Genomic DNA, 112,287 nt, shown 5'->3' on the forward strand with positions numbered 1-112,287 from the left:
GCGTCTTTGCTGCTCATTTTTGCTGTAAAATGTTCTGTCATTGATGACATATTGTTTGTATACAGTAACTTATTAAATTCAGAGACGTTGCCTTGATTGTCTTGCGAACCCCACGAGAATACAGCTACCGTTAAATTTACTGCAAATCTATTTGTAGTAGCAGGTTAATGGGAGCATCGTTGTACAGATTGACACGTTGAGTCCTGGGTTCTCACCAAAACACTTGTTCTGCAGGATGCTCGCATCAACTTAGGCCACTCAGAGTGGGCTTCAGGCTTGGTGTGTCTGTGTGTGCGTTTGTATGTGTGTGTGTGTGTGTGTGTGTGTGTGGTGGTGGTAGTAAGTATTATTCTGACGGCCTGACCCGTAAGACTGTAATAGGCCGAAACAAGGTTACCCCTATTACCGCCAGCTACTCGGTGCCAGCACCATTAATGTTGCCGTTAGCAACTAACCAACAAAACACACCACACCTCCACATTCAGCCACAACAGTAAAACATCCCTCATAACTACCCCCACCGGCCGATAGTGCAGGGAACGTGTGAATGGAGAAAGGAAGCAGCCACAGTCAGGTTTTCTTGCCGCCTCATGAGTGCTGCAACAGCGTTGAGCAATCGAACAGTTCTGAATGCAGATGCTGTTCCATCAGGGTTTTGTGCACATGGGGAGCACTTTGCACAATCATAAGCAAACGTATGATTCGTCATGCACATTGGCACACCAAAGCATTTTGCCGCCCTGCGAGTGCAGTTTCTCTCGGGCCTCAACGATCAATTATTCATCATGTATTTTATTACAGTTTAATGTGCATGGCACCACTGGCACGAGTATGCACTTCTTTCGATCTATTCAGAGTACAAGTACAATTATACAATAAATTGAAATTACAACTCTGAACTTTGGTCTTTCAAATTCACTTTGACACTAATGTTCTTCGACATGACAACCTCGCATGATGATTTGCCATTCAATTCAATTCAATTCAGTTTATTTGTATAGCCCAATTTCACAAATTACAAATTTGTCTCGGAGTGCTTTACAATCTGTGCACATAGACATCCCTGCCCCAAAACCTCACATCGGACCAGGAAAAACTCACAAACAACCCTTCACGGGGAAAAAAGGGAAGAAACCTTCAGGAGAGCAACAGAGGAGGATCCCTCTCCAGGATGGACAGATGCAATAGATGTCATGTGTACAGAAGGACAGATTTAGAGTTAAAATACATTCAATGAATATGACAGAGTGTATGAATAGTTCATAGTAGGCATATTCCACCATGGAGACCTCCACGATCCATGCGCACAGCAATAGAGCCTGTGTGGAAACACAAATGGTACACAGCTGAATGTCTTTGTTGTTGTTGTTGACAGTACATTTGGTCGTAGTTGTCAGCTTGTTGTGTGAGGGACAGCAACCAGAGCTCTCTTTACCAAACACATCTGTCGACTTCTCAGCCAAAATCTTCTTTTTCTAGCTTTTACCTATTGCTCAGAGCAGGAAAATTAGTTATGCCTGTGCCAGAGATAAATGGAGTATTACACACACACCATTGCACACATGCATTAAAGCAGAAGAACCTGTTTCAGTGAAGTAAACATTGCTTGAATAACCTTCACACATTACCGCGCTTCACCATCTAAGAGAGCTTTCATCCTCCTCGGCTAGGATTTCCCCCATGTCTGCTTCCTACCAAGAGAAATTCTAAATTACTTGGAGCCCTCCAGGAAGACAATTAAAGAGTCATCTTCCTCTCTGTTATAGCTGTGGCCTGCCTGACAACAAGCTACGTGCACATTATGCATAATGCAGCCCTTAAAACGGCACTCTTCGCTGGTCGTGGGGATCCTCAGCAGGCTCACAGTGTGCAGCACCAGCCAGCCCACTGCAGGAAGTCTAATCAACTGAGCTAATCAAATCCGGTGAGTGGGGGAATCAACTGGCTCTCATAACCCACAGCATAATGTGGCACGTTACTGCTTCAAGAATGGCCACAAATAGAAGCTCCTCCACCTCTGAAAACAAGGTGTTAAAGCAGTGAGGAAAAGAAGACAATCACACACACCGGCTGTCAAGCGGTTTAGACAGCAGCTGTGTGGCTGTGTGTCAAATCAAAAACCACAAAGACCTCGTGAAAACCTTATGATGGATGACAGAGTGGAAGGGGATGAATTCAAGAGAATGTAACAAAGACATATCCATATACACAGACAGAGAGAGAGAGACTGGGGGAACGAGGGAGTGTCAGAGAGATAAACAGAGAAGGACATGTAATAAGTGTATGCCAAAATGAGAATGTGTGTACTCACTCTTTCTGTCCAGCAACTTGCTCTTCGCCCCCAAGAGACATCTTCTCACATGTTAACATAAATTGCTCTGCAGGTGTGTGTGTGTGTGTGTGTGTGTGTGTGTGTGTGTGTGTGTGTGTGTGTGTGTGTGTGTGTGTGTGTGTGTGTGTGTGTGTGTGTGTGTGTGTGTGTGTGTGTGTGTGTGTGTGTGTGTGTGTGTGTGTGTGTGTGTGTGTGTGTGTGTGTGTGTGTGTGTGTGTGTGTGTGTGTGTGTAGCACCACTGCATCCTCCCTGGAGGGTTGTAAGGAGTAAAGCTGCTACTGCGTGACTGTACACATTTGTTGACTCAGATAAATGGGCGAAGTGTCGACAGCTCTCATTGCTCATTATTCATGTGGGATCAATAAGTAGTGCTGCAAGAGATAAATGGATCCACAGTCTCACATGGGACACTTTTTGGATTTAAGGGACAATTTGGTAGTCATCTAAATTAATTTAGTCTTCAACGTAACGAATGAGAATATCACAGAAGTGTATACCCACGATACTTAGAACTTGTTTTAGTAACATAGCGAGGTTGCAGTGACTCACCGTTATAATAATAGAAGTGTTTATGGAGGATTCAGAGGATTCAGTGTCAGATCACAGACTGTGCAGCCATCTGCCTGCGCAGCATCACTGCTGCTGTCTGACCACTTTTGTTTTTCTCTGCACAACAACATGACAGAGAAGAGAACTCATCCTCCTGACCTCAACAACCTTTGCCTGGACGAATGTAAACAATGATGCTATTTTTATTCTTACCACTGTGCATTATTAATATCATCCTAAAACACTGCACCTTGTGTATATGTCTATAATGTGCAGGTAAAGAGAATAACATTAGCTGGGACTGATCACTTAAGTCCTAATGAAGATACTCAATGATTTGCAGAAGTGTTTAAATGTTTCTGACTGATTTTAATAGAATACTGTTTACATGGTCACATATTGTTTTCCTGGGTGCAGTACTATTTAAGACTGTACTCACTGTTCATATGCCAAAGACAAAATATGTGTATGAGGATAAAAGTAGGGTTTAAATGACAAAAATCATCCTAAGTAACATTGTAATCAATCTATTGCCAACTTGTCTATTGACTGTATAAAGTGTCCTCACACAGTGTGCAATAATCTAAAGGGCATCCAGCTGTGGAACGTATCACAAAGCATACGAACAGGGCCACTCTGAATGTGCTCGACACGCTTGTGCAGTTAATCACCCTTTCATCTCTTGCATAAGGTTTCCACAGTGTGTGTGTGTGCGTGTGTGTGCGTGTGTGTGTGTGTGTTGGGAAGATAGATAATTAACTGTAAGGCAGAGCACAATTAATGTGCCTCTGGATACGAGGAGAAGTTGCACGCTGATAAGAGGGGAATGTGAATAAGCAATCCCAGGTATAATCCTGAAAAGGGCTACAATGGATTGCTGTCACTATAGCAACGCCCACATTTAGAGTAGTTTATAAAAACATGAAGCCAGATGAGTCAGCCAACGTTTGAGAGAGGAAGCGATCCATCATCCAGTATTACAATCAGATAAGAACTATTTTTTTTATTGTTCTGCTTGTTTATTTTCTGGAATAAAAGACAATAAGCTTGCATATGCAGTGAGAAATATTCAACAACAAAAAATTATATCAGCCATGAATTAAAAGCAGACATGGCCTGTTGTTTTCTGAAATTAGGTTAGTTAATTAGTCAATTAATCAAAGAATAAATCAAGAGGAACAAATATAACAAATAATATGTATATGCTTTCTGAATCTCTCATAATGTGGGCAGCTTGCAAATAAATGAAGTGTCGAGTAATTTTCTTTTTTACAAAAGGAAATTTGGATCAAAACCGTTTCCTATCTCTTGGCGCCATCTTCTGGAGAATAAACCACAATTCAACCAATTTGAGGGAGATGCGCCTTACTTCACCTTTATAAATTAACCACCTCTTTGTAGATCAATAAAGTACTTTAAGAGTGTTTGTATTGGTGGTATTGTGGATTATTAGTTATGACAATTGGCTATTACTAGTTCAATAAAAACTGACAAATAGATAGTTTTATCTAAAAAAAAGCTTTTAAAACTATAAATCTGTAAACATTAGGAGCCAGATTAATCAATCTGTGAATTTCAATCTCTTGTGTGTTTAACTTTGTTTACATTCATGCAGCATTATTTTAGGTTTATATATTTCTCATTTCCTGCAAAGATATTTGTGAGTTTATTCTCTTTAACGCTCTAGGGAATAAAACAAATTGACGAAAGGTAATAAACTGAAAATGGAAGACTATTTCCAACAGGAAAAACTCTGAAAAATGCAGATGAATTTTCGTTGAATATATATATTAATATATACATTTGTATTTGTGTGTATAAATAAACATATAAATATAAAGAAATATGAAGAAATATATGGGAGCCACCATGGTACAACCTGTAGGTGGCAGTATGACACAGGAGCTACCGTTTTAAGCTCGTAGAAGAAGAAGTGGAAGGAAATAGTAACGGAAGCGTGGCCTACGTCACAACTAAAGGGGGTTTGCTTGTTCACTTGAAAACAGAAACGGCGGGTCCGCAACCTGCTGTTAGCACCGTGACGGCGGCCCGCTGCTTGTGATGTCGGAGGTTGGACAGGAGGTTTTCTCATGGCACAATAATGTAGTCCACTCAGTGGTGTCTTTTATGTTCACGGTCAACGCTGCTTCCAACTATCTCCGGTATGAAGGCAGTTGTGAACTGTGCCGTGCAACCGTCAGCCATTAAAAAGACAAGTTATCAGCTCACTTGTGTCTGGTTGCAGGACATTCAGGGGAACCTCAGACAATGCCAGTCAACGGGAAAGTCATCCCCAACACCCCGCTGGCCGTGGACTTCTGGCATGTGCGGAAGTGTCCAGACACTCGGATGTTTTTCCTGTCGCACATGCACAGCGACCACACGGTGGGGTTGACCTCCACCTGGAGCAACCGGCCCATCTACTGCTCATCAACTACCGCCGCTCTGCTCAGACTCAAGCTGCAGGTGAGGAGGACACACACACACACACACACACACACACACACACGTGTGTTCCTTGATGCAAATGAACATACCACCCATTTAACACGTTACGTCCTATCTGCCTCATCCAAGACGGGTCGGTGTGTTTATTGAGCTAAATGGAGGGGCTGGTTCAAGCGGAGGGGGCCGGTGCAGGCCCATTGGAGCAACTGGTTACGCATCTGTGTCGTATTTGTAAAACAATATCTTCTGATTGTTTTTGCATCCAGATTTGATTTAAATTGTGCTCATACCTCTTTTTCATTGATACCCCAGTATGGCTCCTCGTAGCCCCTCTCGATGGTTACAGGGTGAAGTCAATAGTCATGTACACCACACACAATGGATGAGTCCTCTTTCACTTTCTCAATGTAACAAGCCCTTGTGTTTTGCTTGTATTTCCAAAGAAAATTAGGATAATGGAGTGGCTGTGGTGAAGAAAATCAATATATATTTATATATAATTTATATTTTTTTATCAGGTGAAAGAACAGTGGATCCATCCATTAGAGCTGGATGCGCCTTACCTGTTGGAGCTGGATGACATCGGCAAGGAGAAGCTGATGGTCACACTGATAAACGCCAACCATTGTCCAGGGGCTGTCATGTTTCTCTTCGAAGGATACTTTGGCTCCATACTTTACACTGGTCAGTGTCTAAAAGCACAATAAATGTAATGTATCTGAAGCTTCCAGGATGTAGAAAAACATTGTAAATCATATTATGTATAAATTATACTTGGTATCATGTGCAGGTACTTTATTAATTATGGAATTAAGTAACGATATTTACACTTAATTTCAGGTGACTTTAGATATTCTCCCTTCATGTTGCGTGAGCCGTGCCTCAGGACCAACGCCAACATAGATGTCCTGTACCTAGACAACACCAACTGCGACCCCAACCGCACCCTCCCCTCCAGGCAGCGAGCCACTCAACAAATCAAAGAGATCATCGGCAGACACAACAACCACAAAGTTGTCATTGGTAAAAAAAATTGTTAGACCTTTCTAAACATGCCTTCTCTACTTTCTCCTCATCTCAGCAGGATGAACATATCGGTTGTCTCAATACTGTCAGGAATCGTATCCTGTCGGCTCTCTTTACGTCTGCGAGTCTTTGACTTTACTTGAAGAAGACAAAAAGTCTCTGATTGTGGCTATTGCTGTAGCTCCGCCCACTCAGCTGAGACGGGCTCTCTTGTGCTGCCTTGCAGGCCTCTACGCGCTTGGAAAGGAGTCCCTGCTGTTGGAGCTGGCGCTGGAGTTTAAAACGTGGATCGAGGTGAGCTTTGAGAGGATGGAGACTCTCAAAGTGCTGGAGCTGCCTGACGTCTTCACCACTGAACCGGGAGCCGGTCGTATCCGAGCCGTGGAGCAGTCAGAGATTTGCTCGGCCGCTTTAAACCGGTGGAACGAAGAACAACCCACTTTGGCCATCATTCCCACCAGCAGGCCGCTGGTCTCTTTCCACCCCGACGTCCATGTGGTGCCATACTCTGACCACTCCTCTTACCAAGAGCTGGAGGATTTTGTCTCTGCACTTAAACCTTCTTCCCTTATACCCATTGTAGGAAACCATCTACCGATATGTTTCTCTGCCTCACTGCCCAGCAAGAAGCGCCATGAATTCCTCGTGCCCGAGTCAGTCCGACACTTCATGTTGAGACGGCCTGAGAGCCAACTCTGCTCGCCCTCATACACCAGCCTTCGACGCAGATGTTTACGACCACTTGATCCCAGAGGGGTGGTCTTTGAGTCTCCTGAAAGGGGATCCGAGAAGTCACGCAAAGAATCCTCGGAGGCCGAGTGCCGAGAGCAGGATGCTTCTGAGGAAGAGAGAGACACAGAGAGTAGTGAAAAGGACTCCGACTGCATCCTTGTTGACCCGAGCGAGGACCTCACCCCCAACAAAGACAGAAGAGGGACTGGAGGTTTGTGGAGCCTCAATATTGTCCAAACGGTGTCTGAAGATATGATAATGGATGAGTCGGTGCCTTTCAGTCAACTCAGCCAGAGCAACTTTGCTCCAATGGAGATCCTGACGAACACCCAGGCCTGCTTGAAGTCTGTCAGGAAGACCAGAGGGCCTTCTGAGAGCAACGCCAAAATAATCAACAACTCCGTTTCAAATGAAAAGCACAGCAGCGAGCGTAGCAGACTCTGTAATCTTCAGAACGACGACACGTTGTCAGGGAGCGGTGGCGTGAGTCGGCACGGCGGGCATGGCGTTGACCAGGACTGTGACATCATGTCAAATGACCAACTGAACAACGTCGTGACAACATTGCAGAGCAGCCTCAATGATTCCTGCTCTTCATCAGGCTCGGAGACTGAGGTCAAGCAGAAGTATTTAGAGGAGCTTGAAAGACAGATGTTAAAGGCTTTCACCTTCACCGAGGAGGACATGAAGGGGCGTGGCCTCATGGAGCAGAGCTTTGTGCAGCGGTTTCCTCTTTCTCCTGTCTGTAAGGCACAAGAAGATGACAGCTCAGATGAATAATGTGACCTGGCATCCACGGTGTTGCCTTGCTTAAACCTTTGTTTGTGTTTTAAAGAAGAGCATTTTAAAGGCAACACGTATAATGTTGTATGTGGAGTTTGGATCGGTCTCCAGAGCTGACCTGTGAAGTGAACAACCTTTGCTCCCACCTTTCATCATGATAACTTTGGCTTTGTCTGTATGCCAGGGCTGCTTTTTTTCCGTTAAAAAAAGAAAAGATAATTGTTTATTTTGTTCCAATGTAAGAAACTAACCAGTGACCATTTATTGACATGTTGATATGTGGTGGGCTGATGCACAGCTTCCAGGATCTGTAATGGATGTTTGTAACTTCACATTTCCACAAAGATAGACCAGTAAGCTTGTTTACTCTTGTTTGTTTTCAGCCTTGAGAACCACCTGTTTCGTAACAGCGGTTGCTTTCATGTTCTTTATTTTGAAGAGTTGAAAATTTAATTGTGATTTTTGGTATCATCTGTATTTTTGGGGGGAGTCTAGAGGATATACTTTATAATGAATAATGTTTGAGAAGACACTGTTAACAATAAAGTGTTTTCCTATATATCCTTAAGCAGCTGTGGCAATGTTCTTTCTTAGTAAATTAGATGAGTGTGAAAACATTTCTTAAGTCGGTCATATTGATTAACAATCCTAAATTAATCGTCATGGCAAAACCCACTTCTTAAAAAAAAGCATGAGAATTGAAAAGCATGATTGCTTTAGATTGCATTATTCTTCCAACAGGTAATGAGTTTCATTGTTGTTTTATGTCCCCATGTTCACCGTGTCAACTGCAAAAGTAGCTGCTGTTATTCTTTTTACATATTTTGATTAGACGCGACATAAAGCAGCTGTGCTGCCCTCTGTGGCGATTCAACTCTGATGGTTGTAATTCTAAGTCTTACTTGTTGGACTCATTGCTTTATAAGTTAATCATACCGAGTATTGTGCAGCATCAATTTACTTTGCAACTTGTATTTTATTCAAACTAATACAACAAAGCCACATGTCACCTTTTCTGTTTATGTATTCGGTGTATTACTAGGAGACCTATGTTTAGTGACGAATTTAATTTCTATTGATCTGATATTTATGAGCCAAGACGCATAAATTATTTTCAGTTAAATCCACAGGCTTAGATTATATCTAAACTACGGATTCACAGCTGCTTGTTGTTGCAGCCATTCCTCCTGAAGATGGCAGTAGTTTATTAAAACTTCATTTAGCTTCTTTTTTTTTTAAGGGTTTTAGTTTTTCTGCAGTGTCTGATTCCTGCAGCAAAAAAATATATCTTTGGTAGGAAAAAACACGCAGAGCAGTAAAGACTTCAAAATCCCATCGTCTCTCTGTGTTATTTTGAAAAGATAATTAAGCTATATTACTACAATGAGCACATCCATAAACATGCTGATTATGTCAGAAATGAACATAAGCCATATGCTCTTACTTCATGTGAAGGTCCTACTGCATTGTTAACAATGTCTTTACATCAGCAATATCCTGACTACCGAGCAGCACCGGCTGTCGCTCATTCCTCCAGAGAGGTCGTGTGTGATAACATGTGGAGTCCTTGTGGCTTCATGCTGACCACGTCCCCATCAGGACGGTCAGACCGACGTGAGCTGCTGACGGGCTCATAAAGGGTGAATGACCGGCTCCTGCATGTGGGAAGACAATCTGGGACGAGTTAGAATATTAAGAGGATTAAATATAGAAACCTTACCCTTTTGACTTATGCATATTTCTTTTCATTAGTTTGTTATTTCTGTGTATTTTAGTGTTGCAGCTGCTCGAGGTGGAGTTAGTTTTTAACTTTTTTCTCCATAATCTATCAATTTGACATTATCACAATAAATTGATTTGTTCAAAAGAAAGCAGTGAAAAATTCCATCACAGTTACCATGTGAAAAACATGAAAACAAAATAATAATGAATACATATTTAAACAAATATCCAAACAGTCTCCAATTAATTTTCTGTAGTTTAATCTATGCGTCACATAATTACAGAAATATAATGAAGATAAAACAGATGTGAATTCACTTCTAGTGTAGTGTAGTAGAAGTAGGAAGTGGAATGAGAAGAAAATACTCAAAGTATAAATACCTCAAAATTGTATTAAAATGCAGTACTTGAGTAAATGTACTTATAGACCAGCATTGATGGTGGCGGAGCGCGACAGGGTTCTTCACACCTTCTTCACATGACCAGCTTTACGGGGACTCCAGGTAATATGACACTAAAAGAGCACAATACTGTTTTATTTTGTTTATATTATGATCAGTTTTACATTTTTTTGACTGACAGCAGGGTGACGAACAGAGATTGTATTAGCATATTTTACACATGTTATTCAAGTGCTGCAAAAAACAAAATCATGTTTGTGACCAAAAGCAGAATTTGGGAGGGGAAGAAAAATCTTTTCGCCAAGAGGTTATATGAAGCTGTGGCAACACGGCCAGAAATTGGGAGGATATGGCGTGTCACATACTCCAACCAGCATCCCAGCAGGTTTTGGGGCTGGAGTAATGGATTTACCACACATGACATGACTTCAAAGTGTAAATCCTCAGGAAGCCGCTGCTTGTACCTGGAGTAAAGCTGCGCTCGACTGAGGAGACTATTGCAAAGGTCACTCCAGTCTCCCTTCAAGTACCTCATTCTGTTCAAGTTGGTGATCTGATTGGCACACACTCTTCCCTCATCACCTTCAGGTATCTGACCATTCTAGCTGCAGAAAGAAGGAATATGACATTTGGCAACACTATGCAGCCGGATCAGAGTAATGGTGTTGGGTACATTTCTTTTCTCTTTGCATTGTAAAGGAAAAGGAAAGGATCTTGCTGTGCAATTTACAGTTATGTTCCAGTGAGGGTTACTAGGGACAAAAATGTGTTTCACCCAAGACCCACAAATTAGTTGCTGAGCCAAATTGGTCGATACGGGCTGTTTTTGTGGGGTTTTTTCTTATACCAGCTGGTATACAAGGCTCCAGACTATTCTTTTTCAAATATTCTGGATATAGTCCACACTAGTCCCAAAGTCAAAATCATAAATGTTATCTTTTTATTGGTCATATGCAGTGGTTATGTGCATACAAACACCCAATTCATGTAATTAGGAACACGTTTTTAATTGTATTGATCAAATTAAAGTTAAACAGGTCATAAATACCTCTAATAGCTATATAATATTACTGTAAAAATATTTTTTCCACACAACAAGTTTCTCGCAAAAATACATATATATTTTACAAGATTACAATTGAACATAATAATCTTGTAATTCACCAGTGTACTACTGAAGGAGTCCTCTGCTGTTAGTGGTGCTGCTACAGTTACTAGCTCCACAGTAACAATATAACGTGACCAGAGATCGGCTATAGAAATAGTTCACAGATATCAATCGACCTTAAAACATTATTTCACACGATGATGGATCGACTGTAATTAGTCCACGGTTTACATGCATGCCGAATCCTTTGGGATCCGTACAGCGCATAAATCAACTATGCTGACTTTCTTTTTTACAGTGTTAAGAGCACATGTACATTGATTTTATAATGTTGTAATTTATGTTATTTGCTCTTTTATTTACTTTCTTTTGTAATTGTCTTTCCTTTCACTCACACACAGACAGACACAGACTTCATTCATATTTTTCATATTGTTGATCTGCTTCACATTTCATTTACACACACACACACACACTTTGCATGTTGCACCACTCTGTATATTTAATTTAATTTTACAGTCATTAGTATTATATTTGTGTATGCATATATTATATATATATATATATATATATATTTTATTTTGTATTTTATATTTTACTTTGTATACTTTGCACAGTCATTGTATTATATTTGTTTGTGTGTGTATATATATATACATATATGTTTCATTTTATTTATATACATATATATACTTCATTTTGTATTTTACTTGTATACATCGATATCTTCATCCCTGTTTTTTATTTTATTTTTTATATTTAATATTTATATTTTATTCTCGTGTGTTTAGTTTATTGGTGCTGCTACTGTGACGACAAATTTCCCCTTGGGGATTAATAAAGTATATATCTATCTATCTATCTACATGATGTTAGCTAGCCTGTAGCCACGTTGTGCTCTTGTTGTTCTGTGTTTGTATTGTCTCAACTGGCAATACTAATAAATACAAAATCAACTGTGGCTCGTTTCAGCATTTGACATGACATGACACGTCATGAACAAAACACAGCCTGTCTTCATCTTTCATTGGTAAGAAGAAAAAAAGCAGATATAAACCTTCAGTGCTCTTCTTCAAATGAAGAAATACTCGTCTGATATAACTCAGGCAGCATCTTCAGAAGTTGCCATTGTTGTCGCCTCTCTGTGCGTCACACACCCACAGGATGCTGATGGGTCCTGCATTGGACACTAAAAGCCAAATCCAGAGTTATTTTTCTTCCCCCGTTCATATTCAATGAGTCTGAGCCAGAGGCTGGAACGAGGGCTGTGAGGCGGTGTGAGAGAAAATGCTTGAGCGCTGCTCAATGCGCCCCGTGGAAAAGAAAGATTCAGGTATTTTCGTCTGTATTCTATACTTGGATGTCTGACTGTTCTTTGCTTCATGTGCCACTGAGCAATGTTAATAATAAACATAATTCATCCATATAAGGTACTGTCATTGTGTCGTGAGACTTTCTCTCTTTTTTCTTTTCTACATTATTTTCCATCTGGTTTACATTCAGACGAGTAAATCAACTTAAAGTGACACGAGGACATTTGGACCATTTTCTATTACAGTGAGCATCCATTCAGACTTATTTCTACGTATTTCTTAACTGCAACACGTGTGGTCTTCTTACAATGAGTTTGGTGGGAAACTGAGGTGTGAAAAGCTGGAAGGTTACAGATAATAGTAACATTTAAAAAAAGCATACATATTATATGGACAAATATTATAAAAACCAACATACAAGCTCATATAGATCATGTTAACTTACTGCTGATGAAAACCCATTCTTTTAATAAAAAAGAAAGATTACAGGGTATTTTTATTGGGAAGAATGTACGTTAACAGCTTTGTTCGCAGCTATTGTTCAATAAAACAACACTAGTATAGTCTATTCATACTGCAGGGACGAAAAGTAAAATGCAGACGCAGCTGATTTACAATCTGGTGCATCCGATCACAAAAGTTGCATTGAAAAGACAAATGTAACCACGTCCTCAGAGATCGTATGCATGCATACAGGCTTTTCAGCATCACTATACCATACATCTAAACAGAACATCTAGATTGTTGTATCATACTCGTGCTTTTAGAGGCTAAGGTGGGTGAGAAAACATTGTTAGCATGCAAATGAATGCATTTGGGTTGTGTTGTGTTTTTGAGGTTTAGAGAAACATTCATCAATGATGCAGACGCTTTTATTACTGCAATGAATAATCACTTTGATCTGAAGAAGAGGATAACGAGGTAAAGCCATGAATCAACTTGACACAGCTGAAACAAAGACGAAGCAACAGAGCGTCTTTTCAACTCAGAGAAAACCCTTTTTCTGTATTTCATTTCCACTCACTAAACGCTGACTTAGTTTCAGCTGTTCTTCAAAGACGACGCCTTTCAGCAGCTCCGAGCTCATATGTGACATATAAGAGCAGAGCCAGGATTGCTAATAAGAAAAGCCACTGGTGTCTACACTTAGTCGTGGTTTCTCTCAGTCCCTCTTTCCTACATTAGACACTTGGCCCGATGAAGCTGAGCCGTGTCACGCCCACACAGCAGCAGAGGGTTTTATCTTTCTGCTCACAGTCTGCTGCTATTTATGTTACCTCTGCCAGTGTTTCTATGTGAGGGGTTACACACACATATGGAAATGTATTTATTTGTGTGTCTTCTGAGGTGGTAAACACAGCAGTCTCAAAAGAGAGGAAAAAAAGAGGATTTGGGGAAAGCTGCCAAACGCCCGCAAAAAAAGAAGAAGGAATGTAGCTGTTGCTTTGTGACTTTCAGAAAAATCAACGATCATAAAAAAAAAACGTTTTCCACATTACTCGGGCTCATACGGGAAACACATAACATTTCTGCATGTGCAGCTTGTGAGCGTCACAAGAAACAACAGCGGCGGAGTGTACAATCTAACACATTCATCACGTTCTCGCATCCAAAGAGCCGTAATCAGGAAGCATTGAGACGTTGAGGAGCAGTCACGTATAACTCTCTCTTTATTATTATCCCATAAGACAAGAGGAGGGAGTCTGGTTCACACAGGCCCGATCCAGCTGCTCGGGGATGACTCACAGCACAGGGCTTCGCTATGGGGACTCCTCTCTTCTTCTGTCGTCCTCATGCTCTCTCATGCTGTCTCCCCTTGCTACACTCAGTCTCCCTCCTCTGTGCTCTTCCTAATCTCCTTTACTCCTCATTCCAGCCCCCCACCTTCTCCCTCTCTATCCTCTCTCCACCTGCCAGCTTTTCTTCTCCTCCGATGCCCCTCTCTCTTTTTTTAATGTCACCACTCGCCTACTCCCCTCCATCATGCCCTCCCTCTCCTTCATCTTACACTCCTTCTCGTATATACTCTCCTCCTTCCTCTCCAGCCACAGAGATTACAGTCCCAGTCACTGAAGAGGTAATCTGGAGTAAACACATGCAGAGGGTGCAGCAGAGAGAGCAGCTGTCGGTGTAGGAAGTACTATCTGAGCACTACTTGAAGCTACCACTTACTTTCCCTCCTACTTGAAATCTCCAAAGCCTTTTTATTGCTTGACGGGGTTGGTAAAGCTGGGCATTGTGTGCACTTTTTAGCCTTGTACTAAATGGCACGCATGGCCCAGGGAATGGTTTTCATCGCTGACATGGTTTATGGCTGCTGGCGATGTAACAGCTTCGGAGATGTAACAGCTATTTGATTTGTGTGAGGTTGCGTCGGCCTGGAAGTCTCACAGTTCTGAGAGATTATTGGGTATACGTCTGACTATCTTTAGAGAGCTAGCAGTTCGTTGAAAAATCAGCAACCTATTTCTACAATCTTTTAAAGCTAGCCTTCTCCAGATATGGTATTAGATGACTGAGCGTGTTATGTGTTGGGACAAAGCACTGCATTCATATATTTCACACCTCACATTGTTTAGGTTGCATATAATGGTATATAGTATACAATGTCATGTTTATTCAGTGATTTGTTTAATTATTTTCTTTTAACTTTGTCTTTAACGCCGTTTAATATCTCAAAATGTAACACATTTTACCTGCAATACATATCGACTGTCACACACAGGCTACGGTAACATGAACATGAAAGTTCACTCAGCAACAACATGTGAGAAGCGTAATCAACTCAGAGCACACAGGTGTCTGGACGCACTATTTGTGTTGGGTGTCCTCAATCAACGTTCAAAGACTCATTCGAGGTGAACCAGTCCTGCACAGCATCGGACACCGGTCGCCGCACAATGCGTGCCGGTTAGACTTGTGTCCGATTTGAACCCAACTTCCTCTGACGTCATGAATACACGGGCAAGGAGAACCTCAACGTCAAAAAGGTCTGCAATTGTTGGTTTATTTTAGATTTTTTACTCCCTGATTTGATGAAAGGTAATTTAAAAAAAATCGATTTACTTGTTTTTGTCAAAACGCGTTCTCAAGGTGAGATGTTGCATTAATGTCCCACTCACATGTAAACATGTAATGACGTTTATTAAGTCCAGTATCTAAGAAACAGAGAAATGATTTACACACAATGACATCTATGTTTTCAGATTCATATTTACCACTATGAACAATCATTTGTCAATTCATATTTCCCACTAGATCAAAACATACTTTATCAACAATATACATATATATATATAGTTTGGGGAGCTCTCTGCAGTCACACTTTTCTTCTCTTTTCTGTTGTGGACCTGTCTGTTAACATATTAAAGGTAACGATGTTTAACATAGATCTCACAACTATTTCATGATCCAGTATTTTCTCATAACCCATACATGTCTTGCTTTTTATAGACTTTCTATTAATGCCGAGCGTGTATCTTCCTTAGCTGTTGGATTTCCTTGTCAGCAGCCTGAAGCTGTGTCATCAACCAAGAGGAAGTCTGTAGAAAGCTTGCAGCCATGGATTAGCCACGGGTTCGTCCTGCAGCAGGACTTAGTCAGTGTTGCAGCGTTTCACGTCATCTCAGGAACATGCTCTCTTTCTGTTCTTGTGATTTTGTCATAAGAGTGTTGGATTACGCCTAGTTCTATACATCACAACACTTCTGGCCAGGTTTGGGAACATGGGATGATGTGGTGGCATTTTGCCCTTTTATCTAAGCACACCCATCCAAAACATAGCAAGATGAGCCCAAGTTGTGGCTACATGCTACAGCTTTCATGACATAGCCGCTCACTTCCAAAGTCTCCCCCTCTTCTCTAAAGGCATGCACATTATTTCATGTTTTCGTTTCTCATATTGCCCTCTCCATATAAATTGAATCATGAACATCATCATCGTCATCATGAACCTACAGTATGTGGCCATGACTCCATGATTGAAGACGAGAGACTCAGTTCGTTCTTGGAAAGCTTTAATAACCTTTTGATTGCGGTTTTCTGCAATCTGTCTGGGAGCTTTCCGGCCTCCTGAATGCCATTTGATAGAAACCGTTTTCTGAGACCATAGAAGGCTTCGGGAGGTGAGTATTACGATATACAATTCATATTGTATTTTTGGGGTGAACTATTCCTTTAGATTATGGAAGTCTGGAGGTCATGCTTAAAAAACAACAACACTGTTTGCTGAAAATAGGAAAGGAAATGCGGTCTCCCGAGTTTGATTAACTCGTGAATGGGATGCTGATGAGGAAGGTGAGGGGTCCCTTTCCACTAATTTCCAGACAGTTCATAAAAAATATGAATGTTCTTTTTTCAGAATACATTATTTTTATGATTCTCCCCCTTATTCCCAAAAGATTTTCTCGCAATTCATAAATATTAAATAACCCATGTGTAGACTTTGTAGTAAAATAATTCAGCCAAGAAAGGAAAATCATATTCTGATGGCTCTTCTATCTTTGAATGTATATAACAGTGAATCATGCTGTGTTGCATTCATTTGTATGAAACTGTATATTTTATTCTGACATCATTAGTATTAAAAGCTCGTGTGAATTTACATCAACCTTCGCTCTCTTTCCCACTCGTATATGCATAAATAATGTAGCATATAAGTGTTTTTAAGGCGGCAATTAAGAATAGTGTCATTATCAATTATTCTGAAGATTATTTTCTATTTATTATAAAAGTGTGCTTCGGAAAATTGTAAGATCATCATTACCTTCGCATTGAAAATGCGGAAGGTTATGTTTTGATCGCCGTGTATTTATTTATTTATTTGTATGTGTGTTATTCGCATAACAAAAAAAGTTTTAAACCGAATCGCATGAAATTTGGTGGATGATTTTATTATCCGGGGACCATTTGATTTTTGGGATCAATCGGGTCAAAGGTCAAGGTCAAGGTCATGGATAGGTCAAAAATATTCAATTGGCATGCAACTAATGCCAACATTTCATAATTCAATGCCCCGTTCTAGTTTTCTAATGCGCTAGTTGCCATTTTGTCCAAACAGCCAAGTCGCCAAGTAATATGCCGTTTTCTATGAGAGAAGATTGAAAAACACGAAATATAAACATAAAAAAAAGCTGGAGCCACATATTTTTGGGGCATTTATGGCGGTCCACTTTTTGTGAAATGCCTAATTCATTAAACGGTGACTCGTTTCACCCATAAAGATATTCTATCATATAGCGGTCTGTTCAGTGAACAGGTCATTAAAACCTGCATTGGCATTCAGACTGCGTTATTTGCCTTCTCAGCATTCTGTTGTTTTGCGCTGGCATACCAAATCACATAAAGTCACCAAAATATCTCTGACATTTTTATATTCATTGTTGTTTTGTCTGTAGTGGGACTTTATTTTTATGGGAAACAAGCTGTTCCGGCCTGCAGCAAACAGTAAATAAAGCTCACTCTGAGAAGCCAGCATTGTGATACTGTCGGTATCAGCTCTTCTGTATGTTGTTGACGTGTGGTCAGTGGTCCGGTCAAGGCAGAACATGTGATATTAGTTGATGTGATGTCAAACAAAATATCACCACTCTGTCCTTTAGTGCGCTTCAGTGTAGAAGGACAATAAATAAGACATGTTTTTGTGTCTTTTCATCACAATTATTTTTCATATGACCGGTTCTTCCAGCTCACAAATCTCCAACAACCATTAGGTGGTCCTGAGAAAGCACCTCCCGGTCCATTACAGTGCACTGGAAACTCACTCGTTCTTGTAATATCTTTAATGGTGGCCTAATGATGATTTATAGCCAAAACAACGGCAGCTGGTGAATTGTGGTGGTGAGTACATTTGTGCTGCTGAGGGAGTGTAGACTCGAGGTGAGTGGAGTTCATTGTGAACAGCAGAGTAGAACGGATACAACCGAGTGTTGTACCACGCAGTCAATGGGAGCTGCGAGGATTAGAAGTAGAAACCTTCTAAAGAGAAAAGAGCTTTATGTTTTTAATTGATCTGAGCTCTACTAATTGATGGAGGTTGTTCCAGTCCCCATCAGACATGAAGCGGCCCCCTTAATCCTGGAGACCCTGGAGTCTCTTTTAAATTGGGAAGAGCTGTGAGATCTGGTTCTGTTCAGTTTGCAGCTCAATACTGAAACCGTGGTCAACACTGATCTCTGATTAGAGTGGGAATTGCTTCTGCATACTGTGGGGAATTTGTGGTGTACAACAGTATTAAGTATCAATGCTGTAGGTCGAGGGAAGCTCTGAGAATAGAAGCCCACTGGGGTGAAGGCCTTGGTGCAGAAGATGACCATGTAAGGTGGGGGTCAGAAGCACACTTTTAGCCCCAACTGACGTGGCCGGCCTATCGATTGTGACCTTAAACGGCCTGCCTTCTCCCTATATAACGTGTAGCAGGATGTCACATCTTCGGACTTTCGCAATCTGGCTCCTGAAAGTCTCCAGTCGTTCTAGGCGTCTGTTATTGACCTGTATCTTGTAGAATAAACTTTGTGTTCCTATCAAGTGCGGAGTCGCTCGAACTTTCCTTCTCCCTCATCATTTCTTCAATCTTCCACGGTAGTCCAGAATATACTACATAATTGGCGTCACGAACAGGATCACACGTCTGCAAATACCCGAGACAACAAAACACGGTAAGCATCTGCCGGCTTCATTGAGATGCTGGTTCATTAATTGGAGCTGTGTGTGATGTGTGTCCGTGGTCATGAGTAATTGCACCGCGTAAAACGAATCTTTTTCTTTGAGGGGAGAAGACGTGTTGACTTGATGGGGAAAGGTCATTTCGGGTTAAATTTTAAGTTGATCTGCGCAATGAATGCGCAGACAAGGGGGAGTACTGTGATTTAAAAGGAAGAGGTGTAGAATAGCAAATGTTAGAATAAGTGTGTTAATTAGTAGGTGCAGATTATTCAAAAACAAGGCCTTTGATTTGTTTTAACATTAAGACACGTGAAAATTAGCTGCTAACTAACATTTCGCTAGAAATAGTCAGGAATTAAGGTAACAAAGACAAATTGGGGAAACCTAGGCCTAGGTTATTTGAAATAAATAAAAGGAACAGAATAAAGAAGTAAAACAGATAAGAGAAGCTTAAAGGAAAATGATCATAGGAAGTCGCTCAATCGGATAGAACATAGTCAAAAAGAAATTATAAATAAGGGTTTAAGAGATTAAGAAATAAAGTACGATTGAATGCGTCCACTCGGCAGGTATTGACGAATAAATGCATGAAGCAGCCTCTCATCGGAAATGAAATCTCAGACGGTAGCAGAAATTAAACCTTAAGAAGAGGAAAAACAGCGGCAAAGAGCATGCTAATACGTATGGATGGTATAAATGACTGATTTTAGGAAGAAAACAGACATTTGTGCGATGTGTAGGCAGGGGCCTGATCACAAGAGAAGAGAGAAAGGAAAAAACAAAAAAAGAAGGTGCGAGTGGCTTCCGTGGGAGCGCGCATAGTCGTGGGCTATTTTGGGGGAGAGTCGGACTAATATGGAACTGACCATTGCTAGATGGGGTAAATAAGCACGAAAGCTTAGAAGTGACGGATAACATCCACACGGATTTATGCGTCTAGGTTGAACGTAAATAGTAAAGAGTAGCAGACAGGCCGTGACCTTCTGTGCTGGTATGCATGTAAACATGTCTGGGAGAGATAGAGGTTAGGTGCCCGTTACACAGAGGGCTATTTCTGTTACGCATCTCCATGCATTCTGGGGGGAAAGCATACACCCTTATGTTGAGAGTGAACTTTCTGTGGAAGACTACTCTTAGTAAAATCCAAAATGAGGGGTTTTTTATTTGGAGAATGAAATTTACGATGTGATAAAAGAGAATAATCATTGCATATTTATTTCCTTTTATTCATGCACGATGAATGAGATGAACACAAGAAGGCAGTTGACTCGGTGCCAAGTCCAGAACGTGGCCGCTGACTGACGTCCTGACTGACGTCCTGACTGACGTTCGGCATCACCTGCTGTGACGAAAAAGGCCTGTACGATCCATCCACAGTCACTTTAACAAAAAGCCTGAATTTTCCATACTTTTGTGTGTTCTTAGTAATAGTGACTATTGATGGTATACATTTGAACCTGCTTTCATTTATAAGCGTATGAGAATATCGATCTGTTTGCATACACATGAAGAATAAATGCTGAAGTCAGTTTTAAAAGAAGAATAAATAAATAAATAAATAGAAGGCTTGGCAGCTGATTGATCGTTTGATCATTGGTTAATTGGTTAATTAATTTAATTGGTTAATTAATAAAAAATACAGAATAAATACAAATAAAAACAGGATAATGGAGAAAAAAAAGGGCACTAACAATCCAAAGCTGATTACTCCTGTTGATGTAGTGCAGAGGAATAATCCTTTAGTCAGCACCATCACAAACGTTGCAAAAATCTCTGAGAAATGGTGCAAGCGATGGCCGCAAATTGACCGACCATGGCCCATGGAGGGGACGCTTAATCCAGATGTAATTAAAATAATGCATGTACTTGTATCTACATACAAGGCAGAACAAAAGAAGGGAAACAAGGGAATGAAACGCAAAGAAAAAAGACGAGTCGAGCTTGGAGTTCTCCAGCTATTTGCAGATGCGGGACAGAAACGGATTGCAGCTGCGTCGGTAATGCATCCCAAGTTAGTCTGTCCTCAGGTCCCAGTATCCAGTCAAAAGGGGCGACCTCAGATCAGTGACGAGAGTGATCAGGAAGAGGTCAAGGGGGGTTGCGACCCCAAAGCCAAGTGGAGCGGAGCAAAAGAGGCAGACGACAGCGAGGAGGAAGACAGCGATGAAGAAGACTCCCAGATGATTTTGAGTGAGGAAAAGAGAGTTACTGCAATCTAATAAAGTGTCAGCACCAGGAAGCATGTTCCCAGTGATCATCAGAGAACAAGGTTTTGAATATAGACCATTGCAGAGCACCGATATGTCAGCCATACTTGAAAAGCTTCCCATTATCCAAGACGGAGCGCATCCTTGGATTGCAAAACTGGAACAGATTTTTGTCGAAGAGCATCCTGCGATGGGGGATATTAAGAAACTCTTGGCTAATATCGTAGGCATTTACGTTTTGGAAGAGATTTTACAGAAAGCTGGACTTAATCAATACGTAGGAACTAGTGTGAATGATTCAGACTTGTTTGCTGCGAGCAGAGGTCGCTTCTGCATAGCTTTAAGGGAAACATTTCCCACAAAGGTCCATCCCGACAGTATCTTGATTGAGCCACTAGGATCGAATGAAAATCCAAGAGCTTTTGTTTCGAGGTCTCATCAAGTGTGGATGAATATCACAGGAAACGATCCAGATTTGCATCTTATGGACCAGTCGATTTGGAGGAACAAAATTCTGATGGGGTTGCCCATTGCAGTTAGAAACAAATTATCAGAAGTAATCGGCATGGGAAACATGAAAAAGAGTGTGTACACAGATCATATAGCCCACCAAGTAGAGCTGTATCGGAAGAAGGAAGACGATTTGAAAGAACAAGATCGAGAGACCCTCAGGAAACTCAATCAAATACAACTGGTGAGTGATAAGGTGGAGAAGAAGCAGGCCCTGATGCAGAATCAGGCCCCACCAGATCAACCTGTACCACAACCTGAGTTCCAGTCGTTCGAGCCACCTCCAGTGGTTCCAGTTACCAACAGCCAGTCTTTGATTATGAACAATATTGGAGAGGGAGTGAACTTGAAGGTCAACATTACACTCAAGGATGTGACTGTAATGAAGAAAACTGTTCCTGTAATTATTAAACAGGTGTGGACAGATTCTCACGATGGCCCGAAGCGTGTCGAGCTAAAAATAAAACAGTGCTCAACAGTTGCCAAGTAAAATGCTCAAAAAGTTTGTGGATAAGACGATGAAAATGATTTAGAAAAACTAGGCGTTAAACAGCATCTTGGTGCGAAAAGAATACACATTTTTGATATCTTATGATTCTTAGAATCCTAAAACGTTTTTGATTTGATTTTTTGCTTTTTCGGAACTCTGAAGAGTCCCGAGGGGGGAGGTGAAATAAAGGACAATATATTAAAGGGACAAAATGTTTTATAATTTCACATTTACTCATAGAAGTGATAATTCATGTTTGATGTTTTGATTTGCATCTGTTCTGTATGCAAGAAGATACTGGTTGTCTTCTGTCATTCTAGAATGGGTGACATGACGAGTGGCCTGAAAAACTTTGAACGAGAACAAGACGTCATCGACACTACACCGAGTGTCAAGGCTGCTGAAGAACTGCAGTGCTATGTCTTCTCGAATATTCTACATTAGTAATATTAAAAATGAATTTTCTTGTTTAGGTGTTAATTGTTGGGGAAACGATATTTTCTGTTGTTTGGTGAATATAATGGAATCTCAGATGTTTTCTTTTCGTGACGTTTAGGGACAGAGGTGATTTAGGCAGGAGGAGGTCGAGAGGTAAGGCGATGGGTTGACCAACTTGACTCTCGACATTATTATTTTGTTATTATTTGCTGAGAAATTCCAGATGTATTCAATTGAATCATTTCCCTATCCAATTTGCTAAACATTCCTCATTTCAGTGGTATGGAGTTCGATACAGGGTCGCCTTGGCAGAGGGACCGTGAAAGAATTTTCCTGTCTACATTGTTTAATTGAAATTTCAAGAAAAGATAACTGCCAGACAGGTTTTTCAATTTCACATATAACTACTCCATTCTTGATACCATTGTTACACTTCATACAGGCCCAGTATTGTTGAACTCTACTGTAGAACGGGGTGATATTTTTGTCATGATTATACACCTGTATGTTTGCATTAGATGTTTGTTTATTTTCGAGAGTTTGTTAAATCTCGAAGGGGGGAATATGTGGGGAATTTGTGGTGTACAACAGTATTAAGTATCAATGCTGTAGGTCGAGGGAAGCTCTGAGAATAGAAGCCCACTGGGGTGAAGGCCTTGGTGCAGAAGATGACCATGTAAGGTGGGGGTCAGAAGCACACTTTTAGCCCCAACTGACGTGGCCGGCCTATCGATTGTGACCTTAAACGGCCTGCCTTCTCCCTATATAACGTGTAGCAGGATGTCACATCTTCGGACTTTCGCAATCTGGCTCCTGAAAGTCTCCAGTCGTTCTAGGCGTCTGTTATTGACCTGTATCTTGTAGAATAAACTTTGTGTTCCTATCAAGTGCGGAGTCGCTCGAACTTTCCTTCTCCCTCATCATTTCTTCAATCTTCCACGGTAGTCCAGAATATACTACAATACCTCCCTCTGTGCCCTGTTGAACACTCTAAGAACAGACCGAGGGGCATTTGGGGGCTGCTGACCACACTGACAGACGACCTTCTGAATTCACAAATTCACACTTTATCTGTGAATGTTAAAAACGTGAATTGTTGTTGTTGCTCTCCCAAATTAAAAGATGCAAACTGCAGCTAATACATTCAGTTAATTTTGTTGGATGATTTAATATATATATGTAGATATTTATCAGCTTTCTATGATTATTTTTGCAGATAAAATGTTTTTCACAGTTCCTACTTTGTATTGCCAATGTACAGACGTTAATTCATTCGGTGGCATACTCTCTATTTAAGAGAATTTGAGTGTGTTCACATGGCTGATTGTAAAAAAGTCAACACTGAAATATATTTGACCAATTTGATGATTTCAAAGAAATAGTTTTGGGAAATAAAGTTATTTGTTTACTTATCGACAGTTAAAAGACTAAAACTGGTTTAATTTAGCTTAGCATAAAAACTGAAACGTTGTTTTCATGTATTTGGCTTATAAATAGTTGCTTGCTGGAACACCAGAGCGATGGGTGCAATTAGATCTTAGCAGAACTATTTAGCATGTTATACATGTGAAACGTAACATAGAGGCTATAATTCTATGTCATTAGCTGTTGACTTTCTCCCTGGCTGCCAGTCAGCGGTTATTGTTCAGGCAGTAAGTGGGTGGGCGAGGGAGGTGTGGGCTCTATCTTCGGCTGGTAATTTATAGCTCCAGCTGCTGTCTCCCTCTCCCCAGGTGGAGAGCTTGATGAGTCAGCTCTGCATCTCATTAGGGCGGAAAAAAACACACTTCTAAGGGGAACACATTCTACACATAGGACGACGCTCGCTGCTGATTGGACACCAGGTTCTCGGGGGGGGGGGGGGGGGTAGATTTGTAGCTACAAATCAACCATCTTGTTGATTGTTGAAAAGCTGCAATAAAAATGTCATGACAGCAGCTTTCCTAATATACGATCCCACACTGATAGTTGGATCCATCAAAATGAAATGAATTGTAGATAGCTGATAGGTTTTTTTCCATCAAAGTCTGCTCAACTCCCATGATAATTAATTATTCAGTTAACTCAAAAAAAGCAAACTTCATATGAGTTAACGGTATCCATCTTTCATGTGGAAGCAGATGTCCAACACCTTTTGTGACGATGTGTTGCTATGGTGATGTAATAAAAGATAGGAAACATAATAATGAAGAGCTTACTACTTTATCTATAGATATTCTAGAAATGCATGGAGCTATAAAAGTCAGCTTTCTCTACTCGGGAGCAAACTTCACCATTTCTCCGATGCGACGTAACGGCCGGTTGTAATTCCTTAAAAAAAATGATTCACTTTGGACGGCAATGACATCTATTGTTCACTCACGTCACCTTATTTTACCGTCCTGCTCTTGTCCACTAACATTTCATCTGGTTTGCCGTCTAAAGTCTGCCTGACACCATGTGAACGCAGCATTATATTGGCAAAGCCCCCTTGACTTTAAAATCCACCAAAGCAAAGCTGGACTTGAAGGTCATGAGGCCCCTTCATGTGGTACCGGATGGACAAGACGACAGAATCGAGACACACAGTGCATACTACACACTGTCTGATATTTAATTCATTTAATATGAGTGTGGGCTCCCCATGAAACCCACTCTTGTGTCCAGGTGTACAGGGAAGTGTACAGACAGTGTGCAGTGTGCAGTATGCACTGTGTGTCTCGATTCTGTCGTCTTGTCCATCCGGTACCACATGAAGGGGCCTCATGACCTTCAAGTCCAGCTTTGCTTTGGTGGATTTTAAAGTCAAGGGGGCTTTGCCAATATAATGCTGCTTGGAAGTGCGGCTTGGAATTTGCTGCAGACTGATCTGGGTCTACGGGAACCGGTCTCTTTAGGTGTTTTTAAAAATTGATTGAAAGTGTTGGAGGTAGGTTCATCTGGTTGTAGATGTTTTCTTTGACTGAGGTATGTGCACCTGTGTGAACTCGGTTATGATGACCTGAGTCTTAGTTTTGGTTTTATTCATGCTGTGATCTAAAAGAAAAATTATCTTTCTTTTTTTAAATATTGTCTGTCACTGTTTTATGTTGTATTGTCTGAAACTTTGTGTCGTGTGCTACTGCTGCTGTCTTGACCAGGACACTCTTGTAAAGGAGATGTTTAATCTCAATGAGGCATTTCCTGGTTAAATACATAGCATACTGATGTTGAAAACAACTATAAAGCTGTCTGTTGCTCCAGAAGGAACCACATGGAATCTTGTAAATGTTTGAGGTTGAAGACTACAAGTTTTTAAATAGTGGAGTTCGGAAGATTTGCTCTGAACAGACCTCTGTAGCCCGCTGCTCATCTCAAGGCTACTACTGGAATAACACACCTGAATCTCTGACTAAACTGCATTATGGGTAATGTTTCAACAAGGAAGAAGAGCGTGTGGAATAAAAAAGACAACATCTCGTTGGTTAAATGATCCATCATTAGTTTAGTATTGTTATAGGAGTGCAATGTTAAATCGGTGGAGTATGCTATTAAAAGTAAGACTTAAATGTTAAAAGTTACTGTTCCATCTCACTTTATTCATCTCATTGAGACAAAACACACACAACGTCTTGCATTCTGCCAAAGTTGTCAATTGTTTATTAATCTTCAGTTAAGGCAATCCATTACAAAGCATTTCACAAACCACACAGTATGACGACAATATCATGTCCAACACCTGGTTTGGTAATTATTCAGCATGCAATTCAGAGACCAAGAGAGGTATGTAAACAACCTGGGATAAAACAGGAGTAGTGGCAAGAAGAACCCATACAGAATGTGTCTCACAGGAACAGAATGGAAAGAAACCAGAGATGCAACATGCTGCAGGCTGTAATCTCTAAATAACACCGCAAGTCACAAACGAAGCACATGGCAGATGCACTAATCAAGTGAAATGAAGGTAGACTACCAAACCTCCTGGCATTTTGGCACACACATGCACATTGTCTAGAGAGGCCAAGTTCAACAACTGAACACATGTTGGCACTGTATATTCTGTATATGGGGCGTATGTACATAATTAGATTCCAGCCTCAAAGAAAATTCGAAATGAAGAGCTAATCAAAGTAATTTCCATCAAGAAAAAAATTATTAAATGTATTATTGGAAAGACATGTTAGACTGAAAAATATATTTCATAATAACTTAATGTTTCACAATTGCATAAGTGCCATTACTGTGCTCATTTCATATTTATTGATGATGTGTTGACGACTGAGGGTTGTACTCTTTGATTTCCCCATGGAGGAAATCTCAAAAAGTGTAGGTTGTTAAAATCTTCGTAAATCGGCCCAAATAATCTTGCCGTATTTATTACATGAAATATGTCTGAAAAGTGCAAATAACACATGACCCCAACTCCCTGTGTTCACATGGTATGAGCTGCATGCTGATGCTGACAACCTGCCTGCTCCATGACGTTTCCTCACTGATTTTCAGTAATTATCAACTTGTGATTGTTTTAAAGGGAAAATATAAAAATTAAAGACAAATCACTTTGAGAAATACAATTTAAAGAGGTTACATGCAAAGTAAATATATCAGATAGTCAGTAATAATAATACTTCTTTAAATATATTTGTATGTATATTAATGATTTCCTTTTGGCTTGAATGGTTTTCTGTAGAGGTATTCTGGTATTTATGTGTGTTATGTAACTAAAATGTATGGCCTCAATTCATTTCTGATGAACAAGTGTATTTGGCAGCAGATTAAACGCTTTTTTGTCATTTGAGGGACAATTTTCATGACAAATTTAAAAAGAAAAAGAAAAATGACGCCAAATATGTGGATCTGGGCCTGTGACAGAAGGAGTTCACTGCCTCTATACTGAGTTTCTGCTAATATCATCACTCTATATCTTCTCTCTGATTGCAATAGAGCAATGGGAGTCAAAGAACATTATGCGGCTAACAAAGATCGTAAAGCAACATAAATTACATAAACACGTTTCCTCTCAGCCCAAAACTAATTATAACAATGAGAAATCTAAGCTTCATATTCTCTGTGACACATGCCAACTCTTTCTAAAAATTAGTTTAGACTCTGTCATTCAATGAAACTTTAAGTACAAAATGATCCAAAATAAACTCACTTCGTATGAATGTTTGTTGTTAATCCTTGAGACAATGTTAACAGCCACAGTTGAGTTGTAAACAAGTCTTGACTTTGAATATCGTACAAGGCTCAGCAACAGTTGATTCTCGTTATTTCAAGACAATAGCGGAGAGCTGCAAGTATAAAAAGTACAGGACACTTGTAGAGACAGCGTGTAATAGTCTGTGATAATCCTAATTTTGCAACAGTTTTACTGTCGCCAACATTTTCTGTGTGTACATCTTAAACATGAGACCTGCTTCTGCTGGCAGAGTAACTCCTGGGTAACTGAATTTGGATATGTTTCCATATAATAGGCACATTTGGATCGAGATATTGAGTGACAGAGAGATGCTTGTGGAAATAATGGCCGATATAAATAGATAGGATGTACACAACTGGGAAACAATGTCCCTATCCGACTTCAAAAGAAAAAAGAAAAAAGAGAACAAACATGGACATATGGGCAGCTGTCTCGAAGTAAATTGTCAAACAGAATTGTGATATTGTACCGTAGGTATTAAAATGGTATTCCAATGTGTTGCTATAAAATGGGCTGTTGTGCGTAAGTGTAAAACAATGTTATCTGGGAACACTCAATTCTTTTGATAGAGTCACTGAATGATCAGAAAAGACAGACTGGTAACTGTTATTGTTTCGTGCAATCAGTTATTGTTTTCTTTAAAAAACATTCAACACCCAAATATCTCACTGAAGATTTGTGATTGTTCAGTTTTCATTCAGGGGAAACAAATCAATATAAGGAGGAGAAAAATAAATCGTTATTCGTTGACATCAGTCTTTCGAAAGTGTTTTGGTTGGGTCCTTTAAAAGTACAGAGTTAAATCCCAGACAACAAATTGTAACCACAACAAATATAATGGAAAGAAACACAAAGAGCGAGATGACGAATGAGATATGACAGCATGACTAATCGTTTACCTCTCTGCATACAAACAGGTAAAGTAAGTACGTGCTTTGAACTATTCTTCTATTTTTCTGTAAACATACTGTATGTATATATATATATATATATATATATATACAAGTTAATTTGAATATAACAGTATAGTCATTTCGTTAATAACATTACTCCAGATTCACACAACAAGGGGTCCTTTCTATTATTTTCAGTGGTAGCGGTAGATTCCTTCAAAATAATTATTTTTGAGCTTATTATAAAATAATATAATAATATAATCTTTGTGCTTGTTGTTAGAACAGAAATTGGTGCATTCTGTTAATATAAAGACTAGAAATAGGTAAAAGACATGGTGCTGGAAAATCAGTATGGCAACAGCTCGCAGCAGGTCCTTTACAGGACCGCTGGCAATGAAATTATCTATCAGTGAAAATTATTCAGAACTGTTGAATAGCTTTTATCACATGCGATTATATTACAGTCCTTAATAAAGTTAAAATGGGGATTTCTTTAAATACACTGGTCATAAAATATAAGATGTAAAACTACAGGAAAAATAGGACTTTAATCCCCCATCTGTAAAACCCTCTCTAACGAATTAATGATTTCTGCAATAAATAAATAAATAAATGAGTATATCTATGATTTCCTAGCTCAACACCTATTCCAAAAGGTATCACAAACATGATACACACTGGCACGTTCTAATATATGTAGGCCTTCGAACAGGCTCTCTCTATGAGTTTACTTGCTATCCATTACATCAACACTTTGACAGGTTTTGACAGTGAACAACTAAAACCTCCTTCTTCAACACTCCTCTCAGCGCCTCATCCTCAAGCACTCAGAAATAAAAAACGTCCCGATCATCAGCAGGTTCACCAAAAGCTGTCGTATTTCTCCAAAACAATATGGAGTTTCACCATCTTTTTGTTCAGCCAAATTAATATTTATGAAAGGGGCCTTAAAAGCGCATTTTCCCAAAGGACGTTTGTGAAGGCCGGTTCCCGTCGACCCTGACTCAACTCAGAGCTGTTTTGGGTGCTCAAACAAGATTGGTCTGCAGTTGGTCTCCGGGCGAGAAAGCCGGTGGGACGGCGTTCGGTTTGATGCCTCTGTTCTTCATGGAGGAGATGAGCTGGTCAGGGATCTCGGCCAGCACGTCTTTAGCCAGCCGCGCCATGCTCAGCACGTGGTTGCCTGTGCGGTCCATGTAGTCTCTGAACGGGACAAACTGTAAGAAATGTGGCAGAATGAAAAGGATGTATCATGTATACAGCAATGCTAAAGCCCTAGAGTAGCCCCTTTAGTTTATATTTACTTTAGTGTCCCCCTTAGTGGAAATGTGTCAGTAGAGGTACCTCCAAACACATTTCCACACATTTTGTACATATTGTACAAACAATACACATAACACAACATTTGACAATATGAAAGTTTTGGACCAAACGATTGAAACACCTCTTGAGGTTGCCACATCTGTGAAGTAATTTCTGAGCAGGTATCTCCAGGGATACATGCATACGCTCATGTTCACTTCACACACAGCCATAATTCAAGCTTTGGAGCATTGGCATTACTGAGGCTTCAAAGAAAAGAGCATATACAAAATTCCCTGATGCTGGTGCAAGATGAAAGTCCAATACAATCTCAAGAGTCTATCCCGTATCGAACGTGAATGTTTGAGATACTTTTCAAGCACTTGCTCATTAGATTATGCTAATTAATGTTGATAAAGTTTACATATCCACCTCGCTGTACAAGCAAAGGGCAATTGGTCACCAAAGCACCGTGGTTGATCCTCTGAGGATGAAGAACATGCACAGTTAATTCATTTGAAATCCATTCATCTGGTTTATTGTGTACACAGTTGACATTTGAGTGGACAAGAGAACTCATGGAGTGGGTTCATCCACTGGGGACCATGAATGTGTTCAGTACATTTAATCACAATGTTCTCATTGGATTATTATTTCTATATTGACTGTTTGAATTAATCTGAACTAGTTATTTAATATTTCCAGAAAATGTGGCCTGTAGCTAATGAGATGAGATATCTTGCTTTGTAATAAAACAAACCACCAACATCGCTCTCTGTAACCATGGCCACCAACAGAGCCAAAATTAAAGTTTTCACCGCTGTGCCTTTGTAAAATGAGCCGTGTCCTGAGAGAGGGAGACGCATTAGGAAGCTCTCACCTGAACAATGTCTCTCTCTGCCAACTTTCCCCGGGAGGAAATCCTGATGTCATCACCATCCAGCTCAACCATGGCTACAGAGAAAAGGTATGAGCACAATGATGATTATGTTCAATAATTGCTATGGTTAGGGGCAAACCTAAAGAGAACGCTTGACTAAAACAAACCATCCCTGATGCAAACAGTTTTCACCTGTTTTACTGGTGCACATTGGTTCCCTGAATAACTTTATTTACTGTTCTCACCATCAAACTCAGCTTGGCCAACTCCAACAATGATGATAGACATGGGGAGTTTAGCTGCCTGTCGTGAACAAGAAGAACAAGCAGTCAGTCGGCGTTACATTACGTGTTTGTATGTTCCTCCCAATTCACTTCTCTTTCTGCAAAGTCAGTTACCTGGACTCTTACTCTCCAGTGAACACAAACAATAAGGGACACGATCAAATAAAATAAACATAACTAATACGGAGCTTCTTCTTGGCTGTGATTCACTTTATGGTGCATAGTTTGGGTGGTAAAGGGACTTAGAGAAAACACAACATCCATTATTCAACTCATGGGCCCCTAGTTACAACATCCAGCATATAACACCATATTTTAGCTGCTACATATTTAGCACTTTCACAATGGGGAATACCGAATTAGTTCATTATTATTATCAGCATTATAGTTTCAGTGCACAATGTTACACACAGTTCTTTACATACTGGTTACTAAGAATAAGAAGGAAACAGTTTAGTTTTTTTTACTTGAAAGAAGTCAAAAACTTCAAACTTCATCCTTCACACTTGCATCACTCACTCTAACATGATCTGTTCATGATCTTTACATACATAAATATTTCAGCCCCTGTTAACGTAAAGACCACATGTCCTGCATATTTAACAGCAATGAACAACACGTTAACCTAAATAGTAACGATTGAAGAGGGCTTATCTTCCACACTGTGATGGACAGGTTCCTCCACTGTAAGGGGAACTTACTACACATTCCTGATGTGGAGAAAGTAAAAGCTCTGGCATGAATGAATGATGTATGCGGTTGGTAGAAATGCATTTCTAAGGGTAAACGTAGGTCAGATTTGCTGGAAAAACCTCCTGAGAGCAGAGGCCTGCCACGGATAGGACCACCTCTCCATGTTCTCTATCATCCATACCACTCCATCTCCTCTGCCATTTGATCTTCCCCTCATTCGTCATGACCTCTTGCTCTCACACTAATTACACACATTCTGTTTGCCTCTTTCAGGCAGCAGAAGACCACACAGTAAATATTAAAATAACCTATAAATGCCAGAACAGATTCTGTATCAAGGGCTGAATTATTCAGTCTGACACCATTTGCTACTTTGCTTGTACTGTAGAGTCACTCAGGGCATATACTGCATCAGTCTGTGTGAACACACCCTCCTCTCACTGCACAGAACCACAACAAATATACGGGCACTGCCAGCAGATACATGTTCTCATAAAACCATGTTGCCTCATCGGTCACTAATCAATAATCAAGAGAAGTCATTAGCACTAGATTGAAAGATAGATGTTACCGGAACAAATGCGATAACATCAAGGTTGTTTGGTCCGTGTATCTAACCACTTATGATCTAGTTTTTACTGCAATTAATTTTTTGTTTTTGTTATATGACGTATTTCAGTGTGAAACAGATATTATAAACCGGCAAAATCCAACTGTGACATTGCTCAGCTTGCGTCCCACAAGCTAACAGCCAAGTGTGGACTTTTATGCTGGGGGCAGTTAGCTAGTCACTCCAAATCACATTTGATTTGATAAATATATGTAACCAAACAAAGTTAATCAAATATATTTTGACAAGAATATGGGATAAAGAATACTCAAAAAAACACATTAACATAGAGATATAAAGTTATAACTTTCTCTGGTTCATTAACATTTAAAGGTTAGAAATCGTGTGGCTGTGGGATTGAAGAACAATGAGAAAAAGAGAAGTTATAGCAGCTTTAAGATGGATAGAACTTGTTTTAATAACAGACATTGAAACATGCAGACTTGCTTAGGAATTTGGTGAAATAAGAAACACAAACTATACAAAACAAGTACAATAAGTAGCAGAGCATCTCTTCTTTAGGAAATGTATAGATAAATCAGTCAGTAAGTGTTTAAAGTTGGCCAGACACGTTTGCTTGGTTGATTCCAAGTGGACCGATGAACTAAGCCAAATGCAGTTCTTCTGGTGTCTATACATTTGAACATATTCATGGATTTTATGAAATTACTGGTCTAGCCAGCCTCCTATCCAGACAACACACTGACAACCAGAGAAATAATCCAATCCCTGCACAAATTGAATTATATTTTGGCCTACCAGGTCAGGGAGAGACTCTCTTTCATAATTTAAATTCCTGGAATGAAACTTTTAGTTGATAGAAAAAACATCAAATGGAATATGGCCCAGAAGCTGTCCTGTGAGATGAGTGGACACATTAGTCCCCGAAGGCTAATCTGAGCTGGTTTGGTTTGACCATGGCAGTGTGGTCAGCAGCAGGACTTACAACATTACACACACATATCTGCTATGTACAATCATGAATGATAGCTATGAAGATACACTACAGCACATATTAGAAACCAAAGGTGCAAAGATGAGCTCTTGAGTCATGATTCATCTCTCTGGTGCCAAGTGAAGAAGGTCAATCAGTCCTTTTTATCTGTGGGCAGAAGAAAGTGTAGCCAGGTCGAAACTGAGTTCAGAGGTGGCAGCTGGACACAGCAGGTTCGGGCAGAGCAGTGCAGAGCAGCAGACAAGATCTTAAAAGGAAGGTGTGGCTGTTCGAATGGTTTGATTAACAGTCGCAAATTCCCTTTAAACCCAGTCTGCTGGGGGTCAGAGCGCCGTGTCGCTGTGGAAGGCCATTGCCTCTAATGCAGTGAACCTGTTGACCTGAGAGAGAATCTCAGCTGAGCCCTTCAGCCTTCTGAGTGTCTCAATAAAAAGGACAAATATTGGACAAACAGAGCACCCGAGCTCAGGGAGGTGAGACAAGTGGAGACGAAAAAATCCTGTAAAGCCTCAAATCCTTGTGCTACTGGCTTATAAGCAGCTCAAAGTAACAGGCTGAGCCACAGAGAGCCAAAAGTACCTGCAATGCCAATGCAAGGAGAGAAGGGATGGGGGGGTGGGGGGGCGGACGGGGGGGGGGGGGGGCTCCAGGCAATGTTAGATCAGCACTTACATTCACTATGGCCTCCTTGGTCTGAGCCATGTCTGATATGACGCCGTCAGTAATGATGAGCAAAACAAAGTACTGAGATCCGTCCTGCACTGCTGCTGCATAACTGAAACAGAGAGATCGTTAGCACGGAGTGGTTTAAGTTTCTGTTCAAGGAAAGCAAAGTTTAAAACAGGTGCACACAACATGTTCATGGATTTACATACAACTCTGAGATTAGTTTAAACAGCCACAGAGAACATTTAAGAGCAGCAGAGTGGCAGCCACTGTGTCAACAACAACAACAAATGATTCAGAAACAAAGTTGCCCCCTGGACACCGTATGACACAAAAGCTTAATATAGATATGCAAAGAAGTGAAATATGTTATAGCGCACTTCATGTCTCAGAGGTCTATCCAGACACGATTATGAAACTCATCAGAGACAGCACAGCGAGTGTGGCCTAGTTTCAATCGGCCATCGCTGGCTGCAACATGAATAATTGATTAAACTATTTATGCAAGTGCTGCAGTCTTATTCTTTCACAGCATTATTGATTGCCTTGCACTCAACTGACCACATGTGATGAGTGAGAGGGGGTGAAATGTGACGGATCATTGGGAGAGCCAAGGACAGGTCAGAGGTCAGCCCTTCGTCGTGTTCATCAAAGAGCGTGACCAGTCAGTGACAAAGGCAAGAGCAGTGGCTGGTGTTCAGGACATTAAAAAGACCTTTGCCTTCCTCATTTGCCAGACACCAATGCAGGTCACACTCATGGAGACATTTGACCACATGAGCAAAGTAATAACTGTAACACCAGAAATAATGGTGCATTATAGAGTCTACCTTTGTAAGATTAAGATCTTCCCATGGATGAGAACATAGAGCTTTTCACATGTAACCAATGTAACATCTTGTACATCTACCAAACAGTATATATTATGCATCATTACATTTAGGAGCATTCATGCCTCCATTAATGCACCGGCTTTCTGCCAGTGCTGCATGCACAACCCACAGTCAATATAAACTTCAAGGAAATGATACATATCTTGTCCCATAAATACCTGATTAACATTTATATTCGACTCAGCTTGACAGGGATTGTTTATTTTCCCTTCATTAGTTCTGCTCAATTCATCGAGAAACCATCACTCACTGTCTTAAAACCTCTGGCGGCGTGTCTACCTGCCGTGGATTGTTTACCGATTGACTTTCAAAGAAAGGAGAGCTGTGCTCTGTGGTGTTCACTGGGACATCTGTTTGTTCTTGTACCTGGCCACATGATTAACAACAGGAGAAAAGTTGGTTGGTCCATACAGCTGAACCGTCTTAAGGCTTTGATGGTAAGCTTCGAGAATCCCCTCCATGCCGTTGCAGTATGGGTCCTCAACATTGCCGTTCTGAGAAAAACAAAAACATGAATCGTTGTCAGAATGGAAAACAACAGGGCTTGGCGATAGTGTTTCAGTATAGTACCCCATTGTGTCTGGTATTAAAGTTATAGATTATCTTAATACCACACTGAAAAGCAGTGTTTATACTTTCTTCTCAGGGTTGATTGTTTCATATTTTATACATGTATGTTGATACCTGACTAGTTAGTTAGTCAAAGAATAATAAAAAATATATCAAACATCCATCCAACGCTATCTGGGTTTCTGTGCTGGATGAAAATGTGCAACAGTTGTAAAGCAGCTAGTCGTGTTCTCAACAGCAACACATCACACCCAGCTGTGATGACGGGTGAGCAGGTTCATGGCCATACAAGATGGAGGAGAGTGAAGTTGAATGATGATTGGAACACAGTCTTTGCTCCCAGAGATTCCTGATCAAATATGTCACCTAGGACTCTAACTTTACTTTTAAACCCACTTACAAGACCGGAGCATGAAAGAATGAGACATCTTAATTTGAAAAAATGCACTGGAAACATGGCGTGATGCAGATGTTACCCAGTAGACAGACTCCTCATTCAGCTGTACTATGCCGCATGCCAGAGCACATTAGGTGGCACAGTGAAGCCAAATTAATTTAAGAAGATCCTTCAGCCTTATAGAACCTCATTTGCACTATAAAAGGTAAATGAAATTCACTCCGAATTTTGCATATCAGAGGGGTAGCAGCACTCATCTCACAATGCGCACACCCATGTTATCCGTGCCGACTGGAGATTGCATAAAAACACAAATGAGTGCTCACTCTCAAAGATACGCTCCACTGGGAGGGGGAAATTATTTTTTAACATAAAGTCTGATTAACTTTATGAACATTTCAGAGGGTGAATTACAACCCGAGTGTCTGAAATAACCCCATCATTTCCTCACCAGAGGGAACTCATGGGAGACCCTCCCATCAGGGGGCAGCTTAGCACCGAATCCCAGGGCAGGGAACATCTTATCACTGTCATAGTCCTGGATGATCTCTCCAACAGCCTTCAGGGCCATGGCATAGGCATTCATCTGGTACGGGTTCATGTAGTGCAGTGAAGTGGACTGTGATGGATTTCCTTCAAAGACAAGAGGAGTCAGAGTCAGTGATGCAAACCATCAGTCTGAGGCTGAACTGACAGCTGTGGGCTGAGCAACATGAGCCAGGACTAAATTGGATGTTCTGAATCAGAGGAGGGCCTCTGCGTTATTTCGAATACATGAATTCAATGTCCATGTTTTGAAGTTACACTGGCATTGTAAACACTTCTGGGTAGGACTCCTTTTTATAATGGCAGGAATCAGTAACAGTCAAAATATGACATGCAGTTCAGTGAAAGCAGAGAAAATAAAAAATAAAAACTTTCGAATCATCTCATTGAAATATTTGAACACAGACAGGAACCACAGATTGACTATTTGCAATGCTGGTCAAATTCTTAGATTTATTTATAGAAATGTCTCCATTCTGTTTACAATCACGTTTGCTATGTCTTCTCTTGTTGCCCTCTTTTAAAGGTGTATTACATGTACTTGACTGTGTTTATCATGTGGACATGTCAAGAAAAAAAGTTGTAAACGTTTTTAAAAAGACGAGCAGGAAAACTCCAGATTCTCTTTGATTCATGGAAAATGCAATATTCAAACATCAGATGACAAATGGAAGTGAACACTCTTACCATTTGATGCAGTGAAATCAATGGCCACTGTGAAGTGAATCTGAGTCCTGAAACACACATGAATGGGGAAAGGATGCTGTTCACGAAACAGAGGCAGAAAACGCTGCACCTTTATTGTCTGGGCAACATAGGATCTAATCAAGTTTTTATTATTACATTTCATGAAACATTGAGAGCATTAATTTACTTATGGACAATCAGCACCCGAAGTACCGCTTTGATCCTGAAATAACACGCGTATTTAAAGATTTAACAGCACATCAGTACAATCCAAATAACAAACCCATCCCATAAAAGACCATGAACAACTAATAAATGCAGAGTAATTTCACATATGGTCATGTTATGAGTTGCCTCAGGCGGCATTATGATTTGACTGTACATCGCATCGAAGAAGGATAACATTATTAACATGGATCAAGAGCTGTTTTTTGTTTAAGATTTATGAACGTTTCTACAATCCTGTACAGTGTGTATGTATTCTGTGCAACTGATTGCCCATTTTAGTCACATCATAATCCTTACTATCATTGTAATCACCGTTTTTGTCTCTGTTCCACCTGGTTGCTCCTGTTTGAGCAATGAAACATTTGAGGTCTGCGTCAATCTGAAAAAAGCAGCCTCACAAAATATGTTTTATTCATGAGGCCGCAATGAAAGACAAGACCTTGAAAATAAACCAAACATGGCCTGACTAGTCTGCTGCATTTATTCGTTTCTACAGTGAAACTAAGGAAGAGCGAAAGGGAATGGGAGTGAGATCAAAGTGTGTGCTCTTTTATTGTGATTATTGCCTTTCCTGACTTTGACTTCATTGGGAAAATTCCCACAATCGCAGCATCAGAGATAATGGCGGCTTCCTCCTGGAGACTCCGACCCCAGCTCATTAATCAGCATTGTGCTGCACCGCTCAGCTGACAAAGGGGAATTGTGCTGCCTCAATTTCAAAATGTCGTGCTGGTTTCTATGGTTGGTTTTGAAAGTTTAGAGAGTAAAGCAAGATGGTTAGTTCATGTTAAGGCAGATTGTATACACTAACAATGGTTACACGGGAACTGTCAGTCAAACTGCCAACTACAGTCAGTCATTGGAGCAAGACCGGAAAATTCATCCTCAGAGAGAAGCTGTTAAACTCTGCAGTGAAGTGGGAGCACCTCCAACATGGTCCTATACTTTGTTATCTGAATGAATCTGAAAAAGCACAAGAACCCAGTTAACGAGTGTCACATGTATGGCATTTATATCCTAAACCATTTCCATGCACAATCCCTAGAAATATAGAATATATGAAAATGGTTGTGGTATACCAAGAAAATGCACAAAGATGCTCTCAACAAACACTGAACCCATTGATCAAATGTACAGTAGCGATGTATAAGTAATTAATTACAAGAAGTAGTGATGGAACAATTAGTCAATTAATGTACAACCACTGACTAAACTAACCTTAGTTACCATTATTTTAATATTCAGTAATTTAACAAAATCATCAAATATAAATCTGGTGTTTGGGTTGTTAATTGTATATCATATATTGCTACAGAGATTATCTAGAATACAACCAGTGTCTTCCTAAAAATGGTCAAACCTTTGCTCTAACAGCTGCACCTTATGGGACTGGAGGTCGGACCGGGTTAGAGTTAGAGGGCCGCTATTTAAAAATCCATTCACCAGTAGTTTGACTGTCTCTCCGTGACTTTCTGCAGGAAGAGTTGCATCTCACATCACACATTCCTCTATGTTTGTAACGCCCTGTTCCGTTTCTCCTGTGTCTCCTCTGTCTTGATTGGTTAATTCCCTTCACCTGCCCTCCGCCACTCATCTGTCTCCTTGATTAGTTAATTCCCTTCACCTGCCCTCAGCCGCTCCTCTGTCTCCTTGATTGGTTAATTCCCTTCACATGTCCTCAGCCACTCCTCTGTCTCCTTGATTGTTTCATTCCCTTCACCTGCCCTCAGCCACTCCTCAGTCTCCTTGATTAGTTAATTCCCTTCACCTGCCCTCAGCCGCTCCTCTGTCTCCTTGATTGGTTAATTCCCTTCACCTGTCCTCAGCCACTCCTCAGTCTCCTTGATTAGTTAATTCCCTTCACCTGCCCACAGCCACTCCTCAGTCTCCTTGATTGGTTAATTCCCTTCACCTGTCCTCAGCCACACCTCTGTCTCCTTGATTGTTTCATTCCCTTCACCTGCCCCCAGCCACTCCTCAGTCTCCTTGATTAGTTAATTCCCTTCACCTGCCCCCAGCCACTCCTCTGTCTCCCTGATTGTTTCATGCCGTACACCTGTGTTTCTCCCCTATATATTGTGACAGTCTTTTCCTTGTCTCCTGTTCGTTTGTTGTCTTTATCTCTGTCTCATAGTGTCTCTGTTTCGATGTCTCATTCCCAGTCTTTGTTTGGATGGTGATTCCTAGTGATGGTGAGATGAAGCCTCATGAGGCATCGAACCACTTCAGCCAATTGGTTCGAGAAAGGGTTCATTTCTCGAAGCTTCATGTGCTCACGAAACCACCTACTGGCCAAGTGCATAATCACAGGCAGCTGTATCTGAACCACATAATGTGATGCATTGCATTTGTGTGTCTGTTATGGCTGTTGGGAATGACTATGAATGACAAAAATGTATGACCAAATCATTTCTGTACATAAATTATCACATATGTGCATAATAAAATATTTTTTTAATGTATTCTGTGTGTGTAAATGTTCCCAAAATGGTAGTATCATATTTGTTTGTGTGTGTGTATATATATATATACATATATGTTTCATTTTATATACATATATACTTCATTTTGTATTTCATATTTTACTTGTATACATCTATATTTCTCATCCCTGTTTCTTATATTTTATATTTTCTTATATTTATTCTTGTGTGTTTAGTTTATTGGTGCTGCTACTGTGATGACAAATTTCCCCTTGGGGATTAATAAAGTATATATCTATCTATCTATCATATGATATGGCAGGTTGTGTAATAATGTTATTACACTACCGTTCAAAAGTTTGGGGTCATCCAGACAATTTCGTGTCTTCCATGAAAACTCACTTTTATTTATCAAATGAATTGAAAATTGAATATAAAATATAGTCAAGACATTGACAAGGTTAGAAATAATGATTTATATTTGAAGTATTAATTTTGTTCTTCAAACTTCAAGCTCAAAGGAAGGCCAGTTGTATAGCTTATATCACCAGCATAACTGTTTTCAGCTGTGCTAACATAATTGCACAAGGGTTTTCTAATCAGATATTAGTCTTCTAAGGCGATTAGCAAACACAATGTACCATTAGAACACTGGAGTGATAGTTGATGGAAATGGGCCTCTATACACCTATGCAGATATTTCATTAGAAACCAGACGTTTCCACCTAGAATAGTCATTTACCACATTAACAATGTATAGTGTGTATTTTTGATTAATGTTATCTTTATTGAAAAAAACAGTGCTTTTCTTTGAAAAATAAAGACATTTCTAAGTGACCCCAAACTTTTGAATGGTAGTGTATGTCACTTTAGGAAAATGGCATGGGCTTAAGCAGGCAGAGGACAGTGAACGTGTGTGTGTGTGTGTGTAAATCGGAAGAGGGGACTGAATATGCTTGTGTAACTTGGACAGTGATGTACAGGACAGGGGACATTTTATTCATTTTTATTCAGAAATAACAGTTTCTCAACAGTTCCATCTTATCACCTATCCTTCTCTCCTCACTCTCCTAACTCTCCAAACTATCTCTCTCTCTAAACTCTACAAACTCTCAACCAACAACCCACATGTTGAATGGAGCCTGAGGGGTTTATATTGCTGTCAAACCTCCCGGCAATATCTGAACCACTTCCCGAAGCAGTCACGTGGTACAGCCGGGCAGCGAGGCTTCGGACGTCATCATTTTTGGCTCCTCCCCTAAATGAAGCAAGCCTCCATACGCGCTTCGAGGAAACGCCCCTCTTACTCGACACACGGTTCGAAGCGTCGGCACATCTCGTAACAACACGAATGATTCCTAGTTTTTTTTGTGGCTGCTTTCGAGCCAGAGTTTTGATGTTTTACTTTTTCCCGAAGTAAAGTGTTTTTTTCTTTCACTCAAACTTGGAGTCCAGCCTGTCTCTCTGCACCTCAACCTCACCCCGTGACAATGTTCAGTTGACTTACTTTGGTTTCACTAATTGGCTGTTTTCAGTTTGTTTTTTCCACTTGTCACTCTGTGAGCTCACATTATTTTGAGACTAAAAACATCTATATAGATTGAAGTTGACTGATGCTGCAGTGTTGTCTGTTCTCTTGGTATGAAACCAGTGGCTTGTCTGGGGTTAACATGTGAATCTCTGCAATCCTCAAATCTGAAGTCCTTGAGAGCGGGCAATTCTTCACTCATCTTGCAATCTTCTTTGAGGGACGTATTGCTGAATAGACAAATTACTGGACCATCAGTTGTTGCTACATTTTATCAGGAGATAATAAATCTGACACCAGCCTTTAATGGCCTCTCAAAACCTGATTCTGAACAAATCCTTCAGAACAGGTAGTCCAATAATTCCTTTTGGGCTTCGCTCTGTCCTTTCATATCTTCAGTAACTCGCTTAGCATCACTTTTTTCTTGTTTTGTTTGCAGCTATAATGACAGCTCCTAAAATAGATTCAAATGTATCGGTGCCATATTGACTTTTCTCTTCCATTTAGACACAAACATCATATGGCACACGTCTTTGTAATGTGAAACCCCATGCAGGATTAGAAATCTGGGATTTGGAAACAGAGTGACAGAAAATGCAGCGACTGCACAGTCTCATCAGTATGTGCTGTGAATTGGCCAAACCGAACCACTTCAATGAACTGAATGGCACCATGCGTTCATGTGTAATGACATAAAGGCTGATATACACAAGGGAGGTGGTTTGGTTTCAGAAGTGTGTGTGTGCGTGTGTGTGTGTGTGTGTATAACAATTTAGACAATATATACAGTATTTATTGTGTCTCTCATGAAATGTAAAAGTGTGTATTAGTATGCGAATATATATACTGTGTATATATATATATATATTATATATACATACAGTATATACATTCACGTGCTAATACAAACTATTACATTATAGTGAGATGGATAGTGAGACAACAATGTTCAGAGAGATTTTAGTAAGAAAAGGGGAATACAAGGGGCATTTTGAAAGATTAGTTGGACATGGCCCCCCATCCCCAATGGAATTTACTCCCTTGGATATTCAGTATGTGGCAGTAAAAGTGGCAGTAAAACAAAATAAAAGAAAGGTCAGGGAAGTCTACAGTGACAAGACTCCAATAGGCAGAAAACTGTCATGACAGTTTCTAGTTGCAGCGATTCCTTGTACAAAACTGTTACATGAATGGAAAGTGAAGTGTTCTGCTTTCTGTTAACAGAATCAACGGTGGCCCGATGCCTGAATAAAACACCAAGACGCAAAACCTACCATGAACCTTTTCACATCAATACCTTCTCTTTCCTCTATTTTTGTTTGCCAAGTGAACACATCACAAACCACTAAGCATGCAGAGAAATATAAAGCGGCAGAAGATTGAAGAAATATTTCCCAAGAATCAAAGGGCAGTAAAAGAAGAAGACAAGGGAAATACAATTGTTTACCCCGGTAAAAATACCACTCGGCAGTCTGACCACAAAGCAAAACTAAAGGAAATGAAAAGAACAACGCATCACCTTCTCCCATATCAAGACAACAAGATATTTTAAGATGAAACTATTAAACCGTAATACGATCTCCACACAACAGAGACTGCACACAAGCTATTACACGGCCGATCACACTGCGGATTTAATTTTAAAAGAAATATTTCAACATCCGATGAAAAGAATATAAATCTTTCATTAGCCTCTCAGAATCAGAGCAGCATGTGGCTTTTGGACTTTAATTATCTCTGTTTGACTCTATCTCTGCCCCAGTTGAACCTTAATGAAAATGTATGAAAAATCAATTTACTGGGACACCAGTAAAGATGAAATGGTGTGTCTGGGGAAGAAATTGCTTTTTTCACCCACTGCTTCAGAAAATCCTCTAAAATGCCTAATTTTAGTTGACACCTGTTAGAAAGGAAGCAGTAAAGCAAACATTTATGAAAGGAGAGGAATCAATAGAAGGAATCAGAAAGATCTAATATGGTTCTTTGGATCAGATCTATACAGCCCGCTGCAGGTTTGGCAGGCTCAGCTTTTTTTCCCAGTTGCATTTTATACATTTGTATGATTTGAAGAAAAGCAATCTCTTTCACCTGACGACAACAGTAGTACAGATGCCTAATCAAAACCCAACAATGCATTGGACAAACATTGAGAGTGCCACAACCCCTGAATCGCAAATTGTGTTCCAGCAGAACTGAGCAAAATATGAGTCTGATTCGAAAATATAACTTGTGTTTGTGTCACGAATTCCCCACCTTCCTAGTTAAATTCATCCTGCTTACATGTTTAATTAACTCTCCTGTCATCCTCACCTGATTGTCCCTCATTCCCTTCACCTGGTCCTCACGCCCTTCTCACCTGCAGCCCATCCCCTCATTAGTCCCTCACTATTTAGCTCCCTCACTTCCACTTGTCCTCTGCCAGATTGTCTTGTGTGTCACCGCCAAACTTTCCAGCGAATTCCAAGTACTAGTTCTGAGCTGCCCGTTACGACCCTGTTTGCCTGTTCACCCGACTTGAGATTTTTGTCTGCCCCTTTTGGATTTGTTGCCCTGTTTGACGGACCACCCGGTTTTGACCCTGCCTGAAACATTAAGTAAAGAGCCTCCTCCTGCATTCCTGTGTTGGTCGTGCTTTTGGGTTCCAGTACCTGTAACCATTACAGTTTGTCAAGAAACATCAATTTGAAGCAACTTTCAAATTGCACAAACATTTTTAATTAAGTAAGACAATTTTAATGTAAGATTAGGAAATAACGATGATTTATTACAGTAGAAAAGTAATATTTTGTGTGTTCATCATTTGTTGTGTGTTTGATCATACTGCTAACATCTCATTTGTTTATCTTGGTGATAATAGCTTCATGTTTAGTCGATTGCAATACAGCCAAATAAAACCGCATGCATCTTCTGATGAGATAACACAATCTTTTCCACCTTGTTCAGCCTTCACTGCAGGTGTGAGCGTACCAGTGGGGCAAATCCTATTGTTTATAATGAGCTTAGTTGTTCTCATCCTCAATTGAAGGGTTGTTTTTCAAAATGTCCATTGCCATTTGAGATGGTAACAGTTTTTAAGGGTTAAACAAATAAACCGTGATGAATATTCAGAGGAGAATAAGCTCTAGCTATAAAGACTAATAAGAGCTCAAAGTTGCCTACATTTTCCCCACTTTAATTGACAAAAATATCAGCTACCTTTCCTGGACTCTTTTCAGTTAAATATTATCTTGTTTCATTTTCCATGGAAACAGTGAATCTGGATCTCATCATGGATAAGCAGCACGCCCATTGTTTCCTCCATCCAATGCCAGCACTAGTAATCTTGTTTATTTTGTTCATCCTTCTGTCTTGCATTCTGCAACATGAAGATAAGTCTGTTAAATACTTCTAATTTTTTATTTTATACTTGATAAATCAGATTATTTATGATTGTAGGGATGTAATGTAGTGAAATGATGAAGCAGGGGAAAGCTGCACACTCAAATAAGATAGTCTTTCTAGCTAAAGTCATATTAATAAATGTTTCAGTTCAGAGGGCTTCTGCAGAAAATGTATCCTGGATTAATTTGAATGACTGGAACCCCACAAACTGCACCCTGCAAAATATCACAAAGTGCTATCAACACATCTCTAAAATGGGTCGCACCAAAAACTGAACATTATAAGCTTCATAAAGGACAGATGTGTTTTTTGGCTGCTTCATTAGAATGAATTAGTGTTACACAGCTGTACCCAATACACTGGAAGCAGAGTGTTCATCTAACTATCTGTGGTTATTGAGATATTAAGATAAAAATCCCATCGAACAAATTATCAGATGGGTTTGTACTCACAAACAAACAAAACTGCATAAAAAAGGACAAATTACATTTATGAGATTCTCTGTATGGTACATTTATTTGTACACATTTGCTTCTCTTTGCTCCTACTTTATTTGACTACAGGTATACGAGTAACGTGGACATGGATACATACTGTAGACTTATTACTGAGTTTAAACTAAATCATCACTTCTGTTTCTTATGTGCTGGTTCCAGTGTGCAGACATACGCACTAACAGTATTGATGTCAGAGGTATTGAATGACCTCTCGCTTTCATATTATCTTCAAAACCAAATAGCAGGGCATACTTAAACAAGTTCTTAGAAGGAACCAATGCAAGACAGTGATTTTGTGTTTCATCAGTCAAATCAGCCACGAGAGGACACATGATTCAGGCGAACATTGAGAAGGTCAATGAGCATAGGAATTCATTATCAATAATACAAAGTTGTAATCATTGAAATTATAACAAAGTTCATTTTGAACTAAAATGTAGGGGTGCTGTGAGTGTAGGTCAATACATTTACATAATGAGTAATGTTATGCTTGTAGAATATTGACATCAATATATCAAAATATTCTCTAATTACCTTGACAGCACAGTTTAATGATCACAATTAATACATATAAAGCATCCATTGATCTCTGCTTTCAGAGACAATTTGGTCCAAAAGCCAGTTTTACAAGAAAAGAGCTCAATCAAAACAAAAACACAAAAGGAAGAGACAGAGATGGCCTTGACCAGTGGTCCCCAAACTACGGCCCGCGGGCCGCATCCGGCCCGCCTCCCCATTTGGACCGGCCCCCTGAACAATACCAGAGACGCGTTCCGATTTATTATTTTTTTCACCTGGCCCGCTGCCGTTGAGATTACAGTGAGACGCGGAGAAAATGTGGAGTGGTGCTCTTCGCAATAGAACAGGGGTGCTCAATACGTCGATCGCGGCGTAGTATTGGTAGATCGCATGACATTTTAAAAAATTGGCCCGCCCCCCTGTCACTTTCTCTATAGCGCCACATTACAGCAGCAGCATGTCATTTCTGTCTCTACGTGTTGCGTTAACAGTCCTCTGCCCGCCGTCTCGCGCGCCGCGGAGCTCCCGACACCGGTTTGCGCGCATCGGGACGGAGCAAAGAAAAAGTCAAAGAAACCCCACTAAAGAACTGGATGAGCTTTAGGCATCTCCAAATGTGAAAGATTAAGTACCACTCTACATAATTTCACATTAATAAATGGAGTATTCTCTCTCTCTCATTTCTATCTGAAACTGTTTCATGTGAAGATTATCATATAACAAGACGGATAACAAGATGTTCCAAGCTTCACACTGAGTTAAGAGTTCAATTTGACCCTAACCCTAACCCTAACCACATTTTACTCACATTAAAGCTACTACAAGGTAATTCATTGTTGAAGTGATTTTACATTTCTGTTTATTCTAATAATAATTAGAGTCGTAGCTACTATCTTAGTAGGATGTGGGTTTCACTTTTAGAAACCCACATCCATAACCATGAGTCAAAACCATTATAAAGATAAAAATAAGTCAAATAAATAGTATTTTTTATTATGTTCCATTTTGGGTTGTATCCAAGTTATCCTTGAAAGAGGAGTTCTCGTGGGATTCCTCTTTGTATGTTCAATGTTTACTAGTTAAATAAGAATAACTTATTTGACCGAAGGCAGCAGTAGTATTTACTCAACTACTTTCCCAATGAGGATCATCTTAAAATATGACTTCAATGGAAACACACAGCAGGTAACAACAGTTGGTCATTTCTGCTTGAAATAGGTCCATATTTATATTGTCTTTTGTTGGATTGTTAGGTCCGGTGTATTGTGCATAACCATTTGTTATTTCAAATTTGGGCTGAATATCTGTCTGGAGACATCTTTGATAAATAGCTAAGGAGTGGTGTATTTCCCTCAACATTTGAGAAACAACCTTTTTTAATTTTGGGAAAGGCATTCAACACTACTTTGTATATTGTGATATTTCTTTTGATGAAGTTTGAGTTTCTGTAGATATGTATCAGTTTCGGGAAATAATTTCATATAATAATGCAAAATCCAATAAAATGGTAGAATGTGGTCTTTTTAATGACAATTAGCTGTTTATGTTATATTAACGGCTCATTTGGAATAAACTCATGACAGAAATGTATTATTCTACTTAATCTCTAAAAAAACAGTTTATTATGTTTCGTCTCTGTCTCTGAGCTTCCTTCCGTCCAAGTGCCTTACACATATATGCCTGTACCCAATTAAAGCAAGGATGATGGTGGGAATACTGTGTGTAGATGCCCCAGTACCAGCAAGTCCCAGTGCTCACAATGTGGTGATACAGAACATGGATGAGACTTAATGTGGTTTCATATTCACACAAAAAACTGATAAATAGAAATATGAATCTAAATGCAGCACAGTGTGATTTAGACTTATCGTGTGTCTCAAGAAACAACTAAATTAAAAGCAAACTGGTAGTAAAAATAAGGATGAACACTGTTACATTGAATTCCTGTGAGTCTGTGTATGTGTTTCCATTTTTGTGAGCTAGAGAGTCCACAGGACAGATCTGGGACACGCAGCCAGCAGAAAGCTAAAACCAGGGCAGCCACTGATCCACTGAGAAACATTTCCATATGTGGCAGGTTGTCCGCCTTTAATTAAGCTCTCAGATCTTCTCCATATTTTATCAAAGTCATTCATATTCATTGACAATATAGTTATGGATGTGGACAACATTGTCCCCTTTGGGGCCACACTTTACTCACATGAGGAAACTTCCAGGTCACTGAGTAACCAGAGTCAATAAAACCAGAGAATGTGGGCCGGTGCGGCGACAAGCAGTAGGGTGGATTGGAAAGAGGAGGAGTCAGGGGAGCACACAGGATGTTTTAAATCTACTATATTAAAGCCCTTATTTCCATATTTACAAAGCACACAACACACTAAGGTCCACTGTTTTGTTGTTGCAAGTTTTAGCAAACTAAAGTTGACTAAAAATAGTTGACCATTTGATCTGAAAAGCCGGATTTGGCCAAATTTATGTGGTAATGAATTCAAGGATAATTCATAAATAACACGGCTATTTCAAAATCAAAGAAGAGGCCTACATGTATCAACCAGAGTACTCACATAAGGGCAACGCATTATCAGAGTGCTAAATATATAATATAAAGTCAGCTGGAGAGTTGAGACATGTTTGAGGCTTTCGTCTCTCTTTCTCCTGATGACTGTCCCTTTCCCTTCAGAAAGTCTAATAACACAAGGCTACGAATACATGTATACTTAGAGCACTGGTATTAAGACATAGAACTATCAGAGCCCTAAATATTAGTGTAATAAAAAAATTTAAAAAATAAAATATATGTATATATACTAATATTATTTAGCATTTCAAGAGTTGAACTATCCTGAAAACGAGATGTCTCCTACGTAACTGAGAAGACAATTCTCTATGTTTGCAGAGGAGGTTTTGAAGTTTCCACCAATGACACATACTGGACCATGATTGGCTGAGTTGTGACGGCTGTACATGTTGCAAAGCGTGAGCACAGAGAAACTTTTCCCCTTCAGCTGATTAATGTGAAAACGTTAATTTCGTCAATGTCATCCTCTGCGCGTACACGACTCTGCACAGTGAAGTGCAAACATCCAAGTGCAGAAACAACAAGCAAAACACATCTCAGTGAAACTGTGTGTTATTGCCCCTTGAGCCTGGCACAAAGGTAATATATTAAAATACTGTGTATGTATATAAGCATCAATATCAGACAAACATTAGACTCACCCTCCTTTGATGTAATCCAGGAAGGTGTGCTCTGACTCCACATTGAATGACAACAGGGACACCTGTGGAATAAAATGGCCCCAAACAGATTATCTCATGCTTGGTAATTAAAGGAAAGCTAAATCTACTAATCTACACATTAACACTGACCTCTGAGCTAACCACCCACAAAGCGACTTATCCACGCTGATGAATTTTGACGCCTGGGCAGCATTTTAGTATTACAATCACTGAGAGAACATCAGTGTGGCAGTGCACTGATGGATGATCAGTTAAATGGAAAACTAGCAACATATTTTAATTAAAGAGTCACGGCATACACAGAGAGAAGCCAGGCAGTAACAAAAGCTCAGGCTCATCTATAAACATCCATCACTACTCTTCCCTAATCGGACAGACAAGAGTCCCTTTATGCATCACTGTGGACTTGGTCATTCAACCTGTTTCATTCTTATCGACTTAATTTCACTGTCTGAATCACAAGCCCCGAGACTGGGAATGGATCGAAAACATTTAACAGAGCTGAAGTGCCTCATATAATCCATTTAGAGAAAACTTCCTGATGAATATAATAATGCTCTCATCATAGAACTCACCGTCCCAGAGTTGATGTATCTCTTTTTCTTTATTTTCTTCTTGGCATTCACCACCTGGTATGAAAGCAGAGTTAAAAAGAGGAACGATGATAATATAAACTTGCAACACAATTGTTTTTATCCACCCTTGGGCATGTAATAAAAGCATATTTGTCCTCCTACTCCATATCCGTAAGGGTAATGAAGCATAACGACTGAATCCAATAACTGTAGCAGGTGAGAATGAGATGACGTTGATCATCCACTGCTGGAAGATACAGATTTTACAAGCACCGACCCTGTGCTTTACATTTTACATGCACGCTACCAAGCTTGGTGATGTGTCTGTCCCAACCATTAACTTGTAAATAAATAATAATAATAATGTAATGTGGGGAAACAGACAAACATGAGTAATAAGCAAGACAAGCTGATCATGCGATTACAGTAATTCCCGGTTTAAAAAGTGAAATGTGTATGGTATGGCCAGAATGAGTCAAACATGAAGGTGTGGGCTCAGAGGATGCTGCTTGTGCTACTGGGTTAGCCGTTGCCTGTGTTCACGTTACTGCTCGGCTGGCGAAGCAGCAGCTCTCACTCATTATCCGGCTCCGTGGGCGAGGGCTCATAAAGTCAATTTTAAGTTCAAGTGTATTTAATTTTTTTTTTACCTGCTCTCAGAGTTTCAGCAGTTTGGTTGAATGTTGTGTATTCTTAGCCTGCTGTTAATTAGTAGTTGGCTTTTATGTTGTTGAGTTTGATGGTGAGTTTAGATTGTATGGACCCAGCAGTAGAGGTAAAATACTGCACTCTTCTTCTTCTTCTTCTTCTTCTCTACAACCCACATCGCCCCATTAAATGAGTTGTCCTGAGAGGCTGCAGGCAGAAATATGTGGACCAGTGAGCCATTACAGGAAAACATCTCTATTTCTTATTCTATGGGTCTGCACACAAACAAAAAGCACAGGCCTGGAGAAAACTGTGCTGTACAACAAAAGTCAAAGGAATCCCACTCTCCCCGTCTCCTCCGCTCTGCCTCTGTGGTTTCTGATGATACTCCTCAACTCCTCCCACACAGATGATGGCGATGATGGCGCAGTCATCACTGCCGGGCTCACATTATGTCACACAGACATAGCCCTCGATTACACCAACCTCTGTTGGCATGAACCGGCTGTCATCTCAGATCACAGAGCTACGGTTTGCAGGCCCTGTACATGTCAGGTTAAGCTCACAGGAATCTGCCAAGAGTCAAACACCGCGGCCGATGACCTATTCAAATTCTTTATTTGTCAACAGTGATAAGGTGGCATTTTTTCATGTCGCTTTTAACCACATCTTGAAATTGATGAAAGTGCACTGACATGGCACAAGGTGGATGAATAAACTGTGTTTAATTGTCGAATTAGAATACAGAAAGGTTTGGTGAAGGGTAATGGATACTCCTCATTCTGCCATATCAGCAGTGTGAAAGGGCAACTCTGCATGCTACTCACTGATTCTGTCTTTGTTTCTCATTCTGTCTCTCCTCACCTATCCTCACCTACCCCACCACTCCCTCTTTTCACTTGCCCTGTTCTTTCTTCAAGCCACCTCCATGACTTATTCAGAGGCTAATGTAACATGGCAATGTTTTAATGAGCAGGGACCAAAAGGAGTCCCCCAGCACCCAAGTAAGAATATAATACCCTCTCTTACCCTCCAAGGACCATCCCAAAAAACTCTAATCAGCAGCATGGTTCCAATGTATTCTCCAGAAACACTCATCTGGTGAGCTGGGCCACTTCACCTCTCACATGCCTAATGCGGTGTAGGGTGCGGAGGAGAGACCGAAGAGGCTGGCTGTTAATCTCAAACAACCACCGCCTCTTAAAGGCATTGCACTTTGGATGACAAGACCTTGAAAAAGGGTGCACTGATTTGGTCTTGAATCAAAGTCGGTTTTTCACACTTGTTCCAAGAAATATAACTCCGTGCTCCATGTACTTCTTCACATACATTTTGGACACACAACAAATATTTAGAATCTGATACAAAAGAGATCAGGTTTACATTGTGACTTGGATTATACTCAAAAGTAGTTTAAAGAGACGAAAGAGGAACATTTAGAAAGACATTACATACCAGAGTTAGGACAACAGTGTTCTGGTCCTCTGATATAAAAAAATTAGTTTCAAACAGATCAGCAGTTAACAGTATCAGTATCAGCTCTCTGTCTCTCCACTCACCTCATGGACGTTTAACTGGTTCTGACCTCGACATAGCGCTTTATAGCTGGTGGTGAATTCACCAATGAAATCGTGGCTGGAGAAAAGAGACAAAACCTGCATGAGATAACGTTCATTCAGATGCAGAAGGTAACCCTGAGAGAAGATAAAAGTAGTCGGATGAATTATACCACAACTACTTACGCACAGATATAATCTGATAATGCCTTGTTAATAGCAAATAAGAAGACAATATTGTGAAAGTGATGAAAACATATAATAATCGAGGAGTTAAATTAGAAATCTGTAGACATGTGGAAAAATTTAGAAATTATATGAATTATCACTGTAATGAAAATGCTGTGTGTGTGTGTGTGTGTGTGTGTGTGTGTGTGTGTGTGTGTGTGTGTACATCCTTTACCTCCCATCTCTGTCCCAGTCATACACCTCCACTTTGATTGTCCTGTGAAACCCATTGAATTAGAAGACAAAGTGTTGAGCACATTTATGTAGCAGGTGAACCATCTCATATCCTTGAGGAGAATTTCTGAAATAACACAGCAGAAAACGGTATTTAAACTCATTCATTATCAGTGAAAGCTTAATTAAATGAATTAAAGAGATCGCTTACTAAACGTGTTTTACATACAACAACAACACATTTAATCTAGACTGAGACCAATACCAGTTCAATAGAGCTGAACTTCTGTCAGTCTTGCATTCAAAAAAGTGTTTCGAGCCGGCTGGTGTACTCATTAGTGTTTCTCACAGAAGAGATACTTTGAGGTTAGTTGCCAGAAGTTTGGCATTCCTAGCATTTCCCTACACATGCCAAAGATAGAAAGCTATAACCTCTTGGGATTATATTTAGCACATTCCTGAAATAAATTGGAAGGCAAGAATCCAAATAAATAAGCTTGAGATAATTAACTCAGAAAAAGGAAATTGCTTCCTCTTTTATTCTTTATCTTATGGAAAGATCATTGGCTCCTCTCATCAGCAGCTGTCAATAATGTGTGTCTGGGTCCAGGACGAGGCAAGGGGCTGGAGGGCGGGCCTGTTATCCTGGCCTGAACTCATTCTGTCTGCACTTAATGTGTTTCCCCTCTAATAACAAACGTGTGTGATCCATGTAGTGCAGAGAGAGATAAGCCAAGAGTTTTAACGTCAATCTGTCGTGTCCCACTATAATTGAGTTCTCGACAGAACACAGCGTCTATGATTAAAGAATTGCTTCCACATGGCTCTCAACATGGCGATGGCTGAGCCGGCAGCGAGAAGCTGACTGTACGAAGAGCGCAACATATTCTGTTGCGTCTCACTCCCAACAGAGTGAGACGCAATCTACGATGCTCCCAGCATCCCGCTAGCATACTAAATGTTTTGTAGAGAAACTTAAATACTGAAACAACATTTAACAGATATTCAGATTTTCGAGTAAGAGTGAGAGAACAATCAAATCGTCCTTGTACTCTAGACTAAAAAACAAATGTGTTGTGATGCTCAAGGCAATGATAGCTCTGTCAACATCAATTTCCTCCAATGTAATTTTCTCGCAACTAATAATCATGGCCATGAGCAGCCCAACGACACGATCAAATCTACTGGTGAAGATATAGCAAATTAGTTTCTGGATCAATCTTATTTCGGTTCATGCACCCACTGCATGTTTTAGTGGAGATGGGATTTCACTCTCTGATTGTTATTAAAGCCAGATGATTACATGAGATCTGACAGATTCAAATGAGGTCAGAAGACGTGACTCAAGCAAGGACCTAAACACAATCATTCCTGCCTTAGATTTACAGGTAAAACATGGGCGTGGAGGAAATATAAGGAGCAGGTGTTTCTCCACTGGAGCATCGGCTGTCCTAGGAACTCTCTCTCTCTTCCTGGTCCTTCCATCCACTACTTATCACCTCCTGTCTCTTAGAACTGTGTGAATCGTATCCTTGAGTTTTGACTAGTGTATGAGTAGTCTGGCAATTATCTTGGCTTTTGTGGAAGAATAATTCATCAAATATTATTATTCTGTGATCCTGTGGGGTAATTGTGCTTATGTTATTGCCACATTTAATTATTACAAAGCCAATATATGTTTAACAGAGTTTAAATGTGACCGTTTAACAGTTCAAATGTGCTGAGAAGTAGTTAATCAAAAGAAAGAAAATGTCAATGGCTCTGCTGCGCAGATTTTGGAAATTGAGAAAGCCAAAAATGAAAACTGCAGATATTTCCGCGGAAACATCAGGAAGACCCTTAAGTCGCTCAAGATTTATCTCGCCATCAAAACCCTTAAAGGGAATCAGGATTCTTTCATGCTTCCGCTCCATCTGTCTGACCCAATTAGCTTCTCCAGGCAGGTGAGGAGAGACAGGATCGAAATGAAGAACCTCGGTTGACATGCTCTTTGACGACTTCTACAAATTCTCGTGACTGCCACTTTCTTGCTTATGCTGACACACATAGCGGCTGCTGTTCTAGCCACTCGTCAACATCTATAGAACGAAGAGTTCAGACACTTTCAACTCTCTCTCCTCTGATATTTGAGGTTCCTGTCGAAACTCCTCCAGCTCCTCAGTTGTCCCGTGAGGCCTATTACTCGGAAGAGATTCAGATAACATAGGAGAAGCCACTGCAGCTGCTAATCAGAAACTTGAAAATCCGGCTGTAATATTTCTCTCTCACAGCAGCATATAAAATAATGTTATCAACTCAATGCTCTAAATTTGACATTTCTAAAACAATTTTGAAAGAACTTTAATAAAATACTGTGCGGCTTTGATTTCTATACTGGAAAGCCACACTACTTGTAAAGCATGTATAACGTCGGCTGAACACTTTCTTGCACATCTTCATTTATCCTACCTGTCATAGTCTCCATTGCAGAGCGCTCTAACAGGGATAGAGAAGGGTTGCCACACGGGGTTCAGCGTGTTCTTCACCACTTCCGTCTTGTGGCAGATGGTGAACCTGGAGACGCAGGTCAACAGGGATTTAAAATCCTAAAAGAAGAATCTCAAAGGGGAAAAAAAAGCCCAGTGATCAAATCTTCCTGTTCTACTTTGCTTCTCGACCATACCTACATGAATCTCAATGCGGCTGAGTTCAAGGGATTTAAATTGTTGGTCTTTCACTCCTGGTTCACTTGCTCTTTGATCCCCACACCCTCCTACCTGTCTTTGATATACGCACTGAGAAGCAGAGGCCAGAGACAAACTCACGTGCCATCTTCATTGCTCCTGTAGAAGACCATGAAGGGGTCCGACTTTCCAAAGAAGTCCTTTTTATCAAGTTTGTTGGCACAGAATTGCATTGTTGCGTAATCCTACAGACAAAGGAAAACAACAGTCAGAGAAATAAAAAGACAAAAAAATAAAGGACATTGCAAATACATGCTTCTGCTTCTGTTTGCCTCTTGTTGTTTGTTTGTACATGCTGTGTGCCAAGATATAAAAGCACTGAAGCACCAAATAAAAGCAAACTGCTGACTGAATCCTAATTAGAGCAGAGTGAAACCAGCCAGTGGGTGCTCATTCCAAAATCTGCAAATGCATTTATTTATTTATTTTATTTATTTATTTATTTATTTAGAGAATAAGGGACAGTGCATATTGATAGACAGTACAATGTACATGTAAATATGCCAGATTATAGCCGGGAGGCTAGTTTCCATCTGTAGTCCCTTGGCAGGTTGATGTAGTTTAAGAATACAAGCAGAGTGAAATAGAAAGCACACATCACTTCACACGTAATGACAGTACAGCAATACAAAAGAAGAAACGAAGATTAATAAAAAGGTGCATTTAAGACATTTGGATACCGTGCGGGTTAATTCATTCATTCCGATTTCTTTAAAATGCTCCTCCTGCATAAGAACAGCGGATGGGAAAAGTGGTATCAAATTGAAAAAACCTTGTTGTGCACCATATAATCAGTACGAGAGACCATGCAGAGACACGGAAATGGATTTTAAACCCTGTATAAGGAGGAGGGGGAGGAGGGGGGCGGGTACAAAAAGGATGTGGAGGGTGTGAGTGCAGCTAATGACACATTAGAAAGGCTGGTATTACCATAATTATATTCATTTCGGCAGCATTTCAATGTGTGCTGCCATTACAAGGACAATGAACATGCCCCAATATGCTCCTGGTTCCAGAAAGTCTCCCTGTGGTCAAGATATTAGTCTGCATTGTATAATAATGAAGCATAGTGGGCAGTTTGGACAGGAACATCTAAATATTGGAAGAAACTCCATAACTGGCTGTTTTTAGACCAATGGCATACCAAAAATGCAAGTCAAGATTCTCATTGTCATATTATAAAGAATTAGATTTAATATCATTGGACGTTTTGGGTCCTTTAACTGGCAGAAAGAAGAGCTGCTGGTCTCCCGAGCTTTTATATTTTGAAGTGCAGCTATTAGATCTGAGTCAGCATGGTGCTGCACTGGGTTTCCATCGATTGCTTTGACCCAGATCAGCGTGGTGCGATCTGCCTCTGACCTGCCTCTCACTTAGCCCCATCACATCCCTTAATGCCTTGGACAGGACGCAGACCAGCCTCTGGGGCAAACGCTCAGAGAAAGATGGATGTCACTACATGGATACTTGATCATATAACTCTGAGATTCTTCTTCTATAAATGTAGCTCATTTCATTATCGCCTTTGTATTGTCTGATCACACTTCATGTTACCAAGCAACACTGTGGAAATGTTAGGACGGAAACTAAGTAAAGAGCGGATTGAAACTAAGGCACTGGTGACTATCCACAGTTGTTATCTGTGTTTCTGCTGTGCCACCTCTACAATATCGGTAGAGAATATTTTTTTCTCCATTTTGTAACCCTGGATACAGATAAATAAAGGTTTAGAAGAAAGTCAAGATCATCAGTGGAGTCGCTTTCACAAGAAAATCTAATCTGGAAGTTTCCATTGTTTGCTTCGGTCAGTTACCCTTAAAAATAGAGGCAGCACTGACCTGCTTAACGCAGACACGGCTTCTGCATTTACACTATCATGGCAACACTGTGCCTTAAGCCTTCATTAGGCATGGATAACACATACCCACTTTGGTGCCTTGCAGTTTTCTCTCATTATGTGTGGGAAAAAAGGCTGAAGATTCATTTCAGCCTCTGAGGTTTAAGAGCAAGGGAATACTGAGTGCAGTCGGTATTCTCTTTTCCATTTCCCTGCTCCCCAAAGATATCGCTGCATGGGGTAAAGTGTTAGAGCAATGCACATTGTCACTTTCAGAGTCGGACTTGTCTCTCAAAGAAATACGGAGCAATTCCTGAAATGTGGCCTTGGGTTAATGATTTCTCTCAATGTGAGAAACTGTTTTATATATGCAGAAAAAAGGAAAATGGAAAGACATTATACAATCCAAAAAGTCAATGTAAAATGAATGACAATACATTGATGAGCATTGGAACAGATGGTTCGTCTGTGTATGTATATACTATACATACACTTGGAAGAACTACAGTACATCGTTTTTTAATTTAAATCTCTTTCATATGTAAAGTGTTGTGCGGTTTACTTCGATTCAAATCAGGCTGAGCTGCAGCTAGACTGAAGATGAACTGAGAGAGAGCCAGCTGCTGCTCAGCATGTTACATGTGCCAGAGTTAACGATAGCCAAGAGGAAGCCTTTGATCCATGCAGAGGCTGTTGCTATCTCTAATGATACCTGGCAGATCCACCACCAAGGTGGAGAGCCAACCATCCTCTTGGTTAATAATCCCTTCAGAACTTCCCCAGTCGATTCCCACTCTGCTGATTTCACTTTCTACAAACAAAAGTTGCAGTGTTTCATCAGGCGAGGCAAGAACTCAGCATCCGCCATTTATTGGTCACACGTGGATTATAAAATAAATAGCATCCAGATGGATTGGAAGCAATTACAAACTGCTATAATTCACAGGTGTGGGACTTGTTCTCACAGCAAAGTCTTCAGATTATTCAATTATAGCACATGTTTTCTCTCAGTTCCCTGTTCTGTAGTCAAACAGGAGGTTTGTTCTCCTCAGGGTCAACTTCTGTGTAAACAGGGAAGGTCTGGAGTGACATAAACTCTGTGTCTCTCTAATGGCGTCTGGGAGAAAGGAAATGGTCATTCGTACCAGTTATGATCATTTGCATTTATATTACAAAACCCTTCTTGAGGTGGTGCTTTGCAGTGATTACGTTAACTTCTGTCAGATCCACTGCACCTGGTGACTCACAGACGCACCTCAATGGCTGTGCTTGCTTCAATCCAGCAAGAACCACATCAGTAATGTAAAGTCATGGCAGTTTTATTTCTAAAATGGCTCATCTGTCTCACTGTAATCGGAGACTGTCTATTAATAAGGAAATAAATTGTGCCATTCATCAAACTTCCTCAAAGTCAGCCACAACAACTGTGAAACCAGTGGCTTGTTTACAGTTTTAACCATTAGATGCCACATGCATATCATAAAACATCCACACTGTAGTTGCTGTTCAATGACTTGTTTATAGCCTCCAAGGGAGGCCAGTTGTTCCAACCAATAAGTCTTGACACTTCTACTGGCAGCAGTATATTGAGATTACTGTCTTCATTTAGCAGTGCAGAAAGAAAGTCTATGGGCATCAGTTGACTCAGGTTATTAACACAGACTCCTGGATTACCACATCACACATCGGAGGAAAAGTCTGCTTCAGTGGTGGGAATGAAAGCAAGCTCATTAAATAGGCATTCAAACTCATAGCACATTCACTATGTTTACATGTTCCATTTGACAAACGTAATTGCAAAGAAACGTGGCGTATCCTGCTGGCTTAATGAGGGCTGTTATGACACAATATATCTAACTGAAGCCAAGGCTATTAAACAAGCCACTTCACTCAGTATTTAAATTATGGGACTTACACAAAATGCACCATTTCCCTCCTGTGTGTCTCAAACAATTTCACATTGACATGCCGTAATCAGTTGCACTCAATATGTTTGATTGAACTCTAATGTGCCGTTGTGAAAGGGCCCACTTCAACTTCGATCAGTGAACATTGCAAAACATGTATTATTAAAACCCACTTTGTAGGCAAAGATATAGGGATTAAACTATTTAAACTTACTCTGCAGTTTCCCAGCTCCTCGGCAGACAAGATAATGGTCCCACATTTCTTCCCGGGTATGCCGCTGAGGAAACAAATCGAAATCATCTCCTTTTATATAAATATTGTACACAGCATAACAATGAAGATCCACTTCATCAACTTGTTTGTGGCTTAAATTGTATTAAGAGGCACCATGTTTCCTTTTGCATTTACCACAAGTGATGCAATGCAGTAAATTGCCCACCGATGATCTCAAGTTTCTCAATGCTTGTGTCATGTCTCATCGTTTATGTTAAGTTTTAAGTTTTAGTTCTGTTTTCCACGTCCGCTTTTATTTTGTAGTAACTGTCCTCTCTTGTTTCAGAAACTTTATTTCCTGCCCCGGTGTTCCCTGTTAGTGTGATTGTCTGCTCCACCCCTGATTGTGTCCACCTGTTCCCCGTTTCCTCATGTATTTAAGCCTGTGTCTACCTGTGTCTTGTGTCAGATCGCCTTGTCTCTTGTCTTGTCCTGATCGTTCTTGATAGTGTAGTTTTTTGTCCTGGTTTGATTTTCCAACATAGTTGGGATTTTGTTTTGTAGGCTACTTTGTTCAAGTCTTTTTCCAGCATAGCTGTGATTTTCTGTTTTCTTATAAACCCTTTTGATTCCCCTGAACTTCGGAGTCGTGCTTTTGGGTCCTGTTTTTTGAGTCATGACAGCTTGATGGAAATAAAGATTGTAGTTATGTTAGCAGTGCAGTTATCTTCTGAAAGAGCCTTTAAGTACACCTGTGAATCAGTGATTCTATTTCCACCAGAGAGTTTACCAGACAGTTCAATAATAATAATGAGAAAGATTAACGGAAATTAGGCTTTTTATGCAGCCACACTCTTCACTTGAAGCTATGAGTTTACAGGTGTATTTTTACATACAATTAGAATAGAATAGAATATACACTTTTATTAATCCCCAAGGGGAAATTAGTTCTCTGCATTTAACCCATCCTTAGTTATTAAGGAGCAGTGGGCTGCGGTGAAGCGCCCGGGAAGCAACTGGGGGTTCAGTGCCTTGCTCAAGGACACTTCGACTTGCAACTAATGGGGAGAGCGGGGATCGAACCCACAACCCTGCGGTTGCAGGACGGCCCTCTTACCCCACTGAGCTAATTACAGCTTAGATCATATCATTCATGACAGAATGTGACACAAGAGTGACAGTTTGGCAGCTCTAATGAGCACATTATTTAGTTTCATCACTGTCACTGAATAAAAAAACAGTTATAAATAAAGACTCTTGAGTTTTTTCGTACAATGTGGAAGAAAACTGCTGAGAAACAAAACCCCTCTGATCCGCGTTTACTGAGAGTTTAAAGCTCCGTGGGTCTGCAGGTGTTTACTGCTGATTCTCGCTCCAGCAGATGATCAAGACACATCGCAGCACACGAGCGGTACCTGTGCGTCTGCATTGCTGTGCTTCACCAAGTAGCTCACCAAGTCAATGGTGCTAACAAAAGAGAGACAGAGTTTATTGTTCCGGTTTGTTCTAAATGGTTTCGGGCTGTAGTTTTTGAAGCGAAACACAATTAGATCTTGTTTATATCCAGTCTCTACAACACTCCGCTTCCACTGAAGCTGTGCTAACAAGGCAGAGCCCATTCCACTTCACGTAGCGCAAGACAGCATATCTACTTTCCCGTCATACAGAAGCACTCCAGCTGCTGACACTCCTGTCATCTTTCAGGGTAAAGAAGGAAATTACACGGGAGTCCTGCGGTGGACGTAGCTGGAGAGCAATCATTAGAAGGTCAGATTTGCTGCAGATCCTCATTTATTATGACTGTTCATCTGACTGACAGTTCAACTGGATTCCATATGACTAAATGGGGGGTAGAATTACAACAGAAGATACTTGCAATAGAGCAAACCTGCGACGGCTGAACATACAGTACTGTGTATGCCAGGGAACCTACAGTGTGATGGGATGTAGCGTGGCTTCCTTTTGCTGGTATTTTTAGGCAAAGCTACAGGGTGCTTCCAATAACTTTGACTTCTATTTCAGGTTCCCAAGGCCCTTGATGCATGCAGTTTAACACTCCATAAAAGCAATAGTAGCTCCTCAATTATGAAGTTTGATCAACCTTAATATAAATCTATTGACCACCACCAACATCAATGTACCGCACCAACTACATTGGTGCAAGGAAACTTTCAAAGTGTCAGCCTTTAATGACACTCTGAGGGGGAAGGAACACTTCATTATCAAGCTCCTTAAGTATCAATTGCAAGGTTAATAAATGTGTCCTTTTATAATTGATGATTATTAAGTTGCCACTGTACAGTTTATGACGCCTCAAAGAGCCAGTAACTCTCTCACCAATGAGGCCTGCACGCTGCACACTCCACAGGTCAAGTTATCTCCCTCGGCTCACGATAATGACCAGTACTCTTTTCAAACTCAGAAATGAGATCCATTGATGGATAAAATATCCTCTCCAGACAGGTTAAGATGCACCACCCTGATGTAATCTCTGCTGCTGAGACGAGAGCAGGTACCAAAATGAAAATGGTCTTTTTTAATGAGGCGTACATTATTTAGTGCTGCATTTTCTCTTGACAATGACTTGTTAAGTTGAAGAACAAATAAGCACTGCTGCAAAAATGCAGTTCCTGTGGAACGAGAGTTTATTTTTTATTGCAGAGCCTTACACTTTTTTCTAGCAGTTCTAACATCTTCTTCCCTGCAATGTGACTGCTGGTGATATGAAGTCCCCTGTTTCAAGAGGCCTCATTCACTCAGGGCTCATTCACTGGTTCCTCAGTGGGGAAACACTTTGATGATGAAATTATGTGAAATGTGCTGCTCCGGCCCTCTTTGCTGTACTATCTGCATGAGAACAAGGCCAACAATCCGACTGCTGTGAGGAACTGACAGTAGTTAGTCAGTCGGTCATGTATATGTGTATTTGTTTCCACTGATTCTGTGCTGCTCAAAAATGTGACTTTTCAAATTACAACAAGCAAATATCATAAGGGTGTTTTGTGATGTTTAACAGTCAGGCAATCCCCAGATAACCAACTTGTCTCAACAAAACGATGTGACCACTTCAGTTGTGGGGTTATGTCATCAAGTATACACACATTTACAGTATAATGTGGAATATAAGATACTTTTATTTTGTGTCACACAGCTGTGGATTACGGAATTGGATCTCACTCAACCTAGGGGTCGGGACCCCCCAGAGAGTGTATATAACATCTCCTGTGCCAGTGTAACCTGCCTCAGAAATACGACTTAATTGAGTGTTTGTGAGAGTCAACTTGTGATTTCAAATGAGTTTCTGACGGGGGATTCGCAGCAAATCAGAGGAAGAGAAGAAAAAAAACAGTGCTTGGAACCCATTGGACAACATCTCGGCGCAAGATGTTCAAACTAACACGGACATAGTTATTCTGGTGGGTCACGATTTAAAGAAGTTGAGAACGTCATCCCAACCATCAAAGTCAAGTAATGCGCTGCAATGATGTCACTTTGTAATTGTGTCATTGGGTAGTGAGATTGTTGCAGCAGTGAGATTAAGGATGCACAGATAGTTATCAAATTATACTATACATTGTATTATTATCAGTTTTTATGCGCAGAACACTGACATATTGATAATCATCAGCATTATTAATGAGAAGTTGGTCAAGTAAACCTTATTTTAATATCTTTATGGTGCTTTACCAAATAATACAGATATATCACTGTTCATTTTGAACTATGTTTCTTTGATACTTTGACTGGTTGGACGGTGGTACATGGTAATATCTGTCGTCCACTGTGTTGGCCCTTTGCTTGAATATGAACCACCTGAGAATATTCCTACAGACATTCCGGTTACAATGATGAACCGTACATGGGTTTCAATAATTGTTCCACTTGAACACAAGAAATATCAAAGTTGAATCTGCATGAGATTTACATAAATAAATGCTTCCCAGCAGGATCCCTTTCCATGCTGCAGACACCTTGAGCTTTCTTCAGATGTTTAGCCACAGCACTGGGCAGGCTGGAGGAAAAGCAAACTCAGTGGTGTATTGTACATTTCATCCAACACGTTATACCATGCTGGTGATTCATGGTATTGGGTTTCGTCAAACAACATGGAATTTTAATTTATTTTAATTTTTAAAGCGGACACACCCCTGGTGAATACGTTAAAACAAATACATACCTTTCTGGAATTCAATGTTTAAATATGCATATGAGGCAACTGAGGTTAACGTCTATTACATTTAAGAGAATTCTACAGATGCAAATAGACAACGTAAATATGTATTTTGGATTTAAAAATTCATGGTATGCAAGAAATATTCAGGGCAGTGCATACAAATCAGGGCAGTGCATACAAAATTGATATTTCTGCCTGTGATGTCTTGCCCTAAATCCATGTTTACCTTTGCATTGAAAATGCCGGAAGGTTATGTTTTGATCGCCGTGTATTTATTTATTTATTTATTTATTTGTATGCGTGTTATTCGCAAAACTCAAAAAGTATTGAACCGAATCGCATGCAATTTGGTGGGATGATTGTTTATTATCCGGGGACCAGTTGATTAGATTTTGGGATCGATCGGGTCAAAGGTCAAGGTCAAAGGTCATGAACAGGTCAAAATCTTTCGCAGAACTCAAAAAGTATTGAACCGAATCGCATGAAATTTGGTGGGATGATTGTTTATTATCCGGGGACTAGTTGATTATATTTTGGGATCGATCGGGTCAAAGGTCAAGGTCAAAGGTCATGAACAGGTCAAATCTCCTTGAATCACATGGAATTTGGTGGGATGATTGGTTATTATCCGGGGACCATTTGATTAGATTTTGGGATCAATCGGGTCAAAGGTCAAGGTCAAGGTCATGGAAAGGTCAAAATCTTTTTTTTACCATAGCACGATACATTTTTGTCCAATTGGCATGCAACTAATGCCAAAATGTTCATAATTCAATGCCCAATCTTGTGATATGCGAAGGTATGCGCTCTACCGAGTGCCCGTTCTAGTTTGTTTTGTTTTTGTGAAATAACTGCCCAACAACCTCCAGTGGCGTGAAGCTACGCTGTGCACATCCACAAAGTATAATAGATTAAATATCAAACATTACCAATATGATTGGTTAGAAATAAATATGTTGTAACTTTAGTTAAAGACTGCAGTACCCTCCATCTCCTCACGGGCTTGACTGCGGATATTCTTCTTTAGAGCATTACCAACCTTCAGTGTATTTGAATACAATTCAAGCTTTTAGGCTATTATATTACATCATTTCTTTAAGATTGAATGCAATTTACAGTTAAGAGGAACAATACTAATCCTTGTGCAGAGGCAATAATGGCAGCTAAATGCAGCGTGTGAAGAGCCGACATGAATAGGAGTTTTTATAAGGTGTTCTCGTTCAGAGAAGACTGATGGCAGCCTTTTATCGTCCAAGGCTTCTGTGCTTCCAGTGAATGATTAATGGGATCAAATTAAGGCATAATGGGTTCCCGCGTGTGATGAATGCAGGTGAGCAGTGACTGCACACACCACATGATGAGGAGATATGATCCCTAACACCATTCCTAGCTCTATATAATTAATAGTCACTTAAAGGCTTCCCTTGGCACAACAGACACCTTGTCAGATGGTCCTGACCATTCAAATGCCACTGTAATATTTACAGTGAAATTAGCATCATGTTAGCGCGGCCGGCTACCTCCTCTGCGCTGTCCGTCCTATTAACAGAAGATCCCAGAAGATCAAACAGAGCATCATGAAAACAACTAACAATAGAGACAGAAATGAAACACTGCCTTGTAGCAGAGTGTCCTCCTCTACACAGAAAGAAAGCAAACCCTAAAACAAGAAGCTGTTTTGCCAGATCCCCTGATTGATCAACTGAATGGAAAAAGATCAAGCTGCATATTTCATCATCCCTACAATTGCTTGGCTGTAAATTTCAGAATACCAACGAGAGTATCGCTTTTCAATCAAAGATCATTGCCAATGACACAATATAGATTATCCAGGCTCAATGTACGGGCTCTATAATTTCCCATCTAGAGGCATGACATGGTAATTCACAATTTCTGTATTCTATTACCTATCAGTGCGGAGGTGGGGTGGATGGAGGTTGGTGGGATTAAAGTCCAAAGAGGGACAAGGAAGCAATTGTTGATGTCATTCACTTTAAGGCATTAGGATGAGGAATGGGCTTGATATTTAACTAACGCAGCAACGTGTCGTACATATGAGAGTGGGGGAGGGTTCCCTGCCCGACAATATGAGTGAGAGCCCAAGAAGAAGAAAATGATTTTTTCTCACTGCAGCTGTTGCAGGGCGGGTCTCCAGTACATATTCTCCGACTCGACAACATGACTGCAGTGTTATGATGCTGAGGAGATGGTTACTTTGCTATTTCACACCTGGGGATAAGAACATTAAAACATACTTTTTGGGAAGTGTAACCAAACAAGAAATAGGCAGCTTTCACTCCACGAAACAATGATTTCAGTGAGATTTCCATCAATAGAGAATCCAATGAATCCCACCGGTTTACCGAGGGATACGTGTAAATGAACAAAATGAATAAATGAACTGGTTTGAGACCAACAGAGGCAGTGGTGGGTAGACCACAAGCATGGCTTTGTGCCACTGTAAACGTTTGGGCCGGTGGGCAGATCAGAGTTGAACAGAATTAGCAAGGTTGCCAAAAGTCTAGATGGGTTTAAATGGGATTATACCCCGAATCCCTTTGATCTCTATACACCGATAAGCATCTATAATCCCTCACCTCACCAGGATTAAAAAAGAGGGATGAAAGTGCACCAGCTAATTTAAAAGGATACCAGAGAACCTAACGGTTCTCCGAGAGGAAAAAGAGAGCTGTTGTCTACCGGTGCTGCAAGAGGAGCTGGTCCTTGTGTTTAGCTGCAGGCAGCCTGCTCTAAACTCTTTGAAGCTTTGTTAGAATGAGCACAAAGCACGTAAATAGGGCAAAGAAATGCTCTGCAGAAAGCGAAGGATATACCAAACAACCAAGAGTAAAGAATGTGTCTGCTTTTCGCTGTGGAGAACGAGGAATGAGGTGCAAGGCATGAAACCACAATGTGCCCAATATGTCATCTTTTTTCCCGTTATTGCGTAACCTATTGGGTGCTATTCACTGGATACTTCAGGAATCCCACTCATGCATAATGACCATCATCACAACCTCAATTAATGCAAATAATTGTGTTATTTACACTATTGAACACTAAATATAAAATACAATTACCTTTCAAATGCACTCCATTGTGGTATCGATGTAATGAGACTGTTGATGTTTTGATTAAATACATTATGGAGCAGGCTTTACTCACTGTAACGATGTATGACTTATTGTGATTTTAAACAAATGAGATATCCACCAACTAAAAATGGCATGTTTTGACAGAGAGAAAAGAGGATTAGGAGAAGTTGTCAATCAGAGAGAAACTTTCTCACTCGGGCTACAGATAAAAACTGCATGACTGTGAGTTCTCGTCCTCTCTTGTTCTCTCTCCCGCCAACAAAAACCTCCTCTGGAGGAAATAACAAGCACATTTCCATTTCCCCACGGCAAGAGCAAAACATCACACTCTATCAGAAGCTGAAAGAGAAACCCGGTTCTCGTGAATACAGTATTACACATATGTTGTAAGTCAAAATGTACCACACTTTCTCTCCATGGGCGCCTGCCATTAAATCACAGCTGATTCTCGACTCCCGTATTCCTAATGAGTCGGAAGGCCACGCCCCCTTTGGACCTCCCTCCTGGTGCTGGGCAGAAATTAATGGCATTTATATCATGTTACACTGGGGCGCCCTGACCTCCTCTGTGGCGGTTACTGCTGACATTAGATTGCAATCTGCTTGTCGACAGTTTGCTTTCGGCTGTTAAATAGATTACTAACGAGGGAGTGTGAAACAGGCAGCAGAGCGCTCGCTGAGAGGCTCTTGGGTACCTTTTCATCAGATGAGTCCAGTGGCCATGACAGAAATGAACACAGTCTGCTTTGAGTGCAAACAAATCCGCCAAGTTCATCCACAGCCAAACACCTTCACTGCCCTTGGCTGCTCTTGCACTTGAGGTCTCCATGATGAGTCTAAAGACAAACATCGATTGACTTATTATCAACAGAGCTTTAAAAACTAAGACCGTGAACAACATTTCATGGCAGAAAAAAAGGGAGAGATCTTTTTTGATTTTGTGTGACGTTAAAGTCCTTGAAGAGCAATTCAACTGAATGATGGAGAGAAAAAAGAAGTTTGCAACCGGAGATGTTCTGCTGAAAGGGGAGTCGTTTGCGTCTTATGAAACCAAGATGGTAACTAATAAATCCCTGTTTCACCAGACAAAAAGTGTTCTTGTTGAATCAGCAGGCTGTTTTTCTCCTCACTAAGCAGGAACACACATTATTAAACAGGGACCCTTGTTAGTTTTCAGGTTTGGAGCCCAAATTGGCATTTAGTGAGGCAGCAGAACGCTCTAATTGTGTGTGATGTTCCGAGGCAGAGGAGGCTGGTTACTGTAAGCCATCTAAAACATTTCAACTCCCTGTTAAGTAATACAGGGAAACATTAAGCTAAACAGGCAAAGAAAACTATCTCAATGCAAGGGCATTTTGATTGCAGATGAAACTTCTTTCACTTCCACTCGTTATTTAAATATGGAGGTGTTTTCATCTTGGAGGAACTGCCACTGAGTATCCCCAAATAATTCAGCCTACTACATTAACCATCATCTTTTAAAGCACTCCGAGTCTCTGAAGTCCAGATGAGACAAGTGAAGTCCTCTGCTTCAGTTTTCTGTGAGAGGTTCATACATCTCTGCTGCTTGATACAGAAGTTTGATATCTGTAAGATTAACATTGTAAAAATGTATCCGACCCTTTTATGTTCAAATTGATTGTCAATCCGGATCATTGTGGGGTGTAGTGCTTTGGAATTAGGGTTTGTAAAGATGCATCTTAGAAACTACTACTATGGATCTCAGTGCTAGAAGGTTCTAACTGACTGCTTACTGAACCCGTCCCCCGAGCGCGTTTACTCACACAACAGAACTACTTGGTTAGGTTCAGGAAAATATCATGGTTCAGTTCAAATAAGGAGTCAACAGCTGTAACGTAACTGATGTGAGTTAAGTAACACAACAATGGTAAAATATGTCAACATTGACTTGGTTACACAACGACACAAACAGGGGTCACCAGGGTGAAAGTCTGGTGTTTGTTTGAACCATCCAGCTCCCCAAATTAGATGTTGCTTGTTGCTTCTGTCGACCTCTGAGTATCAGAAATAATCTTTCTTTAAGAAACGACTTTCAAGTGTAAATGTGTCACTATTACCATTGTTAACTGTATCGATGAAAGGCGTAGCAACAATAACTAATGGGGGCGAGGCTAACGCTAACCCTGGCATCCAACACCACAACAAGATGCAGAAAAGCTGGTTGACGCGTTCGTTACTTCTAGACTGGATTACTGCAACTCCTTATTATCAGGCTGCTCTACTAAGTCTCTTAGGTCCCTCCGGTTGATCCAGAATGCTGCAGCTCGTGTTCTCACTAAAACTGAGAAAAGAGATCACATTACTTCTGCATTAGCTGCTCTGCACTGGCTCCCCGTAAAAGTATCTTCTTCTCCTCACCTACAAAGCCTTGATTGGTGATGCTCCATCATCTCTTCAGGAGCTTGTAGTACCATATTGCCCCACTAGAGAGCTACAGGGCTACTTGTGGTCCCGAGAGTCTTAAAAAGTAGGATGGGAGCCAGAGCCTTCAGTTATCAAGCTCCTCTTTTATGGAACCAGCTTCCACCTTCAGCCCTGGAGGCAGACACAGTCACCTCATCTAAGAGTAGACTGAAGACTTTCCTCTTATACTCTTGTAGTTAGGGCTGAATCAGGTTAACCTGGTCCTGGAACAGGGATGTCGTGTGTGTACAGACTGTAAAGCCCTTTGAGGCAAATTTGTAATTTGTGATATTGGGCAAAACAAAATAAACTGAATTGAATTGACCTGAGTTAACGGTCAGTATGAACGTCATTGTCGTTTCAGGGAAATGTTTCTCCGAACGTCCTGGAAGAAGAATCTTGTGAGAGTCAGTGATGGTGATATTGTTCCACTTTCTCCTGACAGCACTGAAGGCAAAGTGAGGCTTTTTATCACAATGGAGTCTGATTGGACGAAAACACAGGACGGAAGAGATAAAAGTGTATACTACAGTGCATGGAAGAGAACAGTACAATGCGGTATATTACTGCGTGTAATAGAATAAGTGCAACCTAAACTTGTAAAATGCAATCTAACAAAACACCAGAAATCACTTTTAAAGAATAACTAGACTCAGTGTCAACAAATACGCAATATTATCGGTTTCACAGATATAGTATTTATAACATCGCTGTTGTGTTGAATTGCATTACATTGTACTGCTGTTGGTGTTTTAAATACTTAACTTAATGTTGAAGCAACACTTATACTTATAGAGATGTATGAGCACATATATAGTGTTGAAATTGTGTCTAGTCCTCAGTGGGAACATAATTATATTTCAAGCTTACACAAAAAGACCTAAATGTATTGGATTTTATGAAATGTTGTGTTTCAGTTTCAGATCTCTTGTGATTTGACTTGATTAGATCATTAAAAGATGGCTGATATGATGAAAGCAGAGCCCAGTTTAATTTGTTTAAACAATCAATGTCATCCATCACTCCGTTCACTGTTAATCATTCATCATCTGCTCAGTGTGAGCAGGAATCATACAACATGTGAACGACCAATGTGTCAATCAAAGATTCATCTGGAAAGTCAGAGTTGATTGTTTTGGTTTGGAGCCATCTGGAGCTTTTGTTTAATTTTCTCTAGAGACTTCCAGATGCTTTATGAATGTTGATTGTTTATTTTCATCAATAAGCAGGTTTAACATTAACACATTCTGTTACACATTGACCACAGATTCCCACAGCAGAGAAAACAAATGATTATCACCAAAGCTGTGATTTAAAACAGATGATTATCAAATCAAGCTTCTGTGATTTTGATCAAATATTGGCTGTGCCTTTACTCTGCCATGTTGTCAGGAAATTAAAGAAAAGATTTATCAGTTTAAACTGCACTTTCATCTTTCGTCATTTATTATTTTAGTTGTGGTCTAATCTAAATCTAGAATCTGCTTGGCCTTTCATGTTTTCCTCTAAAGCACCACTGTGTGTGTGTTGAAGGCAAACCTTCAAAGCCAAGCAGATTTAAAGAGAATAAAATCACTTACCGTCACGCTGATAGCAGAGCACATGACATAACATCAATGTGACATCAAACTGGCATCATACAACCACATCACATTCTAAAAGCGCACACATTTCACTTCCTGTGAATTGAATGTGTAGACTTTCTGTAAAGGACTACAACATTACAGTGTTGTTTTGTCTTTTCTCATAAATACAACTAGAGACAGTAGCTGACCTCTTGCATTAGCTGAAGAGTCACTTGCAGTGCACTAGAAGGTGCTTACAATATCTTGCCTTTGTGTAAATATTTTTCCTGAACTTTTTATTCAGTTACCAGAGTATTCGATGGTTTGGTTCCTGCAGGTGGGATCCGGTTCAGATGAGCCTCTGACAGTTACGCCTCTCATTCTATATTCAATTCAGCATGTATGTTTTATTTATGTTATTTTCTATATTTCTCCAAAACCATCTCCTCTCTTGGCTCTCATGGGTTCAGCCATTACACCCACGACAGTCATTGCAGTTTTGCATTCGGTGTATTTCCTGCCTGAAGCACACAGCAGCAGGGCACAGTTACAGTATGGATTTGACATGCTAATGGTGTGCTGCATTCATATGCTCTAGTGTGTAGTATAATGTACCATATCAACACTAAAGGTTACTGCCATTTGTATAATGAACTTTAATATCCCGTTACCTATACAACCATAGTACGATTATCCCACAGGCTACAGAATACACATAATTACAGCCATGAGAGCAGCTAACACGGTTTCTCTGTAAAAGATGGCATTACCTGCATCAGTCAACTCTATAGCTTTGCATTGGCTCAGATACCAATGACTTGGATACATGCTTCTCATTAAAACCACATTATAAACAGAAATTATCTGTACCACTGTGTCAGTTCAGCGCTTCATAGCTCACATTATTCACACTGGCAGACCTCTCTGTCTTAATAAAGACACAAGGGTAAAACCATACATCTCATCCGTCTCGTTATTTTCCCCAAGACAAATAAGTCTTAGAAGATTTGCTCTCAGCGAATGGCGCAAAATTACGTTTGTTCCCATGGGCACAGCACTTACAAATTCAGAAATGATGAGGGGAATTATTGAATCAAGCAGGAGTAGCAGGTTTCTGCATATATGAAAGGGAAAGTTGTGTGTGTGTGTGTGTGTGTGTGTGTGTGTGTGTGTGTGTGTGTGTGTGTGTGTGTGTGTGCGTGTGTGCGTGTGTGCGTGTGTGCGTGTGTGCGTGCGTGCGTGCGTGCGTGCGTGCGTGCGTGCGTGCGTGCGCGCGCGAGGTCTCGAGTAAAGTCTCTGTTGCGTTGAGACGAAAATGTGATGTTCAGCCTTGTTTCATGAAACTTGCATTCCTATATATATATATATATATATATACTTTTTGAAGGCAACGTGATGCCGTTCGGATTAAGAGTTGATTATTCAATACATGTTAAATGTTTGCAGCTATGTTAAATGTTACATAGCTGCAAACTGGTAACTGCTAAATGTTAATACTGACTTTATCCGTAAAACATTCTTCGTCAATGACATGTTGACATTGTGAACGTGCACACCAGCAATTACATTTCCTCCAAAATGTATTTGAAAAAGCAAACGTGTAGCAGATTGTGTTACAGACTGTGTAACGGCATTTTGAAGAAGACCGGGTTGAAGCTCTCTGTTGTGAGTTCACACTCTGATAGTATGTGTGGACTCCACAACTAACTGAGCACAAAGGTTTGGGGAAGGTAAAAGAAAAAAATCTGAAGGTTTAAGACTTTGAAGTCCAGCTCATAATTATGATTTGGTTCATTCTTAGGTAAGAGTTTGGGAGGTGTGTATCAGATATGGTGAACATTACTGAGTAAGTAAAATGGCTTCCAATATACTTTTGCATGTGTGCGCTGGTTGTAGGAGGCAGCACAATGAAGGCAGATTAAGAAAGAAGGCGAGGTTTGGGGAGAATAAATGGGAGATGAAGTGTGGAAAATAGGGAAAGGGCTGCTGATGTGCTTCTTAAGCAGGTCATTGGATGCAACGGGCCTCCGGAGGGCTTGTTAAAGCATGGCGAACAGATTTCCCCAGTCGCTGCGGGAACCGTTCCTCGCCTCTGGTCCGGAGAGGCACTGTCACTTCAGGACGCATGACAAGGAAATGGAGCACATTGCCATTAAACATCTTCTCAGCTATCATCTACCACAGGAGGCGTGGAAAACTCCATTACCCATGGATGCCATTTACAGGGCTCTCAAGTGTCACGCATTGAGCGTGACACTCACGCATTTCGGTCTTAAGTCACGCACTCCCGCCACATATCGTATTTCTCACGCTGAAAAAAACTCTCGGCTATTTAATGTTTTAATGTGCCGCAGCGCGCAAACATGAGCTGGCCGCGCTGCCCTCACCGTGGAGGAATCAAGCGCTCCCCTGGAGTTCTGCCGTGAAGAGCCACTTATCAGCCAATCCAACAACAAAAATGGGCTACACAATAGCCAATCAGAAAAAAAAACCGTATCTGTTGTATCTGGGTAAGATTTAATCCAGCAACCAATGAAAATAAAGTATCCTGGAATTGCGCGCGACTGACTGATATCAGAAAATTTCTTTCTGGGGGGGGGGGGCGGGGATGCTGATAGAAATGTCACTCTTGCCTATCTTCAAAACTTGAGAGCCCTGCATTTAGCTATTTGAACAGGTCAGGGCTGAATAAAATTGTACCGTTAAGTGAATGTTATCAGGAAAAGAAAATGTAAAAGAAACCTATACTTTTCCTTTATTTCCTAATTGCTACAGGTACTTCCTGACATAAGAGCTATTGGAACCATTAATCGCAGTGTAACTGACTGTTTCACAAGGACTCACTTCTGCAGTTTTTCAAACTGCGTTCTTTGACGACAACCATATAATCTTCATCGCTCTCCGCTGCAGAGGAGTCTCGGTGGGAATCAAGGTGCCCTGCTGAAGCTACAGAATCAATACTTCTTTCCATTGTGTCTGCCTGGGGCTCCTGAGTCTTCTGCCTGTCTCTAATGTGTGAAGCCTAGTTTACAGCATACTGGTGAACACTGTCTCTTTATCCTGCTCATGCTCTTATTCAGCACTGAAGCTGTGTAATCCACCGCCACCAGTCCCTGGCAGAGTTTATGGTCAACACCAAAGCCCTGTTATTCACACAAGCCCCCACTGCCAGGGCCAGCACTCATACAGAACTTCACATAGAAGGCGTCACATTCTCACACACAAACACAAGCTTCGTAGCTCATCAAACTCTCCTTCTCTCTTGCAAACAGACACACATAACTCAAAGAGCCATGCACAGGTCTGTTGGTGCTAATGGCTTCAGGGCTTCATATTTCCCAATTTACGTTGAAGGGGTTGATAATGCCATGTGTCTCACGCTGACTTCAATCTGCTCTCCGTGCTAGATGGCCTCCCTAATGACAGTAATTGCATCGAGGAAGCCCCCGGTCCTGTTCAATTACCCATCCTAATGCAAGCACACGGGTGTAATCTTGCAGTATAATGTACGATACAGATGGCTCGAGAAGGCAGACATATTCATCACCGCCTCATCTTTGCTGCAACTTGTGAAATCCAGTAGGAGAACCATGTCACATCTGATAATATCGGAAAACTTGTGTCTGCAAAAGTTAAATTGTTATATTTGTCTCCTTGAGAAGATAAGTAAAGGATCCATGGAGATCTGGATCGTGGTCTATGCCTATACCAACTATTTAACTCTAATGTGTCTTCTGTACACATGACATCTATTGCATCTGTCCATCCTGAAGAGGGATCCTCCTCTGTTGCTCTCCTGAAGGTTGCTTCCATTTTTTCCCTGTGAAAGGGTTGTTTGGGACTTTTTCCTGATCCGATGTGAGTTCCTGGGACAGGGATGTCGTATGTGTAAAGACTGTAAAGCCCTCTGAGGCAAATTTGTAAGTTTTGAGAATGGGCTATAAAAAATAAACTGAATTGAATTGAATGAAAAAAAAAATTCTCTACCTGGCTCTGTGTGGCTGTTATTTTCACAAACAATTGTGCAAAATCCGAGAGTGAACACAGTAAAAGGAACACTCACCCGAGAGGTTTCTCCAGGCGACTGGCAGGTGATCCCACGATCTCTCCCAGTGTACAATAGACCTGTCCCAGGAAGTCCTGCCATGAGGGGGAGCATGAAGTGGGATGGAGAGAGACGTAGGATGGGGGCGTCCAGGTGGATCACGGGGGGTGACAAGGAGAGTCGTGAGGAGTTAAGCAGCGTTATAAGAATTATACGGTTATGAATTAGGACATCTGAGGCAGACACGTACGTTAATGTCGGTTGGCTTCCAGGGTGAAGGAGGAGGAGGAGCGAGAGAGAGAGACCAGGCAGGAGCAGTGACAAGACAAAGCATATCATGGAACAGGAGGCACATGACTCAAATACCAGACTGTCATCAAACAAGTGCAAGAAAGAAGAGCAGAAGTGGATATGTGAACAGGCTGAAAAGCAGAGGGTGCAGAGTCAGTCTCAGAGAAAGAGAAAAGTGAAAGTGAAACATCACAAGAGATGGGAAGCTACGAGGGACGAAAGAGTTCCAGTCAAAGAGCAGTTTACAGACCATGCAGCACGGAAACAGAACAAGTAAAGCATCACACGGATAGACGCAGAAGTACTGCTGAACATGTCAGTACTATGCAAACCAAAAGCCGCAAATATATTCTTTATGTGTCTATGTAGAATGAGTAAGAAGTTATTTATCAAAGCTTTTACCATAAATAACAACACAAGCATATCATCAACGCGTTGTTTACCTGAATGTATGTTCTACAATAGCCACATTTATATGTGTATTTGCTGGCTATCTAAACGAAAAGCAACACTACAGAGCTCACAATACATCGTGTTGAAAAGCTTTAATAATGATGTGCAATGCTTCTTTTCTCATTTAAAAAAAGTTAATGAGGGTCTGATTGTTCAAGCTCTGGAGGAATAAAATATCTCATTTACAAACTGAAGCAGATGTAAGATATAATACAAACAATATTTAGCAGATGGAGCATAATTTATTCCTTATTCCAAAATATATTGGAGTATTTCAATGCCCCAAACTTTGGTTTGCATACAACCTTAATGATATACACATTAATAACAATTCTAACTAATATAAAATCAAACAGAAAAAAATGAAATACATTTCTTCACTTACATGTTTTGCAAGATCTGGACTTTTCGAATCAATATCATACCTGCAATTACAAAGAGACCACACATCACAGGAGCAAAGATGTGGGCAAAACATCATGAGACATTACAATTTAACTATCGACTCCCATAAAGAAAACACTGGCTGCTGAGTGGACATTTTCTGCCTGTCAATCACACACCTGGGTCATTGAGGAAGCAAAGGGGAAAGGCATAAGCAGTAATGTTACAGTTAATTAAGGAAGTATTTCTATAGTTTATGAATGTAATTTATGTACTACGCCAAGGGGATCATATTGAAACACTCTACCAAGGCTGATAAAGTTTCCAGCATTTGCCAGTCAAACTTAATGTAAAAGTAATTAAAGCTCACTATGCCCCAGCTCCCACTTCTGTGATAAAAGAAAGATGTAGATGAGCAACTCTAATTAAGGCACTACCTCCTATCCTGTTACTGAGTCAAATCATGATAGCATGCCAAACTCATTCAGTATGTGCCTAAAAATCCACAGAGACCTGCAGCTCTGTCCTGGATACATCACTGAGGTCCACTTGGGACTTCATGCCTGAAGCGAGGAAAAAAAACAAAGGATGTTTTTTTTGGAAGCGTAGCTGGAAGAGTGGAGAAAATGATCTCGACTGTTTTCTGGGATTTCAAAATGAGACTGCACCTTCCTGACCCTCTCGCTAACCTGGCCTTTATGAGAGGAGGAGGCAGCTACATGTGAAAGAGTGGATGAAAGGGGTCTTTTTATGGGACTTGGTTTCAGACATGTGCTTAATTTAGCAGCGGGGAGATTAAGGATAAAACTTTATATGAAATATGTATGACCCTTATACCAATCTCCCTTCAATAAATGACTACTGAGACACTGCACCCATAAATAATTCCTCAGGAGAGCCGAGCTGGTGCCAAGGGTGGGAAGAGAGAAAATGAGAGACAGGAAGATGGAGAGGGGATGAAGAGATATATGGAGGGAGATAGATTATGAATAAGGGAGAATATGTAGAGTGTGTGATGGAAACAAAAAGAAGAATTGGGAGGACTGGGTAGGAAGAGGACGGCAGATCTACCACACGCACACCACGCTGTATGAGTCCCAGAGGACCGGAGCAAACAGAATAACTCACACATCAAAGCGCAGGTTCTGCTTCTCCTCAAAGAAGTAGTCCAGGATGTACTTCCTGACAAAGTCTGGGTTTAGTGTGTTGTCGATCACCTCTGTTCTCCCAAACTAGATCAGAACCAGGAAAGAAGAGGAAGAAGTTAGCCCAAATATTTGACACAGCACATCATGCAGTTACTCCACTACTCGATTACCTCACCCCACCCCCATTATCTTCACTAAGCAACTGTGTGAGTTCACAGCTTCAGATAAGCTCCGATTTGATTAACAGATGTCAGTGATCGCACAGTGTCAGCTCTTCTTCTCCACGTCTGGGGCTGAGCATGCCTGAGGAAAAACACTTTATGGAGTCCAATTACACTTATTTAATTAATACCACATTCGCGCCACTGTCGCTCTCACAACCACTTCAGTATGGGCAGAGGAAGACCAAGACCGAGAAAAATATTGACTTTCACATTTTGTTTTTCCACCGGGGAACTGTCACAAATGATGGAACGATAGAAAACTATCTCCTGGCTTTAGGAAGAAAATAGGAAGCTGCCAGCACAAACAGTGAAATCAGAAAGTCTGCGTTACAGAGCGAGACCTTCTGATGAAGTGATGTGCTAATAAACAAATCAACAGACAAAAAAGCGAACACTTTAATTTTATCCAAAATGAATAAATCAAAGTCAGAGAACTGATGGTGAGCTGCATGATTAAAAGAAAGTGTAACCATAAACCGACACAGTGAATTAATAATAGCAGTGTTAGAGCTTAATGAGTCGATGAAACAGCAGGATTATAGGCTCACACCTTTGTGTTTACATCCGGTGGGGATGAAACTCAAAGTGGGAATTAACAAGGGAGTAACATTACAGCAGTAGAATATATTTACCGGATCTGCCTATAATAATGCAAAGACAGGCAAGCTGGAATGCGTGTAAGATATGACAGTTTGAGAGTGGGTTTGAGGAGGCTTACACACACATATAATTGTCTAAGCCTATGAAGGTTGAACTGATGTGTGTGCTAGGAGCTCTTCCTCTCCATCCATGTCAGAAAGTGAGAACTCCCGACCAGCAGAGGCAAAGGAGGTTAACTCTCCACCAGGCGCAGAGACGGTTATTTAAATAATAGGAGTCGAATGTGGTGGGAGGGAGCCAATGGCATATTCAATTTGTTTTCGAACCAAACGTAACAGAAGAATTAGAATGAGCACGTGAACAAAGAACAGCCACCCAAGGATTTAACAGATCTCCCTCTCCACAGATTATTCTTACCTTCGGCAAGTACACAGTCGACCTGTAAAGCCAGAGTTGCAAAGCATTACAATTAACTGTCAACCCTCTCGAAAAGAGAACACAGGGATACAGGGATAACAGGGCGCTGGCAGTGTGCACTTCTTTCTCTCCAAAACCCCCAACTAGGATAAATTGTGAGCTGCAATGTCAGAAAATTTGATCTTGGTAGAAAGATTAATGTCTCAGAGTCTGACTGGAAGTGGAACGACGAGGGTTTGCTTAAATTTAACAAGGTTTTGTTGTGTTAGCTACAGTATATTATGAGTGAAAGCAGTAGAAAGAGGAAAACCTGCACTGTCGCGCACGGAGAGTAATTACAGAGGAGGGAGTCAGAGGGAGAAGATTAAGATTGAATTAAATTCACATGTATTTGTATTGCACCATATACACATAATACAAAAGCAATTTACAGTGCAATAAAACAACAAACACAAAAAGACAACAACAAAAAGCACCAAGCGTGTGCTGAGTTGAAGCAAGTCTAAAATCAGCAGGCAAACTGTTCCCTTATTTAGATGCAGAAATACTGATCCCAACTGATCTGAAGTCAGTTCACTGGACTTTAAACCTGCTCATGGAGCAGACACTGCTTTGTAAACTTAACGGAGGATTTTAAATCTTATCTGAAAGCAGCAGGTAACCAATGGAGGCTTTGGAGGCCATATGGTCTGACCTTTTTGTCCTGGTTAGAAAATGTGCCGCTGAGTTCTATGGATTGTCAAATATATCATGCACACAACAAATACATGCATGAGTTTCTCTGAGTCAGGTTGTGAAGGAAAGCCTCTGGTCTGTCAGTAAGGATGCTGAATGATAAGTCAAATGGAGTACAGGTCTCAAGTGAAGCCTGGAATCACAACACGATCCATCCGTTTGTTTTGTTATTCTTCTCTTGATGGATGAATGTGAACGACTCACAGCCGATGGTGGAGCTTGTCCCCCAGAAGAGCAATTGGATTCCAGACGGCTGATGGCACAGCGAAAGGTTCTCCGACCAACCCTATCTACTCTTGGGAGAACACACCCGCATGAGATGACAGAGGGGCAAACGGGGCGCTTAGCTTTATCAATACTGAACAGCTTGAGTCTGCTGCTCACAAAGCCAGCTCTCCTCAGCACTGAAAACACAAGCCTGTCTCTCTTTCTCTTTCTGGGAGACACGATCAGGCTGTTCGTAAGCTCGAGGCGGGGTCGCGTTGCCAGCGGTGACAAGTATAAGAGGCTCTTCCCGCCTGAACTCCGAGCTTGATTCTTGTTTAATGCATGACTGAGTAAAACTGCTGGCTTAACTCAAACATTATCACTGTACTGATGATAGCTTTACTGTGGGCCAAGGCCAGGTGACCACTCTTGATGGTTATTTGAGGAGAAATTATAATCAGCCACCAAGTTTAAGTAGTATTTACTCTCCACTGAGTGTTCCAATGCTTTGATGTAATCACTAGTAAAGCAAAGGAACAATCAGCTCACTCAGTTAATCAAAAAATCAATTAAGCCATCGATCAAACATCCCACCAGTCAATCATTCAGCGAATCATTCGGGTTAATTGTCCCTGCTGGGAAATGTATAATGGAGTCAGGTGAGCAGGATTGACGAGCACAGACACACAACACACAAGGTGCGATAAGAATGAACCACCATGGAGACACACAGATGACCCCAAACACATTCAAACTAAAAATATTAACAACAACTCTCAAGAAAATTATTTTGAACCTATTCAAGATTTAAGTTGAAATGTGAGTCAGTTGTGTCAGTTTATTCTCAGGTCAAATATTATTATGCGTGTGTGTTTGTGTGTGTATGCGTGTGTTAATTTGCCATTTGAAATTTGTGTGTGTCTCATGTTGAAATTCATGAAACCTGCTCTGTACCACTGAAAGCTGATTTAAACCATCCTCCATCTTCAAGAGCCAACACCAAAACACAGATTATAACTGAACCTTTGTTTCTTGGCGGCGAGTGGTTTCGCACTCTTAAATCTGTGCGTCACACCGCTGTGCGGCAGCGTGACACCAAGGTCTCTGGAATCCATAAACATCGCTCCCATTGAGCCACATTGTGGGAGCAGAAGCAAAATATGTTGAGCTCTCACAGTATCTGTCTTCCAGTTAGGCAGCTTGTATACATACAGTATTGATTGGACTGGATACATTTTGAATTTAGTTGGCTTTTAGCTTTAAAAAAAAAAAGTGATTCATGGTCGCAAAGAATAGCTGGATGCCGTAGATCAAAAGAATATCCGACTGCAAGAAAAATCCGGAAATATTAATTTACAGAATGTTGTTGTTTCTCTGTTTGTCATCCGTTAACATTACAGGGACAAATAATCCCAATGGGATCCTCTGTCTTGTCACAATCTCGGCCTCCTCTACCTAATATATCTCTAATACAAATAGCTGCCACCTTAATCAGTCACAGCTAGCACAGCTCTGACCAGCGCGCGGATGTTCACAGGGTCAATCAATTGCAAATGATTGACACTCACAGCATTTACCTCGAGGGAGAAGAGGGGAAGCTCGGGAGGAGGGGGTGTAAACAGAGAGCTGTCATGGAGAGGAGACCGAGGGCCTGATTGAGTTGCCTTGACAGAGTGACGGCTGCAATCTCTTACCTCTCTCCACTGTTTGGACTCGACGCCCTGCGTGTACAACACCACCACTGAGAAGAGAGAGAGAGCAGGGGAATATGTTGTCACTTCACAATCTCAATCAAGCATCCTGCGTCTTTAAATGGTGTTCGGAGTGTTCCCTCTTTGCTCACATCCATCATTCAGTATCCTGCAATGACCTGACAGCATATTAAGTGCCACCCTTGATGATACTGCATTCCATGACATTCTGGGTTTCATTTCCATGTGCACAGAACAAAGCTATAAAGCCAGATCTCAGGCTGCTGGAGCACTGTTTAAGCTGTGCAATCGAAATACAATTTGTTAACTGCAGGATTCTGTGTATTTCTGTTGATTTTGCGAGTAAATGAGGCTGAGGCTGGCGAACAGGACGTGACCTGTCATATATCCCAGAGTTCATCTTCAGGCGAATATAAAACAGGCCAGTGTGATATTTTCCCAGTAGTTTATTTGCACAGGGCTTGAGCCTCCACCCTATTATAATAAATGTCTGATCCATTCTTTATCCCACAGGAAGTATCAAAGAAAATGCCTTTCTGGAGGTTCCCCATGTGTCCCACCAAAAGATACCCATTTGTATTCAAATGATGACTTTTATTCCCTGCATGCATTAAGGTACTTTCAGTGAAGAAAGGTTGTCACATTACTGTGCAAATGATATGCAGTTATTGAACGAACACTTTGAAATAGCAGAGTAAACTAAATCAAAGTTAAGCTCAGCAAAAGTTAAAAGTATAGCTTTGCAAAAAGGAGAAGAGGTGTCAATGAACCGTATTCGGAACAAGAAAAGGCTAAACTGCAATACGCATTGGGAAGAATTGTTGAGAACTTACATGGGTCGGATTTGGAGAAAGTGTCTCGGTCCAAGAGATTCCTGCATGAGAAGAAAACAGTCACACATTAAGATTAGGGTTGGGCATGTGTTTGAGACCGCTGTGTAAAAGTTGGGGAACATCCCACTTGTAAAGGGCGACACAATAATTGCACGGGAATTTACAACCACACTTTACTTCAGATAAACCACACCGTCAAGAAAAAGATCATGGCATGCATGGCAAGGTTGTTTATTTATTTGTATTCAAGTGTAGCATTTTAACAACTGCTAAACTCAAAGTGAAGCATTCTTGAAAGTATTAAAAATGCAAAAATGTGACCTTGTTCTTTTGTTTATTACCTTATTTTCGAACAAATTGCATAATTAATACTAATAAAACTGGTAATCAAAAGATGTATGGCATCGATGGACCCGTGTTTATACTCGTTATCACAGCAAAGGTTTGACAACATTTCAACAAGACCACAGGAACAAGCATGTTGTCGTAGCAGTCACCGAAACAATAGAAATACAATGAAGACAATGACACACATTCAAAATTATTCTTTGCACTATAATTTGAGCCACTTTGTCCAAGTCAAATCAGTACATTATTATACTCTCCTTGACGACAGGATGAATTAGAGCTTTAAGTATTATTTCATTAACTGATCAACAAAAAACAAAACAAAATCAGCAAATACTTGATAATTAATTAATAATGTAAGTCATTTTTTCGAGTGAAACAATGGAAAACCTTTTGTGGTTGCAGGATCTCAAATGTGAGAATGTTCTGCTTTTCTTTGTCTCGTAGTATATATCTGTGTTTTGGACTTTTGGTCAGACAAATAATGATCAGTCGAAGCATTAACTCCTTATACATATCTGATATTGGTCAAGAAATCTTTCTGGCATACTCGAGCAATTTTCATCAGAATGAATAGTGTGCTATTTGTGAATGCTCTTTATATACAGTATATATATATATTCTAAAATAAAACCCTGCCTTGCTCGCTGTGGAGGTGCTATACCCGGACACTCTGATTGGCTTACATACTCATTCAATATAAGAGACCGGCAATCAGCATTACCATGATTCATTCAATCTCTATTTTTAGCCTGTTCCAGACTGGATTGTGCTTGTGTTTCTTTGGGAGACAGGAACATTTCCCTGACAACTCGAGTCATTAGCTTTTAGTATTCACTGTACAAGACCTAACACAGCAGATGTTACCTTTAAAACACAAGGCTACTGCAACGGGCCTGTGCATCAATCACTTAATGCAACATTTTAAATGAGAGACATGATCTCAGTAGTATAGTATAGTGAAAAAGACTATAAATATGTCTTGTTTCTGCTCCCGGATTGTGAACAGCATCCATAAATAACATGCATGTAGCGCACAACAATGGTTCATCCCTTTAGGGGACAGCTGGATACCAGGGATGGACACAAGCAAGGGGTCTTCATTCATGTGCACATGATGCTGCCTTCCTGGACGCAAACACCGCTGTCACAGGGAAACGAGGGGAGAACAGATGTAGCTTGGTTAGGTTTTAGAATTGGCTGACCTGACTACAGCTGGAACATTGTCAGTGTAATTATCGGTGGAGATAACAAAGCCAGCCATGACTAACTGCCTCTTTGTATCCACCTGTAACCGTCTGGCATCCATTACCCATCCCGTCACCTCATCCCGTCTCTCGGCGGTGAAGAGAGCGGGCCACGTGAAAAAAACATCACGTCCTATTTTGACATTAACATAATGTACTGTCGTAAACAAGACTTCATTTGTGTTGCTGAACCTCACTTTGGTCTTGCAGAACATTTCTAGTCCAAGGAGAAATTATCAGTTTACAGATGTACACAAACCAACGCAAACGAATCCACCATCGTACTGTTCACTTGGCCAGAGAACATACAGTGGCGCCACATAATGGGTATTACCGAGAGAAGATCATTATCTCGAAAGCTGATGTAGAACAAGTTTGTTGAAGATAAAGTTAATTGAAAGTAGGACAAAAGTAATTAGATCCAGCTACTTTTCACACCACATTTCATCCATCACCCTTTTTTCATACTGAAGCACGTTTGTAATCACTTTGGCCGTCTTCTTATTTTAGACACGTGAATGCAAATGGAAACTCTACTCGTATTCCTCTTGATCTCACCTTCATTAAAACTGTGAAAAAAATAATAATCTCCTCACTGGAGAATAGTCACTGGAGCATTGTATATGTTATCACATGTGAAGCGAGAGTCTGGAGTGCATGATTAGATGTGGAACAAACAAAATAACAAGAAATTAAAGTTAATTTTACTTGAAATAAATAAATATATAATTTAAATAGCTTTCCTTCATCTGTTTTATCATCCCCAACAAAGTAATGTGTTTATTCGTCAATGAATAAAGCTTGCAGTTATCGGTTATGCACACTTGGTTAATAAGGCAGTACCAGGAAAATGAGCAAATGATGAATTAGTATCACCCAACCAATGCATGGATTCAAAATCTGCAACTCTCTCAGGCTGCATCAATGTCGATAAATGTTAAATATTAAGATACATCTCCACTAGAGTAAAGGAAATTTGACCTCTAAAACGTAAACTTAAATTTAGAAGAATGTAATAGGAGAACACGTTCCCTCTCGATCAGTTCCCTGGAGATATTTTAGCAGCTCCTCGGTCCATGTAACCGATTATTAAACTGAGAAATGGAAGAATTAATTCCTGCACCCGCAGTGCCTTATTGTCAGAAGTCCCTTAAAACTCCTCCACTTTCTTAGAGTTGTCAAAATCATAATTGGCACCAATGGTATCTAATTCAGTGGAAAGTGTTTTTAAATTGGCTTTAAACTGGCTTGCCAATTACAGTACTGCTGCCTCATTGTGCTTTAAAAGGACAACACAAATACAAGCTTGAAAGTCAAGTCTCTGAGGAAGGAACGTCTCTTTATTTCATTAGAGAAAATGGGAGATTGCTGGGAGGAGAAAGTGAAGGACAGTTAGCATTTTCAAGTCACTTCCCTTTCACTACTGCCCTACGGCCCTCTCCATTTTAATTGAGGACCAACATTGTCTTTCCTCTCATACACCATGGGGGCAATAGGTCTAACATTTGTTTAATATGGCCTTAAGCAGCCTCTCAGGGGTGAAACGGTCACGGAACCAAACACGTGAAATATATGCTGCAGCAGAGGTCAGCAGACCCTTTACAAACTGCAGGAATTCCATTATTTAGACTGAGATACTACTTTCCTTGAGGGTGTTTTTGTAATTCTTAAAAAGAAATATCAGCAATATATAATGCAGGACCGACCATCAGATACATACGTCAAGGAGCACTACTGCTGAAAAAACGACTGATACAATATAATGAACTCCTGCATTTCATAATGGGAAATGATGTCTGCCTGCATTGCATCCCTGAATCGTGAGAGGTGATGATTCACATTAATGTTGCTTTTGTCTGGATCTCAAAAAACCCTCCGTTTCATTCAATGTACAATCTGGTCCCTTTATTGGTGTAACAGTTTAGCTCCACACCTTCCTTTTTGTATAAGTTGTTTTCATCCTGTCACTAACTATCATGTCATTCCAGATGCTGCTTCCCATCTCGTCAATCCAACTCCCCTCACCTGCCTCTGATCACTCCCTCGTTAGTCCCTCATTCCCTTCACCTGGTCCTCACGCCCTTCTCACCTGCAGCCCATCCACTCATTAGTCCCTCACTATTTAGCTCCCTCACTTCCACTTGTCCACTGCCAGATTGTCTTGTGTTTCTCAGACCAAGCCCTTGGGTGTTCCACTGTGTGTTTGTTTATTCGGTCTGTTCCGTTCCTGACAATACTTTCAGTAAAGGATCTTTATCAGCATTATCTGTCTCCTGAGTCGTGCATTTGGGTCCACCCTAATCCCGGTGTGACAATTGGTTCCAGACCCATCTGCTGACCTTCCCTGTGATGGCATCAGGTGTCTTCTCCACCTCCATCTGTTTAATTATTCCGTTTCTGTTCAACCCGGGAACTCTCCGGGTCGACAGTACCTGCAGCCGAGCACTCCCTGGGCGGCCGTCTCCCAGGCAGTGACACAATCTCGGTCATAGAGCTGCTCGTATAATAGATGAGAATTCACATGTGCCGTGACTCCGTTTGAGAGGGGCTTTTGGTGTGTGACCAATGTCAGACCAGGGAATAAGATCACAGCTAATTGCACAGTGTGACAGCTCAGGGTGTGTGCAGGTAAAGGTCTTTTTTGTGTAGATTTGAGGGCGATGCACACACTGATACTATGTGGCTGTTTAAACCCTCGCAGAGAATTTTGCACTAAGCCGACTGTTAGAAAACCGCAGCTGCTGATATCCTTGCAGGCACACACACTAAACCATGTACTACACAAACTATCAAATTAAAATCACATCAAATTCTACATTAGGAACTCAATAAAGCACAGTGAAGTATTTCTAAGCTTTTACATATTTGGGCGTTCTAATAACTAACTGATCATTAACTTGAGATAGAGAAAGTAAGCTCTGCTTGGATTCAGGCAAGTGTGAAGTGGAGATATAGCGGGGTCAATGTGTTCATGATAATAAGGCTTTCACAGAAACTTTCTCAGAGTATAAAACTAATTGAGGGAGCCAGGGATGAGATAGCTGCAAGCGTAAAGCCCAAAGGGTGGAGAGTAGTACGCAGCAGGTAAAGTGGTGGTGAGCCATAATGATCTCACACCTCTTTACTCAAAGACACACTCATTAACCTGATATGTGAACACTGGGCTGGAAATACATGGTCTATAACAGAGTCTGATAATCAGACTGAATTGGGTGTGAATGAGGAGGGTTAGGTGTGTGTATGCAGTGTGAGTATGCATCTGAAGGAATGCTTTGCCTGTGCAGTTATCTATTGAATCTGTCTCCACCAAATAAAATTGTAATGAGGTGGGTGTCATTCAGAGGTCTGGACCCAGGCGACAACCGATCTGATAGAAGGTCCTTCCTATAAGGTTCATATAGATTTTAAGCCAAATGAGCCAAAGAGTTAAAAGATAACCTTCAAATCATGTCATTAATCTGATGAGAGTTGTTACTGTCAATTAAATCTCTCTTTTTGTGTTAAACTCTAATACTGATACTAATGTTTTTTTAATCGTTTTTACTTTGATTAACTTTGTTTATTCTCTTGTGAATTATCAATGTCAAACATAAATCCTTGAGCTATGAAGCCACGTTTTCAGAGGCAGTTCACACCATTGATCACTCCTTTGTTCCTCCCTCTACAGCCACTACTCAATAATTAGCTCTCGAGTTAAATGTAACACTCTGTACACTGCATTGTGTGATCAATAGCATAAAGTACAATACTTTATTCACTCTATTGAAGATTGTTTTAAGGACACTAGCGGATCGATTGAGAACTCAGAATCCAAACACTCAAATAAAATGGCCAAGGGGTAATACAATATATTTACCAGGGAACCATTTCAGACAGCTTGTTTCTGACTGTATCTGGTCTTCACAGAGCCTGCTGTGTTCACTGATATCCTCTCAATATTTAAAGGAGCAGTGTGCAGCCTGTAGGGGGATCCATCCATTGGCAGCAATACATATAATGTAGGCAGCGAAAGTTCAGACAGGAAGACATTCGGTACAGCTGGTTCATTCACAAGCAGTCTCAGTCTTGCAGCGATTATTCCATTAGCTGATTGGGGGCGGGCCCGATGAATGAACCAACCATTCAGAGGCAGCCCAGTTGTGTAAGCCTATCACAGCGTTGTTGGTAAAACTTTAAAATGTGTTCTCCTCTGCTGCTGTCACTTGTCGTTTCAGATCTGGTCATTGCGACCCTCCTCCACCCCAGGCTCCTCCAATCGGCATTACGGCAACGCTTCTTCTACACCACCACCAGTGTCTGGACTCCATGGGGGGGATTCTGCCTGCGCAGATATCAGCATCTCTACCCCTGGTTTGTCCTACTTCAGGATGGAGTCCAAACGCCAAAAAGACGTTGCACTATTGCAATATGCTATTGTAATAAATGATTGTTAAACTCTAAATACCCGTCTCTCCTGATTGAAATATTAATTGGCATGCTTACCTTGGTTTATTATCACCTGGAAATAAAACATTTGTGTTTTCGTTACTTTAGAATGAGACGTTTATATCTTCTTCTCCTCTTCACAAAGCACAACAGACTTAATGAATTTAGACTAACTGACAGCTTCTCCAGAAGGCTATAATCATCATCATAGTTTTGTAGCTTGTGGTTACATTTATTTTGCACAATTCACACAGTTTGACTCATAATCCACTTCCCTGCAGGCAAAATTAATTGTATTTGCACATTTTCTCCAGACACACAGCTCTATGGCAAAAGCACACACACACACATACTCTCCACAACACAGCCACAAATGTCCCTGTTGGCTAAAGTATAACATCATACACTTGAACGTATCTCGCAAAACAATGACTCTCGGATACGTTTAGACATTGCAATAACCCATTTGAGAGACCTTCAACGGATGCAACACAATGTGGTTGAGCAACCTGTCGCACTTTGTACACATCTGCCACCAGCTCGCACGTTTCCCAGACAAGTGTGGATGTTGGGTACAATATCCTTTGATACAGAAATCCCCTGATACTTTGCTGACCCTTCAGGTTCTATGAAAATAGTGACGACAGCAGCTTGATCCTTCTGAGCCAAGAGGGACATGATTTCTTACTGCTGCATCACCCTCTTGACTTTTCCTGTCATTCCAATCAACACTTTCAGATGACACAGACAACATGCAGCGTGTTATACACCACTGGCATGGCACCACTACTGTGTATCCATGGGATCCCCTTCTGCTATCATCAATCCATAATGAGAATATATTAATAACACTGACACCAACACAAGCCAAGTGTCTGGGATCCAAACTCATTCTCCCTGTGTCAGGGGATCATGCATAATCATCTGCTTCGTCGACCTGTGAGACTCGCCTGCTGCAATCTTAGCATCCCCAAATTGGAATGAGAACAAATCTACCTCCTATTGGCACCCCTGTGTCTCTCAGCCTTGATCCCCAAAACAGATGTGACACATCACTAACACGCCGCACACAAGTCATCCTGCGAGATAAAAGCTGCGAGCTCGCCCCCAGTCTGTCTTAACCCAGAACACGATATGAAAAGAGCAGCACAGTAAAACACTGCACATTTAAATTGCTCTCCTACTCTGAGATCTTGTATTAATAAGTAATGCTCTTGCACAATGCAAACTAGTTCAATTCAAACTCGCTCTCTGCGAGAGAAAAACAAGAGGATGTTTCAACCACCCACAAAAAAACAGGTCACAGGGTTTGATTGAATGGGTAACCAAGACTGAATTAGAACAACAACTACAACAGCATTTTAACAAAACAGCAACCGCAGAGCTACGGTTAATAAAGCATTGGAATAAACAAAAGGTTTTCACACAGCTTGAATCCCAATTGCTCTGTTCACGCCATTGTTTTTGACAGATTGAGCGACGACGCCACATCGTCCTGATGATTTAATTAGGCTTCCCCCCTCTGTTGCAAAGGTTGCCCCAGGAAGAGTTCCCATGAGGAAGCCAGATGTTTTAAGATTGACGCCTGGGAACCGTATCGGGTGGCTTTTTGCGCAAGGTACCCTCTCCCGCTACCATTTGTCACAGGAAGCTGGCAGTCATGTGACCTCTTGTGTGTTTTTCACGAGGTAATGAATCCCTCGGGCAGCAGAGTGGCCCTGTTGAGTTAGATCCCCTCCAAGCATTGGAGTACTGTGATTGGATGCGGTGCTAAAGTCTAACCATCTATCACAGCAAATAAATGGTTACAGCGAGCACCGAAGTAATAGCAGAGAACAGGAGGATATAGACATGGTGCATTGTCTTCGTCCTGATGAAACGGACAATGGAGGCTGATAAAGTTCACTATTCAAGCTGTCAGAAGGGAGGCTGAGCAAAGTGGAAGAGAGGGTGGCGTTGTCAGCTGATTGCACTTCTAACAGGATGTCTGTGGTGTGGTTTGACACGCTGTAAAAGACTAATACTTTTCTATAATGTGTCTGTTGACGTGTTTTTGAGTGGAAGGGATATTCAAATTGAAGCTATGTCCTTGTGCTTGGTGAATATCATGGAGTCAAATTGATTTTGTCAAAATCTGGGCTTTTCATTCAATCATTGTTATTTTTATAGTCTCCTCTCAATGGTAACTTTCTAACAAATGAGATACCAAAAACTAATCTTTCAGGAGCAAGAAATAATGTGTTCCTCACTCTACTCTGATAAGGGTTGTAAACCTGGGGCTTGTCAGGCTGAGCAGCTCTGGCCCCTCGTGCTGGTCACAGAGGCACTAGAGTAAACCGGGCGTTTACACATCGGTCCTGACATCCTGTCGATGGATCCGTGACGAAGAGACACACAGACAAAAGCTAATCGTGAACTGAAAATCCACGTGTCAGACCTTCAGGGGCTTTGTGATTTTGTGTGCACATTATTTCTCCGACATTCATGAGCAAAAGTGGAACCACAAGAGCTGAAGACCCAGTTTCCCTTAAGTCACAGTCAATGAGAACTCTGAGACGGTCTGGTAAGCTGATAGAAAGAAAAGGCACATTTGACCAACCAGCAGGATTAACATGTACTACTTAATTAAAACATGTAGCAAACCACATAAATACCTTATGAAATATTCATAAGAGCGGCTTCAGTATTAACAAATGAACACACTAAGAGGTGGAATCAAGGTCGTAAAAGCACCCGGGAGCCCTGGCCTAAACCACTGGACTGTAATTAGCTGGCATGTCGTAGAAATAGTCACCACTTGAGTTTGAAGAGCCATCGCATCGCTGCGTTGGAGCTTGCAGCTAAGCAGCAGATGCTCTGGACTCGGCTCGCTGGCCGACCTGTGAGCAAAACCAATCAGAGCTATAGAGTGGGAACAATGTGCCATCACAGTGATACGCTGGTGTTTCGATAAGGGGTTGTCTGCTTCAGTCACTCCAGTTTGTCAGCGGGCTTTTTGTAATATTGGCAGAGGGTTATGAGAACGCCTACGGGGCTGCATGCCACAATTCAATTCCATGTGCGCTGCAATCTCTGAGCTTTCAGGCTGACTAAATCAATTACACAGAGTTGTGGAGCCTGTGCCTCCCACCCACGTCACACCATATTGTTTCTATTGGAGGGACCAGATACACACTTGACAATAAGTGGGAGGAATTGCTTCATGGCTGAGTGTTTAACTTTTCAGCTGTCCAGTGTTTGATCTTTGAAGCAATCCTCTGAGGTCAGATATGAGCAAAACAAGACCGTCACAAAGAAGAACAGACAGGACCTGAAGTCTATGCATCTAAAACAGAAAATGTCTCAAGGCTCAATGAAAGCAGAAATGGTTTTGTTCTGCTCTATCAAACTGTGTCCTTGAGCAAGTCTTTGTTTGGAAAAACATTAATGACAAAGAAGGGAGCTGCAGATTGACCGCAGGGCATCAACACAGATCCTATCTTAAGTATGAAGGACTGAGGGAAAAAACATAAGTGTGCACCAACAGAGAGTCCAGATGTTATTTACAGCAAATGCCCCACCGTGAACCAACACACACAACCTGAGCTCCAAATGCATACCGTACACACATTCTTGCCACACACACACACACACACACACACACACACACACACACAAACGTTCTCTTGCCTCAGTTTTACACACAATTTAATAAATGTTGGTTACATAAAGCAAGACCCCAGGCCTTTGTGGGGTTTAATGCTGTTAATTTTCTTTTAACAGCCCCCCCCCCCTCTTCCCGTAAAGCTGCACCGTCCTCCCAACCTGCCATCTCTATAAAGGTTAACATATTTCTTTTGAAAGGTGACTTATATCAAAAATGGGTTAAAAGGTTACATGGCAACACCAATGTTGGATTTGATGAACAACTTGAACAATTTCAGGGCAATGTGATTGAGTCTGTATCATCATATATAAATACTGATCTTGATTGATTGATCTCTCTCTCTTTTAAACCATTCAGCAACTGAAAAAGAGAAAAGTTGAGTTGTGAGGCTGGGTTCTATTTCTTGCTTTTCTTTTTTTTAATGAAAAAAGAAAAAGAGACTTATGCTTTGCTATTGATTATGCCTGTGATTGATTATGGTCTTATGTTATATATGCATACATCTCTTCTCTGTCTTTACTACTTACTATGGAGCATTTGGGAGCATCATCTTCAAATCATTCTCTCTCTTACTGCCTCTGTCAGTTGTGGTTGGTTGGGACTCTTCTGTCCATCCGGACAATCCATCCATGTCCATTTATATATATTATTTCCCAAGCTATTCTCCAGATTCTCTCGCTATAATTCAGCTAAAAACCCTGAGAAACCCTACCATCTTACCATCTCCCTCTCTGTGCCTCTGCTCTCCTCCTCCTCTCTCCTCCTCCTCTTGGAATCCGTGGAAAGTTTGCTTTTGGTTTTTTTTTTTTGCTAATTTTTACTGCAGGTCTCCTGCTCCGGACAGCCTGTGTTCTCAAAATAAGATTGAAAAATATTGAGGAAAAAAAAAAGCTGTCGAGCTGTTGATTGAGATGTTTGATGTGAGTATGTGTATGTGTTTTTATGCTGTGGTGTTGTTTTGCTGATTTGGTTGGCTATGATTTTTTTTTTTATTTTATTTTTTTATTTTATATGTTTTATTGTTTTTTTTTATGTGTTTGTGTGTGTTTGGTGTGTGAGTTGTTGTTGTATTGTTTGTACTCTGTTGCTGAGTGATTTCTTGCTGTCTTTGTTTTAATGGAATAAAAAATAAATAAAAATAAATAAATAAAAACAAGAATTTCAAAATGGAGGACATCAGCGTGTGCCACCAGAAAGCGTGAATGCAGATTTCAAGAAGATGTCAGATGAGAGAGAGCGAAGAAAACGATGAGAACAGAGTGGTTGGTTGTTTAATCTCTGGCATGTATAGCTGAACATACATTATTATCTGAAATCTCTGTGGGACCCTTTTCAACAGCAGTGCCCTTGGGACCACATCATTAATATGCATATAATACTAATGCAGCCAGGAGTTACAAAGAGTTAAACACTGTGGATTATGGCAAAATTACGCACAGCGGAGGAGTCCCTGGAACATTAATTATAACTGTACCGAATGTATACATCGGTGCAGTTATAATTAGTATATACATCGACCTTTATAACGCCCCCTATATGTTGCAGCAGCATACTGTCCACAGTGGCTCTACCTGCAACAGCGGGGCCCCGCCCTATCCAGCCGAGGCGCTTGACATCTCCGTGGTATTTGGAGCTGTGATTCACTGAAAGCTTCATATTTAGTTCCAATTTGTGTGTTCACGTTTCTGTCGTGTTGTTTTCGGATCCTGCTGTTACACGGCTTCACACACGACAAGTTTCCTCGGGGGAAACCTCTCGGGCACGCCAACAAACTCTATCACGGTCGATATGTCGCGCACGCGACTTGGCGCGCGCAAAACACGCACACACACACACACTCACACAGCGCTGTATACCCACGAGAAACGCTGAGAGAGACATTGATCAATCTTAATAGACACCAAAGCGTAAATCTTTACCCCAAAGTAACAAAGAAAAGTAGAGAGCGTGGGATGTACGGCACGTTGTGTGTTTCACTAGAGTGATGGACATTCTGAACATCCCTGTGCGTAATGACAACTGCATGGGTGCTGAGGTATTTATTTATTGATTGTATTGTCTTCTATACGCCTTTCAGCAGAGCAATATACTCTGAGAGAATGTTTCCTATAAAGTAATGTTACCTTTGTAGTTTTGTATTCTTCTAAATGTTAAACGTAGTTCTTTTTCTCAACAAAATGTTAAATGGCACATTACTTGTACAAACACTGTTCTGTCATCTCGCGGCAACACGCACGATAGCGTGCGCAGCTCCCCAACCCCTGGCGCAGACAGCACCGGACTCACCTGCAGGACACGGTGATCTCCACCTTGGTTGCCGGGATGCTCCCCATGATGGGATCGAAGTCACGGACCGTGGCCGTGGCCTCCACTTTGTCCATAACGTCTCCCTCCATGTGTGCAGGAGAGCCGGGCCAGCTACCTGAGCTGCGTGAGTGCCTCTGAACCTGGAGAGTTGACAGTGGAGAGCCGGAGCGCAGCGGGCAGGCGAGCAGGAGCAGACACGGTCCAGACAAACCTCCTAAGTGCTGTCCATTGAGCGGGCAACAGCATGGAAAGTTTAATGGAGGCTGCAGCAGTGAGGCGATTGATTTGACTAAAGTATAGGATCACATGCCACGACGCATCAGCGCCAACTCCGCTGTTTACCAGGCAAAGAATGAGCTCTTCTGCCAGAGCAGCGTTTGAAAAGTAAAAGCTGTGAACTCCACCCCTCCTGTCTGCATTATCCTACATGCTGGGCTGCGACGGACACAACTCGTTGCAGATTCAAGCTGTCGCTCTCTGACTGGGCGGATCGTTATTTCGCTCCAAATTGGTTTTAAGAGCAGCTTAGAGAAAATAAATTAGCACCGGGGAGCGTGAATATATATTGCATTTTTCCTTTCTTGCTGTTTTGGTATAAGAATGGGTGGCGGGTTAAATAACCGCCTCAAATTAATGACACATTAAAATGTCGCACGCAAACGATGAATAGTTTATATTCACCTATTATTAAAATCACATCAGTTCCTCCAGTGCAGTCAGCTGTTGTAATTGAAAGGCGGCATGGTCCACTTTCAGCATCTGGACAGCTCCTTACACTCCTGCACAGCTTATATCTCGCCAGTAAAAAATGACGTGTGTTTGTCTTCTGCCCCTACTTCATACATATATTATATATATATATATATATATATATATATATATATATATATATATTGTTCCAGCGGAGCCTCATTTATGTTTCATCGTTTTCTTAATTGGATAAAAATTAATCTGGATAAATTCTACCTATATCAAACATATGATTCACAGGTAAACTGCTATGCCATTAGATGTTGTGGACATGTGTGCGTGTGTGCACAAAGTGATTGCTTTTTCCTTCTTTTTAAGAAATCACCTGAAACCAATTATCAGAGGCAAACAGACGAACAGCAAATGAACCGTCACCAATTTACACAAATGTATTAAGAGCAGTATCAATTTAAGACAAATGCATACTCTATATTTTATAGACTGAAATGCCTATCGGCTACATATATTCAGAGCACATATGGATCATGCAGCCATAGAAACTAAATGACGTCCGTATACTTTCCAAATGTCATTGCTGAGCAGCAAGCATTGTGAGAGGTCTTATTGTAACCCACTGCTGTCGTTACATCCAGAGCGAGACTCGTGCTGATGAGGGCTGTACATTTCGGACACAACACTAGAGTGCAGCTTCATCATTAGTCATGTTCACTCTGTAATTAGGCCGTGTGGTGGCCTTTGGTTGGTTGATTTTCAACTCCCTTGAGTACACTGTCCCCTGCTGCCTGCTGTGAGGTCCTCCGCTGTTCCAACCCACAGCCGCCCCACTTCCTATAGCTGTGGCAGGAGTGTAATTACAGCTGTATGGACCCTCTCTGCGGGGAGTCCGTGTGTGAGGGAGCAGCGATGCAACCCAAACCTGCTCAGCAGCAGGCCTCAGCAGAGGGAGGAGGCCAGATGACAGGTACAAACTCCAACATCACTGCTGCTCTGCAGTAGCTTACAGCAAGAAGAGCAGATGTTGAAAGTTATACATATTCATTAAAACATTGTATTGAGGATTATGAAACATTTGTCTTATTTGTCAGACAACTATCTATCATCTGCTATCCAAACAAAATAAATATCCCATGAGACACTACAAGTAAAACATTTACATAGACTCGCCCACCAAAACATAGCCAGGAGGTTATCTTTATTAGCACAAGACATTAAGACTTAACATTTTTTTCACTTTCTCACCTTCAAACAGCAAAAATAACAGTTTCGTATATGCAGTTTAGATGAGGTGAGTACAGGACTTGTTTCTAGCGTAAACGTTAGCTCCTATTATGTTTACTCTTTTGCGCTTATAGTGTCAGTTGCTGTCAAAACAGCTGCTTCGGACATCTACTGCAAACTGATTTCGCAGGAGAGTCATTTTACATGTGAGCAGGAGTGTTGACTTAAAGTGATTAAATGCAAATTCTGATGGAAAAACAAACAAAAAGTATTGAGGTCCGAGATAATCAAATGTATAACACACAAATAAATGAAACTACTACCATGACGACTTTCCAGAGTTTTGCATTCCGTTTTATTCCTTCAGCTAATAACGCTATTTTTCATCTTTTAAACCAGCATCGGGTTGTGCCTTCAAAGATGTACTTTTGTAATATCTGAGCTGTCTGCTTTATGCATGCACTTTTAACATGTTAGCCTGGGATAAAAACAAGTTTTAAATTTCCACAAAATGGTGCCACACCTGCATTTGTTGTGCAGGCCGGGGTGAGTAGTGTATCTTTCAGGTTTCTCAGTGAAATTTGTGTGATTAGAAAAATACTTCTAGAGATAAACCCATCGGATACAACCCCTTGCGGGGTAAGGTATGACTAGCAGACCCCTCTATGACCGTCTGAAGTAGCTAACGTGTGAGCCTGTAACTTAGCTTTGAGCTCGTCACTATATTTTACTCAAACTGGACTTTTCGGTATCACAACTATATGTCCCATCTGTACCTACAGCAACACTCCAACATCAATGTACCTCTTTCTGATTGTGAACAGTGTGTTGGTCATCTTGTGAGGCTGATGTGTTTGATGTTGTTAGATAGCCTACACAGAACACCATTGACATTCATTTGGAGTCTGTTCCTGAAAGTCCAATATGCACAATGCCTTGTAGCTCTGGTATGCACTAACTTCAGAGATAGGGCAGGGCAGATAAGGTCAGTGTGCATCAGAGCTTCTTCACTGAATATGGCTGCTGGAAACAGGGCTGCTGGTGAGAACAGCGAGACCCAAAAGTTATATAATAAATCATTTACGATAATGCTTGAGTCTCACTGCTCTTATTTTATTTTAAATGTGCAATAAAACCCAAACCATTAGTTTAACAAGACTCAAACGCTGCATATCCTCCTGAGCTGCAAAGTTGGGTGAGAATTCTCAGTGACTCATCATTACTCTTTCACACTGTCAGACAGTCATCCTGTTAATTAGGTTGATAACTAGACAGGTGCACTTACTATATTGTGGTAACTGTGCGTCTCTGGCTGCAGGACATGAGCGTAGATCTGTTCGCCGTTAGCTAAACACACCACCGAAAACAATAAAAGTGGGGATACACGCCATGGCTTTCCCCCACTGTGTCTCTGGCCACGGAGTAGTGGCCAAGTTTCGCCAATTAACTCGGCCGTGTTATCACTAGCGGCCCCTACGGGCCAGGGGTCAGCAGTCAATAAAAGCATAAAACAGGCAATAAATGCAGTTTTGAGAAAGTGAGAGTCACAACCTTGAGAGGCCTTTGAGCATACAGCCACAACCAGGCACCCACAGTCGTATGCAGTTTGCTGCAGCAGAACGCTGAATGAGATGTGGACACTCCGCTGTGGTACTGCTACATATACATGTCACGTTTCTGAGGGCAGTAGCAGAGACTCAGAAGCAGAGGGATAGACAGGAGTCGAGGTGAGGAAAAAGCAAAGTTCTTTACTTCGGCAAAGTCACAAGACAAGGGAAAACAAGGCACACCTACACGTAGAGGAGTTCATGCCCGACACGCAGAGGAGTAGCTGAGGGCAGGTGAAGGGAATGAACAAACAGAGGACACACACACGCACACACAGGAAGCACTCGGGGTGTTACAATACTTGAATTACGACGTACTGAATATTTGTTCTCCCATGAAGGTTACAAAAAAGTCTTACAAAAAAGATTCTTGTACAAGCTGCTTTCATTTCCTCTTATTTATGAAAAGATAGATTTTAGAAAGTCTGACATCTATTTTCTGTGCGGTCTGAATGCATTTACTTGGAAATGAACATCTGTGAAGCAACATACTGTAAATGTACCGTGAAAAAAATACTTCTCAAAATGATTGTTGTCAAAAGTGGAATTTAGTTTGTTTTGATTCCATTTTTCACATATCGGTTGAAAAGCAGACACGCTGCAAGGACACGTTTTCCATCTTTGGCATTGGTTCTGTGTTCCAGTGCACAAAACCTGAGGACTGAATCAATAAACTTTCCGTACGTAGTTTTCTTTCTCACTGAGAATAAACAATGTCCCATAAACAGCCGGCCAGCAGTGCAAGAACCCTTTAAGTGATTTCTAGTGATTCATATTGTGACTGATAGTTATATTAGTCCAGCAGTCTTCATCGCTCTACTTATTTAGCAAACTAACATTTTTCTTGAATATTTGAGTTCAATATAAAAAAGTTCAGTATTGATAGACAAAGAAGCCTTTGGGGGACTGAGGAACTTTACCAACCGCAGGAACCAGGGATTCAATGTTGTTTCCCCGCGATCATTTCAGGCGTGAAAATAAATCCGTGCACAGGATGAAAAATCAGCAGTAATATACAAAAAGAAATTAATTAAAATCAGTACCAATCAGCATGTCTTTGGCAGACCCAGAATGTCACGCTTTATATTCCATATCGTATACATTCAAAATGAACTTCTGAGCATTAATATAGAAAGAAAGAACGACAATCTATGTCCTATATCTGGATTAATAAACAGATTAGCACTTCAGATGCACTGAAATGGCTCTTACTTATGGTACTTTTGTCCTTCGACTTTCTTGAAGAAATTTTACTTTCTGGATTCTTGTTGTTCTGAGTTTGTACTCTTGGTTGATGCACTTATTGTAAGTCGCTTTGTATAAAAGCGTCTGCTAAATGACATGTAATGTCAGATATAGCAGAGTAATGGCGTCCTGAGCAGTCACTGCTTTTTATGTAAATCCTTGAGTGCCCCACGAGCCAGCTGATCAGCTGTTACCCCCTCCCAGGTAAACACTGTTCGCTCTGTCAGCACTGTATGTGCAGGTAGCCCCGTTAGCTGCTCGCTGGCGGCTCAGCACTCAATTCCAAACGTACCGCCTTTAACACAAGCCTGTAATGGTCTTATTAATTATGACGGGAGCAAAGGAAGGAGGGAGGAGGTTGTAGCCGATGGAAGGAACATAGGACTTTCAATCAGGAGACCGCAGTTGTTGCACATGCTCCTACGTGACTTAAATCAACAAAACACCTCAAGCTCAGATGATGATCACACCACTTATAGAAGAGAAGGAAGCAGGAGGCATTAAACCCCTCTGATGCGATGATGTCGAAGCGATAATGAGGAGAGCAGTGAGTGGATCTGCAGTCATACATGAAAGTACAGAGAATAATTGAACTCAACAGAGAAGTGGGCTTTACTCCAACTCTGCTCCATTGTACTGTCTAATTGAGCTGCACTGGTGTGAGATGGATGGAGCTTCATCAGGCATGGGGGGGGGGGGCATTTATCTTCAATGTGACTGGAAAATGGTGAAGCGTGAGGGAATGACAGGACAGAGTTTCTTTATGTGGGAATGTGTGTATATGCACGACAGGTATAGGTAGGCACACATGCGTTGTGATCACCGTCTGTTGCACTCATTCATGACACTGATTGAGCACCGGGAAATGTGATGTCGGCAGCCGCTCCGACACCATCATTAAAACACTGGAGCGCGTCTGTTTTCAGTGGTGGCGTCAGGAAACGGGCCATGTTTTACTGTGGCGAGGCTCTCGTTATGTTGAGAAAGAGATTCACGACCCTGTAAAGTGAAGGAATTTATTGTTATTGAGAACGGTCGAGATATGTCTGCAGGATTCACACATAAAATATGTTTTTTGGTGTGAATCTCTGATAATAGGTGGAGAAGATAGAGTTGCAGTTCTGTAAGGGTGCTTTGGAAAAACTCATTTGACTGTCTTTGGTTTCCCCTTTTGAAATGATGCACATACACGGATAATTGATTCAAATCATTTTTCCTGAAAAACAAAAGCATCATTGCATTTATTGCATTTATTGAGGTGTCATGCATGCAGGAGTCTGAGGATATTTCATGATTCTCAACTGTGATTGCAAGTCTTTGAAAAAAAAACGTGCACATTTTAATAAAAGAAATATATTACTGGGGGCTTTTCTCATATTTCTCCAACATATCTTTTGGTTAGGCATGTGTGACAGCTGTGTAGGGGCTGGCTGCAACAGACAGGTGTTTTCTCCTCCACCCCAATTCAAACAAGGACACCTTAACCATGAGCTCAGCTTGTTGTGCTATTTGAATTATGTGTGCTGATAATTTAAGCCAAAGTCATTTGTTGGTTGCAAAATTACAAGCTGTGAAATGTGTCAGCTGTTGTAATGATCCTGGGGAGAGAAATGAACGCAGAACAACTTAAAGCATCATGAAACAAATCTCCCTTTGTCTTAGAGACCATGGAAGGGTGGCTGGGATACCTAACCAAGACGGTTAGATTGTTACCATCTTACTTCAGACTGTTTCTTCCTCATTTGGGTTCACAGACTCTGAAGGGTTTGCATATATTCTCCTTACAAACTCTTTTTAACCTTCAACAAAGGAAGGCTATCTCTGAGCTCCAGCCACATACACGTGACATCACTTAACCATCTTCGTGTAAAATATCTGTTTCACATTTTGTTTGCCGTGTGAATAGATGGACCAATCAATGCATCCAGTTGCTGACAGACAGAAATGATCCCTAGAGAAGTCGTGTAGGGCTCCTCAGCTGGATGGGACAACCTCCCTCTGAATGCCAAGTGCCCATACATTTGTTATAGGCATAATCTGAAAAAGTTAAGGTCCCTCACATCTGCGTGCCTCTTGTGGGTGTTTCTGAATAGCGTGGTGTTGCCACACGTCTTCCTGCTTTACTTCACATGCAACTCATCATCCACCAGCAGCCTGACCTAGATCCAGCCATCCCTATGTTCACATCGTATACATATTCATTGGGCTCTCTTAATCAAAACTACATCCCCTTAAGCAGAAGAAGAAACTCTAATTAATTGCTATCATCCAATGGCAGCTCATTGGGCTGCATGTGTCTTTCCTGCTACATGTTGTTGTGTTGCTGTGGTTTTCATGCAGATTCAAGGTTGGCTGTTATCTGCTATACCTGTGGTCGCTTGTAAAATTAAGGTTGTGATGAGTTTCATCTCATTCTTACACAATATGTTTGGCCCAGTACACTCTATGTGTGATTGAAGCTGCCTGCTATGTCTTACCCCTTTGCTGCTGTAATCCTGTAAATGTCCCCACTGCAGGACTAATACAGAATGATCTTATCTTATCTTAGTAGTTCAGATCCCACAGCACATGAACAAATCCAAAGTATGCTTGCCTTCTTTAGATTGTGTTGCTGTTATTCTCGAGAGACGTACCTGTCTTGCATACAAAAAGTTTTCCTGCAATAAGAAATGACACTCGGACAATACCCACATTCATAACAGGCACATTCTCCTTCTATTGTTCACAACATTACTGACTGCAGTGTCAGTTGTAAGTGTAGGCTGATCTCATTGGTGGCCTATACAAAGTCAAACCAACAGATACAGAGAATTGCATCAGATTTGTGCTTGTGAGCCCAATAACTCTTTGTGATATTGGTGTGTACTAATATATTTGACTCAACAAACAAAATTATCATGAAAGAACACACAATGGCATTTGGACCAAACACTTGCATTTCATCATTATACATCTAAATTAAAAAAATTCTCCAGTTCAGTGTTTTGTATTACCCTTCCATCACCCCTACCTGGTCACACACATGCCACATCTACTCTGTAATGCAGAGTTTCTGTTTAAAAATGTGTAGTCTCAAGCCAAAGAAGAGATAACCGAGTGATGTCACATGAGTTACTTTTACAAAGCTCTGTTCAGAGCCAAAATACAACTGTTCAACTCACAGAAAGTACATCCATGTTGACCTTAACCAATCCAATGGAGAAAGGGAGAATATAAGAAGGTTGGCATGGAGCTTGAAACAAAAGGGGGAAAAAACATTGTCATTGATTCTGAACTGAGGATTTGTACAACTGTTCAATATCAATGTCGGGTAATTATGCTGAGTGTTCCCTCTGACATGAACAATGTGCCCTTTTAAATTGTAGGCTATTTTCAGCAGCTTTACTCGGGTCAACACTCTTCTTCCATAAAATGTATGAAAAGCCTCTCGAGTAAGCTTTTGATGACTGGAATCAGACTTCATGAGTTATGAAGCCCAAGCACCTTTATGTCCCTAAATATATGAGTAGGCTCTGTACAACTCACCAACACAGAAAGAGCTAAATGTGATGCAAAATAAAACAAAGCTTCTTCCAGCCTTACATTTAACAGAGACAACTGAGGAAAAAAAGCCTCAATATCTTCAGAGGCTGAAGAACGTAAACATGTTAGCAGACAACAAAAGCAGCGTAAAGTTGACAGTCCCTCCTTGGTTTTCCAGGGAGAATTCAAAAATAAATTCATGACATATTTGTGTACATATCTGGACACTCATTCTCTCCTCGAGGTAAACGCAGAGGGAATCATCCCTCGACAATTCAACTCCACGGAGCTTTATAGTCTTTCGGCTCGTGTTTTGGTTTTAAAATAACAACACCTACATCCTAATATTGTTTGTTGATTTCAGCTCAGCATTCAACACAATTTCCCTGATGAAAATGATTGGTAAACTTCGCACTCCTTGCTTGAGTACCTCACTCTGTAACTGGTTATTAGACCTCCTGAACAACTACCATCGGCCGGATTACAAACAATGATGAGACTACAAATAGAGAGGAAATCAACAACCTTGCAGAGTGATGCTCAAAGAACAAACAGCTGCTCAACGTCAGTAAAACCAAAGAGCTATTTGTAAATGTTGGGAAAGAGGAGGTGAAGACACAATGTGGTCGACATTAATGGCGCTGGGGTGGGTTTTAAGTTCTTGTGAATCGAAATCCCAAACAACATGACATGAGACACACATCTCCATCCTGGGGATTTTGTAAATGGCTGTATTTCTAAAGGAAAAATAATAAGGCAATATCTACAGAGAATAAGTAAAATTGGTGACAAGAGGGGCCAGCGAAGAACTCAAGGGATATTACCCCAGCCGCAGCCTGTTCTACTTGCTGCCATCTGGCAAGAGACACAGAAGTATCAGCTGCCGAACCACCAGAGCAGCTTCTTTCCTCAGGCCGTCAGACTCAAACTCCTCCTGGACCATGAATAAATCAATAGTAGTGTTTTCTTATGCATAAAGGGACAACAACTGCATTTCATTATGCAACTCGGTGAAGTAAAATTATTGTTGCAGGTGTCTTGTACTCGCCTTCTAAAAGACACTTTTTCAATTCAATCAGCAGGTCCATGACAGGAGGCCGGCCCACCAGGCAGGAGGCATCAGCCCCAGCCAGGTCCGATGGACCCTATGAGACGTGAAGTCACAAAGACTCCGGAGAGGAAACAGAGTTGAGAGATGAAAATTCATCCATAAGTAGAGAGAGGAAAGAGGTGCTCAGTGTATCCTGAAACGTCCCCCAGCAGTCTAAAAGCCTATAGCAGCATCTCTAGGGGCTGGACCAGGTGAACCTGATTCAGCCCCAACTATAAGACTAGAAGAGGAAAGTCTTCAGTCTCCTCTTACATGAGGTGACTGTGTCTGCCTCCAGGGCTGAAGGTGGAAGATGGTTCCATAAAAGAGGAGCTTGATAACTAAAGGCTCTGGCTCCCATCCTACTTTTTAAGACTCTAGGGACCACAAGTAGTACTTGTAAGAGGAAATAAGATGATAAATAAATAAGATAGTAAATAGTAGGAAAGTCGGATAACCATGGGAGAGTGACAACACAAGGTAAGTTTAAAATAGGCCAGACGATTTGTATTATAGTATTATACATCTGCATTATATAAATAATCATATTAGACATGTATTATATTATTCCTGGGGGTGGAAATCAGTGAGGACCTCTCGTGGACAGCCAACACTACATCGCTGGCAAAGAAAGCACAGAGGCGCCTCTACTTCCTCCGGAAACTGAGGAAAGCAGGGAGCCCCCCATCCATCATGTGCACCTTCTACCGCGGCACCATCGAGAGCATCCTGACCAACTGCATCACTGTGTGGGGCGGAAGCTGCACAGACCACAGCAGGAACGCCCTGCAGCGCATAGTGAAGGCAGCTGGAAGGATCATGGGTGCCTCACTCCCCCCCCTCCCATCCCTGCAGGACATATACAACACCCGCCTCACCCGCAAAGCGACCTCGATTGTGAGGGACCCCTGCCACCCCTCACACGGTCTCTTCAGCCTCCTGCCCTCTGGGAGGAGATACCGGAGCCTCCGGGCTCACACCGCCAGGCTGTCCAACAGCTTCATCCACCAGGCTGTCAGGAAGCTGAACTCTCCCCATCCTCCCACTCCGTCCTCTTTCAGACTCACATGTCTGAATGCTGCTAGCACAATTTATGTTGTCTATATGTTTACATGTTTCTTACTATTTTTGCACTTTATGTTGTCTATGCACTTTATGTTGTCTATATGTTCACATGTTTTTTACTATTTTTGCACTCTATGTTGTCTATATGTTGCACAATTCACTTTATGTTGGACAGAAGAGAAACGCAATTTCGATCTTCTGTATGTTTGCACATATGGAAAATTGACAAATAAAACTGACTTTGACTTTGACTTTGATGTTGGTGGCGATATACAATATATATGACACCTCAAACATGCAATAATGAGCCCCAATTAAAATGTTGTATTTGCAAATATCTTATCTCTATAAAATGTGTTTTACAAAAATATACATGGATTAAACCACATACACACGTGCAAAGTCTTGGCAGCTTCCGCAGAGTTACAATCTCATTTTAACTTTAAATTACAAAGAAATGACTCCTGCATACGTGAACTGCCAACGTCAAGGTGACCAGTGTCAATCAATGAAAGAAAGGGAATTGAATTCCCTCAGAGGCAGTTGAGATAAATGTATTACCTGTTCATCTATTCAATCCCAGGCGACAGCTTCATCAAAATGTTCCATTTCAGCTTCTTCATGCAGCAACACGCCCACGAATCATTCATCCTCAAGATGCTAACGGAAGCAGTTTAGTTTGTGTTGAATGAAACTCTGCAGCTCAACAGCTGATTTTAGATGAAATAAGAGTGATATAGATGCTTAGAAACTGCTTCAGTAAGTTGCATCACAACCAGGGGAGAGACTACTTTTAGGCACAACACAAGAAGCAAGACTCTCCCACAGGATTTTGACCTCATCTATTTGCTCAACAAGCAGTGGGTGTAATGTGAAATGCTGCAGCCTCCTGCCCCGACGATGCCTTGAGGCATGGAGACATTTTGCTCCTATACCCCTGATCAAAATTTGCTTTCCTGTGTGGGCGGGAGAGCCTTTCATCAGTATTTTCTCAAAGCTATATCCATGCAAATCATTACATTTATCCCCTGTGCACTGTATGCAGTATGGGTGGGAATGAATACACCACCAGTGATATGTGAACATTGCAGGATAAGACTCACAGCAGGCATAGTGCACCACCAATGGCTCTCTGAGGAGAAATAGCAGGATTACTCCCACACAGAAATCAGATGCTGGTGCAGAGGGGCACCGCTGAGCCGGAGCTGCAAAGGAAGACAACCATTACAGCTCAAATCCCCAAATATTATCAGAAGGGATCTGTCAGCGAAATTGAAAACTATAGAGTGCCATAACCCTGTGGCATGTGCACTGCGGTTGAGTGAGAAAGGACACTAGTTGTTGTCATCCTCAGAGCACTTGCATCCTGGGGTGTGAACTCCTGTCTCTGGAGTGGACCAGTACATTTGTGACAGGATGATTAATGCGACTCCACACCCTCTGCATTATTCAACCCTCATGGCGCTCACATCTAGATAATGAGGAAAGGCTACTTGCCAGCTGAAGCACCGCCTCTCTATGCACATGCCCTTCGGTGCAGCCATCACAGCCAGAGGATGCTGCGAGCCGTTTTGGTCATTATGGTTTTCCTCATTACAGGAGCAGTGTGATTTTAGGAGTTGATGGGATTCAAACGCTCACAGGGAACCGGGGATGTCATCACTGTCTGGGAAAAAACTCATCAGTGGCGAGTGCGGGTAGCTGTAGAGGCCTGCTGTGGTGTCGTTAACGCCAGCAGTCTTTAAACCCTCGAGCTATTCCTGACCACTCCGCCACCAGCCGGCGAAACGTGACAATTTCCATAGGAATGACAGCTCACTCACCTCCATTATACTCCACGATTCAGCCAGCCGACGGGTGATGAAGTGAAGGCACTCATTACTTACATGTTACATTGTTTACAGTTTGCTTATAGTCAATATCTTTACTTTAACTTTACATTCCCTTCATATGGTACGTATGAAAAACAGACATATCTTCAGTTTGTGTTGCTATGAGCAACTTGAAGGAAAAGATGACAGAAAGAGAGACGACCTGGATGCACACACATACATAGCAACCCTGTATCACGAAAATGAAGTTCCCCCAGAACTAGAACGTAATTTGCAATTATGTTTGACTGAAACGTTTTTCTCCCCAGATTACGTTTGTATTTGACGTATTACAAATATTCAATCATTTTCAACATCCACATGGATATTAAAATCTCCTACAATAATTACCTTATCAAACTCTGAAAATTCAGATATAACTCTGAATATGGACCTGGTGGCCGGTACAGTATAACAAATGGAGTTGGCTGTAATGTTTTCCAGGTTGGGTGTGAAAGACTCAGAGCAAGGCTTTCAAATGCGTTGTAGTTTAATTTAGGTTTAGGATTTATTAATAAGTTTGAGTCAAAGATGGCTGCTACTCCACCTCCTCCTGTGAGTATTAATATAACTTGGAGGAGTTGATTAATTTAGGCTGACATATTCTTTATGACTCAGCCAGGTTTAAGTAAGACAAACTAAATCAGTCTGATACAGCTTGAGACGACAGAGATCTAATATTTAGGAGTCCACATTTATTTCTCCTGTTTTATTGCACTGCTGAACTAGTGTTAACCTTTATGAGGTTATTTTGTATGACTCCTCTTTTGGTTACTTTTGATTTAATTAATTGAAGTAGCCGTAGGACGGACACAGTCTTTATAGAGTTATGGGTGGGTAGCTGCTCGAATGGAAGTGCAGAGAAGGGTGTAATGTGTCATGGTTTATTAATCCTCAAATATTACTGAATTTTACTTAATTTGACTCCAACTGCCTCCTGGGATTATCTAAGGTCTGCATAAATCACGTGGTGATCAATAATTGTTAACTTCCATTGACAGGACCAAATTATACAAGAAAGTAGTCAACATCGTCGTGAGCTGCCCAAACCCCATTACCTGGCCAGTCATGGACAGAAAAGCCCAACCTGGCAACACTCAGAGGAGAAAACAGCTTTGTTCAAAGACTCCAGGAAGTCACTGTGCCCAGCCAAGACATACACCAACACATAGCCTCTTGTTCAACAACAACTTATAGTTTTCACGCAATAAACAAGATATGTGTTGTTGTTGTTGTTGTTGTTGTTTAACGGAGCCCGGCTAGCTATTTCCAGCAGGACCAGATAACCGCCTGCTAGCTCCAACCTCATATTTATGATACAGATGAGATATTAATCTTCTCATCCAACTCTCAGAAACAAAATTAGTGCATTTACCAAAATATGAAAGTATTTGTTTGACATCTGTCTGTGCAAGTCTTGTATAATTTACAGTTCGTAACTTACAAAATGGTAACCCACAGATGTATTGTATGGTAATAGCACATCTTAAATATTATGAATATTGTGTCATACATGCTAAAAACAAGTATAGTGTGGAAGGACATACATACATACACACAGAGAGAGAAATAGAGGACATGGTCTAAACTAATACCCTTTACAATCCGTGGTGTGAAATGAGGAAGAGTGGAATGAAGAGAGGGCTGATCTGCAGTAGAAATCTTTCACAGTCCAATTAACAGCAATCATTTTTACAGCTCTCACATACAGCGCCGCCTCGACTAATGTTCGTGTTGAGGGGCGGGAATCCTCCTTCCTCTCACTTCTGCTACACGGTTTTACAATAACGATGAGAAGTATGCCTCCTTGCCATGCGTGTCCTTGCCCCCACCGGATTTCTCACGCAGCGCATGAGCAGCTCGGAGATGAAGCTGGTGTTGTTGCACCGATAACAGCTGTGTTGGTAGGAGCAGCAGTATTTTCACAGGGATTCAGTCAGGAGTTCTGAATGATGAGGCCAGCTCTTAATATCATGTTCTCACACACACACACACACACACACACACACACACACACACACACACTGGGCTTCAGCAGGACATCTACAGAATAAACACATCATTTAAAAATCTCAATGAGAAAGAAAGACAAAGAAGAGAAAATTACTTTCAAAGTAGGTGTTTGAATATGAAAATCAATGTGATTAAAGATTGTGTGTGTCCGGTTTTAGTGGAAGTATGAAAGGAGCACACTCTTAATCTATCCTCTGTGCATATGTGCTAATAAATGACCCGACTCAATACACTTAATGGCATACTGCCCCCTCTTGGACAATCTTGGCGAATATTTTTTCATAAACGCAAAGGGAAAAAAAGGCATTTTGAGGCATGTTTTCTGTTTTCTTTTATTCTTTCTTTTATTATCCTTTCACAAAAGCAGAGCATCTGTGTTGAGGAAGTAATCTCATTAGTGTGACACCAAACACACGTTCCAAAGGTTGTAAGTTAACGATTGTAGATGCCTCAGTTATCCCTAATACACAAATGCTGGATCTCTTAGAGAGTTAAAGCCCCTTGCGGTCTTTTCTCAGTCTGAAATAACAAGACGTGTTTCTGCTGCAGAACGACATCGACTCCAACACAAAATGGGATGAAAGAAACCTCAGAGCCGGCTGGACAAGCATCCATGGAGCTGCCGTGCTGTAATGAAGGGGGTTGGGGGGTTAGGGGGTGACATTGGTGCAGGGAGTGGAGGAGAACGTTTGGGTCCACAGGAATGCGGATGCTCATCTCTTTTCCTGGGCAGAGAATATCTGCACTGATCTCACAGAGCTCATTATCTTCAAACATTGGTGCTGAAGAGAAACAATGCCACGGTGCAGTTTAAAGGTTATTGATGCAACACAAGGGGGTGTTTGGAAGGCTGTTTCAGGATGCACAAAGCCAGTGAGATATATAAAAATGAAGGAATACTACAGACACGACCGTTAACCCTCCTGCAACAACCCTCCTGCATACTGATTGGAGTGGTTTATTAAAGTGAATGCTAGAGAACACTGACTAACTCCGAGTATTCTCCTCAAACCAGCACCAATGGGCATGCAGCACCCAATCGTGAAATAAATCTGTGCCTGGGTTTAAAAGAAAGTTAATATTTCGATGAAATGCCGTCTGATTGGAGGGCTTGTTTGTTATGAATCCAAAGGCTGAAAACTGCATCTTTTACAAAGACGCCGACACTTTGCTGGGCGATGAGTCCCATAACATAAAGCAATAATATAGCCAAAAGAAAATTTGACGATGATGGAATATCTGTCACATTTCAAGAAAAATATTATGATGTAGTCTCTCCGTCTCAGCAGCAAACCTTAATCACATCACGGAATAAGCATGTCGCTCATTTGATGAAAGTTGGCCATAAATGTAATAAAGCTGCCAAGGTTATTGGAAGTGCCACAGGCCATTTTACAACAGCTCACACACCTCGTATTGGATTATGGAAAGAAATATGATGAACCAAGGAAGTATGATTTACCCATTTACAGAGGACCTGGGGAGGTTTAAGGACTTGGGACATTAATATCTACAGCAATGACAAGTTTGTTTCACTCGGTTGAAACTTGAAGACATAAGTTTAAAGACTTCTACAGTTCAACTGTGTGTTCATATCAGCCATGTGTTGCCTCTGTACAACATAAACACTCCACTATAGCTTTGATCAAAGGTACATCCAGCAGTTAACTAGTGTAATGGGGTATTTCAGTGATGCTAATGTCTGGTATTAAACGAATGTCAGTGCCTCAAAACCTTCTGACAACAAACAAGAAATAAATGAGTTTCTTTTGCAATAAGCTCACGTGAAAATACCTGCAATATCCACTTAAATGTCCCCAATGTTTGACCAACTCAAAAAATCCCCCTTAATAAGACCTAAAAGTCAAAAAATACAACAATGGAATATCTCCTCAACCAGAATCATGAATACAAATCAAGAAAGCTAATGATTGCAAAGAAACACCTCCAATAATCGTACTCACCAGTAATATTGAGAATTATTCACCGGGCCTTGTTTTGATTTCCAGTTCTCTGCTCAGTAGTTATAGTCCACAAATCCACTGATTTCTTTATTCGCTGAATATGAACAAAGAACCAGAAGGAGCTAAATGAGCCAGGCAGCTTTTTCTGAAGGCTGCTACCTTTCTCCTCCAACTTACACCAAAAATATATCATGTTATCCCACCCCAAACAATAGTCTCTGTTTGTTCCGATGGGTCTGTGTTTAGAAAGTAGATCCTGAGGTCGTCCATGATGCAACAATTAAAGACGTCTCATTCTAACATCAAGTCATTATTTATTGTTCACTCTCCAGACATAAAAGTTCTTAATTACCATTAAAGAAAGATATTGTTTGGGCGTCCTGGTGGCTTTGGGGTAAGACAATAACCATGCTGGTCGACTCTTTCCTGTCACATCTCTTCTATTTACTTTCCAATAAAGAGTACAAACACACACCGTTTCTGTCCATCAGGGAGTACTCATTCCAGAGAAGAATTTCCCTTGTAACTTTAATAATACAACCTTATAGCTTGACATTATTAGCATTATTGCTGATTCATTAAGCATAACATGTAATGTACTGATGTGTTGTGTGTGTAAAATCTTCATTTATAAAGTTTCAAACAAAAGCTGTCAAATAAATGTACAATATGCTCCTCTGAATTATAAGTAAAATAGAAACAAATGAAGTGTCATGGAAGTACAAGAATCTCACATGTGTAGATAAGTAAAGTAAATAAGTAAAATCGACAAGGAAAGAGGTTAATAGAGGCCGTCATCTATTGTGTGTGGCAGGCCCCACAGGCCTGTTAATCCAGCCACCATGACTGATAGATTATGACTTTTGAAGAGCAGCCAGTTATCTCCATGTACAAACCCAATGCTCATTAATTAGGAAACAAAATAAGAAAATGTCAAAATTACCATCGAGTTAACCTGAATTAACATTTAACGAGGCCGGGATCAACTTCTGCTTCCATGTGCTGGCTGCTGATTGGAGAGAGATGGCCATTCGTAGTTTTTATTATATGTACCATCAACTTGAGTTGTGTCTGAAATGTGCTGGATGCCTTGTGGCACAAAGACAAATTATTTGAAGAATAAAAAATAGATTCTGCTGTGTACAATGAAAAAGTTATGGAGTGACAGACGGTAAATACATTTATTACTCCTCAATAAAGTAAAAGACAAATCCTGCTTTATTATATATTATATTTAGGAGATGATGGCACCCCTAAAATCAAACCTATGTAATAAGGTGAGGCAACGTTAACACAGGTAAACACCTGTACCCTCCTACTAATGCCAGACCCTGTGTGATGGAAAACAGGCTGTAGAAATCAGATTTAAGTTTCGTTCGGGAGCTTTAGCACAGCAGTGTTGCTCTTGGTCAAAAACAGATGGACATGGGTTTATCTTTCATTCGTAACCATGAGCTATGAGTGCAGCATAAGTGGATCTTTGGATTTCACTAATTCCCTCATATCACTACAGGCTTTCATTATTTAGACTTTACAATAAGCCTTGAACAAGTTTTTGTTATCAAAAAACTAATAAAAACAAATAACAAGGTTAATCCTTCTATAAGTGGAAAGTATATCTGTGTCTGGCTCTTTGTTCACCACATCCACAACCAAATCCCCTCTTCAAAGAAACAGCAGGCTTGAAGAAAATCTTGACGAGCCCGTCGGAGGATGTCACATATCAGAGATTACGTCTCATTAGAGCAGCACTCAAAAGCAGCCCCCCCCCCCCCACACACACACACACACACACATGTCTCCTCCACAGACTGAGTTTGATTAGTCTTTTTATCTGTGCTGTGACGTCTCCCCTCTCTCTCCCTCTCTCTCTGTGTTTCTCTTTCAGACAGCGCTTGTGTTTCCCTCTCTGCTACCCCCCACCGGCAGCTGATTTGCCCTCCTGAGCTGCAGGGAGCCGTCAGGAAGCTGTCAGGAAGTCTGTGTTCAACCACTCCCCCCGGAATACTGCTCCATGTTATGAACATGACTGCAGGGTGACGGGTACAGATGGCGGCTTGCTCTGTCCTGCTGCCCTCTGTCAGCCTGGGGCCAGACTCGTCATCCTTAACTGAATATGGCACAAGGAAAGAAAACACACAATGAATGACACCATACGTGTTGCTGTAGTTTAAAGGACACATGTCAAAACACACCAGCAATTACGAAATAGAAATTACAAAAATCAGGCTGCAGCAATCAGATTGACTGTTTTTGCTCAAAATGAATATCTGGTATTGAACATGATTAATTTATCAGCCAACAGAAGTGCAATTAAAATGAGAAAAAAAAGTCTGTTGAACAAACTAAGAGAGATACATCTCTGCTTTGGTGTGAAGCCTCACAGACCAGCTGCTTTTGGCAAACACATTTGTGCTGTGTGATTTGAAGCTGCCCACATGTCGGGATTTCACATCTGTGCCATGTCTGGGCCTCTAGACTCCGACTCCGGTGTTGCTGAACCGCCAACACCATCTGCAACAACAGACATATGCAATGTTGTCAGATTTATCTAAATAAGATCCTAGTTGTGTTCCTGTCACTGGCAGGAAGTTACAAATAATCAGCATAACAGTAAAAAAATATTCAGCTGCAACGATATTGACTTTTATACAAATTAATAAAAGTTGAAATCTGCAAACTTTTTTTGTTTATTTTTCCTGTGATAACAATTTTTCCTGAATCAAAAACATCGGAATCAAAATGCGTTTGTACTGAATTA

At 40.9% G+C, this 112,287-nt stretch overlaps 2 protein-coding genes across 5 annotated transcripts; one reads left to right on the forward strand and one right to left on the reverse strand.

Annotated features, from left to right (window-relative positions):
• The first annotated feature begins 4,870 nt into the window (after positions 1-4,870).
• On the forward strand, positions 4,871-8,439 carry dclre1b (DNA cross-link repair 1B). Of its 2 annotated transcripts, none has more exons than XM_056423442.1 (5): positions 4,871-5,044; positions 5,128-5,348; positions 5,849-6,014; positions 6,171-6,353; positions 6,583-8,439. In XM_056423442.1, exons 2-5 carry the CDS (start codon positions 5,151-5,153, stop codon positions 7,866-7,868), a joined length of 1,833 nt encoding a protein of 610 aa, XP_056279417.1. In that variant the 5' UTR covers positions 4,871-5,044; positions 5,128-5,150; the 3' UTR covers positions 7,869-8,439. The 2 variants fall into 2 exon arrangements, with proteins under 2 accessions (XP_056279417.1, XP_056279418.1); XM_056423443.1 differs by having other exon boundaries at positions 4,881-4,952.
• Positions 8,440-28,900: 20,461 nt separating this feature from the next.
• On the reverse strand, positions 28,901-93,309 carry cpne5a (copine Va). Of its 3 annotated transcripts, XM_056423446.1 has the most exons (21): positions 93,200-93,309; positions 81,248-81,288; positions 80,397-80,443; positions 76,500-76,603; positions 75,373-75,412; positions 74,494-74,508; positions 74,262-74,338; positions 58,942-59,005; positions 55,065-55,168; positions 54,709-54,813; positions 52,262-52,303; positions 51,862-51,937; positions 49,655-49,708; positions 49,059-49,120; positions 37,264-37,310; positions 36,482-36,663; positions 35,430-35,557; positions 34,177-34,279; positions 31,208-31,265; positions 30,963-31,036; positions 28,901-29,997 (listed from the first exon to the last, which is right to left on the reverse strand). In XM_056423446.1, exons 1-21 carry the CDS (start codon positions 93,307-93,309, stop codon positions 29,809-29,811), a joined length of 1,722 nt encoding a protein of 573 aa, XP_056279421.1. In that variant the 3' UTR covers positions 28,901-29,808. The 3 variants fall into 3 exon arrangements, with proteins under 3 accessions (XP_056279421.1, XP_056279419.1, XP_056279420.1); XM_056423444.1 differs by lacking the exon at positions 74,494-74,508; XM_056423445.1 differs by lacking the exon at positions 74,494-74,508 and having other exon boundaries at positions 75,355-75,412.
• Between the last annotated feature and the right edge of the window lie 18,978 nt (positions 93,310-112,287).

The sequence above is a fragment of the Pseudoliparis swirei genome, chromosome 9 (genome assembly GCF_029220125.1).
Source record: "Pseudoliparis swirei isolate HS2019 ecotype Mariana Trench chromosome 9, NWPU_hadal_v1, whole genome shotgun sequence".
NCBI classification, from domain to species: domain Eukaryota; kingdom Metazoa; phylum Chordata; class Actinopteri; order Perciformes; family Liparidae; genus Pseudoliparis; species Pseudoliparis swirei.

Bases quoted from the DNA above. Each gene is read 5' to 3' on its own strand.
- cpne5a (XM_056423445.1), bottom strand. From the start codon at position 93,309: ATGGAGGGAGACGTTATGGACAAAGTGGAGGCCACGGCCACGGTCCGT. The intron at 34,280-35,429 runs GTACAAGAACAA...TCTCTGTTTCAG, and splicing joins GTTGTTAATCATGTGGCCAG to TTATGCAGCAGCAGTGCAGG. The intron at 31,266-34,176 runs GTAAGTGCTGAT...TGTTCACGACAG, and splicing joins CCAAGGAGGCCATAGTGAAT to GCAGCTAAACTCCCCATGTC.
- dclre1b (XM_056423442.1), top strand. From the start codon at position 5,151: ATGCCAGTCAACGGGAAAGTCATCCCCAACACCCCGCTGGCCGTGGAC. The intron at 5,349-5,848 runs GTGAGGAGGACA...TTTTTTTATCAG, and splicing joins TGCTCAGACTCAAGCTGCAG to GTGAAAGAACAGTGGATCCA. The intron at 6,354-6,582 runs GTAAAAAAAATT...GCTGCCTTGCAG, and splicing joins CAACCACAAAGTTGTCATTG to GCCTCTACGCGCTTGGAAAG.